The sequence below is a fragment of the Dipodomys spectabilis genome, unplaced genomic scaffold (genome assembly GCF_019054845.1).
Source record: "Dipodomys spectabilis isolate Male_0828 unplaced genomic scaffold, ASM1905484v1 ptg000573l, whole genome shotgun sequence".
In the NCBI taxonomy this organism is placed as follows: Eukaryota; Metazoa; Chordata; class Mammalia; order Rodentia; family Heteromyidae; genus Dipodomys; species Dipodomys spectabilis.
In genome coordinates this window covers 1,166,000-1,295,323 of record NW_024871250.1, presented here as the reverse complement: position 1 = coordinate 1,295,323, position 129,324 = coordinate 1,166,000, and the positions used below count along the sequence as shown (strand labels likewise).

The 129,324-nt window shown below is 56.7% G+C and overlaps 13 protein-coding genes and 1 non-coding gene across 27 annotated transcripts in view; 9 read left to right on the top strand and 5 right to left on the bottom strand.

Moving 5' to 3' along the window:
- Prdx2 (peroxiredoxin 2) overlaps positions 1 to 1,539 on the top strand; it is a 4,320-nt gene extending 2,781 nt beyond the window's left edge. The window contains exon 6 of the mRNA XM_042670577.1: positions 1,186 to 1,539. Within this exon, the coding sequence (XP_042526511.1) occupies positions 1,186 to 1,271 (86 nt within the window). The 3' untranslated portion in view covers positions 1,272 to 1,539. The remainder of the gene's footprint in view (positions 1 to 1,185) is intronic.
- A 3,445-nt stretch (positions 1,540 to 4,984) lies between these two features.
- Junb (JunB proto-oncogene, AP-1 transcription factor subunit) lies at positions 4,985 to 6,691 on the bottom strand. The gene has a single exon (XM_042670575.1). The coding sequence runs from the start codon at positions 6,326 to 6,328 to the stop codon at positions 5,267 to 5,269; it is 1,062 nt and encodes a 353-aa protein (XP_042526509.1). The 5' UTR covers positions 6,329 to 6,691; the 3' UTR covers positions 4,985 to 5,266.
- Positions 6,692 to 21,199: 14,508 nt separating this feature from the next.
- Hook2 (hook microtubule tethering protein 2) lies at positions 21,200 to 31,322 on the top strand. 5 transcript variants are annotated; one of them, XM_042670605.1, is made up of 22 exons: positions 21,200 to 21,351; positions 21,880 to 21,965; positions 22,049 to 22,121; positions 22,901 to 22,951; positions 23,040 to 23,172; positions 23,268 to 23,335; positions 24,562 to 24,624; positions 25,002 to 25,082; positions 25,182 to 25,342; positions 25,673 to 25,813; positions 26,517 to 26,718; positions 27,228 to 27,338; positions 27,432 to 27,519; positions 27,643 to 27,712; positions 28,546 to 28,683; positions 28,769 to 28,856; positions 29,060 to 29,094; positions 29,638 to 29,720; positions 29,807 to 29,907; positions 30,624 to 30,734; positions 30,806 to 30,877; positions 30,962 to 31,322. In XM_042670605.1, exons 1-22 carry the CDS (start codon positions 21,307 to 21,309, stop codon positions 31,112 to 31,114), a joined length of 2,154 nt encoding a protein of 717 aa, XP_042526539.1. In that variant the 5' UTR covers positions 21,200 to 21,306; the 3' UTR covers positions 31,115 to 31,322. The 5 variants fall into 5 exon arrangements, with proteins under 5 accessions (XP_042526539.1, XP_042526538.1, XP_042526540.1 ...); XM_042670604.1 differs by having other exon boundaries at positions 29,804 to 29,907; XM_042670606.1 differs by lacking the exon at positions 22,049 to 22,121 and having other exon boundaries at positions 29,804 to 29,907.
- A 4,587-nt stretch (positions 31,323 to 35,909) lies between these two features.
- Positions 35,910 to 40,762, bottom strand: Best2 (bestrophin 2). The gene is made up of 9 exons (XM_042670678.1): positions 40,611 to 40,762; positions 40,325 to 40,419; positions 38,862 to 39,095; positions 38,551 to 38,705; positions 38,193 to 38,270; positions 37,630 to 37,782; positions 37,430 to 37,510; positions 37,169 to 37,323; positions 35,910 to 36,336 (listed from the first exon to the last, which is right to left on the bottom strand). Exons 1-9 carry the CDS (start codon positions 40,760 to 40,762, stop codon positions 35,910 to 35,912), a joined length of 1,530 nt encoding a protein of 509 aa, XP_042526612.1.
- A 4,466-nt stretch (positions 40,763 to 45,228) lies between these two features.
- Positions 45,229 to 52,192, bottom strand: Get3 (guided entry of tail-anchored proteins factor 3, ATPase). Its single transcript, XM_042670593.1, has 7 exons — positions 52,004 to 52,192; positions 50,845 to 50,992; positions 47,748 to 47,896; positions 47,495 to 47,645; positions 46,407 to 46,514; positions 46,104 to 46,301; positions 45,229 to 45,570 (listed from the first exon to the last, which is right to left on the bottom strand). Exons 1-7 carry the CDS (start codon positions 52,162 to 52,164, stop codon positions 45,439 to 45,441), a joined length of 1,047 nt encoding a protein of 348 aa, XP_042526527.1. The 5' UTR covers positions 52,165 to 52,192; the 3' UTR covers positions 45,229 to 45,438.
- Positions 52,193 to 53,522: 1,330 nt separating this feature from the next.
- Trir (telomerase RNA component interacting RNase) lies at positions 53,523 to 57,544 on the top strand. Of its 2 annotated transcripts, XM_042670594.1 has the most exons (3): positions 53,526 to 53,931; positions 56,832 to 56,909; positions 57,134 to 57,544. In XM_042670594.1, the coding sequence occupies exons 1-3, from the start codon at positions 53,593 to 53,595 to the stop codon at positions 57,239 to 57,241; spliced, it is 525 nt and encodes a 174-aa protein (XP_042526528.1). In that variant the 5' UTR covers positions 53,526 to 53,592; the 3' UTR covers positions 57,242 to 57,544. The 2 variants fall into 2 exon arrangements, with proteins under 2 accessions (XP_042526529.1, XP_042526528.1); XM_042670595.1 differs by lacking the exon at positions 57,134 to 57,544 and having other exon boundaries at positions 53,523 to 53,908; positions 56,832 to 56,908.
- A 4,765-nt stretch (positions 57,545 to 62,309) lies between these two features.
- On the top strand, positions 62,310 to 78,153 carry Tnpo2 (transportin 2). 6 transcript variants are annotated; one of them, XM_042670565.1, is made up of 26 exons: positions 62,310 to 62,645; positions 62,746 to 62,899; positions 64,854 to 64,965; positions 66,073 to 66,148; positions 66,232 to 66,381; positions 68,066 to 68,172; positions 68,269 to 68,402; positions 68,499 to 68,580; positions 68,665 to 68,787; positions 68,898 to 69,016; positions 70,693 to 70,753; positions 70,842 to 71,007; positions 71,161 to 71,313; positions 71,989 to 72,214; positions 72,424 to 72,595; positions 72,933 to 73,019; positions 73,096 to 73,203; positions 73,306 to 73,464; positions 73,952 to 74,039; positions 74,227 to 74,325; positions 74,984 to 75,079; positions 75,354 to 75,459; positions 75,650 to 75,749; positions 75,825 to 75,899; positions 75,990 to 76,117; positions 76,218 to 78,153. In XM_042670565.1, exons 3-25 carry the CDS (start codon positions 64,867 to 64,869, stop codon positions 76,095 to 76,097), a joined length of 2,694 nt encoding a protein of 897 aa, XP_042526499.1. In that variant the 5' UTR covers positions 62,310 to 62,645; positions 62,746 to 62,899; positions 64,854 to 64,866; the 3' UTR covers positions 76,098 to 76,117; positions 76,218 to 78,153. The 6 variants fall into 6 exon arrangements, with proteins under 6 accessions (XP_042526499.1, XP_042526498.1, XP_042526500.1 ...); XM_042670564.1 differs by lacking the exons at positions 62,310 to 62,645; positions 62,746 to 62,899 and adding an exon at positions 62,921 to 63,557; XM_042670566.1 differs by lacking the exons at positions 62,310 to 62,645; positions 62,746 to 62,899; positions 76,218 to 78,153 and adding an exon at positions 62,921 to 63,557 and having other exon boundaries at positions 75,384 to 75,459; positions 75,990 to 76,119.
- Positions 72,273 to 72,342, top strand: LOC122100338. The gene has a single exon (XR_006146153.1). It is a non-coding gene; the product is annotated as a small nucleolar RNA SNORD41 (small nucleolar RNA).
- A 1,947-nt stretch (positions 78,154 to 80,100) lies between the features above and the next one.
- Fbxw9 (F-box and WD repeat domain containing 9) lies at positions 80,101 to 87,953 on the top strand. The gene is made up of 10 exons (XM_042670569.1): positions 80,101 to 80,578; positions 82,554 to 82,693; positions 82,774 to 82,902; positions 85,336 to 85,448; positions 85,529 to 85,620; positions 86,732 to 86,880; positions 86,983 to 87,096; positions 87,193 to 87,282; positions 87,359 to 87,424; positions 87,508 to 87,953. Exons 1-10 carry the CDS (start codon positions 80,164 to 80,166, stop codon positions 87,580 to 87,582), a joined length of 1,383 nt encoding a protein of 460 aa, XP_042526503.1. The 5' UTR covers positions 80,101 to 80,163; the 3' UTR covers positions 87,583 to 87,953.
- A 357-nt stretch (positions 87,954 to 88,310) lies between these two features.
- Gng14 (G protein subunit gamma 14) lies at positions 88,311 to 89,011 on the bottom strand. The gene is made up of 3 exons (XM_042670573.1): positions 88,715 to 89,011; positions 88,533 to 88,625; positions 88,311 to 88,441 (listed from the first exon to the last, which is right to left on the bottom strand). The coding sequence occupies exons 1-3, from the start codon at positions 88,991 to 88,993 to the stop codon at positions 88,316 to 88,318; spliced, it is 498 nt and encodes a 165-aa protein (XP_042526507.1). The 5' UTR covers positions 88,994 to 89,011; the 3' UTR covers positions 88,311 to 88,315.
- Positions 89,012 to 91,674: 2,663 nt separating this feature from the next.
- Positions 91,675 to 95,640, top strand: Dhps (deoxyhypusine synthase). Of its 2 annotated transcripts, XM_042670570.1 has the most exons (9): positions 91,675 to 91,910; positions 92,341 to 92,505; positions 92,795 to 92,916; positions 92,995 to 93,091; positions 93,191 to 93,277; positions 93,510 to 93,615; positions 93,693 to 93,796; positions 95,233 to 95,358; positions 95,431 to 95,640. In XM_042670570.1, the coding sequence occupies exons 1-9, from the start codon at positions 91,704 to 91,706 to the stop codon at positions 95,521 to 95,523; spliced, it is 1,107 nt and encodes a 368-aa protein (XP_042526504.1). In that variant the 5' UTR covers positions 91,675 to 91,703; the 3' UTR covers positions 95,524 to 95,640. The 2 variants fall into 2 exon arrangements, with proteins under 2 accessions (XP_042526504.1, XP_042526505.1); XM_042670571.1 differs by lacking the exons at positions 93,510 to 93,615; positions 93,693 to 93,796.
- On the bottom strand, positions 95,532 to 104,203 carry Wdr83 (WD repeat domain 83). The gene is made up of 9 exons (XM_042670572.1): positions 103,867 to 104,203; positions 103,138 to 103,258; positions 102,946 to 103,051; positions 102,432 to 102,480; positions 102,226 to 102,352; positions 98,776 to 98,843; positions 98,575 to 98,683; positions 98,382 to 98,496; positions 95,532 to 95,807 (listed from the first exon to the last, which is right to left on the bottom strand). The coding sequence occupies exons 1-9, from the start codon at positions 104,075 to 104,077 to the stop codon at positions 95,658 to 95,660; spliced, it is 1,056 nt and encodes a 351-aa protein (XP_042526506.1). The 5' UTR covers positions 104,078 to 104,203; the 3' UTR covers positions 95,532 to 95,657.
- Positions 104,204 to 104,301: 98 nt separating this feature from the next.
- On the top strand, positions 104,302 to 105,761 carry Wdr83os (WD repeat domain 83 opposite strand). Its single transcript, XM_042670574.1, has 4 exons — positions 104,302 to 104,411; positions 104,534 to 104,639; positions 105,402 to 105,499; positions 105,596 to 105,761. Exons 1-4 carry the CDS (start codon positions 104,362 to 104,364, stop codon positions 105,660 to 105,662), a joined length of 321 nt encoding a protein of 106 aa, XP_042526508.1. The 5' UTR covers positions 104,302 to 104,361; the 3' UTR covers positions 105,663 to 105,761.
- Positions 105,762 to 106,761: 1,000 nt separating this feature from the next.
- Positions 106,762 to 122,888, top strand: Man2b1 (mannosidase alpha class 2B member 1). Of its 3 annotated transcripts, none has more exons than XM_042670561.1 (24): positions 106,762 to 106,943; positions 107,752 to 107,854; positions 107,925 to 108,098; positions 108,270 to 108,463; positions 109,747 to 109,879; positions 110,435 to 110,580; positions 111,822 to 111,933; positions 113,245 to 113,332; positions 113,434 to 113,554; positions 113,827 to 113,905; positions 114,036 to 114,145; positions 114,672 to 114,779; positions 115,201 to 115,317; positions 116,188 to 116,373; positions 117,996 to 118,093; positions 118,193 to 118,310; positions 119,784 to 119,902; positions 119,980 to 120,081; positions 120,231 to 120,318; positions 120,447 to 120,527; positions 121,006 to 121,233; positions 121,802 to 121,957; positions 122,040 to 122,142; positions 122,694 to 122,888. In XM_042670561.1, exons 1-24 carry the CDS (start codon positions 106,818 to 106,820, stop codon positions 122,801 to 122,803), a joined length of 3,000 nt encoding a protein of 999 aa, XP_042526495.1. In that variant the 5' UTR covers positions 106,762 to 106,817; the 3' UTR covers positions 122,804 to 122,888. The 3 variants fall into 3 exon arrangements, with proteins under 3 accessions (XP_042526495.1, XP_042526494.1, XP_042526493.1); XM_042670560.1 differs by having other exon boundaries at positions 111,822 to 111,938; positions 113,250 to 113,332; XM_042670559.1 differs by having other exon boundaries at positions 111,822 to 111,938; positions 113,247 to 113,332.
- Positions 122,889 to 129,324: the final 6,436 nt, after the last annotated feature.

Here is a 129,324-nt window from a genome sequence, read left to right as displayed (position 1 = left end):
AGACTCCTATCTCCAATAAACCACCAGAAAACCGGAAGTGGCGCTGTAGCTCAAGTGGTAGAGCGCTCGCCTTGAGCTGAAGAGCTGAGGGACAGCGCCCAGGCCCAGAGTTCAAGCCCGACGACCGACAAAAAAAGAAAAAGAAAAACAAGAAAAGGGGGAGTGGGCTGGGAAGGTGGCTCAGTGGTAGAGCGCTTGCCTTGCATGCCTGAGGCCCTGGGTTTGGTTCCTCAGCACCACATAAGCAAAAAGAAAAAAGCCAGAAGTGGCGCTGTGGCTCAAGTGGTAGAGCGCTAGCCTTGAGCTGAAGAGCTGAGGGACAGCGCCCAGGCCCAGAGTTCAGGCCCCACAACCGGACCTTAAATAAATAAATAAATAAAATAAAAAGGGGGGGGGGCTCCTGGGAAGGTGGCTCAGTGGTAGTGCTTGCCTTGCATGCATGAGGCTCTGGGTCTGATTCCTCAGCACCACATAAGCACAAAAGACAGGAAGTGGCCCTGTGGCTCAAGTGGTAGAGCGCTAGCCTTAGGCAGAAGAGCTGAGGGACAGCGCCCAGGCCCAGAGTTCAGGCCCCATGACCGACAAAAAAAAAAAAGGGCTGGGAATGTGGCTTAGTACTAGAGTGCTGGCCTAGCATGCATGAAGTCCTGGGTTCAATTCCTCAGTACCACATAAACACAAAAAAGTCTGAAGTGGTGCTGTATCTCAAGTAGTAGAGAACTAGCCTTGGCATCAAAGAAGCTCAGAGACAGTGCTCAGGCCTGAGTTCAAGCCTCACGACAGGCAAAAAAAAAGAAAAAAAACACCCACTGGATAGGGGAGCAAAACATCAACTAGAAAATCCTGCTGCGTGACATGGTATGGTGGTGCATGCTTATTATCCCAGCTCTCAAGAGGTAGAGGAAGGAAGATCACAGTTTGGAGTCAACCTTAGCCACAAAATGAGGCTGTGTCTAGGAGAGAAAACCAAGGGTACAAGAGAAAGAAGGAAGGAAGAGAAGAAAAAGAGAAGAAAGGAAGGAAATAACGTGGTAGGCTTGAAAGGCTTTTTTCAGACATGACATGTTCTTGGGCCAGAACCACTTGGCTTCCCAACTTGATCTGCAACCCAATCCTGTTTTGCCTTTGTCCCCTGACTTTGACTCTGAGGCCGGAGCCTGTCATGTGTGTCCTTGTGTCTTGCAGTCTGTCCAGCTGGCTGGAAGCCCGGCAGTGATACCATCAAGCCCAATGTGGAAGACAGCAAGGAATACTTCTCCAAACACAACTAAACTGGCAGACCCGTAGTGAGCTTCTATGCTTGGGTCCCATCTGTGCCCCCATCTGGATGTCCTATGCTGGTGCAGAAAAGGGCAGACCCTGGACCCTAAAGCTCCTGTAGTCTATGAGGGAAAACTGGGAGACTAGGTTAAAGCTTCTTTCTCCCACACCTGGGGATTTGGTGAATGGTTGACCACCCCCCTACCCCCTTTTCTGGAGCTTGTGTAGCTGGGCACAGGTCTTTAGATGACCAATAAAAGTATTAGGGACAGATGTGAATCTGTTGATGTGCTTTGTCTGCCATTGCTCTATACAATTGCCCCCCTCCGCCCCCCCCCATACACACTTCTCAGACTGACCTGGAAATTGACCCTGTGGTTACTGACCTTCACCACCAGGTGGCGACCTTACTTCATGCACCATTCACTCCTACATCAGCTTTTCCCTTGGCCTGAGCTGCATTGGGGTTGTGAGATGGGTGCTGTTTACTTGGTACTGCTGGCCAGCACCCATTTCTTCCCATAGAACTTCCCAGGTTCAAATGTTCAAATGCCATTCAACAGCCATAAACTTTTGTTGCTCTTGTGCTTAAGGCTCTACCATTTGAGCCACAGCTCCACTTCTAGGCTTTTGTGGTAGTTCATAGGAGATAAAGAGTCACTGGCTTTCATGCCCAGGCTGCCTTTGAACCTTGGTCCTCTGATCTCAGCCTTCTGAGTAGCTATGATTACAGGTGTGAGCCACTGGCACCCAGCTTCTGAGTCTCTTGATTGGATGGGGACTAAAGACTACCACGGGCTACCACGTCTGTAGCTGTGGCGGGAAGTTAAGAGTTAGGTATTACAGCAAGGCAGCTCCCAGACATTCTGATTGATGAAAGACATGTTTAAGCAAGTGGCTTTACCACTCTGGGACCCAATTTCCTTTCCACAAAACATGATTAATGTGTGTGTGTGTGTGTGTGTGTGTGTGTGTGTGTGTGTGTGCTTCAAGCACTGGGGCTTGAACTCTTGCTCACCTCTGGTGCTCTATGACTTGAGCTACACCTCCAGTCCAGCATTTTATTGGCCAATTGGATGAGTGATAAAGTCTTGGACTTTTCTTCCTTGGCTGGTTTCAAATCCCCAATCCTCTAGGCTCAAAACTCCTGAGCTGCTAGGATTATAAAAGTACACCACTGCCTTCTAGCTGCTTTGTATGTATATATTTGGTGCTGACCCTGGGGTTTCAACTCAACTCAGGGCAAGGAGGCTGTCCCTGAGCATTGTTGCTCAAGGCTATCACCCTACCATTTGAGTCACAGCTGCACTTACAGCTTTTGGGTATTTTAATGGAAGATAAGAGTCTCATGGTTTCTCCTGCCTGAGGTGGATTGGAATTGTGATCCTCACTCAGATCTTAGCCTCCAGAGTTGCTAGGATTACAGGCATGAGCCACTGGCACCCAGCTTACCTGTTGTATTATTTATTTATTGTTGGTTGTGGAGCTTGAACTTGGCCTGGACGCTGTCCCTGAGCTCTTCAGCTCAAGGCTAGTGCTCTACCACTTTGAGCCACAGTGTCACTTCCAGTTTTCTGGTGATTCATTGGAGATAAGCGTCTCAAGGGGACTTTTCTGCACTGTCTGGCTTCAAACCCATAATCCTCAGATCTCAGCCTCCTGAGTAGCTAGGACGACAGGCGTGAGCCGCCAGTGCCCAGCTTTCTTTACTTATTTAAGACAAATTCTCAGTCATTTTGCTTCAGACTCCCAATGATGGTGGTATCACAGGTATGCACTACCCTGCCCATTCCACAGAGCAACTGTTAATAAGGCTACCTCTGACGGTTATTCACACATCCCTTGGAAGTTTTTGTCCCTTTCCCTATCCCTGCCCCCTATACTGGGGACCAAACCTAGGGAGGTGTGCTCTATCTTGAGATACATCTCTAGCTCCCCGCACCTATTTCAAATGGATGGGAAATTTGCCAGTGCAATCTACCCCCAATCAGAGTTACCTAGACCTGTTTTTCCTCTTCCTAGCCTTAACCACTTTATCCAAATCATGTTTGTTTGTTGTCTGTTTGCCATGGTCCAGGCTGTCTCTGGGGGCCTAATAATCATACAGGGATTCTTGTTTTGTTGTGTTTATGGTTTGGGGGGTTTGTTTTTGAAGTGGCTCATGCTTGTAAATCCTAGCTAACCAGGAGGCCGAGATCTGAGGATGGTGCTTTGAAGTCAGCCAGGGCATAAAAGTCCCTCAGACTCTTCTCCAACCAGCAAAAAGCCAGAAGCAGATGTGTGGTTCAACTGAGTGAAAAAAAACTAAGCCAGAAGTTGAGACCTTGAGGTCAAAGAAAGCACTGGTACAAACAAGGGGGGGGAAGGAAGGGGGGGGGGAAATCCCCCAGCCGGGCCGCATCGACCAGGATGCCAGGATTACAGGCATGCACCACCAGGCTCAGCACTTTCTTTTAGGCACGTATGCACGGGCTGGCTGTTGAACACACACTTTGTCCTTGCACACACTTAGCTTATGCACTGTATCTCGGAACTACACCCAAGCCCACCCAGTATTTTATAGTCGCGCTGATGGACGTGTCTCTGATCTCCACTCCACCGAGGAGGGGAGGGGGCCGATGCCCCGGCTCTGGGGTCGGTCCTCCAGGCTCAGATCCAGTCAGACGCCTTGGGGCCAACCAGCAGTTCCCACCTCCCCATCCCGGCCGCGGGGGCGGCGCCCGGCGACCCAGCAGCCGCCCTGGCAGGACCAGACCTGGCAGTCGCCGTGCCCGGGGCCTGGCACCGGGAGGGGAAGCTGGCAGGCGGGCGCCGCCCTTCCTGGAGGGGGCTGGGGAGGGCCGCGTCCGCAGCCACGCTCGGGCTGCAGCCGGCCTCCGCCCGGGTCAATCACACCGCCCGGGTGTGGGCGCCAGCCTGCGGAGAGGCTAGGGGGTGCGTTCCCGGGGGCCCCCCGGAGATCGCAGCCCGCCCAGGCCAGGGGCTTTCCGGGCCCAGACAGCCGCCCGCCCGGGAAAATCCCGGCCCCCTTCCCGGCGCCGAGGCCCTGCCCGGCAGAGCCAGGGTGGGTGGGGGGAGGGGAGGGGAGGGGAGGAGATTCCCGGAATCTGCCCAGAGACCGCCGTGACGTCACTGAGCAGAATCGGCCCATATATGGACATCGCTTCCGCTGCGTCAGCGGGGAAAGCCCCGTGGCGGGCGGGGAGACTGGGCGGGGCCGCGCAGGCGCACTCCGCATCCTGCGCTGGGCAGCTTGTCACCGAGTCCTGCTGGACCGGCCACCGTCACCGCCGCCGCCGCCGCCTCTGGAGCTCGGGAACGCGGTGGCGGGTGGGAGGCTTGGGCTGGATCTTACGATGCCTGGACGGGGCTGACGAAGGACCCCCAAACAAGACTCACAAAAGCATGAACCCCACTCCGGTCCCCCCTCCCTCCCAGCTTGGAAAAAATGACCACAAAAATTAATAAAGAACCTTTTTTTTTTTTTTACTTAAATAGATTCAATAAAAAGAACAACAAACGCACGCATACACACCGACACATCTTAAAATAGACTCTTGGAGAGAGCAAGTTCGTGTTTCTTTTCCACAGTACGGTGCAGGGGGCAGGTGGGGGGGATGGAGAGGAGGGCAGGGGGCGGGGGTCCCCTCCCTAGGTGTCCCCGCGGGCTTGAGTACCAGGCAGCGGGGCCAGCTCCGCCGCGATCGCCCCCCTCCTCCTCCTCTTCTTCTTCCCCGTTAAATACACAAATATATTATATTCAATATGAATTGAGTCTGTTTCCAACAGAAAAAAAAATTACAAAAAAATAAAACAAACGTGGAAGGGGAGGGGGTTCTTGTAAACGTCGAGGTGGAAGGAGTGGGCGCAGTACGGGCAGTGTGGCCCGGGTCCAGTGTGGTTGGCGACGCCCCCGGGGTCTCAGGGCCGGGGCCACGTCCTCGCCCCTCGTCCCCGGGGCGCGCGGCCGTCCGGGCCGGGGAAGGGCGGGGGGGGGGGCGCACGCTCAGAAGGCGTGTCCCTTGACCCCCAGCAGCAGCTGGCAGCCGTTGCTGACGTGGGTCATGACCTTCTGCTTGAGCTGGGCCACTTGCTCCCGCAGGACGCCGGCGGTACTCGACAGCCCCGCGTTCTCCGCCTTGAGGGTCTTCACCTTGTCCTCCAGGCGCGCGATGCGCTCCAGCTTCCGCTTCCGGCACTTGGTGGCCGCCAGCCGGTTCCGCAGCCGCTTGCGCTCCACTTTGATGCGCTCCTGGTCTTCCATGTTGATGGGGGACACGGGCGGCGTGGCGTCGCGGCTGCGGGCCTCGGGCACGGTCTGAGGTTCCTCCTTGAAGGCCGAGGCGCCGCGGCCCAAGCCCAGCTGCGCGGGGTGGCCGCCGGCGAAGGGCGGAGCGTGCGGGAGGTAGCTGATGGTGGCCGTCGGGTAGGAGCTCCCGGTCCCGACGGCGGCGGCCCCGGAGGGGGCCGAAGCCGGAGGGTAGCTGCTGAGGTTGGTGTAGACCGGAGGCGGCTCCGGGCCGCCGGCGTAGACGCCCCCGGGGCCGGCGGGGGGAGCCCCGCTGGCGCCCAGCGACACGTTGGGGGGCGTCACGTGGTTCATCTTGTGCAGATCGTCCAGGGCTTTGACGAAGCCGTCGGCGAAGCCCTCCTGCTCCTCGGTGACGCCGCCGCCGCCGCCCCCCGCGCCCCCCGCGCCGCCGCCGCCGCCGCCGCCGCCCCCGCGGGAGTAGAAGTACTGTCCCGGGGGCGTGGGCGTCGTCGTGATCACGCCGTTACTGTTGGGGACGATCAGGCGCTCCAGCTCGGAGGAGGCGAGCTTCAGAGACGCGCCCGTGTCCGAACCCTGACCGGGAAAGTAGCTGCCGGCCGCGCCGCCCTCGGGGCCCGGGCCGCGCGCCCCGGGCGCTTTGAGCCCGCGGTACGGATCCGCCAGGTTGAGCGCCAGGCTGGGTTTCAGGAGTTTGTAGTCGTGGAGCGAGAGGCCCCCGGGGGTCCGGCCGTACCCCGCCGCCGCCGCCGCGTACGAGTCGTCGTGGTAGAAGGGCTGTTCCATTTTAGTACACATCCGGGCGGCCCGGGAGGTCTGGGGGTGGGGGTCTCCGCGGGGGGCCGCCCCGGGCCCTCGCGGCGGCGATCGGGGTCCGCGCGCCGCGGCCGGCTCGTCCCCCACGCCTTCCCCGCTCGCTCCGGTCCGTCCGGTCGCGCGTTCCTCTTCCCCCCCCCGCGGGGTGGGGTGAGGGGAGGGGGGTGCTCGGTACCCACCGAGAGCGGCGGGAGCCTGGCGGGCGCGGGCGCTCGCTCGGCGGGGCCCCTCCGGTCCTCCGCGGGTGCGCTCGCGGGCTCGGCGTCGCTTCTCCCCCGACCCCTGCTGCTGCGGCGGCGGCGGCGGCTCCCCGGCTCCCCCCTCAGGCTGAACTCCGACGCTGGCCCGGCCGCCCTCCAGGATCCAGCCGCTCAGCCCGAGCCCCAGGCTTTTATACCGCGTGTGTCAGCTGCGGAAGTGCGCCGTGATTGGCCGGAGCGGGAGCCGGGCCCCCGCGCCCCCCTCCGGGAGCGTGGGGAAGGGGAGGAGGCGGCTCGCGTCACTGTCAGGAAGCGCGTGTCCTTGTAAACAGCGGCCACGGGCCGGGCGGCGCGGCGCGGCCGCAGGGGGAGGAGGGGCCCCGGGGACCCCGGAGGACGTGCGAGGACCGGGTTATAGGACTTGGGGGACAAGGGGGTGTCAGGTCTGGGGCGGACCCGGAATAGCTGAGATTGGAGGGCAGGACAGACAGACGATGCACTAGAAGACATCATTCCCGCCCCCCACCTTCAAAAACAAGAAGCCAGGGAAGGAAGGTTACACAGTGAATCGGTCAAGTGGGAGATCCCCGACGCTGGAACTGACTAGGGTGGGGGGAGATGTGCCAGACTCGAGGTGGGGGGGGGGGGTTGAAGGTCGGACAATTCCAGAGGGGGTCAGCGGGGGGGCTGAGGGACCCTTTATCTCTAGGGGTTCTCAAAGAGTCCGAACTGAGGGGTTCCTTCCTCAGGGGAAAGGGCAGGAAATGTAGATTACACAGAGAGTGCGCAAAAGTCCTGGGGTCACTGAGATAAAATATATAGGGTGGGAGGGATTGGGATGTGTCTGTGATCACCTCTGGGGAGCTACGAGGAAAACGACAGAATGACAGGAGGGTATCTAATGGGGACAGGACCGAAAAAGGGTCGGTCTGTCCGTCAGTCTGTCTCTCTCTGTGGTGGGTGACCCCCCTCCCCCCAGGCACCTGTAAACTCTGTCCCCTACATCAAAGGCCTGCCCGAGTCACCCTGGGCTGGCCCGATGTCGTGCCAGCTCCTGGGGCCTGGACCCAGTCGGACGGCCGGGGCGCGGTCGGTCGCCCAACCCCACTCCCTTCCTTAGAAACAGGCTGTGGAGGCAGGAAGTGTGGCAACAGCCCCGGGGGGGGGCGGGGAGCCCGGCCCTGTCTCCGTCACTCCGCTGCGATCCTAGGGGACCGCGCGCCCCCGTCCTGAGTCCTGCGCTCGGGAAGAGAAGCCTGGGCCCGCGAGCCCAGCGGAGGGGCGCGCAGGGCCCCCGACCCCGGAGGCAGACCTGCCAGCACCTTCTCCCCCGTCCCTCCCGTAATGGTTCCGCCCGGAGCTCCCGCAGGCGGCCTCGAAGGCCGGCCGCGCGCGGACTGTTCCATTGGGCCGCCGGAGGTGGGGGGGGATGCAGCCGGCCCGGGATGCCGCCGGAGAGCGGGGCCTGGTCGCTATGGCAACAGGCAGGAGTCGGCGGGCAGGACCAGGGGCGGAGCGACACCCCCCCCCCGGAGTTTCTCCCCAACGCCCATATTAGGGCACAGGAAGGGGTGGGACCAGCGTTTTGTCCAAGGGCCAGGAGCCTGGAGCTGGGGTAGCTGCCAGGTCCCAGGGCGCGCCCAGGCCCCCGGACGGCTAGTCTCGACCAGCCCCGGCCGCCACCCCCGGGGCCCCCACGGCGGCCTGGCCCGGCCCCGCCCAGCCGCTCTGGGGCTGCGTCCTGCCGGGTCCGCCCCGGCCCGCCCCGCCTGGCAGGTTCCCGCCTGCCCCGGGGCCTGGGTCGGACTTCGCCCCCGGCCCGACGGGGCGAGGACGGGGCGGGCTGACGCCTCCGGGCGTCCCGGGCGGACGGGCCGGCTGGCACGGCGATGCCCCCTTCCTGGGGCTCGCTGCCCTTTCCTTTTGCCAGTGTGTCTAAGACTCCCTTCTCCCGTGTGTCCCAGGGTGTCTGGGAACCCCTGCCCCGTGTGGACCCGGAGCCTCATTCCCATTTTAGTTTGGAGGTGCCCTCAACCCTGCAGAGTACCTAGGCGGACCTTTCCCCTCCCCAGGTGTTACCCTCGGCTGAGGGCCCCTCCTTCTCCAGTCAAAAAGGCACCAGGAAAGCCAGAGGAAGCCCCTTCCCTGGGAAGAGTACTGGGTTTAAATAATGACACTAAGAAGTCGAACCTGAAGCTAGACTATAGGTGGACTTCCAAGCAGTACCTGAGCCCCTAGAACAAGAGCTGCCAGGCCCCATCTCTCCCTGGTTCTCACCCTTCCAAGGCCCCTGACCTGGGAGAGAGGCTGGCTGAGGCCCAGAGAAGGGCTTTTTTTTGGGGGTGGGGGGGAGAGGGAGTTCACCAAATGTGGGGGAGAGAAGGAAAGAGAGAGTCGAAAGAGAAACAGCCAAAAAGGGGGCAAGGGGAAGTCCGGCCCAGCAAGATGGGGGCGGGGGGGCGCGCAAGGGACCTTGAGGAAGAAGATCCCAGAAGCCTCTGGGGGCTATCCTTGTCTTTGGAGGATCTCGGTGACCCCCCCCCAGGGGGCTCCTCCCCTTTCTTCCTTGCTCCGATGGCTCCCTTCCCCCACCCCAGTCTCGAGGGAGATTCCAGAGGCCGCTGAGTCTGGCGGGCACTGTGCCAGGCCTGTGTCTCCTGCTCATGCTAATAACTAGAACTGGCCTTGCTGGCAGGGGCGCAGCAGCGGGCAGCGTGGGGGGGGGCGGGCAGGACAACCCGGAGGGTAGCTACCTTTGGGAAACCATCCTGTTGGTCCCACAGGGAAGAAGCCTAAGACTGAGTCACTCATGGGACAGTTCCAGGCCGGACAAGACAGAAGTCTTAGAGAGAGGGTCGAGGGGGAGGGCAAAGACCTAGCAAGCCAGAATTTGGTGTGGGGGGGAGGGGGTGGATATTAAGAGATACGTAAAGCAATAATGGGGTGATAGGCAGACTGGGAGACTCAGAGACACTTAAGACGGGCTGAGAAATAGTAATTATTCTTTTAATAGCTAACACTTACATGATTCTGACCATGCACCAGACACTATTCTAAAGTGGACCGTGTAAAATAAGTTGCTGGTTGCCTGAGAAATTCCCTGCTATTTGCAACCTCCAGTAACAAAGGAGAAACTGAGGCACGGGAAATTAATATCCCAGACCTTCGAAGTATTAAAGTAGCTCATTGGAGCTGTCCACAGTTGGATGATCACAAGCTGAAGAATGGTGTTTTTTTTTTTTTTTTTTATTTAGTCATGGGGCTTGAACTTGAGGCCAGGTGCTGTCCCTGAGGTTTTTTTTGCTGGAGGCTAGCACTTGGCTTGACCACTCTGAGTCACAGCTCCACTTCCGGTTTTCTGGTGGTTCGCTGGAGATAAGAGTCTCACAGACTTTCCTGCCGGGGCTGGCTTTGAACCGAGATCCTCAGATTTCAGCCTCCAGAATAATTAGGATGACAGCCGTGAGCCACCAGCGCCTGGCTTTTTTCTTTTTTTTTTTAATTTCTTTTGTAGCACTGGGAATTGTACATAGAACCTCACACATGCTCAGAAAGGCATTTATGCAACACCAACTGCATACGAAGAAGATCTTTTCCGGAAAGGTCTAAATTGACAGTTCTGGGAAGGGGAGACATGGAATTGGCCCTGCTGTTGGAGAAATGAGGGGGGAGTGTCCCCCCAAAGCGTTCAGCTTGGGTGTTTTAGCAGGGGGTGGGGAAAGGGCCAGCCAGGGAGGGCGGGGCCTGGCCAAGCTGGTAGAGCCGGCTCCAGGCCCCTGCCAGTCTCACCCTTGTGGCCTGGGCACCGCCCCCTCACGCCGCCCTGCTGGCGCCAGGCCGGCCCCAAGTGAAGGGTGTGAGGCTAGCCCCCTCCCCCTGCTTGCCCTGGGGTGCCCAGACTGGCACCTGGGTATGGCCCAGGCTCTGGGCTCCAGATCAGCACCTGGCTGGGTCAGTCTATGCCCAGCCTTTCCACCCCAGCCTGGAACTTGGGGAGTGGGGGTGGGGGAACAGGGTAAGGAGGAAGTTCATCCACCCCCACCCACAGATCTCTCTGGGGCTTTTGACTTTGGCATAAAGGGACTTCTCCTTCTTATAAATAGTCTGGTGACCCTCCTCTTCCCCCCCCCAGCCCCACTGACTGGCGAAAGCTTCACCAGGAAGCCTGGGCTGGGGGCTGCCCATGAGTCAGGCAATGGGCAGGCCAGGGCGAGAACTCACAAGTCACAGCGCCCAGCCTCCTCCGTCCCTGCCCTGGGTGTGGACAGGCAGGCGGCTGGGCCAGAAGCAGCTGAGAATCAATCCCAGAGGCCTTCACTGCAGACTGCTTGTCACCTCCCCCTCCTACCTTGGTGTTTTGGGGGGTCCATCACTCCTGCTCCCAGATGGGAACCTGGCTCCTTAACTTGCGATTCTTTCTCTTCACACTGACTCAGACAAGCACAGGGGGAGTTTCCCACACAGCTGCTAAAATCTCCCAGGGGGTGAGGGGGAGCCCTGAAGCATCATTGAACTCCCAGATGTCCCCCTTGACAGGGATGTGATAAGAAAACAGGTCCATACCCCAGCAGGGCCTCCCAGGGGAAGTGGAGGAGCACAGGGAAGGAGGGAAGTGGAGTGTTGTGAGGGGAGAGGAAGTGGCAGGATCTCTGGGGAGGGGCAGATCCCTGTGCCCCCCCAGCACCCCAACTTCCTGGGGGGGGAGTGTGGTGGAGCCCCTTGGAAGTTGGCCTGTGACTGGCCTGTTGGGGCGTGTGGAGTGCGTGAGGCCTGTCTTGGGGCTGGTGTGTGTGTGTTAGCCCAACCCTACAAGGGGTGTGGGGCCTGCCTAGAGTGCTGTTCTGCTTTGTGTAGATTCAGAGTGTGCGTGCATGTGTGTGCGTGCAAGTGTGTGGGTCTGTAGCCTGGGCTGTGTGTGGTTTGTCTTTATGCATGGGTGTGTAGGCTGTATGGAAGAGAGAGAGAGAGAGAGAGACCTGGCTAATGTGTGTGTATGTGTGTGTGGTCTGTGGTTTTGCGTGTGTGTGTGTGTGTGTGTGTGTGTGTGTGTGTAGTTCCTGAATAGGCTGTGTGTATGTGTGGTCTATGGCTGATCTGTGTGTACAAGTGAGTCAGAGACTGATATAAAATGTGTGTATGTAGTTGCATGTGTACATACATACAGTACCTCTATCGTGGTACCTGTGTCCCTGTGTCCCTGAATGCTAGGCTCTGGTAACCTGTGCCTCTCTGTGCTGCCATGATCATGTGACCAGACCATATCCTAAGTCCATGGTTGTGTCACTGGGGAGCAATGTCTCCCGGGGTGCCACATTAGTGATGGTGTGGTAAATTGGTGCACTCTGTCCATCTGTCCTTTGATGTAGGCCCACTTCTTGCCTCTGATTACCTTCGCCCACTGTGGTGTGTGTGTGTGTCCACCCTTGGTGTGTCAGGTGCTGTGTGTGTGTGTCTGCACATGTCCCAAGTTGCCCAGTTGGTTTCTCTCTGACCTGATTACCAGAAGTCTGTCTGTCTGTCTGACACATTCTCCATGTAAAGAACTGATTTGTCCCTGTCTGCCTATTTCTCACCTGTTGCTGCTTGCATGTGTTTGACAATGTGTCTCCTATGATTGTTGTTTGCTTTTCTGTTTTTGGTTTTGTTTTGCCAGTCCTGGGGCTTGAACTCAGGACCTGGGCGCTCTCCCTGAGCTTCTTTTGCTCAAAGCTAGCACTCTACCACCTGAGCCACAGCCCCACATCTGGCTTTTTCTGTGTATGTAGTACTGAGGAATTGAACTCAGGGCTTCATGCATGCTAGGCAAGCACTCTACCACATTCCCAGCCCCATGTATTTTTCTTTCATTTACTTTTTGCATTGCTGGCAATCAAATCCTAAGCTCAACTTCAGCTGTATAAATTATTATAAAGGCAGTGTATAGAGGGGTTACAGTTACATAAGTACATAAGTCAGGTAAAGAGGACATTTTCTTTTTTTCTTTTGCTGGTCCTGGGGCTTGAACTCTGGGCTTGAGTGGTGTCCCTGAGCCCCTTTTGCTCAAGCTCTATCATTTGAGCCACAGCACCACTTCCACCTTTTATTTGTGATTAATTGGAGATAAGTGTCTCACAGACTTTCCTGCCTGGGATGGCTTTGAACCAGTATCCTCAGATCTCAGTCTCTTGAGTAGGTAGGATGACAGGTGTGAGCCACCAGCCCTAGCAAGAATACATTTTTTTTTTGGGGGGGGGGTCCGGTCGTGGGGCCTGAACTCTAGGCCTGTGCGCTGTCCCTCAGCTCTTCAGTTCAAGGCGAGCGCTCTATCACTTGAGCCACAGCACCACTTCCAGCTTTTTTCTTTTTGTTTATGTGGTGCTAAGGAATCGAACCCAGGGCCTCAGGCATGCAAGGCAAGCGCTCTACCACCTTCCCAGCCCCAAGAATACATTTCTTTTTGGACAAGATCATCCCTCCCTCCCCTCCCGTTTTTCCTTCTTGTCTCCACCCACAATTTGTATAGTTCATTTTCCACATAGTGTCTAGTGGGTACCATTGCTACGTTTGTTCACCTTTTGCCCCTCCATTTCTGTGCCCCTGCTTACCCTCCCAAAGACAAATAAACAAGACAAAAAGGAAAAAAGAAAAACAACAGAAGAGGGGAAAGAAAACTTCTTGTTTCCATTTCCTGCAATTCACTTCCACGACTATTATATGATCAGATTCCCACAACAAGTTCAGCGTCTTACTGTGCACCCCGAACTCCCCTGTCTTGTTTTTGAGTGGGTTGTTCTGGTCTGGGTCAGTCATTCCCTTCCCTTGCCCAGACCCTGTCTGTGTGTCCCCTGGCTGGCAGTCCCTGTGCCAAGGTGACAGGGTGACTGTCCCATCGCCCCCAGTCTGGCCACTCTAGGCCTTGTTTACTCTGCCCCTGGCTGGCGTCGGCTCTGCCCAGGGAGGGGCTGACCCTCCCGTCTGTCCAGCGGATGTTCGCGAGACGCCGTCTCCTTCGGACACCCCCTCCCTGCGGCCACCCCAGGGTCAGGACCCAGGCGTCCAGGGCAGCGAGGGGGTGGGGTTCGGGTGGCGTGGGGAGGGGGGGATCCCTGTCAGAGCGCGGGAATGAGGGTGGGGGGCGGGGAAGGGACGAGCCCAACAGGTTCTGCCTCATTCCTGCCCCGCCTCTCACTTCCTGGGTGCCTGCCTGGGGCAGGGGGTGGCCACTGTGAACCCCACGGCCTCCCAGCGCCCGGGTGGGGCATGGATCACTCCCTTATGTTGTGCACCCGGACAGGATTCTCAGGTCCCACGGACAGACAGACAGACAGCGGTAACCCCTCCCTGCCTCTCACCATGTCCAGCTCTGAGACGAAAGCATCCTAGCTACTCATCGTCGTGTCCCCAGCACAAATCGGCTGGACACAGTCACCCACACACCCCATATTCAGATGGGAAGAGTGAGGGCAGACACAGGATTTGAACTCAGCTCTGAATGCTGTTCCCTGGGACTCCCCTCCCCCCTTCCCCTTTAGCTCAACAATCGAGCACCTTCCCTGCTTCTGGTTCAAGAAACAAAAACGGCCCATTGTGGGGTGCACTTGGCACCCAGGCCCCCATGAGGCCAAGGGGGTACCCGCTTGTTCTGAGTCAAAATGGGCCCCTAGATGAATAAGAAAACGGCTTTAACTGTTCCCTCGCCACGGCGGGGCTCTGCCAAAACTTCCTGTGGGTTGGGGAGGGGGGGCGCTGGGTTCCCGGAGGGGGGGGCTGCCAATTCGGACCGGTGGGAAGCACGGGGGGGGGGTCCCTGGGCCGCAGCCAGCGGGGGGGGCCCGCACCCCATCACTCCTCTCAGGTCCCCGCATCTTCATTGTCCTGGCTGCCTGGTGGTGTGCGTGTGCATGCGTGTGCGTGCGTGTGTGTGCGCGTGCATGGGGGGTCCCTAACGTCCGCAGCCCCCTCCCCAGGGACCTGAGTCACCCCCGAGGTGGGGGGAAGCCGAGAAGGGGTGAGTCACCGGGGTGGAGAAGCAGGAGCCAGGACAGTTTGCGGCCAGGGGACCCCCGGGCTGGCCTGAGTCACGCACACCCCGGACCTGGCTGACCGCCCCCCTTCCAGCCCCCCAAAGCCTCCTTCCTCGGGGGAGACGGGTGGGGGGAGCAGAGGGTCGGCTGGGAGGGGAGGCGGGGGGGCGGGGTGGGAACGAGGGTGGGGGCGGGGCGCAGCCGCCCGGCTGAGCGCGGGAAGCGCTGGTTCCCATGGCAACCGGGCGTGTGGGGGGAGGGGCGCCATCTCCGCTCCGCCGAGGAAGGGTCCTCCCTCCGCGGGGACGGCCCCTCGCCGCCACGGGGGAGCCCCCCCGGCGCTCGCTCGAGGGGCCCCCAGTTTCAGGTCGGGCAGGAAAGGGTTAACGGCAGCCCCTCTCTCCGGGTTTCAGCCGCGCGCGGCGGCGCCGGCCTCGGCGGGGCTGGGCGGGGAGGGGAGGCCCGGCGCGCCCCCGCCGCCGCCCCCGCGCGCGCGCACGCACGCACGCACGCACGCAGCCCAGCTACCCCCTCCGCCCTGCTCTCACACGCACTACCGCGTCGGCCTCCACGCACGCAGCGGCCTCCATGCTGTCTCCACGTCACGCACGACGCACGCCCGCGCCCCCGCAGCGCGGGGAGGGGCCTCCCCGGGGGGAGGGGCGCCCCACCTCCCCTCGCCGAGATGCGGGGTGCAGCCCCCCATCCCGCACGCGCACACTGAGCCCCAAGTCTGGTGTGACCCTGACACACGTGCACACACGCACACACACCCTCCTGCATCCTTCCCAAGGTCACCGCAGGCTCACCGGATGCACCTGCCACGCGGGTCACCGGCAGCGTGTGCGGGGACACAAACAGCCACCACGCACGCCCCCCCTCCCCGGGGCCATCACAGAGCAGGGCCGAAAGTCCCGGGTCTGGATCGTCTCTCACACACACACACACACACACACACACACACACACACACACACACCCCTCCTTGGAGATGGTGGCCACAGAGACACAAGATAAAGGCAGAGACTTAACACACGACCCAGGAGTAGGATTCCATCACAGAAAGCCACAAGGCCACGACGGACAGCCACACTCAGATAGCCAAAGGCCCATGGACCAGGACACATGGACCACAGAGAAAATGGGATCACAGACACACAACCCGAGGCCATATTGAGGGGCCGACTGTCACCTTCCACACCAAGAGCAACAGGGACCCCCAATCCTGCCCCCCACCCCCCAGGTTTCCTAAGGAGGATGGTGAAGTAGGGAAACACACCAACAAAAGATACAATCAGAGTAGCCAACCTAACTGCCAGACCATACAGAGATACTTGGAGAGCATGAGATTCCTGGTCACCCTAAAATGAGAGGTTATACCCAAGATGCGTGAAGCCACCCCCTCACTCCCCAGTTTTCTTGAAAACATCCCTTCTTATTCTACCTAGAGGGGCACAGACTATACGATGCCAAGACATAATGGGAGCTGGGCACTGGTGGCTCACACCTGTAATCCCAGCAACTCGGGAGGCTGAGATCTGGGGATCATAGTTTGATCCTGGGCAGAAAAATTTGAAATTTTGTGTGGGGGGGGGGGAGGGGGGGAGTTGTGGGGCTTGAACTAAAGGCCTGAGCACTGTCCCTGAGCTCTTTTTGCTCAAGGCTAGTGCTCTATTACTTTGAGCCACAGCTGCACTTCCGGTCTTCTGGTAGTTCACTGGAGATAAGAGTCTTATGGACTTTCTTGCCTTGCTGCTTTCAAACAGTGATCCTTAGATCTCAGCCTCCCGAGTAGCACCAAAACCAAGGCACAAATGGACACACACACACACACACACACACACACACACAGAGGCAATCACAGACCCATCTGAATACTCAGAGACACAGAGACAGGGGGTGGAGTAGGAGAGGACTTCCAGGCAGAAGGTCAGCATTTGGGGTACAGGGGTGCTGCCAGATTCCCCCAAGGTGATGGTGTGTGAGGCCTACCCAGTATTGAGTCAGGAGGGGAGATAGGGTGGGTACTGTCTTCCTCTTATGGGACCCTGAAGCCCAGCCTTGATGAGTGAGTCCTTGCCCAGATGTTCAGGCTGGAGGGGCGGGCCAGGGTCCAGCTGTGGCCACAGGGAGGGTGAGTCACAGGCTTCCCAGCAACACAACCCAGGCTGGGCCCAGCTGTTCCTGGAAACAGGCAGGCGGGGGTGGGGGTCCCCAAACCAGCTAGGGGCTTCTGGCTTAGACCTGGGTAAGAGGAGGGCCCTGGACACTCCCAAACTTTAGGACTTCCTGTATTGAAAATGGCTTTGCATCCATCCCCTCAATCTCAGGATGTGTGTATGTGCCAATACTGCGGCTTGAACTCAGGGCCTGGGTGATATCCCTGGGCATTTTTGTTCAAAGCTAGTGTTCTACCACTTCAGCCACAGCTCTACCTCTTGGCTCTTTGGTGGAAAATTGAAGATAAGAGCCTCCTGGACTTTCCTGTGCAGGCTGCTTTCCAACTACACGCTTCAGATCTTAGCCTCTGAGTAGTTAGGATTACTGGCAGGAGTCACTGGCTCATGGACCTTTATTTTACTCTTCTTCTTTTTTTTTTTGGCCTGTCATGGGGCTTGAATTCAGGGCCTGGGCACTGTCTCTGAGCTTCTTTGGCTCAAGGCTAGTGTTCTACCACTTGAGCCACAGTGCCACTTCAGGCTGTTTTCTGTGTATATAGTACTGAGGAATCAAACCCAGGGCTTGATGCATGCTAGGCCAGCACTCTACCACTGAGCTGGGTAGCCTCTTCATTTTACTCTTTTTTTCTTTTTCTTTTTTGTTGCTGTTGGCCTGAACGCTGGGCCTGGGCGCTGTCCCTCATCTCTTCAGCTCAAGGTGAGTGCTCTACCACTTGAGCCACAGTGCCACTTCCAGTTTTTAAGTAGTTTATTGGAGATAAGAGTCTCACAGACTTTCCTGCCCAGGCTGGCTTTGAACCATGATCCTCAGATCTCAGCCTTCTGAGTAGCTAGGATGACAGGGGTGAACCACTAATGCCTGGCTTTATTTTACTTTTTTTTTTTTTTTGTAGGTTGTGAGGCTTGAACTCTGGGCTTGGGCGCTGTCCCTCAGCTCTTCAGCTCAAGGCGAGCGCTCTATCACTTGAGCCACAGCACCACTTCTGGTTTTCTAGTAGTTCATTGGAGATCAGAGTCTCACAGACTTTCCTGCCCTGGCTGGCTTTGAACCCGTGATCCTCAGATCTCAGCCTTCTGAGTAGCTAGGGTTACAGGCGTGAGCCACCGGCTCCCAGCTTTTTATTTTACTCTTGACTCCCTGGATATCTGGGATGTCCCTCCAACATCAGGACAATTTAAATTAATTCCCTTAAGATTTCCCCTAAACTTCAAAAATCTCTGTGACATGTGACACTCACTCCAAAATATATAACTATATTTGAAGTTCCTAGCATGCTCACGCACCTCCCTTTTATTTTTTATTTGACTTTTTATTGGTTGTGGGGCTTGAACTCTGGGCCTGGGCGCTGTCCCTCAGCTCTTCCGCTTAAGGTGAGCGCTCTACCGCTTGAGCCACAGCACCACTTCCGGTGTTCTGGTAGTTCATTGGAGATCAGTCTCACAGACTCTCCTGCCTCAGCTTTGAACCGTGATCCTCAGATCTCAGCCTCCTGAGTAGCTGGGATGGCAGGCATGAGCCACTGGTGCAGGGCTTCAATCCCTTTTTTTTTTTCTTTCTTTCTTTTTAGTGTTGGTCCTGGGGCTTGAACTCAGGTCCTGGACAGTGTCCCTGGACTTTTTTGTTCAAGGCTAATGCTCTGCTACTTGAGCCACAGCTCCACTTCTTGTTTATTTGGTGGTCATTATTATTTAGTTATAGGAAGAGATTCGATCACTTGTCTTGGTCAGTGTCAACCCTTCCATCATTCTCCCTCATTTTCTAACTGTTCCTGGTCCACTTCTCTCTGCCACCTTGGGGGTGGGGGGCAGGTTTTGTGTCCCCCTTTTGGTAGCTCCCTCTATTCCAGTGGATAGGGGAGGGAGTCGGCCGCAGCTGTTCCCACAGTGGTCAGCCGGCCAGCCGGAAGGCATGCAGCCCAGTCAGGAAGCTTTGGCCCTGGTCCCCTTCTCCTCAACCCTGCCCCCTTCCCCCCAGGGGCTGGAGTCTGGAAAACAAGGCGAGGGGTGTGGGGGTGGCGGGGGTGTAATCTGCCTCCTGGGCTTTGGCCTGCGGGCGGCTGAGCCTCTGACTGGGCTGGAACCCGGCGTCTGGGGGTGGAGCCTCCGCGTCCGTGGGAAGGGAGCCAGGGGGCACGGTCACCTTGGCGACCCCACCCTGAGGCAGGGTCCCGCGAGCCAGACTCTGTGGGTTCCGGGGAGCAGCGCCCCACCTCTGCACCTCGGGCCCGCCTCTGCAGCAGGACGCGCCCCTCCCTCGGGGTGCAGCTAATAACCTCTAATTACTGCACACACCCCGCCCGCCTGCCAGGGAGGGGCTCCTTAGGGGACTTTGGGGTCAAAGGGCGCGGGCTGGGGCTCTAACCCCTCTCCTTAACGCCGGGTGCACCTGCAAAACCGGGACCTGGGGGTCGTGGGGGGCACTGTGGGCGTCTCCGTGTTCACGCAGCGACTGGACACAGGAAGCATCCCCGAAATGGTGGCTGGCGATTCTGTTGTTGACGCTCGTCACCCCGACCCGGGCGCCGGGAGCCCGGCTCGCGCCCGGCGGGGTCTCGGTGCGGTGGGCGCTTCCCCCGCCCCGCGCGCCCCCTGGTGGGCGGCGGGGGCCGGCAGCGGGGGCCGGCCTGGGGCTCTCAGGGGCGGGGATCCGGGGAGACCTGAGCGGGGACGGATCCAGACTGGACAACTGTGCCGGTCCACTCCGGAGGAAGGCTGAGCCTTCCCGCCATCGACCACGCTCGCGCCCCGCCCCCGTGCCCCTGGGCAGGACCCCCCGTGCCCCTGGGCAGGACCCCCCGTGCCCCTGGGCAGGACCCCCCCATGCCCCTGGGCAGGACCCCCCCATGCCCCTGGGCAGGACCCCCGTACCCCTGGGCAGGACCCCCGTGCCCCTGGGAGGACCCCCGTACCCCTGGGCAGGACCCCCCGTGCCCCTGGGCAGGATCCCCCCGTGCCCCTGGGCAGGATCCCCCCGTGCCCCTGGGCAGGATCCCCCCGTGCCCCTGGGCAGGACCCGTGTACCCCTGGGCAGGACCCCCGTATCCCGGGGCAGGACTCCCCGTGCCCCTGGGCAGGACCCCCTTGTACCCCTGGGCAGGACCCCCCATACCCCGGGGCAGGACTCCCCCCATACCCCTGGGCAGGACCCCCGTACCCCGGGGCAGGACCCCCGTACCCCTGGGCAGGACTACCCCCGTACCCCGGGGCAGGACTCCCCCGTACCCCGGGGCAAGACCCCCGTACCCCGGGGCAGGACCCTCGTACCCTGGGGCAGGAGCCCCGTACCCCGGGGCAGGACCCCCGCACCCCTGGGCAGGACCCCTGTACCCCTGGGCAGGACCGGGGCAGGACTCCCCCCATACCCCTGGACAGGACCCCCGTACCCCGGGGCAGGACCCCCCCGTACCCCGGGGCAGGACTCCCCCGTACCCCTGGGCAGGACTCCCCCGTACCCCGGGGCAGGACCCCCCCGTGCCCCTGGGCAGGGCCCCCCCGTACCCCTGGGCAGGACCCCCGTACCCCGGGGCAGGACCCCCCCGCACCCCTGGGCAGGACTCCCCCGTACCCCGGGGCAGGACTCCCCCGTACCCCGGGGCAAGACCCCCGCACCCCTGGGCAGGACCCCCGCACCCCTGGGCAGGACTCCCCCGTACCCCGGGGCAGGACCCCCCGTACCCCTGGGCAGGACTCCCCCGTACCCCGGGGCAGGACCCCCGTACCCCGGGGCAGGACCCCCCCGTGCCCCTGGGCAGGACTCCCCCGTACCCCGGGGCAGGACCCCCGTACCCCGGGGCAGGACCCCCCCGTACCCCTGGGCAGGACCCCCCCCGTACCCCGGGGCAGGACCCCCCCGTGCCCCTGGGCAGGACCCCCCCGTGCCCCTGGGCAGGGCCCCCCGTACCCCTGGGCAGGACCCCCTCGTACCCCGGGGCAAGACCCCCGCACCCCTGGGCAGGACCCCCGCACCCCTGGGCAGGACTCCCCCGTACCCCGGGGCAGGACCCCCGCACCCCTGGGCAGGACTCCCCCGTACCCCGGGGCAGGACCCCCCGAGCCACCTCTACCATGGTGACCCCCACACACACCTTAGGATTCCCGCCCCCGCTCCACGCCCGAAGGACAGTTCGCGCCTCCCCGCACCGACGAAGGCTCCCATCATAAGGTCAGACAGAAGTTCTCCCAGCTGCGGAACAGGACGGGAAAGTGCCTGTAGCGCAGGGTGGGGCCCAGCACCTCTCCAGAAGGATGGCTCCCCTACCCGCCGCCCAAATGAGCAGCAGGGCTGGGAGCCGGGGGGCGCGGCCACCCTCTCCGTGCGCACGGCTGGGGCCAGGCTGACCCCTAGCGGCGACGTGGGTGCCTTGACCTGTGCCCGGATGCAACATGGCGGGTCTGGAGACAAGAGCTGGCAGGGGGAGAGATCACGTGTTGTGGGCGGAGCCTGTGGCCCGGGGGCGGGGCGGGGCGGCGCTCTAGGCTGAGCGGGAGGTCGGGGCAGCGGGCGCTCGCTGGTGGCGGACCCGGAGCAGCTGCGGCGCTTGGGGTTCCGTGGCCCGGGGTCGAATCGGATCCGGAGCCATGAGCGTGGACAAGGCCGAGCTATGCGCGTCTCTGCTCACCTGGGTAGGTCGGGAGGGGGCGGGGCTGGGGACAGGTGTGCACCCGTTCCTCTCGCCCCGGATCCCCCCGCCCCCGCTCCCGGCCCTCGGTCCGTTCCCCCTTCCTGGGGCTGGAAGGAGGAAGGGAGGCGTCCGGCCTGCTGGGCGGTTGGACTGTGCCCTTAGTATCTGCCCCCGTCACGTGGCAGGTGTGCGTGGACCGAGCAGGTGAGGCCCCGCCCCTCTGTGGCTGGCTCACCGTAGGGCTGGGGGGGGGGGGGTGGGGGGAGGACACAGGTGTGTTGGCCTGGTCACGTGGTGCCTGAAGGGCCCAGGTGACTCGTGGCCCCGCCCCGATTTGGGCGCGCTGGGTTTGTGGGGCAGAGGTGAGGTGAGGCCACGCCCCCTCCAGACCCAGGTGCGCCGCCGCCGCTCCCCCCGCAGGGCTGGCGGGCCGGGAGCCAGCCGGCCAGCGCCTGCCCTGCCCTGGGAGAAGCATGGTGGTCCCGGGTCCCCAGATTTCCCAGTTATTCCATTCCTTTCCCTTACTCAGTTACAGACATTTCAAGTTCCGCCCCCCTGTGCCAGCCCCCAGGACCTAAGCAACGGCCTTGCTATAGCCTATGTGCTCAACCAGATGTGAGTGAGGCTCAGGGTGTGTGTGGGGGGGGAGGTCCCAAAAGGGTCCCCCAGACAACTCATCCCACCTTCTCACCCTCCAGAGACCCCTCCTGGTTCAACGAAGCATGGCTCCAAGGCATCTGCCAGGACCCAGGTCCCAACTGGAGGCTGAAGGTGACAGGTGGACTTATGACTAAGGGCAGGGTGGTGGAGAGATATTAGGGAAGGGCTAACTAGATACACGTCCTTGGTGATGGACACACAGACTTGGCCCGGAAAAGGGACACATATCTAGTGATCAGTTGCATATGGTGGCACATACTTGTAATCTCAGCTACTTGGGAGGCCGAGGCAGGAGGAGGCTCTCCAGTTTGAGCCTGGACACAAGAATGAAGATCTTGTCTCAAAACAACAAGAAGAAATAGGGCTGTGAGTCATGTGGTAGAGCACTGGAAGCCCTGGATCAGCTCTCAGTATTACAGCAGCAGATGTCTGAGGAGTCATCAAAGTTTGTTCTTTCATCTATCTGTTGAACCTAGAAACTGAACACTCAAAAAGGGATAAAACATAAGTTTGCCCAGGTACTGGTGGTTCATGCCTATAATCCTAGGTGCTCAGGAGACTGAACTCTGAGGCTTGATGGTAGATCAAAGCCAACCTGGGGAGGAAAGTCCGTGAGACTCTGTAGATCTACACTGAACCAACAAAAAGCCAGATGTGGAGCTCTGGTTCCAGTGGTATAGCTCTAACCTGGAGTCAAAAAGCTCAGGGAAGATGCCCAGGCTCGGAGTTCAAGCCCCAGTACCAACACATGTGTGTGCACACAGAGAATGGGCCAGAGGGGATAAGATGAACAGAGAAGAAGAAATGAGATAAAAAGAATTGAAGGCAGAGAATTTGGGTCCTGGAAGGCCTCTGGACAGCTGTATGTGTAGCTTCTTGACTTTCCCCAGGTCAGCAAGTTGGAGAAGATCTTACGGAGTGTGGTGGAGTATTCCCAGGATGTGAGCAGTCCTCCAGGGTATTCCAGGGTTGGGTTGGGATAAGAAGGAGGGTCCATGAACCTGACACCTGTCTCCCCCTTGTCTGCAGGTGCTGGGACATCCCGTGTCAGAACAGCATTTTCCAGATGTGAGCCTCATCGGGGAGTTCTCAGATCCTGCCGAGCTGGGCAAGCTGCTTCAATTGGTGCTGGGCTGTGCTATCAGCTGTGAGAAAAAGCAGGGTATGAAGAGGGATAGAGGGAGAGTGATGAGGGTCCCCAGAAGATGGCTGGGGCCTTCAGTCTCAATCACCTCCCCCCACCCCCTTGATCCCCAGAGCATATCCAGAGAATCATGACGCTGGAGGAATCTGTTCAGCACGTAGTGATGGAAGCCATCCAGGAGGTGGGTGGGGCCACCTGTGTGGCCATCATGGAACATCTGGGGAGGGCATGTTTCTGTGCCAAAGGCAACTGGGCACAAGCCCTGTCCTGGTTAAGGTCTGGGCTCTACTTGGAAGTCAGCTGGCCAGATCTCTCTGTCCTATTTTCCGGTCAACGCTAAGTAACAGCCCTGCAGGCCCAAAAGTCCTGACCTCCATCTGAGTCAGAGGCTGGAAGAACAATCTCAGGATTAGGGTTTTCTGGCAGAAGTGGCCTTATGGCCAAGTGCTGGTGGCTCAGGTCTATAATCAGGAGACTGAAATTTGAGTTCAAAGCCAGCCTGGACAGGAGCATCCTTGAGACTTTTTTTTTTTTTGCTGGTCCTGGGCACTGTTCCTAAGCCTCTCTGTGTTCAAACTAGCACTCTACCACTTAAGCCATAGGGCCACTTCCAGCTTTTTCTGATTGGAGATAAGAGTCTCATGACTTTCCTGCTTTTGGCTGGCTTTGAACCCTGCTTCTCTTACCTCCATCTCCTGAGTAGCTAGGGTTACAGGTGTGAGCCACTGATGCCTGGCTCCTTGAGATTCTTTTTTTTTTTTTTAAAGGAGACTTTTATTTATTTATTGTCTTCATGGGGCCTGGACTCTGGGCCTGGGTGCCGTCCCTCCGCTCTTCAGCTCAAGGCAAGTGTTCTACCACTTGAGCCACAGGGCCACTGCCCACTTTTTCTGCTTATGTGGTGCTGAGGAATCAAACCCAGGGTGTCATGCATGCAAGGCAAGCGCTCTACCACTGAGCCACCTTCCCAGCCCCTCCTTGAGATTCTTATTTCCAATTAACCACCAGAAAGTGGAAGTGGAGCTCAAGTGGGTAGAGCACCAGCCTGGATTGAAAAAGCTCAAGGACATGGGGCTGAGAAGGTGGCTCAGCGGTAGAGCACTTGCCTTGGACGCATGAGGCCCTGGGTTCGATTCCTCAGCACCACATAAGCAGAAAAGGCCGGAAGTGGCGCTGTGGCTCAAGTGGTAGAGCGCTCGCCTTGAGCTGAAGAGCTGAGGGACAGCGCCCAGGCCCAGAGTTCAGGCCCCACAACTGACAAAAAAAAAACAAACAAACAACTCAAGGATAGCTCTCAGGCTCTGAGTTCAAATTCCAGTATGCCCACCAAAAAATAAAGAATAAATTGGCCAGGGGGATGGGATGGTGGAGAGATTCACAGTGTCCCCCCCCCCAACCCCCCCGCAGCTCATGACCAAAGACACCCCCGACTCCCTGTCGCCAGAATCATATGGCAACTTTGATACTCAGGTAAGAGTGTGGGGGCCCTGTTAAAGGTTTCCCACCCTTCTGCTGTTTGTCTGGACTTTCTGAGGTGGAAGGGGGTGGGTTTTCTGGGTGGTCTCGTTCTGTGGGCACGGCCCCTCACTGCACCAATCTCAGCGCTGCTCTTTCTGGTAGCCCCGCCTCTTCGATTAGGCTCCACCCCCTCGTTCTTGGCTTTAGCATAAACCTAGGCCCTGGCCTCTTACCACACCCCCAGCGTTCTAAGTCATCCTTCTCCTAGTCCTCAAAGCCTCTCTGAGATCCTGGGGAGTTCCTTAGTCCCCTCTTTTCTGTCTTCCTACCTCCCCAGTTCTCCTGGGTCCCCGATTTTCTTTCCCTGAACCCCATTGCCTTCTCCCCAGTCCCGCAGGTACTACTTTCTCAGTGAGGAGGCGGAGGAGGGGGATGAGCTTCGGCACCACTGTCTGGATCTGGAGCGGCAGGTGGGCCAAGCTAGGGGAGTTCAACCCTGGCTGCTGGGGGCAGGGCTGCGCGCAGAGCCTGCGTCAGCCACCCAGCTCACCCACCTGTCCTGCCCACAGCTGGTGCTCCTGTCAGAGGAGAAGCAGAGCCTGGCGCAGGAGAACGCGGCGCTGCGGGAGCGCGTGGGGCGCGCCGAAGCGGAGGGCGCCTCTGGCCTCACTGCGAAGAAGTTGCTGCTTTTGCAGTCGCAGCTGGAACAGCTGCAGGAGGAGAACTTCAGGTGTGGTTCCTTGGGGACATGCCATGGGTAGGCAGGGCAGGGGATTAGGGGAAAGGGGTGTCCCCCCCCATTTGGGGAGGGGAGCCTGTACTGGGCCTTGAACTCAGGGCCTGGGCACTGTCCCTTAGCTTTTTCCACTCAAGGCTGGTGCTGCACCACATGATCCACAGCACCACTTCCAGCCTTTTGGTGGTTAATGGGGATGAGTCTCTTCGGAGAGTCGTGCCAAAGCCAAGCTGGCGTTGAACTGGGATCCTCAGATGTCAGCTTCCTGAGTAGCCAGTGCCTGGCTGGCGTTGTCCTTATGTGTGCTTTCCCTGACACCCCCAGGCTGGAGAGCGGCCGGGAGGATGAGCGGTTGCGCTGTGCTGAGCTGGAGCGGGAGGTCGCAGAGCTGCAGCAGCGAAACCAGGCGCTGACCAGCCTGGCCCAGGAGGCCCAAGCCCTGAAGGATGAGATGGACGAGCTTCGGTGAGTGGGAGGGGGGTTCCCTGAGTGCCCACCTCATAGCTCCAGCACTGCCAGAGCACCCTCTGTAACCCTCGTATATCGAGGGGGGCCCTACAATGCCCCCAGACTCCCCCATGTAGTCCCACACATTGCAGTACCTGTCCAAGGCCCTCGGCACTCTCCTCAGTCCTCACCATGTCACCTGATTTGGACGAAACCTCCTGGACCCATGGGACCCGACAGCACCCCAGAGTGTGCTGTTCTCTTGCACGGTACCCCCTGGCCCCTCACCCCCACATTCTTCTGTAACCCTGAGGAGCACCTCATGACCCTGCAGCAACCTTTAGAAGGTGTCTCAGTGTACCTGCTAAAGACCCTTCAGCTGAGGCGGGCATAGTAGTGCACTCCTGTAATTCTAACTCTGGCGAAGCAGGAGAATTGCCTGTTCCTGGTTTACCTAGCCTGGTCTCCAATCCATCAACCAACCGACCAACAACCAGAAAACTCTAGCGTTCCTTAAGGTGTCCTTGGGAGCTCCTCAGTCCCTCTCTGGGTCCTCCCCTTGCAATCCCACAATCCTGCAGAACCCCCCCCCCCCCGCCCCACCCATTTCCACCTGTGGATCCCTGGATAGCTTAACCATTGCTGAAATGACCTCCCCCAGCACCATCCCTGGCTGATGGGTCCCTGCATCTCGGCTGACCCCCCCACCCCTCCTCCCCAGACAGTCCTCAGAGCGCGCTGGGCAGCTGGAGGCCACGCTGAACAGCTGCCGCCGCCGCCTGGGCGAGCTGAGGGAGCTGCGGCGGCAGGTGCGGCAGCTGGAGGAACGCAACGCGGGCCACGCGGAGCGCACGCGACAGCTGGAGGACGAGCTGCGGCGGGCCGGCTCCCTCCGTGCCCAGCTCGAGGCTCAGCGGAGACAGGTGCGGGCAAGGGCTCCTGGGAGGCCCCGCCCCTGGCCCCGCCCCACCCCACGTCAAGCCACGCCCCACACCACGCCTCTACCCATGGCTCCGCCCCGGCACTGTTAAGTCCCGCCTTCACGTTACGGCCGTGCCCTGCGCCCGCCCTCGCCCTCTGTGGCCAGTTGCCATTCTGGATTGTAGGACTCTCCTCTCCAAAGTTCTTTTTGTGTCGGTCATGGGGCTTGAACTCAGAGCCTGGGCGCTGTCCCTCAGTTCTTCAGCTCAAGGCGAGCGGTCTACCACTTGAGCCACAGCACCACTTCCTGCTTTTTCTGCTTATGTGGAATCGAACCCAGGGCCTCATGCATGCGAGGCAGGCACTCTACCACTGAGCCACCTTCCCAGCCCCCCTCCAAAGGTCTTGCCCCCCGAAGTTTCCGCCGGCCCTGCCCTCTGCTGCCCTCCACTCAATGGCTACTCTTCCTTCTTTCCCATCCGTTCCTGCACTCCTTTTCCCCCGTGTTCAGGTTCAGGAACTGCAGGGCCAGCGGCAAGAGGAGGCCATGAAGGCTGAGAAATGGTTGTTTGAGTGCCGAAACCTGGAGGAGAAGTATGAGTCAGTGACCAAGGAGAAGGAGGTGAGGCTGGGTGCCACGGCGCAGGCTGCTCCCTGCATGTGCGAGGAGGCCAGGCCGGCCTCCCGTGACATCCGTGGCGTCCTGTTTCTGCAGCGGCTATTGGCGGAGAGGGACTCGCTGCGGGAGGCCAATGAGGAGCTGCGCTGCGCCCAGCTGCAGCCCAGGGGCTTCACTCAGGCTGGTGAGCTGGAGGCACATGGAGAACTGCCCCTGGGGCCGAACTTGATGATCCTTTCAAAGAGAGCCCCTAGGTGCGGGGCCTGGGGGTACATACAGACCTGAAGACTTCTCTCACATTCTCTAGATTCTTCACTGGACCCTAGACCATCTGGCTTGGAAAACTTGGCTGCTGAGATCCTGCCTGCGGAACTCAGGTATAGAAGTCACTCGGAACTCTGGACTCACCACCCCAGCTGGGGACCCCTCTCCTGCCTCCCCTCCCCAATCCATCCCCTACCTTTTGTTCTCAGTCAGGTATCCACCCACCAGTAGTAGCCTTGGTTCCATGGTGTAGGCCTCAGGGGGTAGCTGGGTGGCAGTTAGGTTCACCCATTCCTAATTCTGCTCATTGCCAATCCACCATCCATCTTCTGTACACAAAGTGGGTCCAGCCCACCTGGCTTCATTCCACGTGCTCTAGTCCTAACCACTTTATTACTATTGTGGGTGTGTGTAGTAGGTATTGGGGCTTGAACTCAGGGAATAGGTGCAATTCCTTAGCTTTTCTCTTCAAGCTCCATTTCTGGCTTTTTCCTGGTCCATTGGAGACAAGAGCTTCACAGAACTTTCCTGCCTGAGCAGGCTTCAGCTTCTTGAGTCAAGCTAGGATTGTGAGCATGCACCACCAGGGCCTACCCTTCCTCAAGTCTTTATTTAAGCCCCTTCCTGGATTCAGCCCCCCGTGTACACTAGCCTGGTTAACTCCCCCACCCTAATTCTTCCCATTACTGCAGCAGGTTGGGGTTCAAACCCATTCCTGCAGCCCCGCCCTTCCTTGGCTCCACCCCCAGCCCAGGCCCCGCCCCTCGTCGCTCAGGCCCCGCAAAACCCTTGCGGGTCCTCGGTGGTGCTACTCCAAGGTCTGGCTGGGCCCCCCTCCCATCCAAGGCTTCACCCTAACCCCTAGCATCACCAGTCAGCCCCGCTGCTGGCCTCGGGATGCGGGGCGCCCTGCTCACTGCGCACCCCCCGGGGGTCGGGTCGGCAGGGAGACGCTCCTGCGGCTCCAGCTGGAGAACAAGCGGCTGTGCCAGCAGGAGACGGCGGACCGCGAGCGGCAGGAGGAGCTGCAGCGCCACCTGGAGGAGGCCAACCGCGCGCGCCACGGGCTGGAGACGCAGCACCGGTGAGCGAGCCAGGGCGGCCCCGCCTGGGCCAGGGGGAGGGCCCGCCGCGGCCCCCCAGGCACTGAGCCGCCCCCCACCCCGCAGGCTAAACCAGCAGCAGCTGTCTGAGCTGCGGGCCCAGGTAGATGACCTGCAGAAGGCCCTGCAGGAGCAGGGGGACAAGACCGAGGACGTGAGTGCCCATCCCCGCCCTGCCTGGCCCTCCCTCCTGACCCCCTGTAATCCTCCTCCTTCTCTCCCCTGCTGCCTGATGCCTGGTGCAGGCCATTGTGAGTACCCTGAGCCCCGGGAGGCACCTTATCCTCTGCCTTCAGAGGGTCCAGATCTCTGGAGCCTCTCCATGCTCACCCCCTGATGTTTCTTTTCCTCCCCCAGCCCACTCTGTTGAAGAGGAAGTTGGAGGAGCATCTGTAAGTAGCACGCTTAAAATTTATATTTTTAGTGGAGACAGAGTCTCACTCTGTAGCCCAGGTTGGCCTTGAACTCTCCGTCCTATCTGCTTCAACCTTCCAAGTGCTGAGATTGCAGATGTGGACCTCCATGCCTGGTGCACAGCATCCGTTGAGATTAATCTGGGGGGGGAGGGGCTGGGAAGGGGGCTCAGTGGTGGAGCGCTTGCCTCGCACGCATGAGGCCCTGGGTTCCATTCCTCAGTTCCACATAAGCAGAAAAAGCAGGAAGTGGTCCTGTGGCTTAAGTGGTAGCGCACTGGCCTTGAGCTGAGGGACTGAGGGACAGCGCCCAGGCCCAGAGTTCAGGCCCCACAACTGTCCAAAAAAAAAGAATAATCCTTGGGAGCTGGGTGTCAGTCGTCCTTGGGGACTAGAGGTGTGGCTCAAGTGGTAGAACATCAGCTGTGACCAGGAAAACAGCCTAGGATGGAGTCCTAAGTTCAAGTCTCCAGAACCACCATGAATGAATGAATGAATGAATGAGTGTTCCCCTGCCCACAGGCAAAAACTGCACGAGGCGGATCTGGAATTACAGCGGAAACTAGAATACATCGAGGAACTGGAGCCACCATCTGACAGCAACAGTAAGCAGGACTGCGCAGTAACTGGGGTTCGGGGGAGCGCAGAGGGCTATGTGCAGCTCAGGGGCTTGCTGTCCCCACCCCAGCAGCAAGGCGGATTGAAGAGCTGCAGGACAGCCTGCAGAAAAAGGACGCAGACTTGAGAGCCATGGAGGAGCGGTGCCGCCGCTACGTGGACAAGGCGCGCGCGGTGAGGACACAGGATTGAACCACTGTCTTCCCACTGGCTGGCAGAATGGCAGGTGGGGGGTGGGGAGGAATCTCTGAAGGGCGTGGCCTACATACTGGGTGTGGTTTGGAGATGAGCATGGTTTAGTGGTAGAGAGTATGGCTCAAAAGTAAAATGACTGCCTGGCATGTGTGATCTCCTAGGTTCCATCCCCAGCCCCCACACACAGGGCCCAAGTCATCCGAGCATGATAGCACATGCCTGTAATCCCTGTACTCTGGAGACTGAGGCCAAAGAATGGACAGTTCCAAGCTAGTCTGTTATACATAGCAAGATATTAGCTAACAGCAACAATAACAACAAAAAGATTGTTGGGCGCAGGTGGCTCACGCCTGTCATCCTAGCTACTCAGGAGGCTGAGATCTGGGGATCACAGTTCAAAGCCAGCCCGGCAGGAAAGTCTGTGAGACTCTGATCTCCAATGAACCACCAGAAAATTGGAAGTGGCGCTGTGGCTCAAGTGGTAGAGTGCTGGCCTTGAGCTGAAGAACTGAGGGACAGCACCCAGGCCCAAAGTTCAAGCCTTTCAACCAGCAAAAGAAAAAAAGGAAGGCTGGATATGTGGTTCAAGTGGTAGAGCACTTCTCTCTCGTAAATGCAAGGCCTCAGATCCAACTCTCAGTCCCTCAGAAAATGGCCAAGGTGGTGACCCTGCCTGTGATTTCTCCAAACCCTAGGTCATACAGACCCTGGAACCCAAGCCACGACCACCTGGTGGGCCATCTCCGGAACTGCACACCCTGAGGTCCCAGCTCCGAGAGCGAGACGTCCGCATCCGACACCTAGAGGTCAGTGGCCTTCCCTTCCCTTGGCCCTGTCCGCAGCACAGCCTGGGCCCTAACTCCCGCTTCTCTGACAGATGGGCTTTGACAAGAGCCGAAGTCAGAGGGAACAGGAAGAAAAGCTGCTAATCAGTGCCTGGTACAACATGGTGAGTGCCTTTCTACCATGGTAGGCGTCTGGGAGGGGCCTCCACACCGTTCTGTTCTCGGCCCATCGCTCCCCGTCCTTCCAGGGCATGGCCTTGCAGCAGCGAGCTGGGGAAGAGCGGGCACCTGCGCATGCCCAGTCCTTCCTGGCACAGCAACGGCTGGCCACCAACTCTCGCCGCGGACCCCTCGGGCGTCTGGCGTCTCTGAGCCTTCGAAGCCCTTCTGACAAGCACTGACAATCCTCAGGATGCCGCCGCCATCTGCCCCGTCAGCTGGGCCATCCCGAGCTGCCCCGTGCTCCAGGAGGAAAAGGGCAGGTGGCGGGAACCCAATTCTTTTTAGCAAAGTGATTCCTTTTCTTAATTCCCTTCCAGTGGATGAGCTAGCTATCTGGGGGAGAGAACTTGATTTTCTATTTGAGAATAATAAAGACTTTAAATGTACCCTGTTTGGATTCTGAGGGTTAGGGAGAGAAAGTGGGCAAGGGATTCACACCCATTGCTCTTATTTTTTTTTAATTTTTTATTGTAAAGATACTATACAGAGGGTTACAGTTACATGAGCAAGGTAATGAGTACACTTCCTATTGAGCATTGTTACCCCCTCCATTGTTTTCCCCCTACCAACGCTTCCCTCCCTACCTTTCCCGAGGTTCTTTTTTTTTTTTTTAATTGTGATTAAGTGATTACATAATTTCCCAAATTTCACAGTATTGTGGAATAATGATGCTCATTTAAAGTCACAAGTTCATTCTAACTTTCTTGAAGCAAATTGTCTATCACAGTCTATAACATATAACGGTGTACACATATACACCATACATGTGATCAGCAGCATGGGGATATTTACTAGTAGTTCGACCAGATGAGTGGAAGTTCTTTGTTTCTTAAGTCCTATTAATTTTGTCGTATCACCTAACATTTTGGATTTAGCATCCACTTATTAGGGAGACCATGTACCGTTTGTCTCTTTGCTCTTGGCTTACCTCGCTCAACATGATTCCTTCTAGCTCCATCCATTTCCCTGCAAATGCCATTATTTTGTCATTTCTAATACACCCATTGCTTTTATTTTTATTTTATTTTTTTTCGGTCTGGTCATGGGGCCTGAACTCTGGGCCTGGGCGCTGTCCTTCAGCTCTTCAGCTCAAGGCTAGCGCTCTACCACTTGAGCCACAGCGCCACTTCTGGCTTTTTTCTTTTTTGCTTATGTGGGGCTGAGGAATCGAACCCAGGGCCTCGAGCATGCAAGGCAAGCGCTCTACCACTGAGCCACCTTCCCAGCCCCACCCATTGCTTTTAAAGATAAACAGGGCCTGGTACTACTGGTGCACACCTCTAATCTTGGCTATTCAGGAGGTTGAGATCTGAGGATCAAGGTTCAAAGTTCAGAGCCAGTCCGGGCAGACAGATGCTTGAGGTTCTTACCTCCAGTTAACTAGTGATAAAGCTAGTAGTGGACAAGTAGTAGAGTCCCTGCTGTGAGCAAAAAAGCTGAGCTAGAACTCAAAGCCCCAGTACTGGCACATGGCTTGGATTCTTACTAAGGTGTGGATGCCTAATAATCCTGGTGTAGTGTTTGTTTGTTTTTTTTGTCATTGTTTTTCGTTGTGTTTTTCTGAAAGATGGGTTGGGCATGGTAGATCATACCTGTAATCCTACCAATTTAGGAGATGGAGACAGGAGGATGGAGAGTATGAGTCTGGCTCAGGCAAAGTTATCAAGACCTCATCTCAAAACACAAAACTATAAGAACTGGAAACGGCCCAACAGCCTTGAGCAGAAGAGGCTAGATAAAGCCTAGCACCAGCATCAAAAATAAAATAAAAAATACAGCTGGGTGCTGGTGGCTCACACCTGTCAGCTTAGCTTCTCAGGAGGCTGAGATCTGAGGATCATGGTTCAAAACCAGCGTGGGCAGGAAAGTCCAAGAGCATCTTTTTTTTTTTTTTTTTGTCAGTGATGGGACTTGAACTCTGGTCCTGGGTGCTGTCCCTCAGCTCTTCAGCTCAAGGCGAGCGCTCTACCACTTGAGCCACAGCACCACTTCTGGTTTTCTAGTGTTTTATTGGACATAAGAGTCTCATGGACTTTCCTGCCCAGGCTGGCTTTGAACTGTGATCCTCAGATCTCAGCCTCCTGAGTAGCTAGGATGACAGGCATGAGCCACCAGTGCCAACCCCTAAGAATCTTATCTCCAATAAACCACCAGAAAATTGGAAGTCATGCTGTGGCTCAAGCGGTAGAGCGCTCGCCTTGAGCTGAAGAGCTGAGGGACAGCACCCAGGCCCAGAGTTCAAGCTCCATGTATGACAAATAAATAAAGATGTAAATAAATAACATTGGGTGCTGGTGGCTCATGCCTATAATCCTAACTACTTAGGAGGCTGAGATCTGAAGATTGTGATTTATAGCCAGCTTGAGCAGAAATGTCCATGAGAATCTTTTTCTTTTCTTTTCTTTTTTTTGGACCTGGTCGTGGAGCCTGAACTCTGGGCCTGGGCGCTGTCCCTCAGCTCTTCAACTCACGGCTAGCGCTCTACCACTTGAGCCACAGCGCCACTTCCGGCTTTTTTCTTTTTTCTTATGTGGTGCTGAGGAATCCAACCCAGGGCCTCATGCATGCAAGACAAGTGATCTACCACTGAGCCACCTTCCCAGCCCAGTCCATGAGAATCTTATCTACAATTAACCACCAGAAAACCAGAAGTGGAGCTGTGGTCCAAAGTGGTAGAGTGCTATCCTTGAGCAAAAAGAACTCAGTTACAGTGCCCAGGCCCTGAGTTCAAGCCCCATGACTAACAAAACTAAAACTAAAAATACCAGGATGCCAGGGGTGCCGGTGGCTCACGCCTGTAATCCTAGCTATTCAGGAGGCTTAGATCTGAGGATCACAGTTCAAAGCAGAAAAATCTGTGAGACTCATCTTCAATAAACCACTAGAAAACCGGAAGTGGAGCTGTGGCTCAAGCGGTAGAGCACTCGCCTTGAGCTGAAGAGCACAGTGTAGGAACCTTCTCAATAAAGTTGCTTCTTTATTAACAACAACAACAAAAAAGAATACCAGGCACTGGTGGCTTCTGCCTGTGATTCTAGCTACTCAGGAGGCTGAGATCTGAGGATCGAGGTTCAAAGCCAGCCAGGGCAGGAAAGTCAGTGAGACTCATCTCCAATAAACCACTCAGAAAGCGGGGAGTGGTGCTGTGGCTCAAGTGGTAGAGCATTCCCCTTGAGCTGAAGAGCCAAGGGACAGGGCCCCAGGCCCTGAGTTCAAGCCCCAGGACTGACAAAACAGCGGGATATCCATAGCTCACATCTGTAATTCTAGCTACTCAAGAAGCTGAGATCGGAGAATCAAAGTTGGAAAGCCAGCTTGGACAGACGAATCTTCCAGCTAACCAGAAAAAAAAGCCAGAAGTGGAGTTATGGCTTAAGCGGTAGAGCAACATCTTTGAGTGGAAAAGCCAAAGGAGCTCAGGGTCCTGAGTTCAGCACTGACCCCACCCTACCCCAATCTCAGCTTTTTCTCTTGCTTCAAACTGATCCTCAAATCCCAGCCTCTTTAGTAGATAAGATGAGTGATCCATTAGTGCCTGGCCTCCTTTTATTCAGAAAGATTTTCAGGAGAAGTTTGGAAGTCGTGGCTCAAGTGGAAGAGTGCCTGCCTGGCAAATGTGAGGTACTGAGTTTGAACGCTGGTACTGCCAAAAGGAAAACAGGAAAGAAAATGGGAAAGAAGTGTTTACAGCACCATCAAAAAATCCTGAAAGATGGGGCTGGGAAGGTGGCTCAGTGGTAGAGCGCCTGCCTTGCATGCTCCAGGCCCTGGGTTCGATTCCTCAGCACCACATAAGCAAAAAGAAAAAAGCCAGAAGTGGCGCTGTGGCTCATATGGTAGAGTGCTAGCCTTGAGCTGAAGAGCTAAAGGACAGCGCCCAGGCCTAGAGTTCAGGCCCCATGACCGGACCCCCCCCCCCAAAAAAAAAAATCCTGAAAGAAGCCGGGCGCCGGTGGCTCACGCATGTCATCCTAAATACTCAGGAGGCTGAGATCTGAGGATCACAGTTCAAAGCCAGCCTGGGCAAGAAAGTCCATGAGACTCTTATTTCCACGAGAAAACTGGAAGTGGAATTGTAGCTCAAGCAGTAGAGTGCTGGCCTTGAGCTGAAGAACACAAGGACAATGCCCAAGCCCAGAGTTCAAGCCCCATGACTGACCCCCCCCCCCCCAAAAAAAAATAAAATCCTGAAAGAGCTGGGTGCTGGGGGCTCAAGACTGGTTTTCTAGCTACTCAGGAATCTGAGATCTGGAGATTTAGTTAGAGGTCAGTTTGGGCAGAAAAGACCATGAGACTATGCCAGCAAAATACAGGACGAGAGGCATGGCTCCAATATGGTAGAGTGTCTATTTTTCAGCAGGCTCTTGGTTCAATCCCTGGTATCTTCATAATGTCTAGGAAGAGAAGGCACACTAACAATTTGAGTAAAAAACAATTCTCTAACAGTTTATTGAGCACCTACTATAGGCCAGATACTTTGAAGCCATCATTACATTTAGTTTCTTCTTGGTAACAAGGCTCTCATGTTTCTGTTGGCTGGAAGAGCCCAGAAAGGCCACAGTGCTGTATGGATGACTGGCAACCAGCTTTGCAAGGAAGAATCCCTGGGCTTTCCCACAGTGCTGGGTCACCCAGGAATGAAGGTTGGTCAAATCCGAGTGGGGCCAGGTCCTGGTGACTCAAGCTGGCAATCCTTAGCTACTCAGGAGGCTGAGATCTGAGGATCACAGTTCAAAACCAGCCTGGTCAGGAAAGTTCTGTGAGATTCATCTCCAATTAACCATCAACAAAGCAGAAGTGGAGATGTGGTTCAGATGATAGAGCGCTAGCCTGGAGCAAAAAACAAAAACAAAAAAGCTAGAGGACAATAGCCAGACCCTGAGTTCAAATCCCAGGACTGACACAAAAGGGATGGGTGGCAGACTTCTGCTTGCATGCAGGGTGGACGTTTGGTTCCCTGACTTTGGGAGGGTCTCAGGCTAGACTCTCCTCCTCTTCTCCAATAGGGCTGGGCAGCCAGGGCGGCGCGGGTGCCCGGGGCCCAGGAATGGACACGGTAGTAAAAGCATCAGCCGCGGACCCAAGAAGAGGGCCAGGCGGCTCAGGACAAGCGGGAAGCTCGGGTTCCTGATCCCGCAGGCCGGGATCGAGCAGCGGGTCCCCACAGCCACAATCCTGGGCCGCGCCGTCGGGGGCGCCCGCGCACGCGCAGCTGGCGGCTGTGGAGGCCTCAGACACGCAGCTGTTCTTGCGGCGAAGCAGGGACAGGCGGCGGCCCAGCAGGCCCCCGGCCGTTCCCGCGCCCGCCGGCAGGAGGCGCTGCAGGAAGTCGCCGTGCGCCTCTCCCAGGGGGCCGTCCGCGCCGTCCAGCCTCTGGAACTGCATGTCCTCCTTGGCCAGCCTACGGGGGGGGGAGGGCGACACGACGGGGCGGCGCTGAGGCATTGCTTCCCTGCTTCTGATTATTTTATTATTTTTATATGGTGGGAGAGGGTGATTTCTTGCGATGGAACCCAGGGTCTCAAAGGCTGTCCCTATGTCCCTTGATTGACAGTCACCAGGCTGCCTCTGGCTCCACCCACTTCTCCACCCACTGATCTCACCGATCCTTTAGGTCTGCCCCCTCCTCCCCCCTCCAGGAAGTGTGACCCCAGTCCCTATCTCACCCCGGCTCAACCTTTGCCCTGGTCACAGTTTCCAGATTGTTAGCTGCAGTATCTCTAGCTTTAGCCCTTAACTTGGTTCGTGCACGTGTGTGTGTGTGTGTGTGTGTGTGTGTGTGTGTGTGTGTGTGTGCACGTGCGCGCTAGTCCAGGGGCAAACTTGAACTTAGGACCTGACCGCGCTGTCCTAGAGCTTTCTTCTCTCAAGGACAACGCTCTTTCGCTTGAGCCACAGCGCCACTTTGGGCTGGCATGGGACATAAGCGCCTCACAGGCTTTCCTGCCGGGGCTGGCGAGTAGCTAATATGACAGGCGTGAGACAGCCGCACCCGGCTGCTCCTGGCTCCCATTCGGATAAACCGGCCTTAAGCCCCGCCCCTCCCCGGACCACGCCCCCGCCGGCTCACGCCCCGCCCCGGACCACGCCCCGCCGGCTCACGCCCCGCCCCGGACCACGCCCCGCCGGCTCACGCCCCGCCCCGGACCACGCCCCCGCCGGCTCACGCCCCGCCCCGGACCACGCCCCCGCCGGCTCACGCCCCGCCCCGGACCACGCCCCCACCGGCTCACGCGATGTCGAAGGTGGAGCCTTGGAAGGAAGGCTGCTGCAGCAGGAAGGCGGTGGCCGCCGTGTAGGGAGCGCGAGCCTCGGCTGCATCCCAGTACAGGTCCTTTTCCAGCATGGCCAGGTCATCGTACATCTCGTCCACCGCCAGCATCGACACCTGAGGAGGCGGACACGCGCGGGGCGGGGTGGGATGAACCCTCCCCCCCAAAGGGAGAGGGGGCGGTTCAGGAAAGGGGCCGGCCAGGATGGCTTTGCTAGCTCACCTGGAAGTTGCGATCAATCAGAAAGTTCGTCTCAAAGTCGTCATCGTCCTCTCCGAAGGGGTTGATGAGCTGCTCGGCTACCTGAGTGGGAAGGAGGGAGGGTGGGCGGGAGGGAGGGAGGAACGGAGGGAGGCGGGACTGGAGAAGGTTCCTTCGCCATCTCCTCCCAGGTTCTGGCCTGGGGAGAGGTCCCCACTCACCTTGAGCCAGCCAGCATAGAAGAAAAACTGCAGTAAGGTGAATATGGGAATACACAGGTCCAGAGTGTGGTCTTTGTAGCCCTGTGCTGGGTCTAGGAACTGACGACCAATCAGGCAAGCCAGGAAGTAGCTGTATACTGCGATGGTCACCACCTGAGGGGCAGGTGGGGGGATGTTATGCCAGGTTAGAGTTCATGGGAAGAGCAGAGCTAAGGTGGAGTTTTATTAAGTTATTCTTTGTGCCAGTACTTAGGGCTTGAACTCAGGGCCTTGGGGCTGTCCCTTAGCTTTTTTTTTTTTCCCTTAAAGCTGAAGCTCTACCGTTTGAGTCATGCCTCTGCTTCTGGCTTTTTGCTGGCTGGTTACTTAGAGATGAGTCTCACAGACTTTCCTGCCTGGGCTAGCTTCGAGCTGTGACCCTTCGAGCTCAGCCTTCTGAGCAGCCTGAGATTATAGGGGTGAGCACTGGTGTCCAGCCAGGGGTAGAATTTTTGTCGGCCCTCAGTTTCCCTTTGAGACGTGTGACACAGAGTATAAAGGAAGGCATAGAAGAGGGAGGTTACCTGTGTGTAGACCAGGGGGATGCTAATCCAGTCATAGTGAAAGAGCATGCCACACTTGCCCCGAAACACATTCAGCTCCTGGGGGTGGACAAAGGTCATGAAGGGGCGCTGAACTATGGCCTCCCGCGCACAGTAAGTGTGGGTACTTGTATGGACGTGGGTGGTCACCTCGCGGGAGATGGGAGTGGGCTTCTGGGGGTTCCAGGCGGAATATTTAGTGAGGGGTATCCTCCTGGAGTGAGGACATGGCGGATCTAGAGGTAGCCCGGAACTGAGCTGGGGGGTGACACCCTGCCGGGACACCATTTTTCCTGGGTTTTCTGCATGAATCACCGAATCACCTCCCAGCCGACCTCACCTCCAGCAGCAGCTTCAGGGCACTGTTGTCGCGGATGCGGCCCTCGCGCCGGGCTTGAGCTGCCAGGTTGGAGAACCACACGCAGGGCACCCAGTATTTGTTATAGGAAGAGTTCAGGTTCTCGAATTTCTTGCGCTCCTCGCGGGTCATAAATCCTGGAGGGGGCGTGCCTTCAGCGCCCCGCCCCTCGCCCTAGCCCCGCCCACCACGGCCCCGCCTCTGTGCTGTGGCCCAACCCGCTCTACCCCTCCCAGCCGTGGCCACGCCCCCAGTCGCTCCGCCCACATCCCCGCCCCTCCCCGGGGACTCACCAGCCTCCACCACGTGGTCTATGGTGGGGAAGCGCTTGAAGACCGCGGTGCTGACCGAGCGCAGGATCAGCACGGCGGAGAGGCCCGCGTAGCGCATGAGCGTGCGCCGGTAGAGCCGACCTCGGTCGTCGCGCCCGTGCACCGTGCCCGCCACCACGCACATGAGCGCATCGGGCAACGGCATGCATAGATACTGGTTCCACCAGCGGTGCACCACCAGCGTCACGTAGAAGCCTGCGGGGGGGAGGTAACCCGGGAAATGGGGAGAGGGGGCGCTCAGCAGAGTCACAAGGAGCTGAGGAATCCTCAGAGTCGTGGAAGAGGGACGGTGTGGGGCCATCTGAGCAGGCTGGAGGTCATCCTGACCACCTGGTCTGAGAAGTTGGTGGTCCAGCCCCGAGGTTAGTGGAGCTACTAGAGAAGGCACCTGGGATGGAGCATCGGATGCCTGTTTGGGAGTGAAGCCCCCGATCTGTATTTGGGCTCAATATAGGAACTCTATCAGGTAGACTGGTGCAGGCTGGTCACCCCATTTATGTGGTAGGGAGGAGACTGGGGTCATATGAAGTCTTGGGGTGGAGGGGCTTGAGGTCAGGGCTTGGGAAAGAAATGCCTTTCCAGCCAGGTGCTGGGAGCTTCCCTGAGTAATCTTAGTTACTCCAGAGGCTGAGATTTTAGGATTTGCCAGCCACAGGCAGAAAAATCAGTAAGACTCTTATCTCCAATCAATCAGCAAAACTAAAATAGTAAAATAAAATAAATAAACCAAGCCAGGCACTGATGGCTAATGCCTATAATCCTAGCTACTCAGGAGACTGAAACCTCACAATGGCACTTCAAAGCCAGCCGGGGCAGGAAAGTCTGTGAGACTCTTATCACCTATTAACCACCAGCAAAGCCAAATGTGGAGCTGTGACTCAAGTGTGAGGGTGCTAGCCTTGAGTAAAAAGCTCAGGGACAGCCTCAGGACCAACACACACATACACACACACACACACACATCCACAAAAAACAAGAAGTGGAGGTAGAGCACCAGCTGTGAGCAAAAAAAAGTGGAATGAGTGAGCAAAGCTCAGAATTCAAACCCCAGTACCACAGGGAGAGAAAGAGAAGGGGGGGGGGTCCTGAAATGACCTTTCAGGGTTGGCTTGAGAGAATGCATTGGATGGATTCTTACTGGGCTTTTAGGAGGTCTCTGGAATGTAGGGGGACTAATCTCATGCACACATAAATGAGAGTAAATAGGGTGACTAGGGATAAGAGGCGGGAGGGGTGAGAATGCTCCCCAGGAGGACAGGGGATGGATCTTAGCGGGGTACAGAGAGCTGTGAGCATCGGATTTGAGGGGTGCGTATGTCGGAGGAGCAAGGACGGGTGAGCTGTAAGTGAGGCATGAATGGGATTGGGTTGCTTGGGAAGTGGGGTGTGTGTGTGTGTAGGAGTCCCCAGGGCTGCGACCGCACCGAGCACGAAGGAGACTGGAATGAGGCTGGCGTACTGGTCGCAGTAAATGACCAGTTTCTCAAAGTAGCGCTTCTGATCTTCAGCCAGCATGAAGCTGCGGGGTGGCGGGGAGGGGGGTGGAAGGGCGCAGAATTAGGGGCGCGTCCCCTCTTTCCCACTGCCCGGCCCCGGGGGGCCCCGCCCCCTCCCCCCGGCTCCGCGCGCGCCCCTCCCGCTCCGTGCCCCCGCGCCGCGCAGCCCGGGCCCCGCACCCCCGCGCCTGCCGCCCCCACCCCCGGTCCTCACCGGTAGGCGGCGCTCAAGGCCATGTAGAGGCCGAGGAAGCACAGCAGCTCCCGCCAGAGCAGCTTGTAGATGCTCCCGCGCCACAGCAGCAGCAGCTGCGAGAAGCCGCCGAAGCGCGCGTTGGCCACGCGGGCGGTGTAGGTGACGGTCATCGCGGGGCGGCGGGGACACCGGGGCCGAGAGAGGAGCTGGGGCGGGGGGGGCTCAGGTCGTGGGGAGGGGAAGGGGGGGCTGGGGACAGGTGTCCCCACCCCGCCCTGGGGGCCCCGCCCAGGGCTCCCCGTCCACTCGCCCTTGCGGTTTCCCTTCTCCTTCCATCCCGGCTTTGGATTCTCCCCCTCTCCCCCGAGTCGCGGTCTGTGTCCTCAACACCCCTCGTCCAGGAAGTGGGGGTCCCCTTTCAGTCCTCCAATTCTGACAACTTTAGGTCCCAGTCGCCAGGCTCGCCCTCCCTCTCTCCCCCTCCCCCTCCCTCCCCCCCCCCCCCCCCCGCACGTTGCCCTCCACCCGGTCCCATTCCCCCTCACCACGCTGCCTCTCTACTCCTTGAGTCCTCGGGGCCTCCATGACCAGTTCTTGGAGCTGTGGCGTACCCCACCCCACTTTTGGCTTGCTCTCCTCTCTCTCAGCTGGTGGAAGCCCTGAGCATCTGGGTCCCCCCCACCTCGCACCCCCAGTCTGGCCCTCGGCATTATGCTGCCCCCCTCCCACCTCCCCCATGGATTCCCCTCCCCCTTCTCCAGGGTCCACCATGACCCTGCCTCCCCCATCCAGCCACCCCCCCCCAGCCCTCCAGTCCCCACCCCACCCCAGGAGAAATCTTTCCTTGAACCCCATCTGTCCTTCTCAAGCTCTCCAGCCTAGGCTTCGCTCACCTGTTGGCAGGGTGACTGCTGTGGGGACACACGGGGACAGAGACAGAATGGGAGGCTGGCTCCTGGGCTGGGTGGGGCTAAAGGCAGACCCTGGGCGGGAGGGGGCTGGGAGTGGGCGTGGGCAGCCCCTCCCAGGCCCATCCCCCCCCCCCCCCAGCAGAGTGGCAGCTTGGCGATTGTTTGGAGAAGTTACCAGCCAGTTTGTCACCAGGGACAGGAGAAGTCAGGGACTGGAGAAGACAGCCTGTCCTTTCCCAACTCCTCCGGGTCTCCCTCCCCAGTCAGCTTCCTGGCAGGTCTGAAGCTTCTGGAATTGAGAGCTTTGGGGGAGGGGGGAAGAAGAAGGAGAGGGGGAAAGGGTGGGGGGCCTTTCCTTCCCAGAAACACAGGCGGGCAGCTCAGAGAGGTGGAGTGACCCTTTACCTGTAATCACAGTCACAGAAAATATACATGGCAGACCCAGATAGAAATCCAGGTTCATGGGGCTGGGAAGGTGGCTCAGTGGTAGAGTGCTTGCCTTGCATGCCTGAGGCCCTGGGTTCGATTCCTCAGCACCACATAAGCAAAAAGAAAAAAAGCCGGAAGTGACGCTGTGGCTCAAGAGGTAGAGCACTAGTCTTGAGCTGAAGAGCTGAGGGACAGCACCCAGGCCCAGAGTTCAAGCCCCACGACCGACAAAAAAAAAATCAGCTTTACTTATCACAATTATAGTGACACAGAGGCTGTCAGAAAGACTTCTGAAGTTCAAGTCGCACCTAGCCCTCTTCCCTACCCCAACAGGTAGATTCTAAGGCAGAGGGATCCTGTATGCACGCTCAGCTCACCATTCCACGCTTCATACAGACACGTGGGGTGAGCAGAGCCCACTAAGTCCCCAGAATTACTTCACACACACTCACATACACACACATTCACACAGAGGGCAGAGTCCTGCTTTCTCCAGGACAGAGATGTATTCAGGGTGTTGAAAACTATGGGACACCATCCTTTCTCAAGGAGACTGAGACCTGAGAGTCAATAGTTCAAAGCCAGTGAGACTCTTGAGTAAACCACCAAAAAGCTGTGTCTCAAGTGGTACAGCACCAGCCTTGAGTGAAAAAGCTAAGGGATTGTGCCCAGGCTCTGAGTTCAAGCCTGAAATAAAACGGAGAGAGAAAAGGAGACAAAGCAAAAAGGATATGCAGGGCTGGGAATGTCTCCCTTAGTGGTAGAGTGCTTGCTTAGCATGCATGAAGCCCTGGGTTGGATTCCTCAGTACCACATACACAGAAAGAGCCAGAAGTGATGTTGTGGCTTAAGTGCTAGGTGAGCAAAAGAAGCTTAGGGACAATGCCCAAGCTCTGAGTTTAAGGCTCATGACTAGCAAAAAGAAAAAGAAAAAAAAAAGGATTTTCAAGCCGGTACTCGTGGTTCATGCTTGTAATCCTAGCTACTCAAGAGGCTAGGTCTGAGAATCAAGGTTCAAGGCCAGCTGGGGCAGGAAAATCCATGAGACTCATCTCCAATGAACCACCAGAAAACTGAAAGTGGCACTGTGGCTCAAGTGGTAGAGTGCTAGCCTTGAGCTGAAGAGCTGAGGGACAGTGCCAAGGCCCAGAGTTCAAGCCCCATGACTGACTAAAAAATAAAAAATATATTAAGGATGGAGCTCTGGTAGAAGGACCTGGAATTCCATCGCCAGCACTGAAAAAAAGAAAGTCATTCGCACTATGAGGGACTTTGTTCCTTTAACGTCTCACCATGTACAGAAGCTCGTGAAACCCACCAACGTTTAAGGGAAGTGAACACATCACACATATCAAGCCAGCTCCTCCCCAGCTCTTCCTTCTGCTGTGTTGTATGCAAACACACCTAGACACGCACCGTCCCTCACACAGCCAGCATCGCTAGGAACACACAAACTCGGGGACAGAAGTCCAGATGCTCACTCTTCACCGGCACCCCTAGAAAGGGGGGCACATTCTTTGGCACATATGGTATTCCCATCCCCACTCTATTTAGTAACCCCAAAGACAGTCCCGTGGGAATGGGGGTGAGGACAGAGGTTCAGGGGTCAGTCTGAACTTGGGGGAGTGTGGTATGTGGTGCCCAAGATGTTCATGAACTCTTTGCATTCGCCCCTTGTGTGCTAGGATTGGCAGATACCTCTACTCAGCACCACCCAAGGCCCAGCAGGCCGGGACACTGTGTTCTCAGGTTGGCAGATGTTTGCCCCACCCGGGGTAATTAGAATCCGGCTTAGACTGGCCACCCTCAGACCGGTGTCTCCGCCGTCCAGCTGCTGGGCAGCCTATAAACCCTACAAAAGAGGGTCACCTGAGGTGGTGGCACCAGACGCAGGACTGGACATTCTCACATCAGCTGTGTCCCCATGCGCTAGCACTTGCCCTGTCCTTGCTGGGGCTCACCTTCCCATTCCTGCTCATCCCCACTCTCCCAGATCCCCCCCACCCCCCACTTCCCATCTCAGACCCCCCCTTCCCCCGCACCAGACTGGTGGGCAGGCCGCCCTGACAACTTCACGGTTGATCATCCATCTTAACATCAAACAATAACAAACAGTTTCTGGCAGGTCAGTGCCTGATGCTGTCGTAAAATTCCTTCACGCTTAGGACTGTTTGTTGGTGCACAGAGCAAAGTATGGAGCGCTGAGTCTCATTATCCAAATAAGCAAATAGGGAACCTGGCTCAGAACACAGATTGCTGGAGCAGCTGGGATCTGGTCAGGCAGCGAGGCCGGAGCCTGGGGTCCTCATCTCTGCTGTATCCACCTCCCCTACTTGTTTATGCACACCCCAGCGTGCCCACACGCGTTTGCTTGCACACACCCGCAAGCATTGCAGAGTGGAGTTGGGGGGACGCGTCCAGGCTCGTGGCTGGGTTCCCCTTACACGCACACCCAGGCAAGCCCAGACTTTGGGTGTGTACACCTTGAATACCACTTCCTGAGTCATGTGTCTTCTGACCCCCCTATGTCTGTCCCCCCCCCCCCCAAAGAGCTCCAGGCTTGGAACTTGCAAAACACTCAAAGTCATGCCAGGTCTGGAGTCTGCCAGGCAGAGATGACCACGGCTGCCCAGGAGGTGGCAGGGGCAGGAGGGGCAGGTCAAGGGGACCCCCTAGGTGCCTCCCAGCTGCCTGTGCCAAGTGTCTGGTGAACCCCGTTTTCAACACTCAAGAAGCAGGAGGCACATGCTGCAGGGGGCCCCCTCTGGAAGTGGGTCCAGCCTTTGGGGTCCCTTCCAGCTGGAAGCCTCTACCATGGGGTTCCCCTAATCAGCTGCTCCATCTTCCAAGGTCTTTGCTGGGAAGGGCAGCGGTCGGTGGGGGTGTGTGTGTGGAGGGGAGGTGGAGATTCTTAATCCCCAGTCTGGCAGGCCCAGCCTCAGCCCAGGGCGCCCACTAATTCCCAAACCAAACAGCAGGCCGTGCTGGGCCCACTGCCGGCTTAATCCGCTCCCCACCAGCCTGGGGCGGGCCAAGGGGCCTCCACATTCCCACACTCTGAGCTTCCAGCCCTCCTCTGTCCCATTTTCAGGCTTTGATGCCCCCAGCAGGGGCTACCCACTCAGAACCAGAACAAAGCGCCTCCCCCTCCCCAGACATCCTCCCTCCAAAACTGCCAGGATAAACACACACCTCTGCCAGGTCTCTGGACCCCTTTAGACAGGACGCTCTTGTGCAGTGTGCGACCCATTCAACTTACATGAAGGCACCGGCGCCTCCCGGTGTCAACAAACACAGCTGTCGAAGGTTATTTTATTGAGGAGCGAGAGACAGGGAGAGGTGGGGGCGACCACAGGCCCCTCAGCCCCACCAGGGGGAAAAGACCCCCTCTCCCCGCCTCCTATTCCCCCCATGGGTCTCCCCAGTACTATGGGGGACTTTGTGCAAACTCTGCCCCGTTTGAGGAGTGTGGGTGTGGAATGGCAGCAGCGAGGGCTGGTGCAGTGCTACTGGGCGCTGGGGGGTTTGTAGGGCTCCAGGAGGAGGGCAGAGAAGGTGTTGACCTTGTCTGACCCCCGCACCTCGTGTGGTAGCAATGGCAGCTTCACGATATGGAAGTCTTCATACAGGTCCTCCATCTGCAGTGGGGACGGAGGGCAGAAAGCAGCCATCAGGGGCAGGAGAGAAGGGCAGAAGAGGTCCACACAAGGGGTTAGGCTAGGAGTCCCCCAGGTTCCAGGAAAGAAGAGGGGGCCTCATAGTATCTTAGGTGGGAGTGGGGCTGGTGATATGGGGACCCTTGGACTAGGCCTCCCGTTCCCCAGGGCCCCGGGAACCCCAGTCAGGCCAGAGGCTCTGAAATGGGGACAAAGGACAGGAGGGTCAGAAAGAGAGGAAAGAAATAAAAGTGCTAAGTTGCCCAGCTTGGTGGCTCATGCCTGTCATCCCAGCTACTCAGGAGCTAGGAAGATCAAGGTTTGAGGCCTGGGCAAAGAGTTCCTGAGACCCATCTCAATCAGGATGCCAGGCAGGGTGATTCACACCTTTCATTCCTACTTCCATTTACAAGGGTGGCATGAATAGGAGGATCGTGTTCTGAAACCAGAACCCTCCCCCCAGCCCCTCAGGGTTGAGACCACAGAGAAGTCTAGGCCAGGAAGGCTGGGCACACCTGGTCCAGGTATTTGGCTTGGATCTTGTGGCGGGCCTCACACATCTTGCAGGGCTTCTCGGGGTCAGGGAAGACGAGCTGGTTCACAATGATATTGTGGGTGTCAATCTTGCACTTGGCTAACTCCTGGATCAGCCGCTCCGTCTCGTACAGGGACAGGAACTCGGCGATGCACACGCAGATGAAGGTCGTCTGCTCCTGCAGGGTACCACAGAGGATGGTGAGGGACGGCCCAGCCTGGTGCCCACCCTCCCAGTGCCCATCCTCCCGCCCGCCCCCGCCCCCCACTGGGCCCCAACTCACAGGGTCTTTGAACTGTTCACTGACAGAGCGGATGACGGGCAGCGTCTCCTCTAGTTTGGAGGCCAGCTGGTCCGCGTTCATGTCTCCTAGGCCTAGCATGTTGCACATCTGAGGAGAGGGCAGAGTCCCCACTTACCTGGGGCCCAGGAAACGCTCCAGATTGAAGGGGCTCAAGAAACACAGGTGTTGGGAGCTGGGAAGGTGGCTTACGGTGGAGTGCTTGCCTGGCATGCATGCAGCCCTGCGAGCAAGTCCAAACAAACAGAAAAAGCCAGAACTGGCACGCGCAACTGGTAGGGTGCTAATGTTGAACAAAAAGCTCAGGGACAGTGCCCAGGCCCTGAGTTCAAGACCCAGGACTGGCAAACAACAACAACAAAAAAGCACAGGGGTGTGTGTGTGAGACCCTATCATCTCCTTGCTGGCTAAATGCAATGAGCCTGCAGGGGCTCCTGGGTCGGAGCCTTATCCCAGGGTGCCACTTTGGGTCAACTGTGGTTAAGACCTTGGATCTCTCTTTTTTTTTTTGGGTCCGGTCGTGGGGCCTGAACTCTGGGCCTGGGCGCTGTCCCTCAGCTCTTCAGCTCAAGGCGAGCGCTCTACCACTTGAGCCACAGAGCCACTTCTGGCTTTTTTCTTTTTTGCTTATGTGGTGCTGAGGAATCGAACCCAGGGCCTCATGCATTCAAGACAAGCACTCTACCACTGAGCCACCTTCCCAGCCCAGACCTTGGATCTCTTGCAGCCTCAGTTTCCCCATCTATAAGCCTGGCACACATTGACATCACAGAATGGTACTGGGCACTTAATAGGTTCACAGTGAGTATCACGGTAACAGGTAACCCGCAGGGCTACTGTGAGGCTGAGCAGGTGGCTGAGGAGGGAAAGCCACCTGCCTGGGGTCGCACAGCTGGGCTGTGCAATGGAGGGCAGAGGATGAGATGAGGCCGATTATGCGCTGTGCCCCCCATGCTGTCACTGGACTATGTTATACATCCTTCCTGGCTCCCTCCTCCTGCCAGGGGAGGGGGGGGGGGAGGAGCAAGAGGAGAAAGGAGGAGGGAGGGGTGGGGGAGGGACCAGCCTGCCTGGGAGATGAAGGGGCTGATCTGCGTTTTGATCTGCATGAGTCGGCCCAGGCCTCGTTCCACGATGGTGGGGAAGTTGAGCAGCCTGAGCGTGTGGCCCGTGGGTGCCGTGTCAAATACCACCACGGAGAAGTTCATGCCCTTCACCAGCCTGAGGGGAGAGGAAGATGGGGCGGAGGGGGGGGGAGGTCAGGTCTGGCCTCTCCTCTGCCAGACAGCCCCTGCCCCCCCCCCCCCAATGGCTGGGCCTGACCTCATGACCTCGGCATAGCTCATGGCCTCGTCGATACCCGGGAAGGCGCTCATGGCCTCCTGCATCATTTTCTTGCCCATGCTCAACATGTTGTCCTCCTCGAAGAACTCGTCGGGCAGCTCAGCCACACCCAGGCTGGGGTCGATCTCCTGGGGACCCCAGGGGACCAGAGTCAGGCGCCGCGCCACAGGGGGCCTGTGTCTGTCTAACCACAGGCCTGCACGAGGCCTCAGCCCTGCCTTGGGGGACACAGGTTCTGGTACAGGCTTTTACAAGCCAAGCTTAAACCACCCCTGGACAGTAAGGCCCTGTTCCCAGTCTGGAAGCTGGTTCCTGAACCTCTTCCAGATCATTCTAAGGTGGGCCTTCCTTGAACACTGGATCTACTAGTAATGCCCTCCTCCTCACACCCCATGTAATTGTGTGTGTGTGTGTGTAGCAGCAGTCCTGAGGCTTGAACTCAGGGCCTTGGCACTGTCCCTGAGCTTTTGTTCTCAAGGCTAGCACTTTGAGCCACAGCTCTAGTTCTAGATTTTTCTGGTGGTTCATTGGAGGTAAGAGTCTCATGGACTTTCCTGCCCAGGCTGGCTATGAACTTTGATGTTCAGATCTCAGTCTCCTGAGTAGCTGGGATGACAGGTGTGAGCCACTAGGGCCTGGCTGGTAACCCAGGGTCTTGTGCTCTTGCTGAGCTTTTCTTGCTCAAGGCTGGCATTATACCACTTAAGCCACATCTCCACTCCCGGCTTTTTGCTAATTGTAAATAAGTGTCTCTTGATTTGTCTGCCTGGGCTTTGAACCTGGAACCGCAGATGTCTGCCTCCCAAGTAACTAAGATTATAGACGTAAGCCACTAGCGCCTAGTGAGCATGGCTTTATTTTTTGTAGAGATTGAACTCAAGGTCTTATGATTAGCCATGTGCAGATTTTCTGTGTGCATTTTGCATTTTGAGATATGTTCTGAATAGCTTTGTTGGAGCTGGCTTATGACTCGAGACCCTCCAACTTTTGCATCGCAAGTAAGTAGCTGGGATTATAGGTATGAGCCATCATACCCAACTTCAGCCTCAGCACTGAAACCTCCATGGGTCCCGCTATCCAATGTCTCTTGGCTGTCACCTTTATGCAGCCCACACCCCTAGGGTTGTTCCTCTAAATGCTTTCTTCTTTGTGTGCTCATGAAACCCCCCCCCCCAGCTTCTCCCCAGCTCTGATACTGCTACAACTGGGTGCAATCATTCCTTTCTTGCTCCCCGTTCCCATACACACTTGACAAGTCAGATGACTCTGGGGCCCTCTTCTACCTTGAGAGATGCTGATCTGGTGTCTTCTTCCAAACCTTGCCGTTCTACTGATTGCTGAGGCCCTGGCCTCAGTGAGAACAAAAGTCATTGGCTGCCCCCAGCCTCATCTCCATCCTGCAAACACTGCAGCTCTCCATGTCTCTCTCTGTCTGCCCCTGACCCTGGCAGAAGCTACCTTCCGGCTCTGTGCTGTGCAGCGCTCTCCCTGCCTAAGGACAGTGCTCTGCCTAAACCACTGCTAACCATTCTCGTCACAATCAAATATGCTTTACCATCAGTTTTCTTAAAAATATCCTCCCAAAGCCAGACCTGGTGCACACACCTGTACTGTAGTCCTAGCTACTTGGGAGGCTGAGGTAGAAGGATAGCTTGAGCTCAGGAGTTCCAGGCCATCCTGGACAACAGAGAAAAACCTCTTGTCACTGGGCACTAGTGGCTCACGCCTGTAATCCTAGCTATTCAGGAGGCTGATATCTGAGGATGGTGTTCTGAGGCCAGTCCAAGCAAGAAAGTCTTTAAGACTCATCTCTAATTAGCTACCAGAAAAAAGCTGGAAGTAGAGCTGTGGCTGAAACTGTAGAGCACTAGCCCTTGAGAAAAAATACCTTAGGCACAGTGTCTTAGCCCTAACTTCAAGTCCCAACACATCAGCACTAAAGAAAAAAAAAAAAAGACTTCTTGTCAAAATTAAAACAGTGGTGGGCTGGGAATCTCACTTAATGGTAGAGTGCTTGCCGAGCCTTCATGAAGCTCTGGGTTCGACTCCTCAGTTCCACATACACAGAAAAAGGAGGAGGTGGTGTTGCGGTTCCAGTGGTAGAGTGCTAGCCTTAAGCAGAAAAGCTCAAGGACAATGTTGAGGCCTTGAGTTCACGTCCCAGGACGGATAAGAAAAGAAAAAAAAAACCAGAAGTAGAGGTGTGGCTCAAATGGTAGAGCACAGCTTTGAGCAAAAAAGTTCAAGGATAGCACCCAGGCTCTGAGTTCAAGTCAGTACCAGTGCAAAAAGAAATGAATAAAATAAATGGGGTGCCCGTGGCTCATTACTGTAATCAAAGCTACTCAGGAGGCTGAGATCTGAGAATCACGGTTCAAAGCCAGTTCAGGCGGGAAAAGCCCTAACACTCTTATCTCCAGTTAACCACTGGAAGTGCTGTGGCTCAAGTGGTAGAGCGCTGGCCTTGAAATGAAAAGATGAGGGACAGTGCCCAGGCCCAGAGTTCAAGCCTCACAACCAACAAAACAATAAAAATTAAAAAGTGTAAAAGTAAAGTAAAAAAATAAAATACGCTGGGCACCTGTGGCTCAGGTCTGTGAATTACCTACTCAGGAAGCTGAGATCTGAGGATTGTGGTTCAAAGCTAGCCCAGACAGGAAAGTCCATGAGCTTCTTATCACCAATAAACTCTTCAAAAACTGGAAGTGGCACTATGGCTCAAAGTGGTATAGCATTATCCTTGAGCAAAACAGCTCAGGTACTGTGCTCAGGCCCAAAGAGTTCAAGTCCTATGACCAACAATAAAATAAAATAAGAATACCTTCCCAGTAAACTTAGAATCAATGCCAAGCTACTCACAGTGGCTTGCAAGAACTCATACCATCATCTTTTCCTATTCCTCCTTAGCTTTGCATACTTTGCTTCAGTTGCTCCTTCCCATTCCTTAAATCAGTTTGTACTCATTCCTCAGAGGGCATGTTAGGAAGGGGTGAAAATAGATAGGCCAGGACTTAATTGGTGGCTAGTGGTGTGCCCGAGCAAGGACTGCGTGTGAGCTGAGTCCTGCTTTACTTACCATGGCAAAGAGGTTGTCATAGCCTTTGACCTTGGTAGGCACCTTGGAGAACTTCTGGTCAAAAGCATCTGAGATGTTGTGGGCTGGGTCTGTGGAGATGATGAGGACACTTTCCCGCCCCTTGGAGAGCTGGACTGCTAAGCTACAGCTGTTAGAAGGAAAGGTTGGAAAGCTGATGAGTGAGAGGTTGGGCACTGGTCCAGTTTCTATCAGAGAAAGCAGAGACTTAGCTTGGCAGGTTGGGGGGGGGGGGGGAACTCTGTCAAGACATCACCTGTGATCCACAACGTGGACTAAGGGTAGGAAATAAGGTTTAGTTATTGATGGAGCTTGGCCTGGTACTGTTTTGCTAGGCACCCAGTGGCATAAACCAACCATCAGGCCGTTATAGTTCACCTGTGTTCCCTTCCTCAACCAACTCTGGGCCAGGAGGTCCTCTACTTCCTGCTAAGTTCAAGATAGTTCATGGCCCCAAGCGCGTGCGGGACTGATACTCAAGCCTGTAACCCTCGCTACTCTGGAGGCTGAGATCTAAGGATCACAGTTCAAAGCTAGCCGGGGCAGGAAAGTCTTGCCTCCAATTAGCCATCAGAAAGTCTGAAGTGAAAAAAAAAACCTTGAGTGAAAGAGCTAAAGGACAGCCTCCCCCTCCCCCCGCCCCCCAGATTCCGAACTCAAGCCCTGGGACCCTCACAAAAACAACAAGTTCACGAGGTCCTCGCGTCCAGGATCATCTGCCCCCCGGGATCCGTTTACCTTGGAGCGGGTGGAGAGTCTGATCACGTGCCCTCCCCGCCCCGCCCCCGCGGTAGGACAGCTGGCCCCGGGGGCCCTTCCTCTCCACTCGGGGCGGACTCGGGAGCCGTGGGGCTGAGGGGGACACCTACGTGTGCCTCGACCCCTCCCCCCGCCGGCCCCCAAAGTGCGGGATTCCCCAGGTCCCGCACGTCAGCCCCCACAGCAGCGATCCCAGTCCGGGGATGACCCCGGCCTGCCGGCCTTCGGGAAGTCCTCTTGGCTACGGTTGGAACCCGGAGGCCCCCCGGCTCTGCCGCCTCGGCGTCCGGCCCCCAGCGGGAAACGCCGGTCCCCCGGCCTCCCCCTCGTCCAGGGTGGTACATCCCACCCGCCGCTCTGGCTGCCGCCGCGGCCCGCTCACCTGCAGGTGGTCTTGCCCACGCCGCCCTTGCCCCCGACAAAGATCCACTTCAGGCTGCGCTGCTCGATGATGTTGCTGAGCGTGGGCTCCAGCGGCTCCACATCAGGCGCATCCTCGAACTCGTCCGCCTCAACCCCCCACCCGGCCACTCCCGCCGCCATCTTGGAACCGGCTCACGTGACCGAGCGGAGCGCACCACGCAGCGCGCCTCCGGGGGGGGGCGGGAAGTGTGCCCCCCGCGTTCCTCCTCGAGGCCGTGGCTTCACTCGCAGGAGAGCATAGAAACGATAGCTTCGCGCTTTCGTGTTTCCAGCGTCCACCTCGCGCACCTCTTGACTCCATTTTTCCAGGATTCCCCCTGCCTCAGGGCCGTGTTGGTACGGTCCGGATCACTCCCCTCTTCTGATTGGACGGTAGGCCTCGCAGCCCTCTTTCCATTGGTGACATCTTTTCTTACTTCCACCAATCATTTCCACGTCCCGGTAGCCGCCGTCCTCTCCTTAGCAACCAGCCAAACACCCGAGTCCAAGTCGGTTCCCCGAAGTGAGAGCCGAGATCCCGCCCTGCCTCGAGTCTGCAGGCTTCCTTTCGTGTCCGTCCCTTCTTCTCTAACTTGAGTCTCAACGTCGCGTGAGGTCGGCCGCCTCGGTTATTCCCCTGGCTGCGAAACATCTAGACAGGCCCCCGGGCTGACGGTGGTTTATAAGGAAACACGATTCCAGTTCTGGGCAGAGTCCACGCACTCTGGGCAGGCCCTCCATGCTGGGCAGAATTTATTCCTGTAACCATATTTCTTGTGTAAGAGGCTCGAATTCCTGAAAACCTCCTTGCACTTGGCTTCCTGTTTGAAGGTAACCCCAAGTTCAGCGAATTCCCTTTTGACCTAGAGAAGGAATACAAGCGGTGTCCCAGTTCCTCGGCGGGGATTGCCATCTTAGAACACGTTTAACCTTCGGGGGCGGGGGATGGGGAGGAACTCAACCTAGAAATATCCCTGGCTCCAATTGCGAACCCCAGGTCGTAAAATTACCTTATGATTGGAGTCTCCAGCTCCACGGAGCCAGCTGTATTCTATTCTCAGACGCAAGTGCCTAACCTAGAAAAACTGCCATTTGTAGCCAGGGGGAGGGTGTCCCAGATTCGATGTGCCTTTTAGACCTATGAAAGAACCTGAGTTCCAATGTGTCAGTTGAATGAATATACAGCCCCAAACGGGGCACTTGCACTCACAAGGATTGTTCCTAGTGGCAGATGGGGGCTTTTAGGTAATGCTTCCAGTCCCGTGCGGGAATTCCAGCTGACAGTCCCAGTCCAAGACGACAATCCCCTTCCGGAGGAACGCGTGTGTCCGCGAAACGCAAACTTGAATCGGACTCGAGTTTGAGAACCCAGGGGCGGGGCATCAGGACGCCACGCCCCTCGCGTGCTTTGGCGCTCCAGCCCGGCCATTGCCCCGCCCCCTCTGCGGAGGCTTCCGGGGCTCCGCCGTCTCTTCCCGGCGTGCACTGCTCCGAACCCTGACAGTCGGGCGCCAAGCGCGGGGCCGGAGTGGCCTTCCCAGAGTCCTTTGCGCGGCACCTGGCGACAAGATGGCTGCCCGAGGGAGACGGGCGGAGCCTCCAGGCCGGGAGGCGCCAGGCCCTGCGGGCGGTGGCGGGAGCCGATGGGCTGAGTCGGGGCCCGGAACGTCACCCGAGAGCGGGGACGAGGAGGTGGGCGCCGGGTCGAGCCCGGTGTCGGGCGGCGTGAACTTGTTCGCCAACGATGGTAGCTTCCTGGAGCTGTTCAAGCGGAAGATGGAGGAGGAGCAGCGGCAGCGACAGGAGGAGCCGCCCCCGGGCCCGCCGCGACCCGACCAGCCGGCCTCCACCGCCGGGGGCCCCGGGGATCCGAAGAGGAAGGGCGGCCCGGGCCCCACGCTCAGCTTCGTAAGGAGCCGCGGGGTGGGGGCGGGCCCGGCGCCAGGCCCCGCCTTGGCACCGGGGGAAAACGGGTCCCGAGGAGGGATCGAGGTCCAGGCCCACACTCCGCCGCCATGAGGGGACCCTCCCGGGTCACCCGCCGAGGATGTGGACGCTGGGTTCCCGACGAGAGGAGGCCCGGGGCGGGGGGGGGCGGGAGTGGGGACCCCACATCCTACCCGCGGGAGAACCGGAGAATTGCGCTCGGAGCCGCACTCTGGGCATAGGGAAAATCCTAGACACCAAGGTTGCATGGGTGCGTGGAACCCGGACTTGGATCCTGGCGACACCCTATAAATGTGGGAAGGGGGGGGCCAAGTTGAGAACCCCAAGTTGATCTACGTGTAATTAGGCTTAGACCGCTGTGTGGCCTTAGGATGTACGCTTGACTTCTGTAAACTTCACGGAACCACTGTCCGTTTATTGAGTACCTGGGTGCTCAGTCACTTAACATGATAGAAAGGATCGCAGTTTTGTTTTGTTTTTGTTTTCAGCTTGAGCAGGTCTACCCTTTTTCTCTTCACAAAAACAAAAAAAAGTCAATTTTTTTTTGTTCCCCCGCCCCCTTCCCAGTGAACTAATCCCTGCATTATAGCATAAACCTAAAGCAGGGTTATTTCAACTAAAGACCATCATCATCATCTCCTCCCCTCCCCCCACACGGCAAAGTCTGGAGACATGTTTGGGTGTTAAAACTGGAGGAGGAGTTGCTAGTGACATCTATGGGTGATGGCTAGGGACTCTGCTTGACAATGCATAGAACAACAAAGAATGATCTAGTTCAACATGCCAGTGCCAGGTTAAGTATTTCCAGGCTGAATTAATGAGCTGTATACAGATTGTTAACCCTAAGCTTGTCTCTGGTATTGGCATCAATGTTGATATAAAAATAACAGACTGGGAAGTGGCGCTGTGGCTCAAGTGGTAGAGCGCTCGCCTTGAGCTGAAGAGCTGAGGGACAGCACCCAGGCTCAGAGTGCAAGCCCCATGACCAAAACAAAACAATAAAACAACAAAAAGAGAATAACAGGCTGACTGGGCATCGGTGGCTCACGCCTGTCATCCTAGCTACTCAGGAGGCTGAGATCTGAGGATCACAGTTCAAAGCCAGGCCAGGCAGGAAAGTCCATGAGACTCTTATCTCCAATAAACCATTCAGAAAACCGGAAGTGGTGCTGTGGCTCAAGTGGTGGAGCGCTCACCTTGAGCTGAAGAGCTGAGGGACAGCGCCCAGGCCCAGAGTTCAAGCCCCATGACCAAAACAAAACAAAAAAACAGTGTCCAAGCCCGAGTTAAAGCCCCATAACTGACAAAAAAAAAAAAAAAGAAAGAAAAACCAGACTTGGGTAGGCGAGGGTCAAGTCTGGGATTCAGCTTTGTGGTGTGGGGCAGGCCTCACTTCATCTAGTAAAAATGGTGTGTGAGGATCTGAGGGTTGTTGTTTGAAGTCAGCCTGGGTAGGAAAGTGTATGAGATTCTTATTTCCAATTAGTTACCAAAAAAGCTGGAAGTGGAGCTATAGTTCAAGTGGTAGAGTGTCCAGCCCTGAGTTCAAGCCTCCCAGATCTGGTACAAAAAAAAGGGGGGAGGGGGATGTCTGGGAGCCAGGTGTGGTGACAAATGCCTATAATCCTAACTACTCAGGAGGTTGAGATCTGAGGATCACAGTTTGAAGAAAATCTGTGAGACTCTTATCTCCAATTCACCAAAAAGCTGAAAGTGGAGCTGTGGCTTAAGTAAGTGGTAGAGCACCAACCAGTCTTGAGTGAACAAAGAGGCCCTGAGTTCAAGCACCCTGGACTGGCACCAAAAAAAAAAAAAGTCTATGTGGGCTGGAAATGTGGTTTGGTGACTGCGCACTTAATACGTGGGAAGCCATGGGTTCAATTCCAGCACTATCAAAAGTGGGGGAGAAGCCGGGCACTGGTGGCTCACACCTGTCATCCTAGCTACTCAGGAGGCTGAGATCTGAGGATGGAGGTTCAAAGCCAGCCCGGGCAGGAAAATCCGTGAAACTCTTATCTCCAATAAACCACCAGAAAACCGGAAGTGATGCCATAGCTCTAGTAATAGAGCGCTCGCCTTGAGCTGAAGAGCTGAGGGACAGCGCTTAGGCCCAGAGTTCAAGCCCCACGACCGACCAAAAAAAAAAAAAGTGGGGGAGAGGGACAGGGCTGTCCTAGCAATACCTGGTATCTATCTGGTTGAAGTGGCAGGCCCTCGCTTACAGAAAGTCTCCAGTCAAGGGGAGTGGAGAAGATGGTGCAAACCCAGAGTGAAGTTTTCCTGTGGCAGAAGTGTGTGTCAGGTCCCTGAGTAGATAGTTGCCACTGTTGCTACTGTCCCTGTCACATTAATTGAGGGGACATTGAAGGCACACATACACACACATACAACATGAGCAACAAATGACAGGTTGAGGACAGGGAGTTGGTGTCCCTTGGGCAAGGTTCAGGGTGCTGACCAGTGGCTCAGTTCCACCTGGCTGTGGGAGCCTGCTCTGCTCCTTCCAGAGTCTTTCCAGGGCTATAAAATGGTTCTGAGAAGGTGCAAGACAATGACTCCTGTACTCACAGGGCTCCACATACAGTAGGTGCTCAATAAAGGGAGCTATAGCCCCCTACAGTGCCCAGGGAGGGCAGCCCAGGATCTAGGGCTGCCTTGGCATGGTGGCCCCCCGCTGGGGCAGGCGCTGAGTCGCATGTGCTCCTCTGATTGCTGCGCAGGTCGGCCGGCTGGTGGAGCTGGGCACCCCGTCGCGACGGGCCGGGCCGCCAGGCCGGGCTAGGAAGGTGTAGTGGGCCTCAGCGCCGCCCAGGGCGGGCCCGGCTCCTGTAACCCTTGCAGTCTTCTGTCCCTTCACCCAGGTGGGCAAACGCAGAGGCGGGAACAAACTAGCCCTCAAGACGGGAATAGTAGCCAAGAAGCAGAAGACGGAGGATGAGGTGAGCAGGCGGGTCAACTCTGTTCCCAGTGGGTGAGCCTCTGCCATTCCTGCCCTGCCCCTGCCCCTGCCCCTGCCCCGAGGCTGGTGGGCAGAATTTCCCACCAGTCTCCAGACAGTTTGGGCCCGCACGTGCTTCCCATAAACCCCAGGCCTTCCCGGGGCCCCTGGGGATGGTTCCTGGCCCCTTAACCTCCTTGTCTTCATCTGCGCCCCCTCTCACAGGTATTAACAAATAAAGGTGACGCGTGGGCTAAGTACATGGCAGAAGTGAAAAAGTACAAAGCCCACCAGTGTGGCGACGATGATAAAACTCGGCCCCTGGTGAAATGAGCCCTCCCTGCGCCACGGCCTGGGACTCTGCGATGTACATACTATTTAATGCGAGACGGCGCGGCGGCCTTCCCCAGGACTGATTCACGGAAGGAAACCGAGGGCCTTCCCGCAGCCGCGGACGATTCTCCAGGACTCTTTTTTTTACCTTGAGCACTTGCCTCCTGAGACTTACTAGAACAGTGGTTCACTGTCCCCTCCTGCCCCCGCTCTCTCTGGCTCTTTCTGTCTTCCTCCTCTCGCCTTCCTCTCCTTCCCTTAGCCATCACTTCCGGGAAGTAAAGAACTCGACTTAGTGCCCGAGCTGTGTGCTTGCTTTTGTCTTCTTTACCCTGCCTGGCTTCAGCCCCCTCCCCTAAGATGGGGAGGGGCACCCCATCTAACAAAGCCCGGCCTGGCTGGGTGTGGAAGGGGGGAGAAGATCAGAATACAGAGGCACATTCTCTCCTTTGTCCTGGACTCAAATCAAGAACCATCTTTCTTCCCTGCCACTGCACTCCCGCTCTGCCACCTTAGGTCTGGTAGCTAATATTTTTGTCCCAACACCTGATCTTCCTGACTATGCCCCAAGAGCCGTGATTCCAGGTGTGTAATCCAGGCTGGTTCAGTGTGATCCGGTTCCATTTGGGCTATAGCTCAGAGGTGTAGTCCACTGAAAGAACACACGAAGCATAAGGCTCCGGGTTTAATCCTCCACACTCACTGCACGTTCATTTCCACACATCTGCCGTCTTGGCTGGGCCAGAGCTGTTATTTTGCTTATTCAGCAGATACTTAACAGCGAGTCCCACTATATGCCCACCCTGTTCTTTGTGCCATGGGGTCACAGGTGAGAACAGACTTCCCTCTCCCTGCCCTTGAGGTTGGGTGCAGCTGAAGCTGTTTTGGAGCAGGACTGGTAATAAGGACAGAGTGGAGGCTGGCTTGTATGGCCGGGTTTATTTCACTTGACATCCGATCGGTCCTGGGGGAGGTGAGGATGGGCGGCCCAAGTAGAAGGATGGGCCTGTGTTACACATACATGGGCAGGAGCGGCCCTGATGGGGCCTGCCAGGAAGGGCAGGCAGCTGTGGGCCTGGGAGAGGGTGGAGGTGGGTCCCTAGCCTCAGATTCTGTCCGAAGCAGTAAGCTTGGTGACATCTGTAGTACAGTGCTTGAGAGGAAGAGGCCAGCTTGGGGCTATAGACCCAAACACCAGAAACGAAACCACAAAACGAGTTCTGAATACCTGCTTCCGTGGTGACACAGCTGCTACCCCCAAGAGACAAAATGTCTGCCCTTGTGTTTGTAGCTGGGGAGGAACGGCCCAGAAATGAACAGAAGAACATCTCCCAAGGCCACATATCAGGGTCTGACATTCTACCCACAGAGGTTTCAGATGAGAGTAAGAGGGGGTCAAATGTATGCAGATTGGGCAGGATGACCAAAGTGACAATCATTTCAAGCCCTGAAGGAGGTGTGTCCTTGGAGAATGCCCACGTCCAGGGACAGGTGCAGACCTTAACTGAAACCCACAGTTGGCCTTCCTTCACTGTTGCAACCACACATTAAGGCTAGTCTGGTTTGTTTTCCTGGAAGGCTCAAAGGTCTCTTCCTTTAGGGGAGTCGGTGGGTGGGCCCAGGTATGATTTGGGCTTGGGGCATGGCAGGTGGGGGAGGGACCAGGGAAGCTAAGGCTGCCACCACCATCTCCTCCCCCAAGCCAGCAACAGCCGCTGGATCTTTAAAAAGAAACAAGTGAGAGAAGTAGGTCGCCCCTATACTAGCTTGGCCTCCATTCTGGAGCTGCTAGAGACACTGCTTGTGGTACTCCCCCACCCTGTCAGTAACCCTGGAGAAGTAAAGGAAGAGGAGCATTAAGTTTTGGTGAGTCAATAGGGCTTCAATCTTGTTTTAGTGCCTGTTAGCTGTGTGATAGTCTATAATCACTTAGACATGTGTGCATGTGTGTATTGGTGCTATGGCTTTAAGTTGGAGACTGCCCCTTAGCATTTTTTTTTTTTTCCCAGTTGTGGGGCTTGAACTCTAGGTCTGGGCAGTGCCCCTCAGCTCATCAGCTCAAGGCAAGCACTCTACCACTTGGAGTCACAGCACCACGTCCGGTTTTCTGAGTAGTTTATTGGAGATAGAGTCTCATGGACTTTCCTGCCTGGCCTGACTTTGAATTGTGATCCTCAGATCTCAGCTTCCCGAGTAGCTAGGATGACAGGCATGAGCCACCGACGCCTGGCTCCTTAGCATTTTTGCTCAAGGCTGGTGCTCTGCCACTTGGGTCACAGCTCCACTTCTGGTTTTTTGGTGGTTATTTGGGTATAAGAGTCGTGGACTTGGGGCTGGGAAGGTGGTTCAGTGGTAGAGTGCTTGCCTGGTGTATATGAGGCCCTGGGTTTGATTCCTCAACACCAGCTAAGCAGAAAAAGCCAGCAGTGCTGTGGCTCAAGTGGTAGAGCGCTAGCCTTGAGCTGAAGACCTGAGGGACAGCGCCCAGGCCCAGGCCCATGACCAACAACAACAAAAAGTCATGGACTTGCCTGTTCAGACTGGCTTCCAAATGTGATCCTCAGATCTCAGCCTCCTGAGTAGTTAGATTTTAGGAGGGAGCCATTAGTCTAGTGCCTGGCCTTTCTGTGGTTCAGGCCTTCATCTATTTTTCATCTCTAAAGTCAAGTGTTGCTCAGTGATAAGAGTTTGCCTGACACTGGTAGTAATTGGGTTTGATTTTCAGCATTACAAAAAAGAAAAACAGATGCCAGTGCCTCACAGCTGTGGCAGAAAAGTCCATGAGATTCTTATCTCCAACCAGTTAATCATCAAAAAGCCAGAAGTGGAGGTATGACTTAAATGGTAGAGTATCATCATTGAACAAAAATGTTAAGGGGGAGTGTTCTGGCCCCAAGTTCAGACCCCAGCATGGCAAAAAATGAAAGAGCATACTGATATAACTTTGACATTGTTTGAAACTACTATTAATGCTTCTGTGGGTGGATATGGTTTGTGTTTGAGGGCTGTGTTTGTTTTGTAGTGCTAGGGATTAGAACCTAGAGCCTCATGCCTGTTATGCAAGTGCTGTACCACTGACCTACATGTGGTTTTTTAGTTTTTTTGCTTTTATCCATCGTACACTTGAACTCAGGGCTTGGGCGCTGTCCCTGAGCTTTTTTTCCTTTTTGTCTTGGGGTTTGAACTCTGGGTCTGGGCGCTGTCCTTCAGCTCTTCAGCTCAATGCTAGCATTCTGCCTTTGAGCCATACTACCACTTCTAGTTTTCTAGTGGTTCATGGGAGATAAGAGTCTCATGGACTTTCCTGTCTGAGCTGGCTTTGAACCGTGATCCTCAGATCTCAGCCTCCTGAATAGCTAGGATTACCAGCATGAGCCACTGGCACCTGGCTTCCCTGAGCTTTTTTGCTCAAGGCTAGCACTCTACCATTTTGTGCCACAGCACCACTTCTAGTTTTCTGGTGGTTTATTGGTGGTAAGGGTCTCAGACTTTCCTGCCTGGGCTGGCTTTGAACTGTGATCCTTAGATCTCAGCTTCTCATGAGCCACCGGAGACCTACATGTTTTCAGCTGTATTTAATAAATATTGATTTTGAGGGGGCTGGAGGTCTGGCTCAAATAATACAGAAACTATCAAGCATGTAGGCCCTGAGATCACAAACCACAGAACCTCCTCTCTGCCCCCCAAAAGAAAATACTGATTTTACTAGAGCTCAGTAGTAAGCAAGAGCCCCTCTCCCAAAAATTAATTTTTATTGGTCAGTCGTGGGACTTCAATTCTGGGCCTGGGCGCTGTCCCTGAGCCCTTCAGCTCAATGCAAGTACTCTACCACTTAAGCCACAGTACCACTTCTGGTTTTTTGGTGGTTTATTGGAGATAAGAGGCTTCATGGACTTTATTGTCCAGTCAGGCTTTGAACCGTAGTCCTCAGATCTCAGCTTCCTGAGTTGCTAGGATTACAGGCCTGAGCCACTGGCACCCTGCTGATTTTTATTTTTAGTGGGTGGATACAGAACCCAAGAATCTCTACATGCCAATAAGCAAGGGCTGTTCCACTGAGCTACACTGCAGGCCCCCCACCCCAATAATTCAGTGTGAGGAGATGCAGGCAGGGAGGTTTGTAAACAGAGCACATTTCTCTCATTCATTTCATCCCAGAGTCAGTTGAGCACCGGCTCCCTGCATTTTGCCTGCATGCTTTCAGTTAAGTTTGCCATACTTGGGCTGTTGTGAGAATCTTATGAGGTTTAACATTTGGAAACCGCTTTTCAGATAATAGGTTGCATAGAAAATAAGAGTCAGGTGTGGTGGTTGTAGTGCATGCTTATAGTCCTGGCTACTCAGGAGGCGGAAGTGGGAGGAGCGCTTCATATCGAACAAACAGATGAAGAAACTTGTTGACATCCAAATTGTGTATCTGGGAGTTTCTCTGACCAGGAGGCTCGAGAGCAATGTAGGCAATACATGGCAGCAAGAGCCACTTTGCTCTGCTGCAACTACCCAAGGCTTGCACAGGGCAGGTGAAAACTTGCCACACATCAAAAAGAAGGGTGAGGTTGGATGTGGTGGGACACGCCTATAATCCCAACTCTGGGAGGCTGAGACAGAAGGATCTCTAACCTAGCCTGGGCTAGGTAATGAGAACCTGTCTTGAAAATGAAAGAAAGAAAAGAAGGCAAGAAGGAAGGGAAGGAGGGGTTACACATATTGAATTGTCTGTTGCACATCAGTGCCCGGCTGAACCAACAAGTGCATGGAATTCTCAGTTCTCCCAGTAGCTCTCCAATCCAGCCTCACGCCGACAGACCGCTCTGCTTAAAGCGATTTCAGAGCCGGCCCGGCATCTCCTTACTTTTTGATTCTCAGCCAGAGCCCCTAAGCGCGGCGGTGTGAGCGCGAGGCACCACGGGATTTGTAGTTCCGGGCTCTCAGCGCGCGCGCGCCGGGGTCGGGGCGGGGCTGAGGGGGGGGGGGAGCGAGGTAAGCGCATGCGTACGTGGCGCCTGCACGCACGTGTGTTTTTGAGTAGCGTAGCTGGCGTCGGTGGGAATCTTTGCTCCTTTTCCTGAGTCGCGGAGTGGAGTCAGGCGCCAGGCGACCCTTTCCTAATCCGGGAGGCCCTAATGCCAGGGTTTCATGAGTGTCTTTGCCCACCGGAATTGGGCTGAGAAATCTGTTCCTCTTTTTTTTTTTTTTTTATGTTTTACAAGTCGGAGCCAACATTGATTTATGTCTCACCCAGGGTCAAAAAGTCCCGCTGGGAAGTGCTGGGTTCTCCTTTGGGATTAGAGCTCCAATTGATTCAGTCAATATTGATTTAGGAAGAGACAATACAGGGAAAGGACGTGCTTGAGGCTTAAGGGTAAAGACCACGATTTTCAAAGAACAATTTGCAGATGGTCAGGTAATATTAACTTGGATTATCTCTCAAGGAGTACACTATTCTTACCCTCTTGGGGAAATTGATCCTGGAGTAGCAGTAGGTTACCCCCCCCCCCCTCCAGGGTCTGCAACTCTTCCCAGAACGCTTTGCTCTCAGAGAGAAGGGAAAACTGCCCAGCTCTCTTCAGATGGCTTGAGGACCATGAATTTCTTTCATCCTGACACTGCCTTCGCCTAAGTTTCCTGGACAAGGGATTTCATCTCATCCAACTTCAGGTAAGGGAGAGGGTTAAGCCTTCGGGTGAGTTTATTAACTCATTTGTTTAAAACACCCTTGCACCTTTTTTTAAGTACTGGAAAATAACAGAAGCGGGGCCAGCTTTCTTTCCTTTGTTTCTGGCGTCTGAAGTCCACCCAGGACTTGGTCCCTCTGCACTTCTGTGCGTTTGGTGGGGGGCTCCCAAGTACCCTCTCGATGGGGCAAATTCAGTCATCCACTTCCCGGGGAAGGGGAGGGGAGGGAGCGCAGCAGTTGGGCCGCCCCAGGGATTCCAGGGCCCATCACACACCACCAGTCCACACGTTCTGCCAAATCCCCGGCTCCAGCCAAGAATTCTGGCCACGCCGTTGTGGGATACTGGGGAAACGAGACGCTGGGAGGACCCGCTGGCTAGAGGGGCGGCCTCTCCCCCGTCACGTGACTCGGCTTGCCCGGGGCTCATGTCAGGTCGCGCGTCACGGTTGCACTTTCTGATTGGCCCAGTTGGGTCAATTTGAAAGGACTACGGGGGCCGCGGCGGTTCATTTTCGGCGGCGTTCCCCCCCCTCCTTTTTTTTTTTTTATTTAATTCCTTCTCTCCGGTTCCCTCCTTCCGTGCGAGTCTCAGGAGAAGCCGCCGCGCTAGGCGCCGCCGCCGCCGCCGCTCAGGGCCTGGTAAGTGGGCCTCACCCAGGATCCGGACCCGCTCGGCTCCGGCTTGCGTCGACCCCCGCCGGGCTTTGGGCCTGCGCCGTGCGCGGCCCTAGCGTCGGGGCCGCGCCCGACCGGGAAAGGCCGGGAACCCCGTTGGGCCCGATCCGCGAGGCTAGGGGGAGCCGGGCCGGCGGGGGTACGGTGATGGCGGGGCGATCGGCGTGTGCGCGGGGCCTGTGTTCGGCGGGGCTTGGTTGCATCTGAGTGGGAGAAGCCGCATGCAAGTTGAGAGGGGAGCTTCTCGGGCCCTGGTGGCGAGGGGCGTCGGGCTTCGGCCTGGAGGGCTTTGCTGGGTCTGATGTCCCAGCTTGGGGTGGGGGGGTGGGGTTGGGCCGGGGCTGATTAGGAAAAGCTTTTGGAATGTGAGGGAGGGGATTTCCGGCTCCAGGAGGTGGGGGGCTTGGCGGAAGTCGGGGGGGGGGAGACGCACCGATTCGACCCCTCCTCCCGTTACTGCTGAGTGGGGCGGGCGGAGGGTGGGAGCGGGAGAGGCTTGGTCCGTCCTGATGGGGACGAGCGGTGGGAACCAGTCCTGGGGGTGGGCTGGGGTGCGGTGGGGGGCTCTGTCCCGGGTTGGGCTGATTTCTCCTTCGGAGGCCGCGGAGACCTCTGTGGCGTTTGCTCCCCGTCCTGTTCTGGGGAGCCGCTGCTCCGCGCCTAGCTAAGCCGGGAGGACGGCATCTGGCATCCGCGGGGCCTGAAGGGCAGGTTTAGGGGAGGCGGCGGGGATGGGGATCGTGCCCGGGGACCGTGCACCTGGGGACGCGCAGGGACCAGGCTCCGATCGGGGGGGGGGGGGGGCAGCTGGGGTCTGGCGGAGTCTGAGAGGCCGGTTTCGGAGAAGGGGAATCTCCCCGGACTTCGCCTGCACGAGGGGGCCGGGGCGCTCGCGCGGCCTGGGGCTGCGAGGGAGGTGCAAACCTTAGGGCCGGCGGACGAGGGCGGCGACGGCATGGACCGCCTTGGGAAGAGGGCTCCACGTTGGTTCCGATGAGGATCCGCCGGGCCGCGCCTCCGCCGCCGGCCGTGGCGGGCTTCCGAACCCCCCCCCCCCCCCCCCCCCCCGCGCTCCCAAGCCCGCCACTGCGCGGCCGGGGATGGCGCAGCTGGCGGGGACCCCGCACCCGGGCGGGCGTGGATCGACGGCCTCCGCCCGGCCGCTCCCGCCGTCCTGCGGCCACCCTCCCTCGGGGGCTCAACCCGAGTCTCACACGGAGCCCCGGAGGTGTAGCGCTGACCCCGGCCCCGGCCCCGCAGCTCCCCTTGCGCAATGGACTGGCAGCCAGACGAACAAGGCCTGCAGCAGGTCCTGCAGCTGCTCAAAGACTCGCAGTCGCCCAACACAGCCACGCAGCGCATCGTGCAGGATGTATCCTTCCTTCCTTCCCGGACCTGGGGGAAGCCAGCAGGGCTCATTTCCTGACCCAAACCCCCTTTGTGGGAAAGGAACAGCATGAAGCCTGAGGCTGGTGTGGCTCACACCCCGCATTCCTAGTTACTCAGGATTGTGGTTCCAAAGCAATCTGGACAGACAGCAAAGTCTGGGAGACTCTTAATCTCCAGTTAACCAGCACAAAAGCCGGAAATGGAGGTGTAGCTCAAGTTGGTAGAGCAAAAGCAGCTCTGGGGCAGCGCCCAGGCCCTGAGTTCAAGCCCAAGGACCAACATCAAAAACAAAGCAGAACAAACAAACAAAAAACCCCACAACAAACCAGCATGGTCTGGAGACTAAATTAGTGCTTTGAATCCCTGGGTCCAGTTCCCAGAGCTGTTGCAGCCATTGTTAGGAGAAACCGTGGGAACTCCTAGTACTCAAGAAGTATTTGCTGCTTAACTTACACAGTGGGGATCTGTTGTTCTGCCCATTTAACAGATGGGAGCCTGGAGACTCAGAGAGACAAAGACCAACCAATTTAATAAAGGCAGCAGCTAGGAAACACTAGTGCCGGGGCTGGTGGTCCCTCCCACTCAGACGTGCGTTCTACTCTGTCCTGTCAGACTTGGGAAGATGCACCCCCCCCCCAGGGAAGTGGGGTGCACTTTGAGTTGGTCTTGGGTTTTGTTTAGGCTTTAAATTAAACTTGTTTGAAGTCGGGCACCAGTGGCTCATGCCTATATTCCTACTTAGGAGGCTGAGATCTGAGTATTGCAGTTCAAAACCAGCCAGGACAGGAAAGTCTGTGAGACTTGTCATCCAAAAAAACAACCCAAAACCCAGAAGTGGAGCTGTAGCTCCAGCAGCAGTGTGCTGGCCCAGGGAGCAGCAGCTGCTGTCTTAGGCTGGTCCCTTAGCATTCCACTGTGATCCATGTGGGAAACCTTTCCCTATCTATGAGGGGGACTTGGGCAGAGGGCTTGGTCAGTGGGATTCTAGATTACACTGCTGCCAGATTTCGCTGGTCACTAGTGGCACCTATGAGACAGGACATCCCGCGTGGAAAGCTTTTGTCTCCCAAGTCCCTTAACAGCCTGGCAGAAACTCAAGCAACTCAACCAATTCCCCGACTTCAACAACTACCTAATCTTTGTCCTGACGAGGCTCAAATCAGAAGGTATGTCCTGCCAGTCCCTGGCTCTGGCCCTGCCCCGCCTCTCTTCGTGATGGACCCCTGAACCTTGGTCCTCTCTCCCCCAGATGAGCCAACCCGGTCTCTCAGTGGGCTCATCCTCAAAAACAACGTGAAAGCACATTACCAGAGCTTTCCACCACCTGTGGCTGACTTCATCAAGCAGGAGTGTCTCAACAACATTGGCGATGCCTCCTCGCTCATCCGGGCTACCATCGGTGAGAAGGGCAGTGGGGGTTGGTTTTTCAGCTTTGTCCTGGCTTAGGCAGCCGGTCAGCTGCCAGTTCAGGGTCTTGTTTGTTTGTTCCTGGTCCTGGGGCTTGAACTCAGGGCCTACGCGCTGTCCCTTAGCTTTCCCCCCACAATTCTGGCCTTCTATCATTTGAGCCATACAACTCCACTTCCAGCTTTTTGCTGGAGACGAGAGTCTCACGGACTTTCCTACCCAGGTTGACTTTGAATGGTGATCCTCAGATCTCAGCCTCCTAAGTAGCTAGGAGAGTGAGCCATTGGCACCTGGCTATGATTAATTAATTGCCAGAGTCAGAAGTGGAGCTGTATATAGCTTCCCCCTCCCCCACCCCCCTTTTTTAAACTCAAGCCTTAAGAAAAAAAAAGCTACGGGACAGTGCCAAGGACCTGCATTCAAGTCCCAGGACTGGCACAAAAAAAAAAAACCAATAATAAATAGAAATAGTGTTTGTGCTGGATGCTTGGGCCTGACAAATGTGCTGATTTTGTAGCTTCCTGCTTGAGGCCATGGAAGGTTTTAGAGCTCATTCTAGGTGGCAGACTCTGCTGACACGTCCTCAGCTTCTACAGCCACAGGTTCAAAACTACTCAGAAGCAGCAACTTGTTTTGAACATGGGAAGTCTTTTTCTTGTCACTACTTAGCATTAAGGAGCTCTCTAGAATCCATTTGAAGTCTATGAGAGGATGTATCCGTTTTTCTAGGAAGCACTATCGAACCGTTCCCTGGAGGACGCTTTCATAGAAGCCTCCAGGTGAATCTTAGGAGGGTGGTAGCTTTCTTTGCCATATAACTCAGGCCGACCTCAAACCCTTGATCCTCCTGCCTCAGCCTCTCCTGAGTGCTGGGATCGTAGGGAGGAGGCTGGTGGCTCTTTCCATAGAAGGGTGAAAGCAGGGGAGGGTGGGTAAGGTGACCACCCCTACCGGTAGGAAACACTGCCATCTTGTGGTGGTGAGTGGCATTAACAGCTCACAATGCCTCGGGAGTTTCACTAGTCTGTAAAGTCCTACCTGCAGCCACAAAGCCTTACACAAGTTGTCCTGCCATCTCCCTGCTCTCACGTCCTGCTGTGGCTTCCCTTCACTCTCCGCTTCTCTTCCCCGCTGTGAGAGCCTGTTCAACCCCAGGGCCTTGACGCTGGTCCATCCCTCTGGCTGAGATGCTCTTTCTCCAAAGTCCCTGGCCGGTTTCTGTTCTCTCAGGCCTTTCATGCGAGGGCATCAGCTGTTGAGGCCTTCTGTGTCCACCCAGTTACTCAGCCCTCAGCCTATGACCACCCTGTTCTTCTCTTCTCCTAGAACAGGCTTTGGTGTTTGGGGCTGGACTATATCCCAGGGCCTGGACAGAACTGGCTGGCTTGTGGGGCCCAGAGGATGTGTGCTGAGTCAGCGAGTGTATCATCCCTGTGGGTCTCCCCCCCCCCACACACCAGTTCCCCTGTCCCCTGCCCTATCAGGGCTAGAGCGTGCCCAGCGGCCAAGTTCTTACCTTGCCCGGCTGAGGTCCTAGCCAGAGGAAGACAGGAAAAACAACATCAGCAGCAGCAGCAAGGGGCTGGGTGGGTTCATCTTGGGGAGGAGTGGGGAGCATGGAGGGGCAGGCAGGCCCTTGCCCAGCCTGAGGCAGCCTCCTCTCCCCGGCTGCCCAGGTATTCTTATAACCACCATCGCTTCCAAGGGTGAGCTGCAGATGTGGCCTGAGCTGCTGCCCCAGTTATGCAACCTGCTCAACTCGGAGGATTACAACACTTGTGAGGTAGGCAACAAGCTGTGGCCCCACCCTAGCAGGGGCCCGCGCCCGGAGAAGGCCTCACCCCCTGCCCCCCACATCTGTCTGCTCCGATCCACCCAGGGAGCCTTCGGAGCCCTGCAGAAGATCTGTGAAGACTCCTCTGAACTCCTGGACAGCGATGCGCTCAACAGGCCGCTCAACATCATGATCCCCAAGTTCCTGCAGTTCTTTAAGCACTGCAGCCCCAAGATCCGGTGGGTGTGGCTTCCCCAAGGCAACCCAGGGGCTCCGAGCTGGAGGACAGGGTTGGCGGGGGAGGGGGGCTGAGCCCCATTTCCACTCCTCACCAGGTCCCATGCCATCGCCTGTGTGAACCAGTTCATCATGGACCGAGCCCAGGCGCTGATGGATAACATTGACACCTTCATCGAGGTATGCCATCTGGCCGGGGCGGGCAGGAAGAGGGCTTCCCCCACCCTGCCCTTCTTAAGTAGCTTACCCTGGCCATCCCCACAGCACCTGTTCGCCCTGGCTGTGGATGACGACCCCGAGGTGCGGAAGAATGTATGCCGTGCCCTGGTGATGCTTCTAGAAGTGCGCATTGACCGGCTCATCCCCCACATGCACAGCATCATCCAGGTGTGCATGGTCAAGGTCACAGCCAAGGGCAGGAGGGGCTGGCCGAGGCACGGGAACCTCCTGAAGCCCAGCTGGACTCAGCCTCTCCCTCTCCACCTCCCCTGCCCCAGTACATGCTCCAGCGGACCCAGGACCATGACGAGAACGTGGCCCTGGAGGCCTGTGAGTTTTGGCTGACGCTGGCCGAGCAACCCATCTGCAAGGAAGTTCTGGCCTCCCATCTGGTCCAGTGAGTGGCGTCCTGACCCACCCCACCCCATGCCTGCGCCTTTCCTTTTCTGGTCACCCCTTGAGCTTGCAGAAAACCACAGCGTCAGGCGACTTTGCAAGAAGCTTTAACTGACTTTTTAAAAAATTGGTAACTGACTGTTAGAAGTGAGCCGGCTGTCAGTGGCTCACGCCTGTCATCCCAGCTACTCAGGAGGCTGAGATCTGAGGATCATGGTTCATAGCCAGCCTGGGCAGGAAAGTCTGTGCAGACTCTTATCTCCAGTAAACCACCAGAAAACCAGAAGTGGCGCTGTGGCTCAAGTGGTAGAACGCTCGCCTTGAGCTGAAGAGCTGAGGGACAGCGCCCAGGCCCAGAGTTCAGGCCCCCCCACCTACCAAAAAAAAAAAAAAGAAGTGAGAGACCAACCATGGCTTCAGGCACAACTAGATCCAGGTGCCCAAACGATATAATAAACACATGTGTCTTAGCTTTAGATCTGCTTTAGATCTCCAGCACTGGGCTTTGTTCTCAGGTATGCTCTTCCAGGGTAATGCTAGGCCCTCTGTATCCTTCCAGTATAGGAAAGCCAAAGTAAAGACTTGTCTCTTACAGTTGCTATCTTGTGTGTGTGCGTGCCTGTGTCCTGGGGCTTCAACTCAGGGCACCTAGACACTGTCCCTGAGTTTTTCACTGAAGGCTAGTGCTCTACTAGTTGAGCTCCAGCTCCAATTCCAGCCTTTTGTTGGCTAATTGGAAATAAAGAATCTCATGGACTTTCCTGCCCAGGCTGGCTTTGAACTTCGATCCTCAGATCTCTTGTCACCTTAGTAGCTAGGATTACAGCCGTGAGCCTCCAGGCCCTGGCTTCAACTGTCTAACCAAACTCCTCAGAGCTGACCCTTAACCTATTGGAATCCCTTAGCTTTTCTGAACTATTGTGGAAAATGGTGAGTGGGGCCACAGGGAAGGAGGCTTCTGGAAAAGTGACGAGGGAACCATGTTGAAGCGGGCACAGGAGGCCCTCTGAGAATTGAACTCCAGCTTTGCAATGAAGCCGCCCTGCCTATTTGTCTGGCGCTTCTCTGCCCCACGCAAGGGCCCAGAAGCCGGGCACTGGTGGCTCATGCCTGTCATCTTAGCTACTCAGGAGGCCGAGATCTGAGATTGTGGTTTGAAGCCAGCCTGGGCAGGAAAGTCTGTGAGACTCTTACCTCCAAAGAACCACTAGAAAACCGGAAGTGGCACTGTGGCTTAAGCGCCACTCGCCTTGAGTTGAAGATCTCAGGGACAGACAGCCCCCAGGCCCAGAGTTCGAGCTCCAGGACCAACCAAAAATAAACACACTAAAAAATAAGAGTTTGCATGTTTGTGCTTTCTACACGTGGTGCTAGGGAACCTGATCCTGTTCTGAAGTTGCCGTGTGTGCAGGGGTCTGAGAGTTTTCCAGTAGCCAGGCTTAGGCCAAGAGCTTCCTTTCCCGTGGTACAAAGAGTGGTGTGTCCCTAATCCTGATGCTTGAAACTAGGCTGGGGTAACTGCCCCCTCCCTGGGGAGATGCGGGCACTGACAGCAGTGCCCAGCATAGGTTTCCAGCACAATCTGCCCTTCTCTGGTGCTGCTGCCCAGCCTTCTTTTTTCCCCCTCTCCCATTGCATAGTCATCCCCGAATGAACAGTCATCTTCTCTCCACATAGGTTGATCCCCACTCTTGTAAATGGGATGAAGTACTCGGAAATCGATATCATTTTGCTCAAGGTGAGTGTGTGTGGGGGGGGGGTGCTGGGCACGGGGTGGCTCTGGGAACCGCCTGGTGCTGAGCCGTCCTGTCTGCCCTCCCTGCCAGGGCGACGTGGAAGAGGACGAGGCGGTCCCCGACAGCGAGCAGGACATCAAGCCACGCTTCCACAAGTCCCGCACAGTGACGCTGCCCCACGAAGCCGAGCGGCCCGATGGCTCCGAAGATGCGGAGGACGACGATGACGACGATGCGTTGTCCGACTGGAATCTGAGTGCGTGGCCAGCCCAGGGGCCGCCATGGTGGCCAGCCCCCTTCCCGGGGTGGGGGTGGGCGTGGGGGAGCCAGGCTGGCTGGGAGCAGATTGTGAAGATCTTCCCTTCCCTGAGACTGGCCCCCCCCCCCCCCCCCCACTGTCCCCATCCAGGGAAGTGCTCTGCGGCTGCGTTGGACGTCCTGGCCAATGTTTTCCGGGAGGAACTGCTCCCGCACCTCCTCCCCCTGCTCAAGGGCCTCCTATTCCATCCCGAATGGGTGGTCAAGGAGTCCGGCATCCTGGTGCTGGGTGCCATCGCCGAGGGTGAGTCCTGGGTCTCCTGTGCAAGGGACCCCACCCCCTGCCAGGGACTCAGCGCCCCCTGGCCAGGGGCGGCCAAGACAGCTAGGACGGTAGGGAGGTCTGGGTGAATTGCTTCGGAGCACAGGTTCAATTTCAGACTCCAGGTTCAATTTCAGGACAGCCCAAAATACAAAGTAAATATGGTGCTACTCAGGAGGCTGAGATCTGAGGATTGCAGTTCAAAGCCAGCCTGAACAGGGAAATCTGGGAGACTCTTAGTGCCAGTTATCTCCAAAAAATGCAAGAAGTGGTAGAGTGCTCACAAAAAAATGATCAGGAACAGCACCCAGGCACAGAACGTGAAAATGGCTGAGAGAGAGTAAAGAATAAAGGAAAAGCACAAGGGGCCGTGGAGAATTTGGATGAGAATATTTCCCTCTAGCTGGGTCAGGGGCTCTCCTGTGAAGCCTAGTTCACTATGCAGTGAAGATTCTGAACTAATGAATAAACAGATAAGGTAGTACCACCTGCCTTTCTTTTCCTGGGCTCTGAGTGAGTGTCTCTGGGCCAGTGATTGAACCTCAATTTCTCATCTGCCAGGAGGTGGTCTTTGCGTTCCCAGAAGGGTGTGGGTACTGTAGCTCCAGTACCCAGTCCACCTGACACCTCGTGTCCCCTCTCTTGGTGGCTTTTAAGGCTGTATGCAAGGCATGGTGCCCTACCTGCCCGAGCTGATCCCACACCTCATCCGGTGCCTGTCGGACAAGAAGGCCCTGGTCCGCTCCATCGCGTGCTGGACACTGAGCCGTTACGCCCACTGGGTGGTCAGCCAGCCTCCCGACATGCACCTCAAGCCTCTGATGACAGAGCTACTCAAACGCATCCTGGATGGCAACAAGAGGGTGCAGGAGGCAGCCTGCAGGTGACCCCTGACCCCTGACCTATGGCATATCCTCCCCATCCCCCATTGTCCTGCCCCTTGGGAAGGGATGACTGCTGTGACTGCTGATGTGGCACTGATTTCTGTCGTATTCGTACTGGCTGATCCCGCGTGGGGCCTCTTCCTCTCCCATGGTCCAGAGCCACGCGCGCTGGTCCGCTGAGCCCTCCCTGCGTTCTCCCTCCTTCCAGTGCCTTCGCCACCCTGGAGGAGGAGGCGTGCACGGAGCTGGTGCCCTACCTCAGCTACATCCTGGACACCCTTGTCTTCGCCTTCGGCAAGTACCAGCATAAGAATCTGCTCATCCTCTACGACGCCATCGGCACATTGGCCGACTCCGTGGGCCATCACCTCAACCAGCCGGTGAGACCCTCCTGCAGTCCCCTCGGCCTCCGCCCCATGCCAGGGACAGGGTGCCGGGCGCCCAGCGCCCCCAGCATCCCCAGCGCCCCCCAGCACCCCAGCCCCGGCTCCAGTCTAGGCCAGACAGCCTGGTGAGTGCTGTGCCAGGGGTGTGCCCAGGCCTGGGGGTGTGCCGGGGACCCATGGGGGAGAAGGACAAAAGCCAGCAGATATGGCTGTGTGTGGTGAGCAACCTCCCCTCCCCCCCCCACAACAAGGGTCCCGGACCCCACCCTTCAGGGAATGGGCCAAGCCAATCAACGCCCCTTACTGTGGAGCCTGACTTCTCCCTCTCCAGGAATACATCCAGAAACTGATGCCACCGCTCATCCAGAAGTGGAACGAGCTGAAGGATGAGGACAAGGACCTCTTTCCCCTGCTGGAGGTGAGCGGCCGCAGAGCCCCGCCCCCGGCCCCGCCCCGTCTCTCCCTAAGCTCACCTTTCCTGCCCTTCTTCCCAGTGCCTGTCCTCCGTCGCCACTGCCCTGCAGAGTGGCTTCCTGCCCTACTGCGAGCCCGTGTACCAGCGCTGCGTCACCCTGGTGCAGAAGACACTGGCCCAGGCCATGGTGAGCACCCCTGGCTCCCCTCTCTGCCCACTCAGCTGCTGCCCAGGCCTCTGCCCACTCCCTCCCCCGCTCCGCTGACCTCCCCATCCATTCTGTGTGCAGATGTACACCCAGCACCCTGAGCAGTACGAGGCCCCCGACAAGGATTTCATGATCGTGGCACTGGATCTGCTCAGCGGCCTGGCTGAGGGCCTGGGCGGCCATGTGGAGCAGCTAGTGGCCCGGAGTAACATCATGACTCTGCTCTTCCAGTGTATGCAGGTGCGTGGGTGTTCCACGCAGGCTGCACACCATGGCTGCTAGCTACCGGTGGCTCACACCTGTCATCCTAGCTATTCAGGAGGCTGAGATCTGAGGATAGAATTGTAGTTCAAAGGCAGCTTGGGCAGGCAAGTCCACGAAATTCTTATTTATCTCCAATAAACTATTCAGGAATGGTGCTGAGGCTTAAGTGGTAGAACACTAGCCTTGAACACCAAGAGGCTCAGGGACAGCACCCAGGCCCTGAGTTCAAGCCCCACTACTGGCACCCACAATGTGTGTGCACATGCATACATACATACTCGTGCACACCTGTGACCACACACAAACCACAAGGGTGCTTCAAATAGGACCCAACATCCTCTAGAAGTCATATCACTCAAGTGTAGACTGCCAGGCTAATAAGCAAGGGTGTGGCCCTGGATTCAAACCTCAGGTCTATCAGAAAATGTCAAGTACTGTTTTCGGGATTTCCCTCTTGTGCCAGGACTCGATGCCTGAGGTGCGGCAGAGTTCGTTTGCTCTTCTGGGAGATCTCACCAAAGCCTGCTTCATCCATGTCAAGCCCTGTATTGGTAAGCCACCTACCTCGACTGCTCTGAACCCGAGCCTTGCCCTGGCCTCGCGTGATGGATACATGCCCTGGGATGACCATGACCTAACTGGGATGTATTCGTACTGTCTGATGGGGTCCCGCCCAGCCTTGCCCTGGAGCTCCAGGTGCCTTACCTTCCTGCTTAGCCCCGTTTCTCTCCTGAGCAGCCGAGTTCATGCCCATCCTGGGCACCAACCTGAACCCTGAGTTCATTTCCGTCTGTAACAATGCCACCTGGGCCATCGGTGAGATCTGCATGCAAATGGGTGAGTGCCTGGCCAATTGCCTAGGCCTTCCCCCATTGGTCGGTTCATAATTTGGGGCGGAGTCTTGCTGTGACTGACAGATCTCAGGGAAGTCAGCTGATTGGCCAGAGAATGACTGTTTTACATTGGGAGTCAAATAACTGAAAGGCTTTTTTTTTTTTTTTTTTTTGGTCTTTTTGTCAGTCCTGGGGCTTGAACTCTGGGCTTGGGCACTGTCCCTCAGCTCTTCAGCTCAAGGCGAGTGCACTCTACCACTTGAGCCACAGCGCCACTTCCGGTTTTTTCTAGTGGCTTATTGGAGATAAGAGACTTTACTGCCTGGCTGGCTTTGAACAGCGATCCTCAGATCTCAGCCTCCTGAATAGCTAGGATGACAGGCGTGAGCCACCGGCGCCCTGGTGAAAGGCCTTTTTGTGATTAGCTTCTCCAAAGAGGCAGGAGAGGAGTGGACCAGTTGATGTAGTTGGCTGAATGGCCTAATGGGATTGGTTGGGTGACTTCTGTCTCTTAAGTTAGCCCTGGGTTTTGGGCTGGGGAGTGTGGGGAAATTCCTGTGTCCTCTGAGTGGAACAGGAATCACATGAGGGTGGCCTCACTCCTGACTGACCCAGGAGCTTGGGGAGGCCTAGCGGGGCTCTGATTTTGACTGGTCCCTTAGGAGCAGAGATGCAACCCTATGTGCAGATGGTCCTCAACAATCTGGTGGAGATCATTAACCGGCCCAATACACCCAAGACACTGCTGGAAAACACAGGTAGGCACCAGATCTGGGCTCTGGGGAAAAAAAACCAAGTCTGCAGACTCCTGACAGGGAGTTGTGGAAGGAGCCCCAGGGGAGGTGCCCCCCTTGGGAGGAGACCTGGGGAGACACCAGGTGGGGGAGGCTGGGGAAGGGAAGCAGGCTGGGCCAAGCTCGGGGCCCTGGGCTGGCCCCCAAGAGCTGTTCCCTTGGGGTCCATGGGGCGGGGCTCGGTGCCTCGTGCCAGAGGCCTTGCCACCTACCGTCCCGGGGCCACTCGGGGTTGCAGGTCGCCTGACGAGTTCCTCTGCCATTCCAGCCATCACCATTGGCCGCCTGGGCTACGTGTGCCCGCAGGAGGTGGCTCCTATGCTCCAGCAGTTCATCCGGCCTTGGTGGGTGTGCAGGGCCTGCTGGGACCGGGCGGGGTGCTGGGGTGGGGGGACAGGCAGCCCTGCCCTTGCCCTCTGGGCTCTGCCCTCCCCTGCCGGGTACCCCCCTGTCCCCCTCCCGTGCCCCCCCCCCTCCCCCCCGCCCTGCACCCACAGCTCCAGGCCCGCCCACTGACCCGCTCCCCGCCCGCAGGTGCACGTCCTTGCGGAACATCCGGGACAATGAGGAGAAGGACTCGGCGTTCCGCGGCATCTGCATGATGATCGGCGTCAACCCGGGGGGCGTCGTGCAGGTCGGGCGCCTGGGCTCCGAGGGCGGGGTGGGCGCCGGCGCGGCGCCCCCTCACCCGCCATGCGTCACGTTTCAGGACTTTATTTTCTTCTGCGACGCTGTAGCCTCTTGGGTGAGCCCGAAGGATGATCTTCGGGACATGTTTTATAAGGTGAGGCTCGGGGGGCGGGGGGGGGGGGCGAGGCGGCGCCCCTGCGGCCGCGGGGTCAGAGGTCACCCCCCCCCCCCCCCCCCCCCGCAGATCCTCCACGGCTTCAAAGACCAGGTCGGGGAGGAGAACTGGCAGCAGTTTTCGGAGCAGTTCCCGCCGCTGCTCAAGGAGAGGCTGGCGGCCTTCTACGGGGTCTAGGCGAGCGTGGAGACTGCCAGGTGCGGGCAGGGCAGGGGAGGCCGCCAGGTGCGGGCAGGGCAGGGGAGGCCGGGGGGCCGGCGTGAAGGGCGCGGGCCTGACACCCCTCCCGCCCCCCAGGTTCCTGTCTGCGTCATCGTCGAAGGGATTGCTGGGAGCGCGCTGTGTCCGGAAGTCGCGGTGCCCTGGTCGAGGGGGGGTAGGGAGGCGTGCGCGGGATCCAAACCCAGAAGCCTTCCCCGTGCGTCCGTGCGTCCGTCCACCTGTCCCACGGGCCGGCCTGGCCGGCACACGGGCGGATGGGTGGGGCCGCCACGCGCTAGTCCTGCAAACAGGGAGGGGGGTGGGAGGTCCGGCCGGCGCGAGGCCCCGGCTCTCATGGGGGCCGTCTCAGGCCGCCCACCCGGGCCAGCCCCGTGGGAGGGAGGAACCCGCGCGGGAGGCGGCGCGGGGAGCGCAGGCGGGGAGGGGGGTGTCCTTGTAGAGACGCGCACACTCACGTCCACGTGCGGCCGCGCGCGGGTGGCGCGCCGCCCCATTTCCCCGACTGCATGGAGACAGTAGACGTAGTGAACCCGAGTTAAGCCGTTCGGCCTTCCGTGTAATCTGCACCTAGAGTATAAGAAGCTTTCGCTGTTTGGCCGGGATCGCCGGTGATTGGGGAGGGCTTGGGGGGGTTGGGGGGGCCTCGGCCGAGACCCCGGGGCGGGAGGGAGGAGGACGGCTACCTGCGGCCGCCCGTCAGCACGTGCACGCTTTGACCTGCTCCGCATACTTCCTGCCAGCCTTGGGGCAGACTCAGATCATGTGCCCCCATCTTTATCCTCTCCAGCCAGCCACATAGGGACCATCCTCGCCGCAGGCAGGGGCCCCCGAGACCACCCCGGCCCCCTGGCTTGTGCTCACTGACCCTGGGCAGTGCGGGGCTGGGAGTTTTCCCTCCCCCCCCCCCCCCCCCCCAAAAGAGAGCTCGGGACAACTCTGTCCCCGCCGCCCACCCCCCAGGCTCTGGGGAAGCATCTTTAAGGGCCATCTTGCTCTCTGCTCCTGGGAGGCCACCTCTAGGGTCTGGGCTGAAGGCAAGAAAGAAGCTGAGCTCAGGCTTCCAGGAGGGAAAAGGTGAATGTCCCCATCTCCACTTTGCCCCCTCTGAGACTCCGTGCTCATCACAGCCCCTAGAGATGCCACCAACACTGAGGCAGATGTCCTAGGACATAGGTCTTGGTGGAAGGGAGTCATCCGCCCCACCCCAAGGGACGTGGGCCTGGTTATTTGGGTTGCTAGGAGAATTGGGCCCTGTAGCTCCTTTAAGATTTGTTACCCTTTTTGTTTTTCTTCCCTGCTTTCCACTTCTTAGGGGGACCCCTTATATTTGGGGGGGGGTTGACTGGAGTCTTTCAGCCCGGGGCCTGCTCCACTCACCCCTCCAACGCCCTACACCCCATCCCAGCCTGGCTCTTGTCTTCTGTGAGGCAGAGTCAGACCCTGCCTCGATTCCGAGGGGGCACTTAGAGCACATTCCATAGCCCAGCTAGGTGTCCCTGTCCTCTCTCCCAAAACTCGAGCAGGTCTCTGGAAGCCATTTGTAAAAAAAGAAAAGAAAAACACGTTTTTTAAAATACCATTTAACTTTCTGCTAGTTCTTTGAAGCATCCTCTGTTGGGTTTTGGGGTGTGCAGGTGGGTTGGCTGATGGGATTGGTATAATCCCCTTTCCTCCCAAGGTGAGGGGTGCCAAGCGCCACCTTCAGGAATAGGGAGCCTGATTGTTCTAGTTTTCCTTTTTCTTTCAAGAAAACTATTTAATTTTTTAATTTATTTTTGGTTGGTTTTTGCACAAGGTTTCAGCTTCTTAACCTTTCCTGCCCAGGGCTGGGGACACAGACTGGCCTTGGTCTGCCTTCATTCCCTGTTTCCCGAGTCCCTTCTTCCCTTCTTTTCCCTGAGGGCTCCCAGGTCAGTCCATTTGTTACAGTGCTGTGCTGGAGATTGGCGCCAAGGTGGCGTGAGATTCCACTTGTGTAGAACTTTGTTGAGTAAAGATGAGTTTCTTGTGACACTTTTGGTCTCCAGTTTCCTGTGTTCTTTGCTTGGCTGGTTGAGAGGTGTAGAATTGGGCCTGGGACTCTCAGAGGGATCTGTGGTATATCCCTGGAATCCCACCATTGGAGGGGATGAGGGAAGAGGATGGTGAGTTTAGGGCAAGCTTGAGTTAGAGGGGGAATCCTGTCTCAAAAATAAAACAAAGCTGAGCGGGTGGCTCATACCTGAAATTCTAATGACTCAGAAAGTTGATATCTGAGGATCATCGTTTGTAGCCAGCCCAGGCGTAAAAGTCTGTGAGTCTCTTCTCCAAAAATCCAGAAGTAGAGTTGTGGCTCCAGTGGTAGAGTATTATCCCTGAGCAAATAATTTTAGGGACTGCCCAGGCCCTGAGTTGAAAAACTATATCACTAAATGAAAGTAAGTAGGGTGAGTATGCACAGATCTGGAAATAAAATTGAGCTAAGGAAGTATTATGCTTATTTTCTTTTTTTTCTGGGCCTGGGCACTGTCCCTCGGCTCTTCAGCTCAAGGCTAGCACTCTACCACTTGAGCCACAGCGCCACTTCCGGCCTTTTTCTTATGTGGTGCTGAGGAATCAAACCCAGGGCCTCGAGCATGCAAGGCAAGTGCTCTACCACTGAGCCACCTTCCCAGCCCCTTTTCTTTTTTTTTTTTTTAATTTTTTTTTTTTTTGTCGGTCATGGGGCTTGCACTCTGGGCCTGAATGTTGTCTTGTCCCAGCTCTTCAGCTCAAGGTGAGCGCTCTACCACTTGAGCCACTGCGCCATTTCTGGTTTTCTGAGTGGGTTTTATTGGAGATAAGATTCTCATGGACTTTCCTGCCCAAGCTGGCTTTGAACCTCGATCCTCAGAGCTCAAGCTTCCTGAGTAGCTAGGATTCCAGGTGTGAACCAACAGCGCCCGGTGGAAGTATTAGTTTTTGAGACCCCAATCCTGTGTTTTCTACCTCCCAGCCTCCTGTACTGGGGATTAAACCCAGGGCTTCCAATAGAGCCACACAACACAGCCCCTAAAGTTTGTTTTCTTGCTTGTAAAAACTAGAAAGCCAGTGTGGAGGGGGAGATTGTGCTCAGTTGGAAGCTTGTGAAGCCTGTGGCTATCTTCATGACTTTTCAGGGCCTGGGCACTGTCCCTGAGCTTTTTTGATTAAGGCTAGCACTCTCCCGGCTTTTTGTGTATGTGGTACTGAAGAATCGAACCAGGGGCTTACGCATGCTAGGCGAGCACTCTACCACTGAGCCACCTTCCCAGCCCCTGGAACATTTTAAAAAAGGTTTATGTCCAATCAAGCACCTGAAGACCCTAAAGCGGAGCTGTGGTTCACGTGTTAAAGTACCAGCCTTATGTGTTAAGATCCTGAGTTCAAATCCAGTCCCGACACCAAAATTCGCCGGAGAAGCCAGCGATCCGGTGATGGAGGGTCATTGCCAGCCGTGATAGAATAGACCTTGAGACTCCAAATGATCCAACAGAAGGGTGGTCGAGTACAGGCTGTGAGGAGCGAGCCTAGCACAGCACTGGCCCGGCACGCACTCACGCACGCGCGCGCAGCTGCTGGTTAAATCGGGTGCGGTGGAGCGTTCCTCTAATCCCAGCTGCTGCGGACGCTGGCCGAAGGACGGTAAGTTCGAGGCCAGCCAGGGAAACAGCTTATCGGTGTCTTTTATAATCGGGCCTCTGGACATGGTGCTGTGGCTCAGCTGGGAGAGCGCTAGCCCCAGGGCCGGCAAAGAAAGGAAGCCAGCAAGAAAATCGGCGTCAGCCTCCCCATGCCGGCCACGAAGATGCGGGCGCCACGCGGGACTCAGCTCCACCTGCCGAGGCGCCGCCCGGCGCCGCCACAGACGCCCATCCCGCTGCGTCGCGCTCGTTTCCGGCCCGCTTCGACGTCATCAGGTGGCGCCGGAAGGGCATCTCCGGAAGTAACCTCTCGCTGCCTAGGAGACGGGACGCGGGGCCGGCGGCTCGGAGGGCGGGCTGGCCGCGCCCGCCCGGTCGCCATGGAACTTTCCCCAGAGCCTGGCGATTTTCCTCGAGCCTGGGACGACGACTCGGACCCGGAGCCGGACCCGGAGCCCGATCCGGACGCGCAGGCCGAAGCGTACGTGGCCCGCGTGCTCAGCCCCCTGCAGCCCAGGGCCGCGCCCCCGCGCGCCTCGCTGCTGCCCAGGCCCGCCGCGTCCGCGGGCGCCGTGGAGCCCCGGGCCGCGGCCAGCTTCCCTCCGGTGGGAAGGCCGGGCCTGCTGAGCCTCCCTCCGGAGCTGTTACTCGAGATCTGCGCCTACCTGGACGCGCGCCTCGTGCTGCACGTCCTGTCGCGCGTGTGTCACGCGCTGCGCGACCTGGTGTGTGACCGTGTCACCTGGAGGCTGCGCGCGCGGCGCCGCGTGCGCGCGCCCTACCCAGTAGTGGAAGGTGCGCGCTCCGGGGGCCCGAGGACGCCCGCCCGGGTCAGGCTTGGAGGATAGGGTGGGGAGAGGTACCTAGGGAGCCATAGGCACCCACGAAAAGCAGGCTTCGTGGCTTTTGCAGCCGGGGCATGGAGGCTGAGGCTTGGAGGCTCGGGTGATGCTCGCTTTTTTTTTTTTTTTGGGTCCGGTCATGGCCTGAACTCTGGGCCTGGGCGCTGTCCCTCAGCTCTTCAGCTCAAGGCTAGTGCTCTACCACTTGAGCCACAGCGCCACTTCCGGCATTTTCTGTGTATGTGGTGCTGAGGAATCGAACCCAGGCCTCATGCATGCAAGGCAAGCGCTCTACCACTGAGCCACCTTCCCAGCCCGATGCTCACTTCTTAGTGAATCATGAAGCAGACATTTGGATCTTGAGGTCTCACCTGTTAGGGTTCCTGACCAGGATTCTCTGCTGATATCAAGGCCTTGATGCCTGTTGCAGGAATACACTGAGACTTGATGTCTTGGGCTGTTCATGGGGCTCAGAATAAGCTCAAGAATCCTCAGGCTTTGGGTATAGCTACCCAAACCCTTTACCTCGTTAGGCATTGACTCAAGAAGGGCCCGAGGGTGGCATCCCTTCCCCTAGCTTAGGGTTTAGGGCTGATGATCACTTACTTATTCTGCTTCTGAGTTTACTGGTCCACAAGAGGGGTGGGGGAAGATGGCTTAGGAAGGAGGAGAGAGACCTTGATTGATACAGTTGATTTGGAGATGTTGATTCTGCTATTTGTACTCCAGGCCCTTGATGGAACATGAGCACACATAGGCTTATTGATTCCCCTAATGGAGGCAGAGGGGATTCCTCTAATCTGAAGCGGGTGGGGGTGGGGTGGAGGGGGGTGGGGAGGTGGTCTCCTGTGTCAAGGTGTATGAAGATGTAGCTATGGACAACTTGGTCAGACTTCCTTTTAATGAGTTGGATACATAAGCCAGGTGCTGGTGGTTAATGCCTGTAATCCCAGCTACTCAGAACGTTGAGATCTAAGGATAAGGATTCAAAGGCAGCCCAGAAAGAAGGGCCAGGAGACTCTTACCTCCAGTTAACCAATGACAGCCCCCTGTGTAGTTAGGCTAACAGGCATAAGGTTCTGCTGCCTAGCTTTTTATTTCGGTTTTGAGACAGGGTATCACTAACTGTCCTGTCAGGCCTGTAACTCAAGATCCTTCTGTCTCTACCTCTAAAGTATGTAGAAAGCTGGGCACTAATAGCGCATGCCTATAATCCTAGCTACTGAGGAAGCTGAGATCTGAGGATTGCAGTTCAAAGCCAGCCCAGTCAGCAAAGTCATTAAGGTTTTTTTTTTGGGGGGGGGCAGTCCTGGGGCTTGAACTCAGAGCGAATCGAACCCAGGGCCTTATGCATGCAGGGCAAGCACTCTTACCACTGAGCCACCTTCCCAGCCCCCAGCCCTTGAGCTTCTTATCTCTAACCACCAAAAAAGCCAGAAGTGGAGTTCCTTGAGCAAAAAAAAAAAAAAAAAAAGCTCAGGGACAGGGCTCAAGTCCTGAGTTCAAGCACCAGAAACATCACACACACACACACACACACCTGTGTGGACACTCCTGTGCCCTCCCCACACATACAGCGTAGCTAGGATTATAGTTCTGAGCCACGGTACCCCACTAGGAGGCTGAATCATGAGACCCCAGCCTGATGATTGAAGACCTGAGGTTGAACCTCCTTGGCTTCCTGAAACTACCATCTGCCTGGCTTGGGTTGGGGGAATGAAGGCTGGAAAGGTGGGCTTGAGACCCAGTGTTTGGAAACAGCTGGGAGGTGAGCACAACCAGCCGAGGAGGTGGGTGAATGATTAGCTCAAAGGCCAGAACCTGGGTCTTCCTGGAAGAATCTAGGTGGTGCTTGCACCAAGTCTGGCAGCGAGGGGTGGGCTCAGCCAGCTGGTACCCAAAGGGGACCCTGTGATGGTGCCCTACAGAGGAGGACTTCGACTGGCCAACGGCCTGCATTGAACTGGAGCACCACCTGGCCTGCTGGGCGGAGGATGGGCGTCGGGCTGAGTACTTCTGCCTGGCTGATGGGCACATTGCATCCATTGACTCAGTGCTGCTGCTCCAGGTGAGGGGAGCTCGTGGGGAAGGACAGGCGGAGGTGGGCCAGAGTGGCTCCAGCTCCATGTCTCTTTGCTCCCCTCCCAGGGTGGGACGCTCTGTTTGTCTGGCTCTCGAGATCGCAATGTCAACCTGTGGGACCTGCGGCGGCTAGGGGAGGAGCCTAGCCGGGTCCTGGTCAAGTCCTTGGGCACAGAGAAGAACAGCACACACAAGGTAAGTGCCCACCAGGTGTGGGGGGGGGGGAGAGGGGAGGGGGAGAGATGTGAGGTGGGAAGGTGCCAGGCTGGCCAGATTGCAATCCTGCTCAGCAGTAGCTGGTGGGACTTTGTGTGACTGCACTGGGCCCTGGTTAGGATGAGGCTGAATGGCGATGGGTCGTGCGTTAATGTGAACACTCAACTTTCAGGCTTTGGCACAGTAGATGTTAAGTACATGTCAATAGGCTGAGTGGGGCCAGGCATGGTGATTCTCACCCATAATCCTAGCACTTGTGGAGACATTGGTTTGGGAGTTCCGGGCCATCCTGGATTACATGGCCAGGTTGTGTCCCAAAAACCAGCAAAAGGAAAGAAAGAAGAAAAAAAGCTAGGCACTGATGGCTCACACTTGTAACCCTGGCTACTCAAGAGGCTCAGATCTGTTCAAAGCTTGTCAAAGCAGGACAGTCTGTGAGACCTAAAGTGGTAGAGTGCTAGCCTTGAGCAAATAAGCTCAAGGACAGTGCCCAAGCCCTGAGTTCAGCCCCATGCCTGACCACAAAAAAACAAAAAAAGAAAAAAGAGTCCCTCTTGCAAGGCTGTCTTTGGGGACTAAATGGCTAGATTGCTCACAGCTGTCTGCCAGGAAGTGCCTCCACCACTCATTAAGATGGTCCAGGGCCATTGGCTTTTGGGGTCCAAATCCCAATCTGCTACATCCTGGTTGTGTAACCTTGGGTGGGTGGGTGACTCAACCTCTCTGTGCCCCAGTTTCATCATTTATGAAATGAGCTCTCTGTTACAGCACCCTCCGTGGAGGATTTGGGGAGAAATGAGTCAGTCTACCACTCTACCACTGAGCCACCTTCCCAGCCCAAGGGCCCTTGTTTTTGGAGGGGAAGGGGGCCTTTCTGGGGATGGAACCCATGGCTTCCTGCATGCTAGGCACACGCCCTGCCCCTGAGCTATACCCCCAGCCCAGCCCCTTTTTTTGTTTTTTTGTTTTGTTTGGTCAGTCGTGGGGCTTGAACTCTGGGCTTGGGCACTGTCCATGCACTCTTCAGCTCAAGGTGAGCGCTCTACTGCTTGAGCCACAGCGCCACTTTGGGTTTTCTAGTGGTTTATTGGAGATAAGAGTCTCATGGAGTTTCCTGCCCGGGCTGGCTTTGAACTGCAATCCTCAGATCTCAGCCTCCTGAGTAGCTGGGATTTCAGGTGTGAGCCACCAGCGCCCGGCAGCCCTTTTGTTTTGAGATAGGGTGTCCCTCACTTTGTCTGGGCTGGTCTTACTTAGTCTCATGATCTTTTTGCTTGGGCCTCCCTGGTAACTGAGATTAATGAGATTTTTCTATGTGGTAGAGTGAAATTGTTACAGTGTGGAAGATTTCCCTCACTTGGTGCACATGACCGAATTGAACAGAGGCAAAAATGTGCAATGCGCAGGCGACAGCAGAGTTTATGAAACAGAAGCGGTTTCAGGTTCCTTGCTGCCGCTGCTAACTTCAATCTACAACTGCATGCTATTAAGGATTCCTGATTCCAGCATCAATAGTTCATACCTGTATACCTAGCTACTCAGGAGGCTGAGATTCGAGGATCAAGGTTCAAAGGCAGACAAGGCAAGAAGTCTGTGAGGCTCTTATCTCCAGTTACCAGTTGGAAGTAGAGCTATGTCTCAAGTGGTTAAGCTCCAGCCTTGAACACAAAGGTCAGGAACAGCTGTGGCTCTGAGTTCAAGCCCCAGGACCAGCACATGCGCACGCGCACACACACACACACACACACACACACACACACACACACACACACACACACACACACACACACACACACACACACCACCAAAAATCAAGCCAAAACTAAAATCAAGAATTGCCTGAAAATTCTTTATTTTTTTGTTGTTTTGGTCTGCCTTGGAGCTTGAACTCAGGGCCTGGATGCTGGCCATCACCTTTTGTGCTCAAGGCTAGCCACTTTGAGCCATAGTGCCGCTTCTGGTTTTCTGATGGATCACTGGAGGTAAGAATCTCATGGACGTTCCTACCCAGGCTGGCTCCTCAGATCTCTGCCTCCTGAATTGCTAGGATGACAGATGTGAGCCACTAACATCTGGCTCGTCTGAGAATTCTATCATATTTTTCCTTGACTTCTGGGTGTGATCAGGGGCAGGGCACTTACCATGACTACACAAGGCCCCACCCTTAAAAACCAGTGTTACTGGTTCTGAGGTAGACAGACCCGCAGGCCTGAACCCCGTGTCACAGAGACTTGGCCCTCCATTGTTTGTGTCTCCTGCGGGGTGGGATGGTCACTGGCACCTGTCAGATTTTTGTGTTGGGGAAGAAAAGCTGTGTGGTTTAGGGTGAGTCTGTTTACCTCTCTGAGCCTCAGCTTGCCTGCTCGCCCCGTGGGCGTGGGGGGCTGGCGTGACGCGTGCCCTGTCCCACAGGGCTGGGTGTGGTCGCTGGCGGCACAGGACCACCACGTGTGCTCTGGCTCCTGGGACAGCACGGTGAAGCTGTGGGACATGGCGGCCGAAGGGCAGCAGTTTGGAGAGATAAAGTGTGAGGGGCGTGGGCAGGGGAGTGGGGTGGAGGGCCCTGTGTGGCCTCTGCCTCAGCGTGTGGTCTGTGTGTCCCCAGGGGCAAGGCAGCCGTGCTGTGCCTTGACTACCGCCCTGACATCTTGGTGGCCGGGACCTATGACCGGAAGGTGGCCCTCTACGACCCCCGAGGTGGGTGCAGGACACCGTGGCCCCTGACTGGCCGCCCAGCCAGCGCTGTACCCTCCACAGTGCCATGTGCGCGCAGGGCCACTCGGCCCACTGGGGGATCCTCACCCCCACTTGCCAGCCGTATGATGCCAAGCACCCTGGAGCCCCAGTTATCCCTATTGTAAAATCTTAGTCATGGGCTGGCTGGGCACGTGGGCATAGTGTGCCGGAGACCGCCGGTTCCCCCCTAGCTCCTGCACGTTCCCTTCCCTCCCTGCCTGCCTCCCTCCTGGCCTTCCCTCCCTCCTTGCCTGCCTTCCTTCCTTCCCTCCTTCCTTCCTTCCTTCCTTCCCTCCCTCCTTCCTTCCCTCCCTCCCTCCCTCTTTCTCTTCCCTTCCTTCCTTCTTTCCCTCCCTCCTTCCCTCCCTCCCTCGCTCTTTCTCTTCCCTTCCTTCCTTCTTTCCTCCCTTCCCCTTCCCCTTCCCCTTCCCCTTCCCTTTCCCTTCCCCTCCCCTTCCCTTCCCTTTTCCCTTCCCTTCCCTTCCCTTCCCTTCCCTTCCCTTCCCTTCCCTTTTGGATGACACTGAGGTTTGAACTCGAGACCTCTGCCACTTCAGTCACACCTCCAGCCCCTCCGTCTTAGTTACTTTTCAGATAAGGTCTCAGGATTTCCCCGGGCCAGCCTCTGACAGAAATCCTCCAGCTCTTGCCTCCCCAGGAGCTGGGTTTACAGGCACACAAACCACCACACCTGCCTTCTGTGGTTTATCCATGTATTCCTATTCTCTGCCACTGAACGTCTGCTGAGTCATGGCTCTAGTGGCAGAGTACCTGCCTAATGTGTGCAAGGCCACCAGTTCAAAGCCTGGTACCGGAAAAAGAGAAAAAAATAAAAAATAAAAACAAGAAAGAAAGGGCGCGCTGGAGCTGGAGCTGGGGTCAGGGTGGGTGAGGTGCGCACCCCTGTAGTGAGAGAAGGCAGGAAGAAGCCGGACTGTGGATCTAGCTGGGGGAGGGGGAGAGGGGAGAGAGGAAGGGGGGAGAGCTACAGGAGGTAGGGTTGAGCAGCTGGGAGGTTCTGGCCGGGTAGGATGGGGGCCTCTGATGGCGCCCTCCACGCCTGCCCCCCCAGCTGGCCCAGCCCTGCTGCAGAACTGGCGGCTGCACTCGGGCGCCGTCCTGGCGCTGCTGGCCGACGACAGGCACATCATCTCCAGCAGCGAGGACCGCACGCTGGTGGTGGTCGACCGGCGGGCCAACCGTGTTCAGCAGCGGCTGCAGGTGGGACTTCCCCTCCCTCCTCTCCGCCCCGTTCCAGGGGTCCTGGAGGGACCCGGGCTGCAGGCCAGGCCGCTCCAAGCCGTGTCTGCATCCTGTGTACAGATGGACTCCTACCTGCTCTGCATGTCCTACCAGCAGCCCCAGCTCTGGGCCGGCGACAACCTGGGCCAGCTGCAAGTCTTCGCCAACCGCCATGGCTGCTTCCAGCTTGTCCGGGTGTGCCAGGACCCCAGCCCTTGCCTGTGCCTCCCGGGGGGCGGGGCGGCTTGGGAGTGACTTGCCTGTCCACTGACCCCCCCCCCTCCCCCACAGTCCTTCAACGTGGGCCATAAGTCGCACATCACAGGGATCAAACACTCTCTGGGAGCCTTGTACACCACGTCCATCGACAAGACCATCCGGGTGAGGACAGCACCCCACCCCGACCCCATCGCCCAGAGACCCCCACCTGTTCACCTCTGACCTCTGCCCCTCCCAGGTCCACGTGCCCACGGACCCGCCCTGGACCATCTGCACCCGCAGCCACCACAGAGTCCTGAATGGGGTAAGCCCCGCCCCCAGCCCCCCCTCCAGCACCCTCCCCCCAGCCCCCCCTGACTCCCGGGTCCCCACCCCCACCCCATCCAGATTTGTGCTGAGGGCAACTTGGTGGTGGCCGCCTCGGAGGACTCCTCGCTGGAGGTCTGGAGGCTGCAGGCCTGAGCAGGACGCCGCCGCGGCTGTTGGTGTGCACTGCCCACCCAGGCAAGCCTGGCCTCTTCCTGGGGACCTCCCCCACTGGTGCTGCCTCTGCCCTGCCCCACAGGCCTGGGCACGGAGTCCTGGGCCTGGCTCGGTGGGTCCCGTGCTGGCCCCCACCTGGCCCCTCAGGGACCTGCCGCTCCCCCTGCACCTTGCATGTCGTTTTGTGGAAAGGGTCTCACTGTGTAGCCAGGCTGCCTCCTGCTTGTGGCTCCTGGCTGCTGGGATGCCAGGTGGGTGCTACCGTGCCCGGCCGGGGCCCTGGTTCTGTTAGTGTTTGGAAACTCCTCTCTGGTGACAGTGAGGAGGAATAAACCTGTGGAGTGTGCAGACTGGTGGCGTGTGGCTTCCTCCTCCCCCAGCCCCGACCTGGGATGGGGGGCCCTTGGGTGTGCCCTGGGGAACCCAGCAGAAGGACAGTGAGCAGCAGCTGCTGCCCCTGTGACCCCCAGGTGTGTGTGGGGAGGGAGAGGGTGCAGGGGAGGGGTGAGGCCCGTGGGTGCGTGCGTGCGGCTGCCCTGCCTGGGAACTGGCCAGGGTTGGGAGGGAAGGGGGTGGGGGTGGGGGGTCAGATCCCTTGTGCCCACAGTGGCCCTGTCCGCCCCCACCCCCCTCTGCCCGCTCAGGGCAGGTGAGCCGCAAGGAGCGATCACGTGATGTTTATTGGAGGGTCCCCGTTGCCATGGAGTGGGGCTCAGAGAATGGCACAGGGCTTCTTCTCCTTGAAGGGGTTGGTGGCAGCCGGGATGCCCACCAGGAAAGGGTCACTTTTGGCCTGCTCCGTGCAGAACTGCAGCAGGTCGCGAGCTGCTTTGGACACCTGCAGACCCATGTGTCTGGTCAGCCAGGCCGCCCCCCCATCCCCAAGCTGTGCCCCTCTCCCTCCTCCCCTCCCCCCACCCTGCCCTCACCTTCACGCGGTCGATGCCCGCCTCCATCCGCAGCTGCTCCACCGCCCGGCGGGCCTGTCCAATGTCACTGCCGATTGCCACCTTGCTGGACATCTGGGGGGGTGGGGGGGGAGGGGGCTGTGAGCAAGCCAGAGCCGCGGCCCTGCCTCCTGTGGGGGCCCAGGATGACCAGCCAGGCTCACCTCGAACCTCCCTCTGCCGAGGACTCCTGAAGACGCCTGGCTGCCCGCTCCTCCCGGGCCACGGCCACCCCGCTCGCTCCGGCCCCTCCCCCACAGCCTGGCCTCTCCAACCCCCACGGAGACTTTGAAGCCAGAGCCCAGTGAAATGTCACCAGCTGCCGCAGCAGAGGGGGTCCCTGCCCTAGGAGGCCCAGCGGCTGCCCTGGTGTCACGTGTCCCCTGGGTCCCCTGGGGGTTGAACAACTTGGCTGAAGAAGCAAGAACACCCAGGCCTCGCATTAACCTGCTGGGTCCCCTGTTGACCGTGCACACGCTGCTGCTGGCCCCCTCTCCAGCCCCCCAGCCTGGGCCGGGGACCTGGCCTGCCTCTCCTCTCCCTGTGGCAGTACATACTCTCTCACACGCCAGGAGACTAGATTCTGCTTTTAAGTCCTTGAATAAAATCTATCTTCCTGGGGCTGGGGTCTTTGGGTAAGGTCCTGGGTTCCATCCCCAGACCAGCAAAAGGAAAAAGAAACACGCCGAGCCAGGCACCTGTGGCTCACACCTGTCCTAGCAACTCAGGAAGTGAGATGTGAGGATCACAGCTCAACACTAGCTCGGGTAGAAAAGTCCATGAAACTCTCATTTTCAAGTAACTACCACAAAGCCAGAAGTGAGTGGAACTGGGGCTCAGAACTATGCTCAAATGGTAGAATACTAGCTTTGATCAGAAAAGGCTAAGCAAGAGTATGAGGTCATGAGTTCAAGTCCCAGTACTGGGATTAAACAAAACAAAAGCCCCCAGCAAAACCTGTCCACTAACTGGGCGCCAATGGCTCACACCTGTCATCCTAACTACTCAGGAGGCTGAGATCTGATGATTTCAGTTCAAAGGTGTGGGGGGGGGGGGGTCTGTGAGATTCTTATCTCCCTCCAATGAACCACTCAGAAAACTGGAAGTGGTGCTGTGGCTCAAGTGGTAGAGAGCTAGCCTTAAGCGAAAACATTCAAGGATAGCAAGCCCCATGATGAACCTGTCCCTTTCTCTCTCTCTCTCTCTCACAAACACACACACACACACACAGTGCTGGAGATTAATCCTGAGCCTCACTAGCATGGAGTCAACTACTACAGATTTTTAGCTGAGGATGGAGCCATTTCCTGGAAGGCAGAAGGGGCAGGGTTAGCTGGAGGTTCGGTACTGGAAGGGGCAGGGTTAGCTGGAGGTTCGGTACTGGAAGGGGCAGGGTTAGCTGGAGGTTCGGTACTGGAAGGGGCAGGGTTAGCTGGAGGTTCGGTACTGGAAGGGGCAGGGTTAGCTGGAGGTTCGGTACTGGAAGGGGCAGGGTTAGCTGGAGGTTCGGTACTGGAAGGGGCAGGGTTAGCTGGAGGGACGGTACTGGAAGGGGCAGGGTTAGCTGGAGGTTCGGTACTGGAAGGGGCAGGGTTAGCTGGAGGGACGGTACTGGAAGGGGCAGGGTTAGCTGGAGGTTCGGTACTGGAAGGGGCAGGGTTAGCTGGAGGTTCGGTACTGGAAGGGGCAGGGTTAGCTGGAGGGACGGTACTGGAAGGGGCAGGGTTAGCTGGAGGTTCGGTACTGGAAGGGGCAGGGTTAGCTGGAGGGACGGTACTGGAAGGGGCAGGGTTAGCTGGAGGGACGGTACTGGAAGGGGCAGGGTTAGCTGGAGGGACGGTACTGGAAGGGGCAGGGTTAGCTGGAGGTTCAGTACTGGGGTTTGGGCTCAGTGCCTCATGTTTGCTAAGGCAGGTGCTCTACCACTTGAAGCACCTCAGTCCATACCAGGCAACTCAGATCTAGGTGAGGATGTCAAGAGGTTCTGATTCCCAATAAAGGAGGTAGGTATCCACCTTGGGGCCTTTGCACGGGTGGTTCTGTCTCCTGTGGGGGAAATTGATGTCTTTGTAGATCTTTTTTTCTTCTTCTGCCAGTCCTGGGGCTTGAACTCAGAGCCTGGTCACTGTCCCTGAGCTTCTTTTGCTCAAGGCTGGCACTCTACCACTTAAGCCACAGCTCTGCTTCTAGCTTTTTCTGTGTATGTGGTACTGAGGAATCAAACCCAGGGTGTCATTCATGCTAGGCATCCATTCTACCATTAAGCCACATTCCCAGCTCCTCTTCCTAGATCTTTGTATAGAGTCTTTCTCAATCATCTGCCTTGGTTCAAATGTCCCTTCCTTGGAAACTTTCCAGTCACCTGTCCCTCCAATGCACCAATCCCTCCACCCATTCCCATTCTTGTCACTGATAATCCTGATGAGATCCTCAAGGACACTTGACTTTGTTGGTAATTTTTTTTACTTTTGTCAGTCGTGGGGCCTGAACTCTGGGCCTGGGCGCTGACCCTCAGCTCTTCAGCTCAAGGCTAGTTAGTGCTCTACCACTTGAGCCACACTTCCAGCTTTTTCTGCATTTTCTGCTTATGTGGTGCTGAGGAATGGAACTCAGGGCCTCAGGCATGCAAGGCAAGCGCTCTACCACTGAGCCACCTTCCCAGCCCCTTTTGTTGGGAATGTTCTATTCTTTCCATCAGATACGCTCCCGGATGGCAGGGTCCCCATTCTTCCCACTAAATCTCCGGACCTAGCCCAGTCCGAGTGTAGGACAGACTTCATGTTCTCCAAGAGTCTTTCGGAAGTGGGGGAGACCACGGGGGGGGGGGGCGATGTCAGCCCTGGATCCCAGACCCGGCGGCAGGCCTCTCAGGACATGGTAGCTAAGGAAGGGGCCGTGTCCTGTGTGGGGGTTGCGGGGCACCAAGAGGAATCACGACCCTGCAGAGCGGCGCCCTCAATCCTGCGCAAAGGCGAAGTCGGAGAAGATTGGCTGCTCCAGGCTCCCGTGGTACGGAACAGACGCGCCAACATGGCCGCGCCCTCGGGCGCTGGCGCCGGTCACGTGACCGGGGCTTCCGGCCCGTCGCGGGCTCTGGAGGGAGCTCTTCCGGTGCTGGCCGAGGCGCGCGGGGCGGCCGGGGGCGGGAGGCCGATGGAGGGGTCCCCGGAAGCGAAGGCGCCCGCCGCGGCGCTGGCCGCCGTGCTGAAGCACAGCTCGGCCTTGCCGCCCGAGAGCGCCCAGGTCCGGGGCTACGACTTCAGCCGCGGCGTGGACTACCGCGCGCTTCTGCAGGCTTTCGGCACCACCGGCTTCCAGGCGACCAACTTCGGGCGCGCCGTGCAGCAAGTCAACGCCATGGTGCGGCCCGGGGGCGGGACTTCCTGCGCGGGGGGGCGTGCCCTCCGCGAGAGGCCCAATAAGGTGGCGGGGAGGCGGGGCCGGCTCTGTGGCGGGAGCGCCGTGCTGGGGGCGAATGGGGTCTAAGCGGGCGGCCGCTTCTCAGCCCGGGCAAGCGCGGGGAAGTGGACGAAGCCCGGGAGGGAGCCGGAGGCGCCTCAGTCAGGAGCTCAGTCTCTTTCAGTGGACTTCCAACGGGGAAGAGGACTGATCCTCTCTGATTCCCACTGAGGTCGCCACTGCAAAGGGGTAGGGCCGCAGCGGGGGCAGGCCTCGGTCTCTGTGTCCTTGAGTGGCTAGGACCAAGAGGTAGAATCTGACTTCGGGGTCCCACCTGGGGTTCTGGGGATGGGGTCTGGGGCCAGTGCCCAAATTTGGCCTTTCTACTCAGATCGAGAAGAAGCTGGAGCCACTGGCGCAGCAGGAAGATGAGCACGCAGACCTGACCCAGAGCCGCCGCCCGCTCACCGGCTGCACCATTTTCTTGGGCTATACCTCCAACCTCATCAGTTCAGGCCTCCGGGAGACCATTCGTTACCTGGTGCAGCACAGTATGGTAAGGATCGCATGGTGGCTTTGGTCCCTCAATTACTGAGCAGTGAAACTCATCGGTCATCTCCATAACATGGGAGATAGGGCTTTTTTTTCTTTTTTGCTGGACCTAGAACGTGAATCCAAGACCTGGGCATTGTGTCCCTTGACTTTTTCCCTCAAGCTTGGTGCTCTGCCCCTGGGGTCACAGCTGAGCTTGGCTTTGTAGCAGGCTCCCCACGGAGGGTCATAGGTGAAGGCTGATTGGAGTCCTGCCAACAATGAAGGCCAACCTCACTGCTCTGTGTCTGCAGGTGGATGTGTTGGTGACCACGGCCGGGGGTGTGGAGGAGGATTTCATCAAGTGCCTGGCCCCCACCTACTTGGGCGAGTTCAGCCTCAGGGGAAAGGAACTCCGGGAGAATGGGATCAATCGGTGAGAGCCACAAAAGGTATTGGGCAGAACTGGGCTGAGGAGGTCCCGCAGACTGACTCCCATGTCTCCTGCCCCCAGGATTGGGAACTTGTTGGTGCCCAATGACAATTACTGCAAGTTTGAAGACTGGCTGATGCCCATCCTGGACCAGATGGTTCTGGAGCAGAACACGGAGGTGGCGCTGGCGTGTTGTATGTGTATGGGAGTGGCGCCAGAATAGTGGAGTCAGGGCAGGTGTGGACTAAAACTGTCTCCCCCCCCCCCCCCTTTTTAGGGTGTGAAGTGGACGCCTTCGAAGATGATTGCCCGTCTAGGCAAGGAAATCAACAACCCGGAGTCAGTGTATTATTGGGCCCAGAAGGTGAGGGCTGGGCAAGGGCAGAGTGAACCCCAGAATCTGAAAAGTAACAAAAGCCTTTGCTTTTGCTAGGCATTCCGTATGCGTTTGCTCACATCTTCCTCCTCTTGAGTCAGGAAGTGTTGTCACCCTAGTTCCACAGCTAGTGAAACCCTAGAGATGCCACTGGGGTGGGAGCCAGGGCGCCCCCTGCAGGCTTGGAGCTGCAGTCGCTGCCCGCCCTGTCCTCCCTCAGAACCACATCCCCGTGCTGAGCCCAGCGCTCACTGATGGCTCAATAGGAGACATGATCTTCTTCCACTCCTACAAGAACCCAGGCCTGGTACTGGACATCGTGGAGGGTGAGGTGCTACAGCCCCAGGGGAGTGGGGAAAGGACCCACTGAGACCAATGCCCAAGCTCAGCCTTCTCTCCACAGACCTGCGGCTCATCAACACACAGGCCATCTTTGCCAAGCGCACTGGGATGATCATCCTGGGTGGAGGTGTGGTCAAGCACCATATTGCCAACGCCAACCTCATGGTGAGTGGAGTGGTCCCTGCCCATCTTATGCCCATTGTGTAGACATGGGGTCCAAGGCATAGGCCACAGCTGTGACACATACCTGTAGTCTCAGCTGAGGAGGCCGAGGCAGGAGGATTGCTTGGGCCCAGGAGTTTGATGCCAGCCTGGGCAACACAGACCCTGAGTGTAGTGTGGGTTGGATGAGCCAGGCACTGGTGGCTCACGCCTATAATGCTAGCCACTTACTAGCTGAGATCTGGGGATAGAAGTTTGCAACCAGTCTGGGCAGAAAGAAAGCCTTTGAGACTCTTATCTTCATTTAACAGCCAGAAAGCCGGAAGTGGAGATGTGGCTCAAGTGGTACAGCAAGAGCCTTGAGCTCAAGTTTAGGGACAGGGCCCAGGACCTGAGTTCAATTCCCCCTTCTCTCCCTCCCCCGGCCAAAATAAAAAAAAGCCAGATGAGTAAGGGGCAGAAATAGGCTTTCAAGAAACTGATGTGAGCAGAGGCTTTGGGAAGGTGTGTGGTTACCTCTAGGAAGAGCTCTGGCTAAGGCCCTGAGTGACTGAAGCTGGCAGTGAGCAGCTAAGCGGCTGCAGGGGCCTGGCCAGCGCCTTGGCGTTGCTACAGGGCTTCTCTGGGGTGAAGCACTTTGAAACTTGCTGAGGTAAAAGGGGCCTCCAGCGCCCTCTGATGGCCATGAAAGGAACAGAGATGGTGATGGGATGAATGAACCAGGACCAAAGGTGGCAGGACCAAAGGTCTTCTGAGGTAGGTAGAGCAGAGGGTTGTTCACAGAGGTTCAGTGTCCTTTAGGGTTTGATGTGTGCTTAAGACTGGGTCTCTATCACTTGAGCCACAGCTCCACTTGTGCCTTTTTGGTGGTTAACTGGAGATAAGAATCTCAGACTGCTGGGCGCTGGTGGCTCATGCCTGGATTCCTGCTCAGGAGGCTGAGATCTGAGAATCATGGTTCAAAGCCAGCCCGGGCAGGAAAGTCCATGAGACTCTTATCTCCATAAAACCACCAGAAAACTGGAAGTGGCGCTGTGGCTCAAGCAGTAGAGTGCTAGCCTTGAGCTGAAGAGCTGAGGGACAGCGCCCAGGCCCAGAGTTCAAGCCCCATGACTGACTCCCTCCCTCCCCCCTAAAAAAAGATGCAAGCCTGTGAGCACCTGCACACAGGCTGCAGGTGATCTCGTGCAGTTTCTAGCTTGTTTGTGGTTTGTGACTGGTCACAGATCCACTGTGGAATTTTCCACCATGGAATCTTGGCAATATCTTGGGTCTGAAGTGTTTTGGATTCTGGGAACGACCAGGGAGGGCTCTTATTCCTCTAGCCGGCCCTGACTCCAGGCTTGGTCAGATCTTTCCTGATGAGGGATTTGCCCCTCGGCCGACGTGCTGGTTGACCAGGCCTGCCCTGCCCTACCCCTCCCATTCTCTCCCTCCAGAGGAACGGGGCTGACTACGCAGTATACATCAACACGGCCCAGGAGTTTGATGGCTCTGATTCGGGTGCCCGGCCTGATGAGGCTGTGTCCTGGGGCAAGATCCGGATGGATGCACAGCCGGTCAAGGTAGAAGCTGGCTGTCTGGGCCCTGGGTTTCCCGGGTCCCCTGGTTTCCCCGCTCACCCTGTCTCTCTGCAGGTCTATGCTGATGCCTCTCTGGTCTTCCCCCTGCTCGTGGCTGAGACTTTCGCCCAGAAAGCAGATGCCTTTGCCCCTGAGAAGGAGGACTGAGAAGAACCGGAAGGAGCCAGGAAGGCCACGCCCCCTTATTTATTAGTTTGTACACAAGCTCCTCCCAACTCCATGGCCCACACTGTCTCTGGAATAAATGGTCTCTGTTGGTGCTTCCGTCTTGGTCCTTGGGCTCAGCCCGCCCCATCCTCCACCTCAAAGGCCTCTTCCCGCCAGCACTGGATGCTGCCCCCCATCGCTGTTAGCAGACAGGGCTCTGTGGGATGGTATGCCAGCGACTGTACCACACCGGGACCCACAGGCAGGGCCAGCGCCAGGGCACCCTGGGAATCAAGGAGTGGTTAGCAGTGGCCAGCTATCCCCACCCCAAAGCTCTCAACCTTCAAACATGGACCAGACCAGGACCCCCCCCCCCCCCCCCCCCACCTCTGGGCCTGGGCACTGTCCTTACCACTCTATTTGCACAAGGCTTGCATTCTAACACTGGAGCCATAAAAAAGCTACTTCTGGGGTTAGTTGGAGATGAGATTCTCACAGGGGCTTTTCTGCCCCAGCTGGCTTCAAGCCTTGATCCTCAGATCTCAGCTTCCTGACTAGCTGGGATTACAAGCCTGAGCCACCAGCACCTGTCAGCAGTGCATACATTTAATGTAGCACAATAGATATCACAGACACAGAAGCAACAGGCCGAATGACTATGGACTGCAACTTGCAAAGTTTGGAGCATATAAATATTTCTATTTTGGGCTGGGAAGGTGGCTCAGCAGTACAGTGCTTCCCCCTTGCATGCATGAGGCCCTGGGTTTGATTCCTCAGCACCACATAAGCAGAAAAAGCTGGAAGTGGCTCTGTGGCTCAAGTGGTAGAGTGCTCGCCTTGAGCTGAAGAGCTGAGGGACAGCGCCCAGACCGAGTTCAAGCCCCACAACTGACAAAAAAGCAAACAAGCAAAACTATCTTATAGATGGACTCTAAGGCATTCTGTAGGCATTCTAGAGAACCAACCACCTCGTGATATTTACATTTTATGATAATAAAGGACAAGAAGCCTTGTTAAATAAATGGGGCTCCTTTCCTATACACTACTCATTTAAAAGAAAACATCCTTAAACTAGAGATTTAAGGCCCCTGGGCCCCCTTTTCTCCGCCCCCCCCCCCCCCAGTTGGTCGTGGGTCTTGAACTCTGGGCTTGAGTGCTATCTCAGCTCTTCAGCTCAAGGTGAATGCTCTACCACTTGAGCCACAGCGCCACTTCTGGTTTTCTGGTGGCCCACTGGAGACGAGAGTGTCACGGACTTTCCTGCCTGGCCTGGCTTTGAACCGAGATCCTCAGATCTCAGCCTCCTGAGTAGCTAGGATGACAGGTGTGAGCCACTGGCACTCGGCCTCTTTTCTTCTTATTTGCAGGGTTGGTGATGGGACCCAGGGCGGTGCTTTACTAGCCAGGTGCTCTGCCGCTGAGCCACACCCCCGGGACAGCCTCGCAGACACGCTCTGAACACTACTTCCTCGTCACCCTCGCACAGCCGTGTCCCACTGTGTCCTCCCTCTGAGGCAAATTACCAGGCTGGCGCTGGTGGCTCACGCCTTTAATCCTCCTACTCAGGAGGCTGAGATCTGAGGGTGGGGGCTCAAAGCCAGCCTGGGCAAGAGAGTCTGTGACTCTTAATTGACGACCAGAAAAACCAAGTGGTGCTGTGGCTCAAAGTGGTAGGGCACTAACCTTGAGGGAAAAACGCTCAGGGACAGCACCCAGGCCCTGAGTTGAAGCCCACAACCAATATTAAAAAGAAAGAAAAAGATGGGTGTGGGTCGGGAAGGTGGCTTAGTGGTAGAGTGCTGGCCTAGCATGCATGAAGTCCTAGGTTCCATTCCTCAGTACCACATATACATACACACACAGAAAAAGCTGGAAGTGGTGCTGTGGCTTAAGTGGTAGAGTGCTAGCCTAAGGGCAGTGCCCAGGCCCTGAGTTCAAGCCCCAGAACTGGCAAAAAAAAAAAAAAGAAAAAGAAAAAGATGGGTGATGGTGGTTCATGCGTGTAATCTTAGCTACTTAGGAGGCTGAGATAGGAGGATTGTGATTTAAAGCCAGCTCCCGCAGGAAAGTACCTGTGAGACTCTTATCTCCCATGAACCACTCAAAAACTGGGAGTGGTGCAGTGGCTCAAGTGGCAGAGCACCAGCCTTGAGCACAGAGACGTGAAGGACAGCCCTGAGTCAAGCCCCACAGCGAATTCAAAAACAAAGAAAAAAGAGGCAGAACACGGTCACTGGCCTCCAATCCCCCCATCTCCATGTGACTAACCTAAGCGGAGATGGCCGTCCCCAGCCCAAGCACAGGCCGGGCTGGCAGCCACAGCTGAGGACACTGGGAGAGCAATCAAGTGTGCTGACCTCCGCCATCTGCTGCCCTGGCCCAGGGTCTGTTCTTTCTTGTGGCTCAGCCTGGTTTCGTGGTCCTATCTGACCTTCATCCGGCTGCTGCCACTTTCGCAAAGCCCTGTTCGGTACCAGGGCTTTACCTCAGGGCTTTGCTTGCTCAGCTTGCTTGCTTAGTTGGCCCTCTACTGCTCCAACCACACCCGCAGCCCTTTCTGTTGACTAATGGAAGATAAGAGCCTCGGGACCTTTTTACCCAGGCAGGCTTTGAACCCTGATCCTGCCAGGTCTCATCCTCCTGACCAGCTAGGATTACAGGTGTGAGCCACAGCACTGGGCTCTAAAGCCTCATGACTGGTGTATGTGCCTTGCCTCTGTGTCTCTGCATATGCTATTCCCTTTGCCTGGAACGCCCTTCCAGCTCTGTCATTCCTTTTGGACCCTATTATTCACTCTCCTCAGACCCAGGGCTGGCAGGGCTGGCAGAGGGGCTGGGGGGGGAGAGTTAAGGCTCACCTCCACCAGGTCCCAGAAGTACACCTTCCCATCCTCAGAGCAGCTGACCACGTGTGTGTCCCGCTCACTCAGGCAGCAGTCCAGCTTGTACTCTTGGTTCTTGTGCCCCGTGTACCTGGGGTGGGCGGGATGAGGTCTCGGTGAGGACCCTGGGCTGAGGGAGGGGAAGGACCCCAGCACTGTGCAGACTCACTCGCCCAACAGCTCCCCGGTGTCTTTGTCCAGAAGCCGCAAGGTGGAATCCAGGCTGGACAGCAGGATGCACTGCCCATCCCGGCTGAAGCAGGTGCAGGTGAGGGGGCCTGGAGGGAGGACAGGATAGAGGGGGTGAGGCTGGGGTGCCCCTGGCCACTGCACCTCCCCTGTCTGTTCCCCAAGCCTGGGCCACACTCACTGCCCACATAGTCTGAGAAGAGCTGCCCCATCCTCAGGTCATAGCGCCTCACGCGGCCGTCCACGGAGCTGCAGCAGAGGGTGGGCCAGAAGGCCAGGGTTAGCTCAGGCAACTGGGGTGCTCCTCTTCTAGCCCAGCATCCTGTGAGCAGGGCCGGCCCTGCTCTTCCCGTGTAGGACTGGGATTTGGAGGTTCTGGTGCGAGACTCAGGCCCATCATTACCTGTCTCCGAGGATCTACAGACCCCCTTCCAAGCCCCTAGGGCCCTCCTCGATCCCCCTTCTACAGATCAACTGCCACAAAAGTCCACCCTGTGAATCTACCTGCAGATCAAAGATGGCTGATCCAGGGCTGGGAAGGTGGCTCAGTGGTAGAGTGCTTGCCTAGCATTCATGAAGCCCTGGGTTCGATTCCTCAGTACCACAGACACAGAAAAAGCTGGAAGTGGTGCTGTGGCTCAGTGGTAGAGAGCTAGATTGGGACAACGCCCAGGCCCTGAGTTCAGGGCCTTTCCCAGGACTGGCAAAAAAAAAGCAGAGCTGGGTGGGGTGTAGCTTGCTTGGTGTTAATGAAGCCTCATGATCCACCCCTAGTGCTTCCCCCAAAAAACAAATGAAACAAAACACTGCATCTGTACCAGGTGTGTAGATGTTTTCTTTGTTGCTAATGAGAATTGCCCCGTTCCCCCCTGCTGAACGCATTTCTTGATCTCGAGTGCTTGCTCTTCCCTCAGTTTTACACTAGGTGGCACCCTCCCCAAGCTTTGAGTCTCCCAACATCACAGGGCTTGGGCTCACCCCACCAACCCTACTACAACTATCTAAAGTGCCGCAAGAGCCGGGCGCTGGTGGCTCACGCCTGTAATCCTAGCTACTCAGGAGGCTGAGATCTGAGGATCGTGGTTCAAAGCCAGCCCAGGCAGGCGAGACTGTGAGACTCCTATCTCCAATAAACCACCAGAAAACTGGAAGTGGCGCTGTAGCTCAAGTGGTAGAGCGCTCGCCTTGAGCTGAAGAGCTGAGGGACAGCGCCCAGGCCCAGAGTTCAAGCCCCACAACCGACCAAAAAAAAAATAAAATCAAGTGCCGCAAGAGAGCTTCTCTCGTGCCTTCTCCAGTTCCCTTGGTTCTTATCATCACTGCTTCAATTGCGTTAGAAGGAACTTCCCTCTCATGCCCACTGAAACTGGCCTGCTGGGGGAGTCGCTTCTGAGGAAGTTTCGATAACTACTTAGTTTCAGTTAGGTGATGTGGAATTTCAGTGTGGTCAACTCGCGTGTGTACAGCTACTGGGTGCTGTCCCTAAGTTTTTTTTTGCTCAAGACTAGCACTCTACCACTTGAGTCCCAGTTTTGACTTTTTGGTGGCTCATTGGAGGTAAGAATCTCATGGATTTTTCTGCCTGGGCTGGTTTTGACCTGTGATCCTCGATCTCAGCCTCCTGAGTAGCTAGGATGACAGTGTGAGCTTCTGGCGCCCAGCTTATCGGCTGTATTTCTTTCTTTCTTTCTTTTTGGTTGTGACAAGCTGTCACTATGTAACCGGGGTGGCCTATGATTTGGGACTGACTCTCCTGTGCTAACTGTACCCCCTTCTGGGGTTACAGGCCTGGGGTGTAGCTCCTGGAGAGCCAGAAGCAGCTTCTTCCACTAGGAGATCTATAAAGGCCTCCTCAAGTGTGCAACATTCTCACTGGGGTTTGAAGGCTGAAAGCAGACAAATGTGCAGTCCAAGGGGCAAGGTGTAAAGTAACTCTGACAAGAGGCCATTGCTTTGTATTTAGCTGGCTATACTGGACCCAACAGCCTAGGCTAAAAAAAATCAAAATGATACAACTTTGGTGGTGGTGGGGGGAGTTGGGTGCGGGGGTCGGGGAGGATGGGATGGGAAGGGGAAACAAAGGAGGCTACAATGCTTGATAAGAAATGTACTCATTATCTTGCCCATGTAATTGTAATCCCTCTGTACAGTATTTTCACAATAAAAAAGAATTATAAAAAAAATCAAAATGAAGCAAGGTGCTGGTGATTTGAGAATCAAAGTTCAAAGCCAGGCTGGGTGGACAAATTCCAGAGTCTTATCTCCAATTAACCAGCAAGAAGCTAGAAGTGGAGGTGTGGTGTGGCTCAAGTGGCAAGTGCTAGCTTTGATCAAAAAAAGCAAAGTGAATCCAAGGAGCATATTCTTAGAAGAGGAACACAAAGGCACAATGCCTAGCCGCAGCACCTGAATACACATGAAGGAAGTTGGCCACATTGAAGTTACACATTACCAAACCGAAACTGCTATCTGAACTTCCGAAAAACCAGGAGAGGAACTATGGCCAAATCCCCGCCAGCAAGCCAGTTTCAACTGTCTGGTAGAGAATTTCCCTTTTTCCATTAACTCTGACACAAAAAGGTAGTTATGGTAAGCACTTACTTCCTTTCCTTTCATTTATTAAAAAAAAAAATAACATACATAAAAATTCCGGGACAGGCACTGGTGGCTCATGCCTGTAGTAAGTGGTAGAGTGCCAGCCTTGATCAAAAAAGCAAAATGAACCAAAGGAGGATATTCTTTCTTTCTTTTTTTTTGTGTCGGTTGTGGGGCCTGAACTCTGGGTCTGGGCGCTGTCCCCCAGCTCTTCAGCTCAAGGCTAGTACTTTACCACTTGAGCCACAGTACCACTTCTGGCTTTTTCTGCTTATATGGTGCTGAGGAATTGAACCTGGGGCCTCATGCATGCAAGGCAAGCACTCTACCACTGAACAACCTTCCCAGCCCCCAAAAGGAGGATATTCTTAGGAGAGAAACACAAAGGCTCAATGTCTATGTGCATCTGATCATGTAAAAAATAATATTTATCAAAATGAACTCCAGGAAGTAGAAATGAGGGTTTTTCCTTTGTTTTCTTTTTGTCTTTGTTTATCTGTCTTTGGGAGGGTATGGGGGGAAGCAAGAAATGAAGGGACGATGGGTGAACAAACGCAGCAGTGGCACTAACAGACACTGTGGAAAATGAACTACACGACCTCTGAATGGTGACTGGAAGTAAAAACTTGGAGAGAGTAAGGGAAGGGGTGAGACTTTGTCCAAAAAGAAATGTATGCCAGGCACTGGCGGCTCATACCTGTGTTCCTAGCTACTCATGAGGCTGAGATCTGAGGATTGTGGGTCCAAACCAGCTTGGGGAGGAAAGTCCAAAGACTCTTATCTCCAATTACCCACAAAAACAATGGAAGTGGTGCTGTGGCTCAAAGCAGTAGAGCGCTAGCCTTGAACTGAAGAGCTCAGGGACAGCACCTAGGCCCAGAGTTCAAGACCCCCATGACCATCTCCCCCCGAAAAAATGTACTCATTATCTAATTTATTAACTGTAACCCAGAAAGCAAATGAGAGTCTGAGCACCGAGAAGCGATTTGGTTTCCAGTGGTCGCCAGGGGTGGACAGAGGTCCTGCACCCACTCACCCTGCCAGGACCTCATGGTCTGACACCTTTACACTGGATACGCCGTCCCTGGCTTCGTCCAGCTTCTGCACGGGCTCGGGCCTCCTAGACCGGCAATCCCAGCAGCGGATACTGGAATCAATAGAGCCTGGGAGGCCAGCATGAAGGCGGTCAGTTTAGGGGTGCTGGACAGCCCCCTACTTCTTCCTACCAGGCCTCAGACTTACCGGACAGGATGACTGTGGCCTCTTCATTAAACTGCACCGTGTTCACCTTCTGAGAAACAGACATTGCTACTCAACAGGAAGTAGGCCTTGGAAGACAAGGCTAAATATGGGTCCCCAGAGGCGCAGGTGGCTCATGCCTGTAATCGTAATCCTATTTACTTCAGGAGGCTGACTTGAGGATCGGGGTTGGAGACCAGCGCTGGCAGGAAAGTCCTCGAGACTCTTATTTCCAATTAACCACCAAAATGCCGAAAGTGGGGCTGTGGCTCAAGTGGCAGATCACTAGCCTTGAGTGAAAAAGCTGAGAGACAGCGTCCAGGCCCTGAGTTCAAGCTCCAGTGCCGGCAGAAAAACCAATAAAACAACACAGGGTCCAAGGAGTAGAGAGGGTCGCAGGTGAGAGGTTCCCCGTGACTGGCCGTGGGGACAGGGACATCTGGGGACCGCTGTAGTGGATGTCCTGGGCACCACCCCTCCGCCACTCCCACGCTAAAGGTCTCCCGCTGGCGCTTACCCCCGCGTGGCCTCTGAATTTGCGCACGACCTGCCCAGAGGCCACGTCCCACAGCACCACTGCCTTGTCCCCGCCGCCGGAGCAGAGATGGCTGTTGTCAAAGGAGCTGGAGACCAAGAAAGGGGGTCAACGCCGACTTCCGATCGCTCGCAGCCTCGGCGCCCGCGTCCCGGGGCCTCGCCCCCAGCTCACCCGGCCGCGTCCAGCACTTCGTAGCCGTGACCGCTGTACGCCCGCAGCAGCGTCCCCCGCAGTGGGTTCCACAGCTTGAGGGTCTTGTCGCTGCCGCACGTCAGGCAGTAATGGCCATCCGCTGGGGGACATCAGGCTGGGGATCACCGGGCCGCGCCTCGGGGGAGGGGGGGCGCCTCGGGGGCGGGGAGGGGGGTGGGGGGCGCTCGGGGGCGGGGAGGGGGGGTGGGGGACGCTCGGGGGCGGGGAGGGGGGGGTGCTCGGGGGCGGGGAGGGGGGGTGGGGGGGCGCTCGGGGGCGGGGAGGGGGGCGGGGGGTGCTCGGGGGCGGGGAGGGGGGTGGGGGGCGCTCGGGGGCGGGGAGGGGGGGGTGAGGGGCGCTCGGGGGCGGGGAGGGGGGTGGGGGTCGCTCGGGGGCGGGGAGGGGGGTGGGGGGGCGCTCGGGGGCGGGGAGGGGGGGTGGGGGGTCGCTCGGGGGCGGGGAGGGGGGGAGGGGGGGGCGCTCGGGGGCGGGGAGGGGGGAGGGGGGGGCGCTCGGGGGCGGGGAGGGGGGAGGGGGGGGCGCTCGGGGGCGGGGAGGGGGGGGGCGCTCGGGGGCGGGGAGGGGGGGCGGGGGGCGCTCGGGGGCGGGGAGGGGGGTGTGGGGCGCTCGGGGGCGGGGAGGGGGGTGGGGGGCGCTCGGGGGCGGGGGAGGGGGGTGGGGGGCCCGGGGGCAATTCGGGGCGCTCACCATTAAACCGCACGGCTCGCACGGCCCCTTGGCCGCAGTCCAGCGTCTTCAGCCGCTTCCGGGGCAGCTCCGGGGCCCGCGGCTTCGGCTGAGGGAAAGCCATAGCGCCAGGCCCGCTCCGTCCTCGCCAAAGGGGAAACGGACCACTCGGCACCGAGGAAGGCGGCAGCCTGGCGCCGCCCCACCTCCACGCTCGGTGTAACGTTATCATCGTTCCCCCAGGACACTTCCGGTTTCCAACATCCGGGCTCGCCACCTCAGTCACACCTCGGGGGATACCCAAGTCCGATTTCAGGCTCCCATTTTCTATCCTCCAGGATCATTCTACGCCTCTTGCCATTTTTCGTCCACTGGCTACGGCGTCATCCTGGCACTTGCCATCGGGAACGAAAACGTGAGGGCTCCGGGTGCTACTTTAAAAGCTGTCCCCCCTCCCGCGCGCCGGAAGCTGCCACTCTCCCAGCGGAAGAGGCGTGACCAGGTCGCAGTCTGGCTATGTCCACCAACAATATGTCCGACCCACGGAGGCCCAACAAAGTGCTCAGGTGAGGCCTCCAGTGTCATGGCGACGGGGTTCGCGGCCGTGGGTGTGGGTCAGGGCCGGGCGAAGCGTTTGTCCATCCAGGGGGCCGGGCTCTTCCACTGGTGACCTTTGAACCTGCCGCAGGTACAAGCCTCCGCCGAGCGAGAGTAACCCGGCCCTGGACGACCCGACGCCGGACTACATGAACCTGCTGGGCATGATCTTCAGCATGTGCGGCCTCATGCTTAAGGTGGGCGGCGCCTGAGCGTTCCTGGGCGTGGCTCCGCCCCAGAATGAGCGTGGGGGCGGGCTCGGGAGGAAGCCGGTGACCAGGTGGTGGGGCCTGGGATTGGCTGGGGGCCGGGCTGGTGTGGACCCGACGTGGAAAGTCCCACTTTTAGGAGAAGTGGGAATTGAGGCTGAGCTGGGTACTTGGTGACAGATTGTGCACGGATTGAGGTTTGCTCGTGTGGTGCCAAATATCTGGAATTGGGAACTGAATCCCGCAAGTCTCCACCTTCAGTTAGCCCCTCTGGGAAGCCTGCCATACCAGGCAGAAACCTGTACTTGAGCCGGACGCCTGAGGCTCACGCCTGTAATCCTACTCAGAGGGCTGAGATCTGAGGATCGTGGTTCGAAGCCACCCCAGACAGGAAAGTCTGTGAGACTCTTACCTCTAGTAAACTACCAGGAGAGAGACAGAAAAAAAGCCAAAAGTAGAGCTGTGGCTCAAGTGGTAAAGTGCCATGCCAGCCTTGAGCAAAAAAATCCCAGGGACAGTGCTCAGGCCTGAGTTCAAGCCCTAGGACTGTCACGCATGCATGTGTGCACTCAGGTAACCATACACACAGAGGACTCCCCCAAAAGGGATGAGACCTGAGGGAGTTCTTGGGTGAAGGGGAGCAAGGTTTGAGCTACACAAAGAAGGATCAGTGATCAGGAAGTGGCTGCTGGGGATGTGATTGGTGGCCTGCCTCTAACCTACTGGGCCTGTCCATCTATCTTTCCTTAGCTGAAGTGGTGCGCTTGGGTTGCCGTCTACTGCTCCTTCATCAGCTTTGCCAATTCCCGGAGCTCGGAGGACACCAAGCAGATGATGAGTAGCTTTATGTAAGGGTTGGCCAAAGAGGGAAGGGGTCCTGATTAAAGGGTGGAGGAACCCAGGCCTGTCACCCAGGACTGACTGACACCTCTTTCCTGTCCCAGGCTGTCTATCTCTGCTGTGGTGATGTCCTATCTACAGAACCCTCAGCCCATGACGCCCCCCTGGTGATGTCATCCTCAAGGGGTCACAGTGTGGACTCCCTTTATCCACCTTCCTGGCATAGCCTTTGGCTGTCTCCACCTCTTGCCCTCAGCTGCTGCCCTAGGTATGCTCAGGGCCCCCAGCTGGATGGAGAGAACCTGATTTTTTTTCCCCTGGGGTTCAACTTCTGCTCCATTGTAGAGGGAAAAGCCTTAGGCTTACCATTTTTGCATTCCCTGCCCTGACATGCTGTGGGGGAGACATTTCATATTTCAGAGTGTATTTGTTTTCTGTGGAAAGTGTTGATTAAATAAAGTTTTTCACTGTGGCCGTCCTGTTGTGGCCTCTCTTCTCTTCCTTCGGATACTCCAGTTCCTCCACATAGGCCTGTGTGTGTGTGTGTGTGTGTGTGTCTGTGTGTGTGTGGTCCCAGGCTGAACCTTCTGGTGTTCACCTCTTTATTTCATAAGATACGAAACTGAAGTCAGGCACCAGGGACAGGACAGTGACTCTACCTTAGGGCAGCTAATAGCCTTTCCACCTAAGGAATTAGGACGTTTTTTGTGCCTCCAACTCCGTGTTATGCAGGTGCTCTACTACAGATCTCACCTCCATTCCTACAGTTCATTTGTTGGAGAATAATCTCTACTAACTGCAGGTATTGATAGGAGGAGGGAAGGCTTGTGCAACTCAGGATCTTACCTGGCTAGTCCGGCCCCCACCTGTCTATAAGATCCTGGTGTGCTTCCTAACAAGGAAGGGCTCTGGCCTCGGGCGACCGTTACCCAACGTCCCAGTCCCCAGGAGACGGAACAGGACACTTCTCAGCCCCGGCTTCTAGCCACGCTGGGCGGCTCCAGGACCCATCCCTGACGCTGGCCGGGAGGGACGCCCAGGGTCTCCGTGTGCTGCTCGGTAGGAACGACCAAGGTCCTCCATAGCCCCAGGTCCAGCGAGACACCAAAGGCGGCTCCGCCCCAGCCGCGCTGTCCTCAACTACTGGCTAAGGGGGCGGGCGGTAGCCAGGGCGACGGCCGCGCCACGCCCACCCGTGGCCCCGCCCCCGCCGCTGATTGGCAGAGCCGGGCTCGGGGTGGAGCGTTCCCCCGGATTTACCCGGGCCCGGGAGCCCCTCGGAGGCGGAGGCGGCGGAACGGTGGGCTCGCAGGCCCGGCTTTCAGGATGGCCGCTGGCGGCTGCCGGAGCGCGGCGGGGCCTTGGCCGGACTTCCGCGCCCGGCGCCCGGCGCTCTGCTTCCTCTTCGTGTTGTTGCTGGCGGCGCCCGGCGCTCGGGCCGCGGGCTACCAGGCGAGTGGAGGACCGGGACGGAGCCCGAGTGGGGTCGCGGGGCGGGGCGGGCGGCCCGCGGTGCCGGGCGGGCGGCGGGGCCGAGGGCGGTGCGGCGGGGGGCTCCGGGCTCCCGTCGCCCGGGCCCGGCGCGCGCGCGGGTCCTTCCGTGGGAGTCTCTGCGGGGAACGCGGTGTCCCGCCAGGCCCCAGCCCCGGGGCCGCTCCGGGGCGCCTGTTGCGCACCCGCCTTTCGGCCGGATTGGAGGCGCCCGGCCGCCGCGCCCCACCGCCCGCCTGCACCTGCTGCGGCCGCGGCGCCGCCCTCCGCTGTCCGCTGCATCTCGGCCAAGAATCAGCCTTAGGGTCGTTAGTGAGAAAACGGAATCAGCAGGCCGCGGCTCTGGCCGGCAATCCCGGCTACTTGGGAGGCCGAGGTCTGAGGATTGTGGTTCTGAGCCAGTCTAGACCCGAAAGTCCTTGGTTTCCATGAACCAGCAAAAAGCCGGAAGTGGAGCCGTGGCCCAAGTGGCAGAGCACCAGCCTTGAGTAGAAAAGGCGAGCGAGCGCGCAAGGCCCCAGGTTCAAGCCCTAGGACCAGCATGGAACACATCGAACCCCACGTTACATCCTCGCGCAGGGCCGGCTGCGGCCGTGGCCCCGGGCGTGGACGGGAGCCGCCGGGAGGGCCGCCGGGAGGGCCGGCCGCCTCTCGGGGCCTCGCCGGCTCCGAGCCCGTCGTGCTGGAGCTCGGGCCTTTGCCTGTCGCCTCGCCTGGCTCAGTGCTGGCGGGCCCCTGACGGCCCGTGTGTGTTCGGGGTCCCCCGCAGACGTGTCCCCCGGTGAAGCCGGACATGCTGAACGTCCACCTCCTGGCCCACACGCACGATGACGTGGGCTGGCTCAAGACCGTGGACCAGTACTTCTACGGCAGTGAGTAGGGCGGGCGGCTCTCCCCCCTGGGCCCGGCCTCGGGCTCTTCCCCACGGTGCTGTGTCCACAGTCCGGAACGACGTGCAGCACGCGGGCGTGCAGTACATCCTGGACTCGGTGCTCTCCGCCCTGGCGGCCGAGCCCTCCCGGCGCTTCGTCTACGTGGAGATGGCCTTCTTCTCGCGCTGGTGGCGCCAGCAGACCAACGCAACGCAGGAGACCGTGCGGGACCTGGTGCGCCAGGGTGAGTGCCCCGAGGAAGCGAAAGAGGAAGCGGAAGAGGAGGCTCAGCCGCCTCCGAGGTCTTGCAGCCGTGCCCAGCCGTGTCCAGTCCCAGGCCCCCCTCCCAGCGGGAGCGCCCCCCTCCCCTTCCCAGACCGCGGACCCGCGCTCCAACTCGCGCCTCTTGGCTCAGGACGCCTGGAGTTCGCCAACGGCGGCTGGGTGATGAACGACGAGGCGGCCACCCACTACGGCGCCATCGTGGACCAGATGACCCTCGGGCTGCGCTTTCTGGAGGACACGTTCGGCAGCGACGGGCGTCCCCGCGTGGCCTGGCACATCGACCCCTTTGGCCACTCTCGGGAACAGGCCTCGCTGTTCGCTCAGGTGCAATCCTGACCTCTCTGGGCCTCACCTCTGGCCCGCACTGGCTCCTCCCCGGCCGTCAGGCCCCGCCCTTCCCCTGCCACATCGGCAGGGAGACCCTGGCCTGCTGAGCCCCCCCCCCATGCAGTCCTCCAGTGTCCAGTTGTTCCCTTCGCCCTCACCAGGCTGCCCAGGGGTCTGGTCACCCTCCGCCCGCCAGGACCGTGGTTGCACCCAAGCCGCGTGGCACGCGCAGACCCAGCCTCCTTAATGGGCTGGGGTCTTGGCTGAAGCGGTGGACCGGCTGCTTAGCTGGAGATCCAGCTCAAGCAGTTCACACTCCAGTACCTCAAAAAACAAACGGCCCGATCCTAAAACCAGCTCCCATTCCTGTCCCCTGACCCACCATTCTTAGCCTTTTTTTTTTTCTTTTTGGTGGTTATGGGGCTTGAACTCAGGGCTTAGACACTGTCTCTAAGCTCTTTTGCTCAAGGCTAGCACTCTACCACTGTGAGCTAATTGGAGATAAGAATCTCCTGGGGACTTTCCTGCCCTGGCTGGCTTCAAACCAGATCCTCTAATCTCAGCCTCTTGAGTTGGTAGGATTACAGGTGTGAGCCACCAGAGCCTGGTCTCCTTTCAGCTTTAACTGAAGGACAGGGATGGGTCTGGCCTACTCCCTCTCAGCTGCCCGGCAGAACCTTCTGGTCCTTCCCAAGCTCAGGCACCTTGCCAGATAATGTGGTGCATGCCTGTAGTCCCAGCACTCTTGAGGCTGAGGAGGATCATTAATGTGAGGCTAGCTTGGACTGCATAGCCAGATCCAATCTCAAAAAAGCAAAATGAGAACTGGGCTTTATTCATGCCTGTAATTCTAGTTACTTGGAAGGCCTGCAGTTGTAAGCCTGCCAGGGCAAACATTACTGAAATCCACCTCAAGGAATAAATTAGGTATAGTGTCACATCTGTAATCTTAACTAAGAGAGAGGCAAAGGTAGTTTGAAACTGACAGGGACAAAAAGGGAAGGGGGACTCTACCAAAAAAAGAATGCAGCATCAAAAGGGCCTGGTGGCATGGCTCAAGCGGTAGAGTGTCTGCCTGGCCAGTGCAAGGCCCTGAATTCAGAGCTCCATCCTGCAGAACCAATAACTCTACCCTCACAAAGAACAAAACTCCCAAACTGGAAGCCTCCTAAGTTTCAGTACTTAGTTTCTGTGCTCACATCCACCCTTCCCCAGGGGAACTGGGTGGTTGGAGGCTGGGAGTGTATTGACTCATCTGTCCCCTCGCACCCCACTCCCAGATGGGCTTTGATGGCTTCTTCTTTGGGCGGCTTGATTATCAAGACAAACAGGTGCGGAAGGGAAAGCTGGAGATGGAGCAGTTGTGGAGGGGCAGCAGCAGCCTGAAGCCACCCATGGCTGACCTCTTCACGGGTGAGGAGCCGGTGTGGGGGCAGGGCTATCACAGGGCTCCAAGCAAGGGAGGCTCCTGGGCTTGACTTACTGATCTGTGAATACTGTCCTAAGACCATTAATCATTAAGCGGGTATCCTGCCTCCTGAGAACTCTTTGTACTGGGGCCTGGAGGAGATTGGGATGTTTGCAATAGGAGACTGGTCTCCATCTTGACACGGCCTGTCATCCCCAGGGACTTGGGACGTGGGAGGCACCAGTAGGAGGGAGGTGGCCCAGCCCAGCCAGGGGATGAACTGAAATCCTACGGCTAAAGGAGGCAACGCAAAAGGGGCTAGAGCTGTGGCTCAGGGCGGGAGCGGCTGGCTGGCCAGCGCGAGGCCGCGGGTTCAATCCCCACAGTCATCAAAAGAAACAAGAAATCTCAAATGACTTGTGCCCACGAGCCTCCATTTTCCTTCTGCAGCGGGCCTTCCCGGCGGTGCAGCCCATCCTGGGTGGGCGTGGCAGGCTTTGAGCCCAGGGCAGGCGTGGGGCATGAGCATCTCCCTCCCCTGAACCTAGTGTGGCTTACAGGTGTGCTCCCCAACGGTTACAACCCACCGGACAATCTGTGCTGGGATATACTGTGTGCGGACGCGCCTGTGGTGGAAGACCCCCAAAGCCCAGAGTACAACGCCGACAAGCTGGTCCATTACTTCCTGAAATTGGCTAAGACTCAGGTGACTCCTGCATCCAGGGCTTTGGGGAGGCTGTAGAGCATGCACCGAGGCCTTGCCGCAGCCCGAGGGGTAGGAGGAGGGAGACCAAACGCTACCATCCCACCACCACCGCCACCTCCCTCATGGCGCGTCGCCTTCAGTAGAAGCATGGGTAAAACAGCGTGGTAGCTGGACATGGCGGTGCATGCCTAGAATCCCAGCTACTTCAGAAGCAGAGATGGGAGAATCAAGGTTCAAGGCTGACCAGGGCAAAATTCTGGGACCCTATCTAAAAAAACAAGCTAAAAGCAAAAAAGGGTGGTGGTCCAAGTGGGAGTGGACCAGGAAAGCATGAGGCCTTGAGTCTGTCCCTCGTACTGCTAAAATAACAACAACAAATTTAAAAAAGTTGGGTGATGGCGGCTCATACGTAACCTTAGCTACTCAGGAGGCTGAGATATGAGGATCACAGTTCAAAGCCAGCCTAGGCAGGAAAAGACCATGAGCCAGAAGTGGAGCTGTGGCTCAAGTGCTAGAGCATCAGCCTTGAGTTCAGGCCCCCGTCCTGGCACACAAAACACATACTGAAATACCCCCAAAACATAGCACAGTGATGTAGTGGCCTTAGCTGTGTTATGGGTCCACGAGACCTACTTAAATACCACTGGTAGTGGTTGTTGTTATTGTTATTATTATTAGTTGGTTGGGGGGCTTGAATTCAGAGCCTGGGAGCTGTCCTTGCCTGCTTTTCAAGGCTAGCACTCTTACCACTTGAGCCACAGCTCCGCTTTTGTTGTTTTGAGTGGTTTATTGGAGATAAGAGTCTCATGGGGACTTTTCTACCTGGCTGGCTTTGAACTGAGATCCTCAGATCTCAGCCTCTTGAATAGCTAGGATTACAGGTGTGAGCCACCGGTGCCCAGCCCTCTGGCTGTTTTTACTTATATATTCCTATGACCACGTGCCATATATGCACATACTTCTTTTGGTGGTACTGGGAATTGAACTCAGGGACTCGCCCTTGGGTAAGCCCTGTACGACTTGAGCTATGCTCTCAGTCCCTTAGTTCCTCCCCTATCCCCCTGATAGGGTCTCATGCTTTTGCCTTAATCCATGACCCTCCTACCTCTGCTCCCAAGTAGCTGGGAATACAGGCATGTATCACCAAGCCCCACTCCCCTGTATATTCTTGGCCATGTAGAGAACCAACTAGACATAGGGGGTCCAGGACTCTGGTTTGAGGACTCCCTTCTGGCCTCCAGGGCCAGTACTACCGCACCAAGCACACGGTGATGACCATGGGCTCCGACTTCCAATATGAGAACGCCAACTTGTGGTTCAAGAACCTGGACAAGCTCATCCGTCTGGTCAACGCGGAGGTCAGTGTGCCCGCCCTGTGGTCCCTGTGTGCGCATGTGTGAGAATCACCTTGCTATCCCTGGACCTTTGTAAGTGTCTAAGGTTTAGAGAAAAGGGTGGCTTTGGTTTACAGAGCTGGAGGTGCAGCGTGTGATGGGATGTCCCAGCACTTCTTGAAGTGGTGGGACAGACACATTTTTTTGGGGGGGGAGGAAGGGGCTGGTTCTGGTGCTTGAACTCAGTTTCATGGACTGTCTTGCTCAGGCTGGCTATGAACTGGGATCCTCAGATCTCATCTTCTTGAGTAGCTAGAACTACAAGCATAAGCCACTGGCACCCAGTTGAGGGGCAGTGATTTTAGGCATGAAATTTGAACATTTTAGAGTTCTGGTAACCTGGGGAGAAGTCCTAGACAAGGGTACTGAGTGGGAAGGCTGAGACTGTGGCTCACGTAGTAAAATGCCTGCTTGGCTTGAGTTCAAGCCTTGGTACTGCCCTCCCTCCCCCACAAAAAAGAATGCCTAATGATAACTGTGTATGTGTATGCTTGTATTTGTGTGGAAGTATGTCTACACTTAAAGGAATTCCTTCACACAAATATCTGAGCACCTGTGGTGTACACTTGAGTACAACATGAGCAGAGCAAATATCCTTTATCTCATGGAGGTTACCTTGCTTCTTCCTCTCCTGCAGTTGAAAGACAGACCCCAAGCGGGGCATGGTGGTTCATACCTGTCACCTCAGCTATGGGAAAAGTAGAGGTTGGAAGATTTTAGTAAAGTTGTTGTTCCTACCAGGCACAAAGAGTAAGACCCAATCTGAAAAATAAACTAAAGCAAAAAAGGATTGGGAATGTAGCTCAAGTAATAGAGCAAGCAACCCAGGACTGCCAAAGAGAAAAATGAATAAACAAGCCTCCATTCTGATATAGAATGAGTGCTTAGCATGCTCAATGCCCTGGGTTCTAGACCCAGATCATCCCTGCCTCCCCCCCAAACAGAAAAAAACCCAAAAACCCAACCTAGTTATATTTGAGCCAGGCATAGGTAATTCACACCTGTAATCCTAGTGACTCAGGAGGCTTAGAGCCCCAGTACTAGCATGTCTGCCCACGCTCACGTGTGAGCACACACAAATACACACCTGAATTTCAGGATTGTCTCTGGAATTCTTTAAAGATGGTAAGGTTTGGTTCCACGCGTAGATTCACTTTCACACCTGATCTCTAGTTTGCACCCAACACGTGTATTTAGCGAACACACTCCTGGGAGCAGCGCTGAACACAGGCCCTACCCCGAGGCCAGAGGTTCACATCTGTCTCCCTCCAGCAGCAGGTGAACGGGAGCCGCGTCCATGTTCTCTACTCCACTCCTGCTTGTTATCTCTGGGAGCTGAACAAGGCCAATCTCACCTGGTATTTGTGGGTGCTGTGGGGTGGGCTGTGGGGGCTGGACAGCAGGGGTGTGTGGCAGCCCGGCGGGCCGCGCTCCTGCCCTCAGAGCCCCGGCTGTGCAGGTCGGTGAAGGAGGACGACTTCTTTCCCTACGCCGATGGCCCCCACATGTTCTGGACCGGCTACTTTTCCAGCAGGCCGGCTCTCAAACGCTACGAGCGGCTCAGCTACAACTTCCTGCAGGTGGGAGGGCGCGGGGCGCGGGAGGCCGGCGGGGCGGGGGAGGGGGTGGGAGGCGGGGGGGGGGAGGGGGTGGGAGGCGGGGGGAGGGGGTGGGAGGCGGGGGGAGGGGGTGGGAGGCGGGGGGTGGGTGGGAGGCGGGGGGAGGGGGGCGGGGGGGAGGCGGCGGGGCGGGGGGAGGGGAGGCGGGGGGAGAGGGGGCGGGGCGCGGGGCGGGGCGGGGGAGGCCGGGAGAGGCCGGCGGGGCGGTGCCCAGCATGCCCCCCCTTTCCCAGGTGTGCAATCGGCTGGAGGCGCTGGCGGGCCCGGCGGCCGCCGCGGGACCGTACGGCGCGGGAAGCAGCGCGCCGCTCCGTAGGTGTCGGGCCGCCCCTGGGGTCCCTTCCCGAAGCCCCTGGGAACACACCCCGGCCCTCGCGCGTCTCTCGGGGTCCGGGCGGAGAGTTCTGCCGGGCCCTCACGCTGCCCGACTTCGTGCTGGCAGAGGAGGCCATGGCCGTGCTCCAGCACCACGACGCGGTCAGCGGCACCGCGAAGCAGCACGTGACCGACGACTACGCGCGGCAGCTGGCGGCCGGCTGGGGGCCCTGCGAGGTGTGCGGGGGCGGAGCCCGGAAGAGGCGTGGCCGAGGAGCCCACAAATGCATGAGTGGGCGTGCCTTGGGGCGGTGGGTGGGACTTAGAAGGCCCGTGGGGGCGGGTCCTCAGCAGGTCTCGTGTGTAAGTGGTGGAGGCAGTATGGGCGTGGTTTAGCGCCTGGGAGGGCTTGTGGGGCGGGGCTTTTGAGAGGAACAGCACAGGGCGGGGCCTCGGGAAGGGCCTGCGGGGTAAGTGGTGCAGAAGGTATGGGGCGTGGTTTGCGATGGGATGGGGCCTAAAGGAGCTTATAGGGCTGGGCCTTGAGAGGAGCGGGGGGGGGGGGGGGGGGGGAGGGGGGGGACAGGGCGGGGCCTCAGAGGAGATGAGTGGAGAGGGCGGGGGGCGTGGCCTAAGGTAGCGGAGCTTACAGGGGCTGTAGGGGTGGAGCGGGGCTGGGAACCCCGTGGAGCCCAGGCAGCGGGGCGGAGCTTCAAGGAGGGGGCGGAGACTCAGCTGAGGGCGGGGCTTGGGCTTCTCCCAGGTTCTCATGAGCAACGCGCTGTCGCGGCTGAGCGGCTTCAAGGAGGTCTTCTCTTTCTGCCGGAGCCTCAACGTCAGCGTGTGTCCCCCCAGCCAATCAGCCTCGCGCGTGAGTCCGGGAGGGGTGGGACCCCGGGAGCAAGGCCCGAGGCCCCCCGGGCAGGCAGAGGAAGGCCTGGGCCTGGGGTGCAGAAGATGGGGCGGTGGCATTATTGTATTATTTGCTGTGTGTTGAGCTCTGAGCCTCACGCTCTCATTTGGCTTTTAACGCTCAAGGTTGGCTCTCTGCCACTTGGGCCACGGCTCCACTTTCAGCTTTGTTTTGGATGGTGAATTGCAGATGAGTCTCAGAGGCTTTTTCTGCCTGGGTTGGCTTCGAACCTTGATCCTTAGATCTCAGCCTATTGAGTAGCCTGGGATTACAGGCACCCAGGCGTGTGTGGGTGTGTGTGTGTGTTTGTTTGCCATCTTCTAGGAGGGTTTGAAGAGGATGTGATATGACCCAGGCCCTCTCCCAACTTCCCCTGTAGTTCCAGGTCATCATATATAATCCCCTGGGGAGGACGGTGGACCATATGGTTCGGCTGCCCGTCAGTGAAGGCGCTTTTGCTGTCAACGATCCCGATGGCAAGACTGTGCCCAGTGCAGTAAGCCCACTTTGGACCTCTCCCTGGGCATTCCTCCCCTGGTGCTTATGGAGTCCTCTACCTTGAATCTGTCCCCCTCTCTGTATTCCTCCGTTGTCCCTTAATATCACCCCCTCCATCTTTGGAACATCTTCCAAAGAGTAACCCATCTTTTAAACCCCCCCCTCCCCCGCCCCCACCTAACACACATTTGTGTGCCTATCTGTAATCACAGCACTTAGGAGGCTGAGGCAGAAGGATTGTATGGTAGAGGCCAATGTGGGCTACTAGTTCCTTCCTTCCTTCCTCCCTCCCTCCCTTCCTTTTTTTTTTCCTCTCTTTCATTTTTAATTACTTTTTCTGGCCTGTCTTCTTATATAGCCAAGGTTGGCCCAGAACTTCTAACCCTCCTCCTTTAGTCTCCAACATGCTGGGGATTACAGGTGTGACCAGCTATGTCTTCTTCCTCCCAGGAAATTGCCTTTGACTCCTGAAGGTCTCCTCCCTGACTGCTCAATCCCGATCTCAAGTCTTTCCTTTCTCAATGACTTCTCCCCACGTCCTCATCTGTACCCTCCCTGTAGGCTCCCACTCCTTGGGAATCCTCCTTTTCCACCACCTCCTCCTCTACCGCCTTTTATCCTTCTTCCCTCCCTGTTCTTCCTCCCTTCTATCTGCTGCTTCATGCTGGGGATGAACCCACGGTCTTGGCATGCCAGGCAAGTGCTGTGCCACTGAGCTACACCCCCAGCCTGCTTCTCTTGAAATCTTCCCCTGCCAATCACGACACCTCGATTTCTTTTTCCCATCTACTCCTTGCCCTCCTTCCCCTGTTAAGAGTTCCACAGGTGTTGGCACAGCTTGACTTGGTTCCCTCCTCTCTCACTTAAGGTGGTGGTCCTTCCCGGCTTCTATGATCAGGAGGAACACTCAGAGCTCCTGTTTGCAGCCCGGGTGCCTGCGTTGGGCTTCAGCATCTACTCAGTAGCCCGTGTGTCCAGCCGGAGCCCCAAGGCCCGCACAAAGGCTGTCAGACCCCAGATATCCCAAGGCCAGGTCTTGGTCATCAAGAATGAGGTGAGGGCCTTTTGGAACCCCATTTTCTCTCCATGATTGTGTGTGTCCTTGAGTGATTTGCTGAGTGAGCTTCATCTGAACCTTAGTGTGTTTCCTGGGGCTGTTGTGAGGATCAGGTGTGGCTGTCAGTGATGTTTGACGCGTGTGGCAGAGCTGATGTCAGACTGTGGGGGGGGGGGGTGTAATTTTAGGGCAGAGAGATCAGGGGAGAGCTTCCTGGTAAAGTGACTTTTAAGGAAGGAGATTCGGGCTGGGGGTGTGTGACTGGGCAATAGGTGGTAGGGTAGGTAAAGGGGGCAGTGGAGGCTTAGGGTTGTGGCTCAGAAGTAGGGGGTGTGGTTCAGTAGTAGAGCACTTAGCATATGTGAGGCAGGCCATGGATTCCATTCCCAGCACCCCAAAAACAAAAACAAGAATACACTGTCATAGCCTTAGCATTTTTAGCTGTGTACCTTTTTACCTTCCATAAAAATTACCTAACATGATATTTTGTGATGATGGTGTTAGGAAGACAAGTATAGTCATCTTGTAGTATGTTCATTGATTTTCTATTCAGGTTTTCTTTGGATTCTCTTATCTCTTTTTTATGTGTGTGTATGTGTGTTGTTGGTTCTAGGGCTTGAACTCAGGGTCTGGGTGCTGTCCCTTCCCCTTTTCACTCAAGGCTACTGCTCTTATCACCTGAAACACAGCTCTACTTCTGGCTCTTTGGTGATTAATTGGAAATAAGAGTCTCACAGGGCTTTCTTGCCCTGGCTGCCTTTGAACCTAGATTCTCAGATCTCAGTCTGCTGGAGTTTAAAATCAGGGCTTTGTGCTTGCTAAGCTGCTGTCTCTAGCCCTTCACTGGTTATTTTTGAGACAGGGTCCGGAACCCATCTGGCCTGCACCTGGGCTTGGGTGCCCACTGTAGGCTTCCTGTCATACTTGCTTGACAGGTGAGCACCACCAGGCCTAGCTCCTTCCATGGTGATGGAGACTCATGGACTCTTCTTCCCAGGCTAGTCTGGCACCACGATCCTTCCAGTGTCAGCATCCCCTCTAGTTTAGGATGACAGATGCTCCCTGTGTCTAGCTCTGGGTTGAAAAGGTATCTCTCAAAGGTTTCTTCCCAGACTGGCCTAGAACTGCGATCCTCTTGTTCTTAGCCTCATAAGTTGCTAGGATTATAGGTTTTGTGTGTGTGTGTGTGTGTGTGTGTGTGTGTGTGTGTGTGTGTGTGTGTTGCTAGTGATCAAACCCCAGGCCTCACACATGCTAGGCAATTACTCTACCACTGAGCTATAATCCCATCCCTGCTTCCTTTGGATTCTAAAAGAAGTAAAAATATTTCCATGGGCCCCTAAAAATCTCAAGGGTCCTAATGGGCAGCTCCCGTGTGAAATGCTCAAGCTGGCCGTGGCTTGGAGCAGATGAAGGCTTTGATTGGACTCAGCATGTCACAGGTGTGACATGGCTGCAGCAAGAGGAACCAGGTGTGGGGACACAGAAGTGGGGACCTGCAAGGGCCCCAGTTCATCCTGGAGAGCCATGACTAGATTGAGGATCATGATGAAGGAAGGTTGGAGTTGCCATTGGCTCACATGATGGACATTTCCCATTGTCCACCCTTCCCTGCTCAGTACATCCGGGCTACCTTCAACCCTGACACAGGGTTATTGATGAAGATTGAGAATATAGACCAGAAACTCGTGCTTCCTGTGGACCAAGGATTCTTTTGGTGAGGGAGGACCACCGGGCTGGGGTCATGGGTGGTGGAAGGGTTCACGCAGAGCTGAGATCCTTTATTTGACTCTGCTCTGCTCTGCTCTGGCTGCAGGTACAACGCCAGTACAGGTAACAAGGAAAGCAGGCAGGCATCTGGTGCCTACATCTTCAGACCCAGCCAAAAGAGACCAATGCCCGTGAGCCGCTGGGCCCGGACGCGCGTGGTGAAGGTCTGGAGACAGGGTTGATGAGTGGACATTTGGAGTTGGGAGGGGGTGGGTGTGGTGGTACCCGGAAATGTGATGTGCAAAGGGAGGGTGCAGATGCAGAGAGTTTACATTTCCTTAGAGATGGGGTCAGACCCAGGGGTCTTCTCTAAGGCCAGTGTTCGTAGCTGCTTGTGTAAGAGGCCACCCGGCCAGCTCTGGTACCTCACCCCTGTCATCCTAGCCACTCAGGAGCCTGAGGTCTGAGGACTGCAGATTGAATCTAGTCTGGACAGAAAAGTCCCTAATATTTTGAACTCCCAATGAATCAGCAAAGAGCCAGAAGTGGAGCTGTGGCTCCAGTGGTAAACCAAGCACCAGCCTTGAGCAAAAAAGCCAAATGAGAATGCAAGGCTCTGAGTTCAAACCCCAGTACTGGCTCAAAAAAATAGATAAAGCCAAGTGCTATAAAGCTGGGATCTCAGGATTGCGGTTCACAGTCAGCCATAGCAGGCAAGTCTGTGAGATTCCTACTTCCAGTTAACCAGCAAAAAGCCAGAAGTAGAGCTGTGGTTCAAGTGGTAGAGCACTAGCCTTGATCAAAAAAAGCTCAGGGAGAGCACCTAGGCCCTGGTTTCAATCCCCAAGACTGGCACAATAATAAATTAAAAAATCAGCCGGGCGCCGGTGGCTCATGCCTGTCATCCTAGCTACTCAAGAGGCTGAGATCCGAGGATCACGGTTCAAAGCCAGCCTGGGCAGGAAATTCCGTGAAACTCTCATCTCCAATGAACCACTAGAAAACCGGAAGTGGCTCTGTGGCTCAAGGGTAGAGCACTTGCCTTGAATTGAAGAGCTCAGGACTAGTGCCCAGGCCCAGAGTTCAAGACCCATGATTGACAAAGAAAAAGGGAATGTGGCTTAGTGGTAGAGTGCTCGCCTAGCATGCATGAAGCCCTGGGTTCAAGTACCACATGAAGAGAAAAAGCCAGAAGTGGTGCTGTGGCTCAAGTGATAGAGTGCTGACCTTGAGCAAAAGCAGCTCAGGGACAGTGCCTATGCGGAGTTCAAGCCCTAGTACTGGGGGGGGGGGGGGGGGGGGAATCAAAGAAATAGTTGTCCCAACATTTGCAGGTGTGAGGATTAGATGTAATGGTGGAAATTGGGTGAGTGGGGAGACCCAAGTGCAGTGCTTCAACAGTCCTGCCGGGTTGGTAGGAGTTGACATCTTGGGCTTAGGGCTGTATCCCCACAACTCCTGGCACAACACTTGGCTGCCATTTGTGAAGCCCTGTGTGTGTTCTATTCCCCACTTTAAATATATTACCCCCCCCAAAAAAAATCTACACAGTAATATTGACTGGTGGGAGAGGGGTGGCTGGTTGGTAGCATGACCTCTGACATAGGCCTCTGGGGTTCTTAGAACTGGGTGGGGAGCCTTTGCAGGGCTCTCCTGAGCTAGTGCAGGCTGACTTGCTCTCTCCCCGGTCTTTGTAGACGGCCTTAGTGCAGGAAATACACCAGAACTTTTCAGCCTGGTGTTCCCAGGTGATTCGTCTGTACCCAGGACAGCGCCACCTGGAGTTGGAGTGGACGGTGGGACCCATCCCTCATGAGTGAGTGGCGCAGGCTGGGACTGGGGTGGGGGAACAAGGCCCCGGCAGGCTTAACCTTGCCATCCCTTTGGGCACAGCGATGGCTGGGGGAAGGAGGTCATCAGCCGCTTTGACACCCGGCTGAACACCAAGGGCCGCTTCTACACAGACAGCAATGGCCGGGAGATCCTGGAGAGGAGGTAGGGAGGCTGGGAACCCCATGGGATGGGGGAGGGGGGAGTGTTGGGCCTCCAGGGAGGCGTGGGGATTTGCTGATCACAGGAAAGAGGGAGGGAAGGAGAGAAATGGAGGAGCCCGATACCATATTTGACCAAATCACCCGACCCAGGCGGGATTATCGACCTACTTGGAAACTGAACCAGACAGAGCCAGTGGCTGGAAACTATTATCCTGTCAACAGCCGAATTTATATCACGGTACCCGGTTCCTCATGTAGTCGCCCTGCAGTGTGTGTGTGTGTCTCCCTGTATTCCCAGCCTCTCCCTAATACTAGAGCAGACGGACAGCCCCTCATTCTCCCTTGTCCTTCACTCCTGGCCCCCAGGATGGGGTCACGCAGCTGACGGTGCTCACTGACCGCTCCCAGGGGGGCAGCAGCCTGCAGGACGGCTCGCTGGAGCTCATGGTGAGTGGCTGGTGGCATCCAAGACAGGCTTCTGTCCCCATTGTCTTCCTGCTGGATCTTGGGGTATTCTGTTTTCATGTCAGTACTAGGACTTGAACTCAGGGCCTTGTGTTTGTGCTTGGCACTTTCCCTCAAGGCTGGTGCTCTACTACCGAATCATCCATCTGCTTTGGCTTTTTGCTAATTGGAGATGAGAATTTCTTTGGTTTTTAATGTGCAGACTGCTTCAAACCATGGATTTTCCTCTTATTTGCTTCTTTGTTTCTTTGAGACAAGGTCTCATTCTTGGCCTAGGCTAATCTAGATAGAGCTCAAGATCCTCTTGCCTCAGCTTCCTGAGTGTTGGGATTACAGGCAGGTACTACTACACACACCTTTCCTCTACTGTTTCTCTTGAAAATTCCACAAGCCTTTATTAAGTTTCTGGCCCTGAGATACCCTGGAGATGCTCACCGTGTCCTGGCCACTCTCCGCCCAGGTGCACCGAAGGCTGCTGGAGGATGATTCCCGGGGAGTCGGGGAGCCGCTGCTGGAGCTGGGGAGCGGGCAGGTGGTTCGAGGACGCCACCTTGTACTTCTGGACAGGGTGGGCGGAGCAGCTGCTGGGCACCGGCTTCTGGCTGAGGAGGTGGTCCTGGCCCCCCAAATAGTGCTGTCTTCCGGTCATGGCACCACCTACCACCCTGAGGCCATCCCTCAGACTCAGGTGAGGGGAGGCAGGGCGGTGGAGGGCTGGACTGAAGTGGGACCCCATCTGGCACTTCCAACAAGCCCGGGGGAGACCACGGGCTGCCCCGCCCCCTTGTCTCAGCCCCTTGGACCAGAGCCGCCCCCTTGTCTCAGCTGCGCACTGCGCAGACCTCACCCTGTGTCAGCTCATTGTCAACCTAGACCCGGTTCCCACCCAGCCCTGCCCACACCGCAGTAGCCTCCCCTGTTACCCTCCCCTGCCCAAGGCTGTGCGGCCTGGGCCAGCCCCGGCTCCTCCAGGTCATTTCCGCCCCTTCCTCTGACTTGCACCTGACTCTGACCTGCACGGCGGGGGCTTAGCCTAAGCTAGGACCCCGTTTTCCTAAGTGTGGCTGCGTGTCTCCCTTCAGAGACCTGCCTGGACCTTTTGGTGGAGTCTGGGTCCTGCCTGGGCTAAGCCCCGCCCACCTTTGACCAAGTCCCGCCCCCAACACCCTTCCAACCCTGTCAGTCACACTTCTGAGGGCACCTGAGCCCCGCCTCTCTGCTGAGGCCCCGCCCTGACGTAGCCCCGCCCCCTGCAGTACTCAGGGCTGCACAGGGAGCTGCCACCCTCGGTGCACCTGCTCACACTGGCCCGCTGGGGCCCAGAGACGGTGCTGCTGCGCTTGGAGCACCAGTTCGCCAAGGGAGAGGACTCCTGCCGCAACCTGAGCGCCCCTGTGACCTTGGACTTGCAGGTGAGGAGGGCGGAGGTGCGGCAGAGATGGGAATGGGGCCAGAGAGGGCCAGAGATGAAAACGGCCCATCTGCGTCCCGCAGAACCTGTTCTCCGCCTTCACCATCATCCGCCTGCAGGAAACCACGCTGGCGGCCAACCAGCCCCGGGCCAGCGCTTCCAGGCTCAAGTGGACACCAGATACTGGTGCGGACGTAGGACCTAGCAGGGCTCCTTCCTGGGGTCAGCAGATCCAGGCTGGGGGTTTAAGGGTCACAGGTGGTTGGTGGCTCACGCCTTGTAATCCTAGCCACACAGGAGGCTGAGATCTGAGGATCCAGGTTCAAAGCCAGCCAGGGCAGCAAAGTCCAGGAGACTTTTTTTTTTTCCTAGTTATCAGCAAAAAGCCAGAAGTGGAGCGGTGGCTCAAGTAGAGTACGCTAGTCTTGAGTAAAATGCTGAGGGACAGTGCCTAGGCCCTGAGCTCAAGCATTGATTACCCCCCCTCCTCTAATAGGCCTTGTAGACTAGTAGTGCACCCAGGATTTAAGAGTCTGCCAGTGTGGTTCTGGGATGGTGCCTGCCATCTCTGGGGTCAGTCAGGCTGTAAGAGGAGGAGCTTAAAATAGGGGGGACTAGGGGTTCCTTGGGGTGGGGTGAGGCTGAGGACATATTTGGACGGTGTGGAGGTGTTCAGCCCAGAGGCGGGTGCCTAATGGGGCATCCCAGACTCATCCCTTCCCTCCTGTTCATCACAGGCCCCGTCGCCCACCCCACTCCGCCCGTCCTGGACCCTGCCTCAGTCACCCTGCAGCCCATGGAGATCCGAACCTTTCTGGCCCAAGTGCAATGGAAAAGGGACAGCTAGGGCTGCTGGGAGAGGGGCAGGCCTCCCCTCCTCCCCTAGCTGCTTCCACTCACAAAAGCCATTAAAATGCTAATACTAAGAGCCACGTTTGTAGTGACTGTGTGTGTTGCTTTTCTGGGGGGAGCAGAATGCGTGACCCAGAAAGGGCAGCAAACAGCCTTCACCTTATGTGGGACCGGCTGATGCCTTCATCAGAACCAGGACAAGGAGAACTAATTCCTATTAGGCGTAACAATGTAGGGCATGTGGTCAGACCACGGGGAACGGACTAGGCGGTTACCTTCCCCAAACAGGGAGCATCGGGCAAGGCCAGATGCCTAAGGAAGGTGTCTAGTTGTCACACTACATGGGGTCTGCTGGATAAGACTCCCTGAAACATCGTGTTTTGAGATAGTCTCACTGTAGACAGGCTGGCCTGGAATGTGAGATTGCCCTGCTTCTGCTTCTAGAGCGCTGGGATGTGGGTCCCAGAGTTGTCCGTTGTCCTGTGCTTGTTCTTATTCTTCACATGCTGATTTCTTTTCCCTCTAAATTATCTTTAAGCAACTGTACAAAGGGTTACCATTCAACACACTTATGCTGATTCTTTGGGGTGTAGCTCAGTGCTACAGCACTTACCCTGCATGTAAAAGGCCCTGGGTTTGATGCCTAGTACTGCAAACAAAACAAAGAACAACCCCTCAAACATCCTCAAATTGAATTGGATTACATTTCAATTTGCCCAGGGGTCAACTTTTGAGCTAGAAATATAAAATCTTATTGATTTAATAATACATCAACACATGTGTTTAAATGATTGCTTAGGAGTATTTACAGAATTCTCTCATTTTGAAGAATCTTTGCTGAAATAAGAAGAAATCCAAGCCGTGCGCCGGTGGCTCATGCCTGTAATCCTAGCTACTCAGGAGACTGAGATCTGAGGATTGAGGTTCAAAGCCAGCCCGGGCAGGAAAGTCCATGAGACACTTATCTCCAATAAAAACCACCAGAAAACAGGAAGTGGCGCTGTGGCTCAAGCAGTAGAGCGCTGGCCTTGAGCTGAAGAGCGCAGGGACAGTGCCTAAGCCCAGAGTTCAAGCCCCACGACCAACAAAAAGAAAAAAAAAAAAAAAAGAAGAAATCCAAAGATAAACTTGGAGAAGGAAGCAGTGAACTGGGTACTGGTGGCTCATGCCTGTAATTCTACTCAGGAGGCTGAGATCTGAGGATCTCAGTTTGAAGCTAGCCAAGGCAGAAAGTCTGTGAGACTTTTATCTCTAATGAACCACCAAAACAAAGCAAGCAAGCTGTAACTGCAGCTGTGGCTCAAGTGGTAGAGTGCTAGCTTTGAGAAAAAGCTACTTAGGGACATAGCCCAGGTCTTGAGTTCAAGCCTCAGGACCAGCAAAAATAAAAAAAGCAGTGATAAAAATCTTTTGACTTTGGGCTGGGAAGGTGGCTCAGTGGTAGAGCGCTTGCCTTGCATGCATGAGGCCCTGGGTTCCATTTCTCAGCACCACATAAACAAAAAGAAAAAAGCCAGAAGTGACGTTGTGGCTCAAGTGGTAGAGCGCTAGCCTTGAGCTGAAGAGCTGAGGGACAGCGCCCAGGCCCAGAGTTTAGGCCCCACGACCGGACCCAAAAAAAAAAATCTTTTGACTTTTATACTTCTTTCAGTGTTTCAATGTTTGGACCCATCTTATATGAATTAACCTTGTATCTAGCTTCGTGTGTGTGTGTGTGTGTGTGTGTGTGTGTGTGTGTGTATTTGTTGTTGCTGTTGGTGGTGGTTGTGGGACTTGAACTGAAGGCCTGGGCACTGTCCCTGAGCTCTTTTGCTCCTGGCTAGTGCTCTACCACTTTGAGCCACAGCACCATTCCTAGTTTTATGCTGGTTAATTGGAGACAGGAGTCTCACAGACTTTACTGCCTGGGCTGGCTTCAAATCACGATCCTTAGATCTTAGTCTCCTGGATTACAGGGGTGAGCTACTGGTGCTGGCTCTATTACATGTACAGCATTTCTCCATAATGGGCATTTTCAAGTAGAAATTTAAAAATGCTCCCCTACTCAGTGGTCATTGTTTCTGTTTGGTGTGTAACTTCCTGTGTTTATTTAAGGAAGTAGACAAAGTGAAGGCTTTCCCCCTCTGCTTACACTGGACAAGCTTCTTCCTGCTGTGAGTTCTTTCATGTCCTTATGTGAGTAGGGCTTCTCCCCCATGTGAATTCTCAGGTGGCCTTGGAAGCTGGTGGGATATATGAACACTTTGCCACACTCCTTCCACTCATAGGGCTTCTCTCCAGTGTGCGTTCTCATGTATCTGAATGTAACACACAACTGAACACCTTGCCACACCGTGTACGTGTGTATGGTTTTCCACCTGTGTGCATCCTTTCGAAACGCACTGAGGAACATGAAGGCTTTCCCACATTCTCCATTGGTGACGTCCACCTCCAGTGTGGGCGGTCACGTGTCTCCTGAAATTCTCCAGAGAAATGAAGGCTTTCTACACTGCTTGCATTCATAGGGTTTTTCTCCCGTGTGATTTCTCTCGTGGATTTCCAAGCCAGAGGATAATTGAAAAGTCTTCCCACATTGTTGACATCCGGAGGGTTTCTCTCCGGTGTGGATTTGCGCGTGGATTTGAATAGAACTGAGGCAGCTGAAGGCTTTCCCACATTCTCTGCGTCCATAGGGCTTCTCTCCCTGGGGGCCCTTGCGTGGACTGGAAAGGCTGGCCACGCACTGAAGGCTTTCCCACACTCCTGGCATTCGTGGGGTGTCTCACCAGTGTGAGTTCTTTTGTGGATCTGAACAGAGGCAGAACCCCGGAAGGCTTTGCCACATTGTCGCCATCCATAAGGTTTCTCTCCGGTGGGAATTTGCTCGTGGATGCGTAGAAAACTGGGCCGAATGAAGGCCTTCCCACACGCCTCACACTTGTGAGGTCTGTCTCCACTGTGTGTGAGCATGTGTGTTGGCACGCCCGTGCAGGAGACAAAGGCTTTCCCACGTTCTCCACATCGATAGGGTTTCTCTCCGGTGTGGGTTGGCGCGTGGATTTGAATAGAACTGAGGCAGCTGAAGGCTTTCCCACGCTGCACACTCATAAGGCTTCTCCCCCGCGTGCATCCTTTGGTGAGAGCTGAGCACCTTGCCGCAGCGCTCACAGCGGGGGCTTCGCCCCGTGTGCGCATGCTCGTGGGTCTGCCAGGGCTGCTGCTGCACGAACGCCTTCCCGCACTGGCTGCGCTTGTAGGGCTTCTCCCCGGTGTGGGCGCTCTTCTGTCTCTAAAAGGACTTGAGGAACTGAAGGCGATCCCACACTCCTTACCTGTGTACGGCTTCTCTCCACACTTAACCCCTCAGATGACCAGGTCCAGGGTGAGATCTGACGGGCCTCCTAAGGGAAGAATGGAGCTTGAAGGCTTTCCCACAGAGGCGGCATTCATATGCTTTCCCTCCCATGCTGGCCTTGGTCACATCTGGGAGCTGACTGCCAGCGCCTCCTGGGTACAGGGCTACGGTTAAAAAAAAAGAGGGCTGGGAAGGTGGCTCAGTGGTAGAGCGCTTGCCTTGCATGCTCGAGGCCCTGGGTTCGATTCCTCAGCACCACATAAGCAAAAAGTAAAAAGCCGGAAGTGGCGCTGTGGCTCAAGTGGTAGAGCGCTAGCCTTGAGCTGAAGAGCTGAGGGACAGCGCCCAGGCCCAGAGTTTAGGCCCCACGACTGGACCAAAAAAAAAAAAAGACACATTCTTAATGCTTGTTTATTATTTGACAAATTTGACAAAGATTAGACATTCTTTTTAGAGCTCTTGTAAAGTGTACACCTGTAATCCCAGCAGGAGTATTACAAGGTCCAGGCCAGCCTGGGCCTCATGGTGAACCTCTGTTGTAAACTAAATCTCTCCAAACAACCAATCAAAAACTGATTTGTTGTTCAGTCCCAGGGCTTGAACTGTTTTTTTTTTTTTTTTTTTTTTTTTGTCAGTTGTGGGGCCTGAACTCTGGGCCTGGGCGCTGTCCCTCAGCTCTTCAGCTCAAGGTGAGTGTTCTACCACTTGAGCCACAGTGCTACTTCCAGCTTTTTCTGCTTATGTGGTGCTGAGGAATCGAATCCAGGGCCTCATGCAAGCACTCTACCACTGAGCCACCTTCCCAGCCCTGAACTCAGCTTTGTCTTTTGTCGTCTTTGTGCTCAAGATTAGCATTCTGCCACTTGAGCCACAGCATCACTTCTGGCTTTTTGTGAGTAGTTCACTGGAGATAGAGTCTCAGGGACTTTCTTTCTTGGCTGGCTTTGTACCACGATCTTCAGATCTCAGCCTCTTGAGTAAGATTTCAGGCCAGAGCCATCAGCACCTTGTGTGTGTGTGTGTGTGTGTGTGTGTGTGTGTGTGTGTGTCTGTGAGAATGTGTGTCCTCTCCTCAGATCCATGAGTTGCCAAACACTTACTGTCTGTTTTGGTTGCCATGAGTTACTCAAGATCCTGCCTGAGCCCCTCAAGTGCTGGGTTACAAGTGTGCACTACGATGTTGCGGTCACCTCATCTGATTTTTGTGTCCGTCTATTCTTATCATTGTATGCAAGAAGCCAGGAAATCCAATTTGTGATGAAATCTGCCTGACCACATTGTCTTGGCGTCATGGGAAATGCGGAAATTCTCCTGGCTGAATGAATTTTTCTTTTGTCGGTTGTGGGACTTGAACTCTGGGCCTTGAGGCGAGCTCTCCACGATTCTCCCGCCATCCCAGGGGATCTGGGGCCGCGGCGGCCGGGTCCCGGTCGTCGCTCAGGCCCGGACCGGGACGGGAAGCGGGGTCCCGGCTACGGCCTCCGACCCGCGCCCACTGCCCCCGTGGGGCCTGAGGGGACGCGGAGAGGCCCGAGCCGGAGCACGGCTCCCCATAGTCGCCTCCGACAGCGACTTCTCCAGAACCCTGCGGGGTCCCGCATTCACCAGCCCGGTGACTTTCGGATGGGAGGCCGCTGCCTGGGTGGACCGCGGCTGAAGCCTAGAGTGACATAACACGCGCCTTTGCGTAACTTGGCCACGCCCACGGTTCCCTAGGCAACAATGACACATAGGGACTATTGCGTACGTGGCCACGCCCTCCGTTCCCTAGGTGACCGTGAGGACTCGGTTTCCATTGATTGACAGCTAATGATGGTAAGATGCTGAGCAGGTCCGGCGCGGGTGGCTCCTGCCTGGCATCTTAGCTACTCAGGAGGCTGAGATCTGAGGATCGTGGTTCAAAGCCAGCCCGGGCAGGAAAGTCTGTGAGACTCTTATCTCCTACGAACCACCAGAAAACCGGAAGTGGTGCTGTGGCTCAAGTGGTAGAGCGCTAGCCTTGAGCTGAAGAGCTGAGGGACAGCGCCCAGGCCCAGAGTTCAAGACCCACTACCGACCAAAAAATAAATAAAACATGCTGAGCAGAATCTGCTTCCATCCTCTTCCTGAGATGTTTCCTTTTCCCCATATGAGCATGAGACACCATTGTGTTCCCACAGCTTCTCGAGAACGTGAGAAGACATTTTAGGCTTACTTTCTAGATAATGCCACTTCTCCATCCCCCCCCCCCCCCTTCCCCTCCGACGGTCACCTCGATGAGGCCCCAATGGAGCAAGAGAATTTTATTTGGTGCTGATTTTCAGCTTGAACTCAGGACCTGGGTTCTGTCCCTGAGCCTTTTTTTCCCCTCAAGGCTGGCACTCTGCCACTTGAGCCACATCTCCACTTCGGCAGCCTCTTAAGTGGTTAACTGGAGATGAGAATCTCATGCACTTTCCTGCCCAGGCTGGTTTTGAACATCCATCCTTGGATTTCAGCCTCTTGAGTCACTAGGATTACATCACCAGCTTCATCATTTAGCTCTTCAACATTCTTTTTTTTGGACACAGGATGTAGTGCAATGTGCACATCTGGTCATCTTTTCGGTAACTGTCACGGTCATTTGCAGAGTAAAGTGTCGTAAAAGGTAACAGTAATACCACCTAAAACCAGTATGATATTGCGTGAATTTCCAGGGAAGACTTGAAAGAATTGCCCAAAATGAGCTGGTACCGAGGAATGACATACATTCCCTGACAGTCAAATAGGCTTAATCGGAGTTAGCTACAGGACGGTGGCCACTAGCGGGGCTGCCTTCCCTGGATTGGCTCAGGTCACACTAAAGTCACCAGCAGCCCACCTATGCATGGCCTAGTTTATAGGTCTCCAAGCGTATAGCAGCCTTAGATCGCCACCTAGTGTCAACGTTGCAGAACGAACTAGAGGCTCAAATAAGAGGACAGATAAAGTATTCTGGGCAGATTAACGGGAGGGAGGAAGAAGAGAAAAGGGCTCTGAGGCTCGAATTCGGCCTGGGCGCTGTCCCTCAGCTCTTCAGCTCAAGGCCAGCGCTCTACCACTTGAGCCTCAGCACCACTTCCGGCTTTTTCTGCTTATGTGGTGCTGAGGAATCGAACCCAGGGCCTCGTGCCTGCAAGGCAAGCGCTGTACCACTGAGCCACCTTCCCAGCTCTACTTTCTAC

What these genes read in the sequence shown, in the direction of transcription:
- Dhps (XM_042670570.1), top strand. Translation starts at nt 91,704, where the DNA reads ATGGAGGGGTCCCCGGAAGCGAAGGCGCCCGCCGCGGCGCTGGCCGCC. An exon ending in CGGGAGAATGGGATCAATCG is followed by an intron (nt 92,917 to 92,994) that starts GTGAGAGCCACA and finishes TCCTGCCCCCAG; the next exon opens with GATTGGGAACTTGTTGGTGC. An exon ending in GGTACTGGACATCGTGGAGG is followed by an intron (nt 93,616 to 93,692) that starts GTGAGGTGCTAC and finishes TTCTCTCCACAG; the next exon opens with ACCTGCGGCTCATCAACACA.
- Gng14 (XM_042670573.1), bottom strand. Translation starts at nt 88,993, where the DNA reads ATGCGAGGCCTGGGTGTTCTTGCTTCTTCAGCCAAGTTGTTCAACCCC. An exon ending in TCGGCAGAGGGAGGTTCGAG is followed by an intron (nt 88,626 to 88,714) that starts GTGAGCCTGGCT and finishes CCACCCCCCCAG; the next exon opens with ATGTCCAGCAAGGTGGCAAT. An exon ending in CGGGCATCGACCGCGTGAAG is followed by an intron (nt 88,442 to 88,532) that starts GTGAGGGCAGGG and finishes ATGGGTCTGCAG; the next exon opens with GTGTCCAAAGCAGCTCGCGA.
- Trir (XM_042670594.1), top strand. Translation starts at nt 53,593, where the DNA reads ATGGCTGCCCGAGGGAGACGGGCGGAGCCTCCAGGCCGGGAGGCGCCA. An exon ending in CGGGCCCCACGCTCAGCTTC is followed by an intron (nt 53,932 to 56,831) that starts GTAAGGAGCCGC and finishes CCCTTCACCCAG; the next exon opens with GTGGGCAAACGCAGAGGCGG. An exon ending in AGCAGAAGACGGAGGATGAG is followed by an intron (nt 56,910 to 57,133) that starts GTGAGCAGGCGG and finishes CCCCTCTCACAG; the next exon opens with GTATTAACAAATAAAGGTGA.
- Wdr83 (XM_042670572.1), bottom strand. Translation starts at nt 104,077, where the DNA reads ATGATAACGTTACACCGAGCGTGGAGGTGGGGCGGCGCCAGGCTGCCG. An exon ending in GGCCACAGTCATCCTGTCCG is followed by an intron (nt 102,353 to 102,431) that starts GTAAGTCTGAGG and finishes CTGGCCTCCCAG; the next exon opens with GCTCTATTGATTCCAGTATC. An exon ending in ACCGGGGAGCTGTTGGGCGA is followed by an intron (nt 98,497 to 98,574) that starts GTGAGTCTGCAC and finishes CGCCCACCCCAG; the next exon opens with GTACACGGGGCACAAGAACC.
- Best2 (XM_042670678.1), bottom strand. Translation starts at nt 40,762, where the DNA reads ATGACCGTCACCTACACCGCCCGCGTGGCCAACGCGCGCTTCGGCGGC. An exon ending in AGACCACGTGGTGGAGGCTG is followed by an intron (nt 38,706 to 38,861) that starts GTGAGTCCCCGG and finishes CGCCCCCTCCAG; the next exon opens with GATTTATGACCCGCGAGGAG. An exon ending in GGCTCCACCTTCGACATCGC is followed by an intron (nt 36,337 to 37,168) that starts GTGAGCCGGTGG and finishes CCCCCCCCGTAG; the next exon opens with GCTGGCCAAGGAGGACATGC.
- Wdr83os (XM_042670574.1), top strand. Translation starts at nt 104,362, where the DNA reads ATGTCCACCAACAATATGTCCGACCCACGGAGGCCCAACAAAGTGCTC. An exon ending in AGGCCCAACAAAGTGCTCAG is followed by an intron (nt 104,412 to 104,533) that starts GTGAGGCCTCCA and finishes AACCTGCCGCAG; the next exon opens with GTACAAGCCTCCGCCGAGCG. An exon ending in TGTGCGGCCTCATGCTTAAG is followed by an intron (nt 104,640 to 105,401) that starts GTGGGCGGCGCC and finishes ATCTTTCCTTAG; the next exon opens with CTGAAGTGGTGCGCTTGGGT.
- Fbxw9 (XM_042670569.1), top strand. Translation starts at nt 80,164, where the DNA reads ATGGAACTTTCCCCAGAGCCTGGCGATTTTCCTCGAGCCTGGGACGAC. An exon ending in GTGTTCAGCAGCGGCTGCAG is followed by an intron (nt 86,881 to 86,982) that starts GTGGGACTTCCC and finishes TCCTGTGTACAG; the next exon opens with ATGGACTCCTACCTGCTCTG. An exon ending in CCATCGACAAGACCATCCGG is followed by an intron (nt 87,283 to 87,358) that starts GTGAGGACAGCA and finishes TGCCCCTCCCAG; the next exon opens with GTCCACGTGCCCACGGACCC.
- Tnpo2 (XM_042670565.1), top strand. Translation starts at nt 64,867, where the DNA reads ATGGACTGGCAGCCAGACGAACAAGGCCTGCAGCAGGTCCTGCAGCTG. An exon ending in CTGGCCTCCCATCTGGTCCA is followed by an intron (nt 69,017 to 70,692) that starts GTGAGTGGCGTC and finishes CTCTCCACATAG; the next exon opens with GTTGATCCCCACTCTTGTAA. An exon ending in ACCCGGGGGGCGTCGTGCAG is followed by an intron (nt 75,750 to 75,824) that starts GTCGGGCGCCTG and finishes GTCACGTTTCAG; the next exon opens with GACTTTATTTTCTTCTGCGA.
- Get3 (XM_042670593.1), bottom strand. Translation starts at nt 52,164, where the DNA reads ATGGCGGCGGGAGTGGCCGGGTGGGGGGTTGAGGCGGACGAGTTCGAG. An exon ending in TCAGCCCCTTCATCTCCCAG is followed by an intron (nt 46,515 to 47,494) that starts GCAGGCTGGTCC and finishes CCCTCTCCTCAG; the next exon opens with ATGTGCAACATGCTAGGCCT. An exon ending in GTGAACAGTTCAAAGACCCT is followed by an intron (nt 46,302 to 46,406) that starts GTGAGTTGGGGC and finishes GGTACCCTGCAG; the next exon opens with GAGCAGACGACCTTCATCTG.
- Hook2 (XM_042670604.1), top strand. Translation starts at nt 21,307, where the DNA reads ATGAGCGTGGACAAGGCCGAGCTATGCGCGTCTCTGCTCACCTGG. An exon ending in TGATGGAAGCCATCCAGGAG is followed by an intron (nt 23,336 to 24,561) that starts GTGGGTGGGGCC and finishes ACCCCCCCGCAG; the next exon opens with CTCATGACCAAAGACACCCC. An exon ending in AGGGGGACAAGACCGAGGAC is followed by an intron (nt 28,857 to 29,059) that starts GTGAGTGCCCAT and finishes TTCCTCCCCCAG; the next exon opens with CCCACTCTGTTGAAGAGGAA.
- Man2b1 (XM_042670559.1), top strand. Translation starts at nt 106,818, where the DNA reads ATGGCCGCTGGCGGCTGCCGGAGCGCGGCGGGGCCTTGGCCGGACTTC. An exon ending in TCAGCTACAACTTCCTGCAG is followed by an intron (nt 113,555 to 113,826) that starts GTGGGAGGGCGC and finishes CCCCTTTCCCAG; the next exon opens with GTGTGCAATCGGCTGGAGGC. An exon ending in GTGGGACCCATCCCTCATGA is followed by an intron (nt 119,903 to 119,979) that starts GTGAGTGGCGCA and finishes CTTTGGGCACAG; the next exon opens with CGATGGCTGGGGGAAGGAGG.
- Junb (XM_042670575.1), bottom strand. Translation starts at nt 6,328, where the DNA reads ATGTGTACTAAAATGGAACAGCCCTTCTACCACGACGACTCGTACGCG.